The following is a 112394-nucleotide window of genomic DNA, read 5'->3' as shown; positions in this document are numbered from 1 at the left end:
AGCTGCCAAGCTTGGTAAGGTTGAAAAAAATGACACAGAAAAGGGATGTTTCCCCTTTGAAATTGCTCGTCTCCCTCCCACTTCTTACAGAGTGAAAGAGGGAGAACAAGAGTCCACACAGAGACCAGGGTTTTGCTTCTTGCAGTGACGATAATACGTGGGGATAATGCAGATTTTCATAATGCAGGTTCATTTAAAAGGCATTTGGGGAAAAATACAACCATTCACTGCATTGTTCCTGCAGGCAATTAAATATTAATATATATCTATTTTTTTGATAATGAAAGAAGGGAGGTCTCTGAAACGCAGCCATGTTTGGGGAAGGATGTTCTCAGCGGGGTGTCCTGGCCGGCAGGCCGGGGTGAAGGACAGCCATAGGCGCTGGGAGAAGCCAGTGGCTGTGGCCATTGTCCGAGGACTAAGGGGCCACGTCGCAGGTGGCTGTGGGTGCCACCCCAGGATTAGGCCCTGCGGGGAGGTGACCTCATTGCATCCAACGCATTGCTTACCACAAGCATCAACCCTACTAGTCCCCGCTTGCTGTGGGGGACATTTGTGCCCTGAACCAGCCGATTTCTGTAACGGCCGCTCGTTTTGAGCGTTGCTGATTGATTGCAACGCAAGTTGCTGACTGATGCTCGCAGGCAGCCTACGGGCTATTTGGTGAGCGGCTTTCTTTCCTAGCATTGTATTAAAACATGGCTCATCTCTTGGCAGATCCCTAAGGTGTAGGTGCGGGAGAGCAGGGAGGAGTTCAGACGGCTTGTATCATGCCCTGGGAAGCAGGGGAGAACCCCCCCCACCCCGCAGCTAACGGCAGGCCAGGCTGAGGCACGGTCCCTAAGCAAACATCTCCTCCTTCCCACCACCGAGGCTCTGCCGCAAAGCATGAGCAGCACGGCTGCTCTGGGCCCGCTGCCTCGTCTGAAATGATGTGCCCTGAGACAACCTGCGTTTCCAGAGTGTCTTATTTACAGAGAAAAACCCAAGGGCAACCTGTGCTGCTGCCACCCACCCGTGAGCATGGGCACACATCCCAGCTGCACGGCCCAGGGAACAAAGTAAACAGTGCAGGGTGCTCGGGACATCAGCAGAGGCAGGCGAGGGATGCTGCAGGTAGTACTGAAGATCAGTTTTATTTGCTCTATTCCCTCTTCCATAAAACCTGAAAGCAACCAACTTCCAGCAAGAGATGAGAAAGCAGTAAGAAGTGAGAGATTTGGCTCTGCAGCTCCTCCCCTACGCACTACGCACGGGACCAGACAAAGGTGTTAACGCGTTAGTGACGGCTGCTCCGAAAGGCACGCAACAGTTTGGAGCCCCCAAAAGCTCTCTGATGGGAGGCGCATGAGCCCAGCAGGACACCCCTCCAGGGCCTGGCTGCTGACACCACGCTTCCCACCGTGCCTCCGGGAAAAGCCCGGCAGGCGCCAAACAGGAGACTCCCCAGCGTGAGCCCTGGAGCCCCCGCTGGTCTGCTAACCTCTTCCTTGCGGGGCTGACTGAAGGCAAGGAAACACCCAGGGTTTTAATTTTGAGGGAATGTGGGGGATGAAAGGGACGGGGAGGACTGGTTTAGTATTGTGATGTGCCATCGGCATGACAGTACGAGGCTGCCGATCGTGCGGTGTCAGGGAGGCGGGAGGCTGGCCACAGGGAAGGCTCCTGATGCCGAACGACCTGCAGCCCAGCAGGACGGATGGGCAGACCCGCTCACTCCGGCTGCGGGGTGTAACGCAGGTACTTCTTGCCCGACGGGAGGTCCTTTGTGAAGACTCCTTTGGGAAAGAGCTTCTTGGCTTCCTCATCAGGTAGGGTGGGCACGACCATGACGCTGTCACCAGGCTGGGGAGCAAATGGGAACCGTGAGAGCAGCAGAGGAGCTGGCAGGATTTGATGCAGGTGGCATGTCCCTGCTGGCAGGTGACAGTGCCTCCCCATGAATGCTCAGCCCCACGCACATCCCCTGCAGCTCTGCCTGGAGCAGGCAGCGAGGACTGAGCAGGAGCTACACCAAGAGGTGGCGGTGATGGCAAAGGGAGAGTTGTGCTGTCTGCCAGCCTTGCCAATGGGATCCCACAGACCAGCTCTTCCCCACAGCACTCCCACGGGAACAGGGAGTAATGAGAGGGGAATTTGGGCATCTCTACGACGCAGGAGGGAGCACAGCTTGCTCCAGTCTGCTCGTCCATTCCTATTGCTCAGGCGCCCCTGGACAGGCGGTGCTGGCTCCCCCTTGACATGCCAAGCCCCGGGGAAAGGTGTGCTTCCCGGGGAGGTGGGCTGGGGGGTGAGCTGTCCTGACACCTGTCCCGAGCTTATACTGCGGGAGATGGGAGTCTTCAGAGGCAAGGCTGTCTCCATGCCCTGCTTTGCCCCAGGAAGGGAAGGTGCTGTTTGTTGTACGCTCAGCACATGGACACTGGTGTTGATGGGGGGGGAGGCGCAGTGAAGGGCACCGATACCCCAAGTTACTCAACCTCCGAGGCTTGTGCCTATGGGGCCCTCCTGCCCAGAAGGAGCAGGTGTTTCGAACAATGCTCTGGGAGCCTGGTCCTGCCTCATAACACAGGGGGACTTCTGTGGCACACCACGGAACAGCGGGTGTGTGTCCTCTGGCTCCAGACAGGCAGGCTTCCCCAGTAACGGCTATCAAAGCCAGCAGCCGTACAGGTCCAGGAGCTGAGCAGCTCTGCTGGGCTAAGGAAACACCGGCTAGCTAAAGCAGCCAGACTGTGCTGCTTGTTCCTGCTTTATCTTGGCTGCCCAAACTGGTTTTTGGGGAGTTTGAAATAGTGCTGCTGAACAGGGATGGCCACAACTAAGCAACTTCAAGTTGTAATTTTCCACAAGGAGAGGACTCCGTTGGGTACGTGCTGGACAAAGTTGGACCGTGCCCATACTGGCCCTTCCTGGCTCAAAGGCAGGAGAGCAGCAAGCCAGCCCAAGGAGGGGCGTCCTGTGCTTGCTGCTTCGCTGGCTTTGAGTGGACTTTGGCACACTGACATCTGGTAATGCCCTCCCTTATCACAGACAATGACGGCAGGACCTGCCTTGGCCCGAAGCTGATAGCCAGAAGGGCCACTTGGCCCCAGGGACCGAAGGCAGGGAAGGGAGGTTCCTATGGCTGACTCCAGACTGCAACAGCCCTGGGGCCTGGGCTGGGATCTAACTCATATCCCAGGACCTCAGCAGCTTTCCCCACCCCATGGGTCCCCCTCCAAGGGAGGCTGGTTGATGTTCCACTGCATGTTTTCAGTGCCCAGCTGTGAGCTTTGCTCCCCTCCTCACCTTCCAGTCCACAGGGGTAGCGACCTTCTTGTACGCCGTCAGCTGCAGGGAGTCCACCACTCTCAGGATCTCGTCAAAGTTTCTCCCGGTGGTGGCTGGGTACAGGATGGAGAGTTTCAGCTTCTTATCCGGGCCAAAAATGAACACCTGAGCACAGGGAGATAGGGTCAGGGGCTGGGCAGAAGAGGTTTTGTCCATCTGAACTGCTGGATCTGCTCAGCCCTGCTGCTCCTCCCTTTCTTGGGAGGCTGCCTGCTTGATTGCAGGTGTTGGGACAGGGAAGATGCCATGGTGGGTATCTCCTAGAGCAACAAGTAATGCCCAGGCACAGAGAACACGGTGTTTGCTCTGGGAGCTTCTGTCTCCAATGCCAGCTTGTTTTGCTATGGGAGCTGCTGCATATTGCTGCATGTTTCCTCCCCTTGACCTGTGCATTTCTGATGAAAGCATGGGAAGAGAAAGGGAAAGTCCGGCAGATTAAGCACTTTTGTCCCCTCTGTGCTAGGACAGGCACAACCAGGATGAGCTGGCAGCAAGATGGAGCTGTTGCCAGCAGGCTAGAGCCCCTTCCTGCAGCGCAACCCACGGATCTAGCCCAAGGAAGTCAACCTAGTTCCTGAAGATGGTCACGTTCATCCAGGTAAGCTGCCCCCAACTTCAAGCCCAGCCCCACAGACAGATGGCAGGATGGCAAGCAATGCCGACTGCTGAGAAGGTTGCCGTGCAATGGTGCTCCAGGGCCAGGTACTCACCACACGAGCAGTCAGGGGCATGCCATCCTTGTCCCGCTCATCTGGGTCCAGCATGCCCAGCTTCACAGCAAGCTCCCGGTTCGCATCAGCAATTATCGGGAAGGGGAGTTTCTCCTCGGGTTGCCCCCCGTTGTACGCATTGATGTCCTGCAGGGACAAAACCATCAGCATGCTCATGCTCCCTGTTGTGGGTTCCACCACGGGAGACAGGGGCCAGGCAGGGAGGCCTCCATGCAGGCTTTACATGTACAGGGCAAGCTTCTGCAGAGGGGCCATGCAGAAACATGTTCAGCAGCTGCTCTGCAGGAGCTTGGGACAGCACAGCCAGGGGCTCATGGCCTTCCATGAAGTTTCTCTGCTTTCAGAAACCAGGTTTCAAGAAACAAACAAGAAACCTGTGTGCCAGGCTGGACTCTGCCTTGTTCTTGGAGACGAGTTGTTAGGCTGTCTGTGCGCACACCCTGTCACTCACCTCTGGAACTGCCCGTGGACCAGCTGCTTTGCCCGGGCAGTGGGTACGGAGATATAGGGAAATCCTGCCCGTGCTGGTGACACAGGGAGATTTACCCACCCGTTCCCTGAGAACAGGTGTCCCTCTTCCAACCCTCTCCCAACTTGACCTGCTTCACAGGGAAACTGTACTTTGAGTGTTTCTGAATCTGGTCTGGCCTTGACCAAAGCATTCAAGTTTCCTTGCAGTTTGTGGTACTACCTGTACGGGTCACACTGAGCCACGGCAGGGTTGGGAGGAGCCTGCTCAAGGCAGCACAAGCAGAGCAGCTGCCAGCGTTAAAGCAAGTTTAATCCAAGGTTTCTGCCCTAGAACAGAGCTGCCTGTTCCTTCCATCCCCTTTATGCTACAAGGGGACAAAACTGACTCCAGTGCTGACACCAGCCTCCCGCGCACCACTGTGGTGCATTATCAGCTGAGCTGATAAACCGAATGTGCAAGTCTCTCCGCCTTCCCTGGGCTCTGAATGCTGGGGAACAGGCCACGTCGTGCTCAGAGGGAACTCGGGGAGGGCAGGGCTGGAAATACTGCCCCTTGGCACTGCCCACTGCTGCTCAGAGCACGCCAGAGGCAGCAACAGCAGGCAGGCCCTGCACCACTCCTCAGCCCCCCCAGGCTGACGGTGGTGACATCAGGGGCTGTCACCCTGCCCCAGCTGCTCAGGATGCTGCAAGCAGGTCAAGTGGTGCACACGTGGCAAGATGTTTCCTTTCCAGCTTTTCTCTTCACTTGCTTTCTCCCCCGGGCTTCCTGAGTCAGCGCTGCACTGCAAAAAGGGGCTGTTTTATCTCAGCTGGGTTGTGGTCAGGCCTGCCTTGGAAGGAAGGAATCGGTTCTGTTCTCCTGCAGACCTGCCTCGTCAAAGCAGAGCGGGAAGGAAATCAGAGCCAGAGAGGCCAGACCAGGCAAAACGCTCGTGAACGCCCCACGGAGTTGCAGGAGGCTGCAGGTGAAGGTTTGACAGTGATATCCCCCTGTCTCTTCAGAGTGGGGGATGGAGGATGAAGAGAGCTTCTGAGAAGCAATATCCAAATGCTATGGACTGTAACTCATTCCAAAATGCACGTAATTTCATGTCCTGGGGATCTCTGCACAAAACAGCCTCATAAACCCCACCCTATTTTGCAATAAGACACCCAAGACTCACTCACTTCCCTATGAACTATTTTTCTTTCCAGAGTCCCAGATGAAACCAGACATCACTGGAGTGATTTATTCGCCCCGACTCACCAAGGCGAAGGTGTTAGTGGCCAAAGAGAGCATTGAAACCTCCTCTGCCATGCCAGTCAACCCTGCTTAAGGAGCTCATGCATTCAGCCAACCCCTGGAGAAGCAGTGCACAGACTGGGGAGGAAGGACAGTAGGATCAATCCCTGGGTGAATTACAGGCTTGTTCCAAGTCCTGGAGCAAGCCCCTGGGTCTCGGCTAGGGATGGCTAAAACCAGCAGTGACATCTTCGGCTGGGAAAGCAGAGCTGAGCAAAGTGACACGAGAATTATTGGCTCTGCTCTGGTCCCACCTTTCCAGGCCCCATCTGCCCACTGAAATTCGGCAGCAAAGCAAGCAGAAGTCTCTGTTGTTTCATACAGGATTTCAGCCATCCCTCCTGCCCGCTTGCTTCCTCACGGCCTGTGCTCCAGATAAAACCAGCTTCATCCTTTTAGTACTGCTAGGAGCCTCATCCAAAGAGAAAGCATAGGTATGTAAAGGAACGTTGCACAGAGAGGTCTGCCTGCCCAAAGTTTTGCTCACTTTTAGGACTTCTCTCTGAGTTAAGATTTAGGTAAGGAAACTGCAGTTTCTAGATCCCAATCTAGACTGCTTTTGTCCAGACAGGCAGCTTCTGCCAAGGCTTGGTATCTGTTAAGCTCTTTTTTCCCCCAGGGCTGGGCAGGAGAACCTTTGGGACACCACCCCTGGTCTCAGACTTGCGGCAAGCCTCAACAGCCACCTTCCTAGTTCAGCTCTTTGGCTCTCCGCATTATCTGAAGTTCTTCTCTGCTTTGTCAAGGACTAAGGAAAAGGATCACATGTACGGGCAAGGTCTAAGAGCAGAGCAATCGCATCCCTGTCCTCTCTTATGCCCTCCATGGTGCACACATGCTGCGTTCATTGCTCCTCCGTGCTCCTTGCACCGCTCATGGTGTCACAGCCTGACAGGGTTAGCCTGTTCCCCGGCTAAACAGCCCAGTTTCTCTGCGCTGAAGCAAACCTGCCCAAATCTGCAGGCAGCTTTGTTCCCCCTCTGCACCTTTTCTTGTTCCCTTGTAGCCTGCAACATGGGCAATTTCAAACACAGGCTGCATGGAAGAGTCCAGTCTGCTATGGATTTGCCCTCACCAATTGTATCTTCTGCTCTGGATGATCTTCAGAGTTTTCTTTTTGACAGGTGCTGAGCTGACGTTTCCAAACCACCCTCTCTGAGGCCTCTCCCAACCTGACAGAAAGCTCACCGCAGCTTGGACTGCTGCCTTCTGCCTTTCTCCGTGTTCATTCTGGAAGGTTTTCCAAACGTGCTGCTCTGCCTCCCATCAGTCAGCGTCGAGAGGCTGTTCAGCAGCTTCTGGTTTTACCCCAGGTTGTGCTGAATACCACAGCATCAGCAAAGTCAGCTCATGGTTCATCTCTTTTCTGGATCACCCAAGTATGCTGAACCCCACTCGTCCCTGCAGAGCCTCAAGGCTTTGCTCCCTTGACACAACCCATCACTTCCTCCTGTCTCCCTGCAGAAAAGAGCCTGCCCTTTGCAAAGCTGATGTCTTTGAAAATCTTCTTGGAAATTTGAGGACTCTGTAAAAGTCAGCCATGCCCTATAGTTCTTCAAAGGACTCTAGCTAACCAGGACATGAGACTCCCTTACAAAAGCAAAACCCAAAATTTCCATTATATTTAATGAGATGTTATTTGCTAATTCGACTGGTGGTTTCAGTCAGTTTGATCAGCGCAGACACCTCGTTAACTGGTGTGGTATTTGTATGCTGTTTTTGCAGGCCCTTCTGAGGTTCGGTGGGACATCGGCCATGCACCACTCGGCTACAAAGGTCAATTTAAGCAATGAGGCAATTAGGTAATTTCTGAAGCCAGACATGAAACAACTTTTGAGTGTGGAAATTTCTCACCTTTACTACCTCTTACTGCATGCGTGTCTCAACTCTGGAAAATGCATGAGAACAATCCCAATTTTAAGTGGCAGGTTATTCACCCAAGGATTTTTACACTCTGGCCACATCTGTCTGAAATACTTATTTTACACCCCTACCACCTATTAGCCCTGGAGCCATACTCCCTGGCAACACACCATTGCTGAGGCTGCATTTGAAGTTCCTTTTATGTTCCTTCAGCAAGCTATTTTGTTCCCATCTTTTTTTATACTCCCTTATGACGGTTTTATATTTAACACAATCCTATTTGTGGTTTTATGTTTAACATGCCCCTGTTTGTTCTCTGTTTTCTTTTCCCTGCCTGGGCATGAATCACACCCTTTGAAGACTGCCTGTTCACTTCGGACTCCTTCTTTCCTTTCCTGTTATATTACAGAACTTTTTGAGGCTCTGTGGATAAGATTGCCTTCCTCTGAGCTTCACATACGTTTTACCCGTTCAGGTGTTGGTGGGAGAGCCATAATACTGTTTTCCTCTTGTTTCCAAGTGTCAGTGCACAGAGTGCTCTGGACTTTGTGGAATGCTCCATGAAGATGGAGCAGACCTTCCTCCTCCTGCTCTGTGTTTTACCACCTCCTATCCTACATGCTTTGAGATTCAAGTGTCTTGCAATGTTATCCTCAGCAGATATGTAGTTCCAAGACCACGCTCTGTTCTGCATGGGCTTTTCCTCTGGCCTTCAGAGCAAGGCAGCAGCACAAGCTCCCCTCGCACCTCCCCACGGCCCGTACCTTGCTCCAGGAGAGGTGGTCTTGGACGCTGTCAATGGAGAGGGCGATCATCTTCACGTTGCGCTTGCTGAACTCGGGCGCCAGCTTTGCTGCCCGGCCAAGCTCTGTGGTGCAGACGGGGGTGAAGTCCCGCGGGTGGGAGAAGAGGATGCCCCATCTGAAAGATGAGAGCAGGAGATTGCATTAGGGCGAGATGTCATTCCGGTTTGTACTGCAGACGAAAAGCTGTACGGATTGCACTGCACGGAAACTAGTGCGGGAACAGCTCAGCTCTCTGCTAAGTGGAAATCCTGTCCTTGAGAACTCTTCCTCCCCTATTGCTAGAAGCCTTCAGAAGATGAGCCCTCTTCATCATGCTCTGAGAAACTCCCTGTGCCTCACTCCCCCTCTCCCTCCAGGATCCCCCAGGGAATGCTGGAATAGCCCACTGTTCCCGACGTGGAGGTGGACACTATGCCGTGTGGGGAAGTTTTGGGGGAGCCACACGTACACTCTGTACCCCAGAGACCACACGTGCGAGGGCACGTAGACACCAACCTGCCATCCACGTTATTGCAGAGATCGTTACTGATTTACAAGGCTATTCACGACCCTGTACACCTCCTCATCAACCGCTGAGAGGAGAAACACCCCTGGATATCATGCAACTTAAAAGAATGGGATAGGACCAAACCTTAACCACAACTGCTGCCGCGAGCTGCTGAACGTACTTCATGAAAAAATAAGAATTAATCAACTAATGGGGGAGGTCAGAAGTTACCATAACGTTATGGCTACAGTTACAACAACACCACCACCTGTGCTTTTGCCCACCGCTTCCCACCAGTGGATTTTGCAGTCTTTAGAGCAGGCAAATACAAGCCGCCCCACTTTATAGGTAAGGCAGCCAGGGCACAGAGACCAGCAGCAACGCAGCCCAGCAGCGAGACGGGCTTATGGCAAAACAGCTCCCAGGTCACAGGAGTTTCCAGAGGCTGACAAAAAGCCACCCCCAGCACTTAAAATTCCCCACCAGGGACTTGTTGCATCATTTCTCAGCTCAGCACTCACAGGGCGTACGGCACTGGTCTTCACCTGGCCCCCAGCGCTCAGTAAATACAGCCGCATGCCACAGCATCTGGGGAAAGTCCTGTCTTAGAGATTTGGGAAGGGAGTTGAAGGGATGAAGAGAGCATCCTGGAGCTCTGACAGAGCCATGCGATTGCCACGGCTCACCGTGAAGTTACAGAGCAGCTACCTGGCCACTGGTGCTACAAGTCTCTTTATACGATAAGTATACTACTTAAATAAAAAGGCAGCAAACAACCGAGTAGAGGCTGGCCAAGAAAGCTGCCATGGGGGTGATCACGCCGGAACAGCCAATTTTAAGAACCCTGCAGCTTTTTTCTTGCTAAGAGGGTTCGTTTTTCCCCATTTGCCCAAGCTCACAACACTGACAGAAGCGGACTCAGATGCCGATTCAAGCCTGCCAAGCGCCGCCGGGAGCAAGTCCCAGACGCGCCGTGCCAGCACCCTCCTGCTTGTGCCAGAAATGGAGGAACAGGCTGTGCGGGAAACAGCGCCTGAAGGCACGTGGCTTTCCACCTCAGGCTCAAACAGGGCCGGAGCCCTTTGCCGCTGCTCGGTTACACACCTTTGCCCACCCGGGCTCACTCACAAGGGGCGTAGGTGACACATGAGCTGATCTCTGGGACTGGCCTGGACCGAGCGCTGCTCTGGCAAGCCTGGCTTTGCCCTTCCCCAGGCTCCGACGTTTTCAGAGCAGCTCTTCCCTCTCCTCGAGGGCTCAGCTCACCCTCTTGCCATAGGAGATGGGGGATGACGGGGAGAGGTGTCTCTGCCCACTCGGAGGGGTGCATGTACGCCCTGTTGTCGTGCCCCCCTGGAAAACCGCAATGCCTGGCTGGCCGGCCCAGGTGTAGTGGCCTCCCTTGCCCCCAGAGCACACCCGTGAGGGCTGCTGCTGCGGCTTGATGGGGAAAAAAACACTTTTGCAACAAGGCCGAGGCACAGACTGGCCCAACTCTGCCTCCTGACGCTGGTCACGTCCCCGTGGGAGGCTCCCACCCGGGGTCGAGCTGGACTCCCACACGTAATCATAGAATACTTTTGGACCTCTAAAGGCCATCTAGTCCAACCCCCCTGCAGTGAGCAGGGACATCTTCAACTAGATCAGGTTGCTCAGAGCCCCGTCCGACCTGACCTTGAATGTCTCCAGGGATGGAGCATCCACCACCTCTCTGGGCAACCCGGGCCAGTGTCTCACCACCCTCATGATAAAAAATGTCTTCCTCATGTCTACTCTGAATCTACCCTCTTTTCATATAAAACCATTACCCCTTGTGTTATCAGTACAGTCCCTCCCCATCTCTCCTGTAGCCCCCTTTAGGGACTGGAAGGGGCTCTAAGGTCTCCCCGGAGCCTTCTCTTCTCCCGGCTGAACACCCCCAACTCTCTCAGCCTGTCCTCACAGCAGAGGGGCTCCAGCCCCTGCAGTATCTCGGTGGCCGCCTCTGGCCCCGCTCCAACGGGTCCAGTGAAAAAAAAACCACCCCACAGCCACATAATTCACCGTCGTGCTCGTCTGGAAGGACACCCTTCCCCCTCGGTGCCCGGGAGCCAGGCCCGGCTGGGCCCGCCGGCGTGGGGGGGGTGTGGAGCTCCCCGATCTCCCGCTATGCTCCCTCCCCCCCCCGCTCCAAATCCCCCCTCCTCCCGGTGCTCACGAGTCTCCCAGGAAGTCGTGGAAGCGGATGCGGCCCTGCGTGGTCTCCGCCTCGAAGTTGGGCGCCTCGTCGCCCAGCAGCAGGCCCGGCATGGCTGTGGCTGCGGCCGCGGCTCCCGCTCCCTCCGCCGCCGGGGCTGCCGCCGCCTCTGCGCGTGCGCGGGGGCACCGCCCCCGCCCCCAACCCGGCGCGGCGGAGTGTCACGTGACGGGCGGGCCGCCGCGCTTTACGGCTGCCGTCGCGCTTTGTGGCGCTTTGCGGCGCGGGAGAGGGAAGTGGGGCGTTGATCCGTTGCTTCGCCCCCCGCCCCCGCCGCTTCTCTCCGGTGGTGGCGAGGATGGCGACGTATGTGAGCGAGTTGGAGGCGGCCAAGAAGAGCCTGAGCGAGGCGCTGGGCGAGAACGTGAAGCAGTGAGTGCGGTGGGCTGGGGCTGGGTGTCGGGCCGGGCCGGGCCGGGCCGGGCCTGGCCTGGCCTGAGAGGGCGTCCCACCTGAGAGGGCGTCCCACCTGAGAGGGCGGCGCTAACCGGGCCCGTGTCCCTGCGGAAGCCTCAGCGCTGACCTGGTCCCGGGCCGCTTTGCGCTGTTGTAGGGGAAAGCAGTGGATTTAGGAGCAACGCTTTTTGTTTGGTGTCTGCACCTTCCCCGCTCTTCCCTAGGTACTGGGCCAACTTGAAGCTCTGGTTCAAGCAAAAGATAAGCAAGGAGGAGTTTGACCTGGAAGCACGCAGGCTTCTCACGCAAGACAATGGTAAAAAGCCATCTTGTGTTTGTTTTCCTGCTGGCTCTGCTGCTGCCTGGTCCATGCCAGGCCTGCAGGGATCTGCTGCATGGTTTTTCCTGAACAGGGAAATTGCTGTGAGGGAAATAAGAACGTCTAGGGCTCTAGTAGCAGTTTAGTTACAAAGGTGGGAGGTGCCCTGGCTTGCAGGGGGAAGTCCCATTGTGGCCCATGTGCTGCCAGGCAATTTGGCCTTGTGTAAATACGGTAAGCAGGTAAAATATGCTGTCTCAGCAACCAAGGAGATGTTTTCTTATGTCAGCGTAGAGACCCCGTCCTTTCCATACCGCACACTCTCTGTTTGGCTGGGGCTAAACTGTACTTGTGGCTGAAGTGGGCGAGGGAACGCCTGAATTCACCGCAGCTTATGCAGCAGGCAGATTTCTTTCCTGGCCTTTGTGGGTGACAGCTTGGAGTGTTGAAGGGTGAGACTCCTTTGTGCTCACCTCAGTGTGGGTCTGCAAATATTGGTGGGCATTGCTGAAAGTGTTGCGGGGTTTCTTGACTTCCACCTTCATGATCACTGTGGGGAGGGGCAGGGAATTTCTCACTACTTGGGTTGAAAGGCCAAAGAGGTTCCTGCAACCCTCTGACCCTGCTTGTGAAGTTTGTCTTTGCTCTTTCTAATTTGTGATTACTTGCTCTGCATTTCAGTAACCCTTCTGTAAGAGAGCTGCATTTTATCTAGAAACTATTTGACTGAACTTCACTTTCCTGGGTCTGGTTCTTACAGGTCCTTTTCTAGCAAAGCCAAAAGCCCTGCTACTAGAAGCCTGTGTGACAGGAGGGACAGCTGATTCTCCTCTTGCTGGCTGAATACACCAGATATTTCACGTTGAGGGCTGTAGGGCTGGATTCATGTGTGTGGCACACTGAGAATGACCTAACTTGTTTCCATGCCATGTGTAGTATCCTTTCTGTTAGTATGGAAGTAGCAGATTCTGGGTCCAGTAGAAAAAAACTCTCAAAAAAAACCCTTCAGTTGTGCCTATGGAGCTAAGTATGTGGGGAAAACATGAGATTAGAAAGGCATAGCAAGCTACTTAAAGATTGCTTTGTGTGGGGGGGTGTGTCTCTGGGCACTGAAGTGTTGCTAATGAACTGTCTGTCTTTACGCAGTCCACTCTCACAACGATTTCCTCCTGGCTATTCTTACCCGATGCCAGATCTTGGTTTCTGCACCAGGTAAGTCCTGAGAAGCCTCATTAAAAACAATTGGGTAATGAAGCTTTGCCACGTGGGTATTTGGTGGGTTTTGTGCAAAGGACTCCAATTTTCTGAGCTTCAATATTCATGTTAATTGTGCCACACAGGCAAAAGATAAGCTGTGTGTGCAATAAGCTGGTTTTATTTCTGGAAAGGGTGTGTGCTGTGAGCTGAAGTGTAAAGAGAGGTGCTGCTTTGCCTTTGATCTGCTTTGCTTACCAATTCCTCTCTCTCCTTGACTTGGTGATGCTCTCTGCTCTTACCTCTGCTGGGGATATTATCTTGGGAAGTTGAATTTTCTAGACTGATCTTGAAAGCAAATATGTATATGATAGAAAAATGCTTACAGTGAGTCTTGATTGAGCTATGGGCAATTAACCCAACCTTCTGCAGGTAGTTCATTTTTTAATTTTGTAAGCATTTAGGCTGCAGTCAGGATTGCAAAATAGGTTTTGCTTGGACTTCAAAAGAGCTCTAAATCCAGAGATCTGATAGGAAGGACAATTGAGCTACAGTTCCAGATAAGAAACTGCTGTGTAATAAGGGAAAGAAAATTGTTATAGCTCTGATGGGCTGACAGCTGAGAGATGTGCTTTTTGAGATAAGAGAATACCTGTTACTAGAGTACTTGAAGGAAGGAAAAAATGCAAAATTTATGGATTGCCCACAGTTCTTTGTGTCATAGCTGGTCATTAACTATACCAGCTGTGCTAATTAAATACTAACCTCCCCCACCTCCAAACTTGCTTTGTTTGCTCTTTTCACAAACACCTTTTGAGTTCCAGACTAGTCCACCTTAGCTGTCTTGTAATTCAAAATATTTATGTCTAAATCTTGCTGCTCCTTCCTTTTTGACTTACTTAGAGCTGGACTATAAAAAGAAAGCACAAGAACAGTGATTCCCCTGTGAGTATTGCCTGAAGCAGCTGAGTCTAAATTAGGAGGGGAGGGAGAGAGTGCCTGTGTTCTCTGAGCTCAGCCCTGGGCTGATGTGAGTGTTGAAGCAGAGGTTGTAGCCCAGAGGTCTTGCTCCTGAGTGGCTGTAGTCAGGGTAGAGCCTGTTGTTGTGTGACTAAAATTGGGGTTGTTCATTCCTGTGTGCACCGCTCTGTGCTTAATTACAGTTAATGTATTGAATTTCATTTGTCACTTTACCCAGTCGCTTAGCCTTGTGTAGCTCTTCTGCAGCCGTCTGGTCAGTTTTCATCTTCCCTGCCTTGAAAAGCTCAGATCTGTCAGCAAACTCTACCAGCTCCCCAGTACCCCCTTTTTTCAGGGCTGTCTAGGAATGTGTTAAAAGTATGTGCCCCAGCATAGAGCAGTGTGGTGCTCCACAGGTGTCTTCCATATGCTCGTTATTTCCTGCCTGACCTTTTTAATTTCAAGTCCTTGCCAAGGGCTTTTCCTCTTGTCCCATCGGAGCTTACTGTCTTTAAGAGCCCTTGAAGAACCCTTTTTTGTAGTGCTTCAGCTGACCAACTGGATCACCTCCAGTGCTTTCAGGCAGGCTTTTGTTGTCTCTGTCCACAGATCTGCATAAGCCAGATTGAAAAAAATCAGTTTAATCGCGTGTGTGTTCTTAAAGACATAGTTTAGTCCTCTGCAGTTAACAATATGTGCTGCTAGTCCTTTCTAGAGTTTCTGGTTTGTTCTCCTCAGATCAATGCAGAGTCTCTCAAGGATTTTGGAGCTAATCTGTACTGAGATACCTGATTATGGGCCCCTGACTGGTAGATCTATTATATGTACATTTTTACTTGCCAGTCTGCTGTGTGTGTTGTAGTGGATTGTACATGCAAACCCAGGAAAGTGCAGTATGAGTGGAACACTAGATGTTACGTCCAGATTTCTTTTTCTCCCCCTAGATGCCAGTCAGACGCCTACTAGTTTTTTTTTGTTGTTGTCTTTTTTCTCTTTTTTTTCCTCATGTAAGAATGGAAAGCTAACAGGCTTTTGTCTCCACCACTGTTCTGGGTACAGGGTGTTGACTTCATGTTTGATGGAAACAAGTAACTTTAAAGAAGTGTGCTTGATGCACTTGGCACGCCATCACAAGGGTTACTGGTGCATGCACTTTCCACCCCCGTGTGAGAGAGACAAGGTGGAAAGAACCATCTTTAAAATGCCAGTTTGTACTTAAAAAAAAATAATGGTGTGATCAGCATTAAAAGCGTACTTGATATTGCGGCATTTGGAATAGGAAACCTTGGGGAAGGTATCTTTAAGGAGTGCTTGTAACACATGTTGAACCATGTGAACAAACCCATCTGATCCAAACTTTGCTGCCTCAGTAGAAGTGGTTCCCCCTGGGCTTATAAGGGAACACTAGGTGAATGTGAGAACACTTTCCACTTCCCCCCTCTCATCTACTTAGGCCGTTGGTCACACAAACTTCAAATCCCAGTTCAACACCCTGTGTGGCACGGGATATTTAGGACTCGGTGGAGAGGGAGGAAGGCTCAAGTCTATTCCAATGTGAGGAATGACCAGTTGCTTAAATTCCTGCTGAGCTCCCACTGATGGCACAGCAGGATCCTGGGCAATGCTAAATTGGACTTCTCTGCCCTTTTTAAAAATGGGTGGTGGTGTTCCCTCTGGCAGCCGTGTTTGTGAATACACCAATAAATGCTGGAGTGGCACCCAGCTGTAATGTAGCTGGGAAGCTGTGAAAGTGCCCAGAGAGAGGAACTTCCCCAAAATGTCCTATCCAAAATACTAAAGAGTGACTTAATGTTAGTTTTAGGTTGGCTATACCCGCCCGAGTGGTGTGGTGCACTTCCCATCACAAGAAAATTGTTTTCTTCAGTATTGTCTTTTTACCAGTATTTTCAGAAGTGCTTTTCTGAATTTTTATGTCTGGGTGTTTTTTTTTTCCCCAAAAAAATTCCATCAGGAGGAACTCCAGTTTAAAACCTTCCTTAACCTTGCGTGGAGTTGCTTATTGCTTATCTTACTTGTTGGACAATTGCAAGCAATCAAGCTAGCAAGGTTTCTTGAGTTAATACATACCTCACTTGAACTCTTACCCTCCCTTCCTTAGCTAAATGTTAATAAAATTGAGACAACTGCAAGTGTTTGAGTTAGTGGTGTAAGGATTTAATTTATTTATGAGTGATCTGGAGCCAACTAAGAGATGGTTCAGTGAATTAGAACTCTTGCTGGGATAGCAGGAGCATTTTATTTTATCAGGGTTACCCGTAGGCTTTGCTCAAAGGGCTGCCAACTGTGAGATGGGCTCAGGTTGCTCGTGTTCCTCTTCTTTCCAGAGAGTTGGGAAAGGAGAAAAAGGAAGAAAACGGGAGTGTGAGTTGTTGACCGAGGAGGGTCTTCAGAATATATTTGACTAACCCCTTGTCCCTGCAGGAAGATTGAAAAAAAATAATAGTACTGAAGATCAAATAAATGAGAGTGGGCAAATGCGTGTTTCCTGTGCCTGGCTACTTTTCTGTGTCGTGACTTTCTCTGTTGGTATCTTTGTCCTTTCCTCCTGTGCGGTGCTGGTGCAGCACGTCAGGAAAACCTGACGCACTCCGGACTGGCTGGTGCCATCGCTGTAGATGTGAGGCAGCTCTTAGAAAAGCGTTCTTATCTGTTGCTTATCTTTTGAAGGTATATCAGCAGCCATTGCTGTGGCTTGTTAGCATCTGATTCTCTTGCTAGCAAGATTAAATAAGAACTGCTAACATCTCTGAAGTTTCATGCCTGAGCCACCCTAGCCTTGTCATTTGTGGCCAGGAAGACAAGTACTGGTTTTCTTAGAATACTGAAGGGAAATTTTGCTTTCTTCATCTAGTGCAAGTCAGGCTTGGTAATATGAAAACCTGGAAAAGGAGCCAAAAAAAGTATCTGCTCTGGGCTCATTATAATGGGGAACAGGAGATAGTATCTCGCCTTTCCCTTGTTCTAAGATAGGTCTGGCTAAGTTTTTGTTAAGTGTGCAGGCTGAGAGTCGATTAAGCTGCATCTTTCCAGGTCTACTGTCAAAGCCTAAAAATTTAGTTGCCATTTAGTTTAGAAGTTACTACATTATTTTTTAAAAGAAGACATTTTGACAATTCGGACTCTGCTATAACCTGTTCATCTGTAATACATTGTCAGATAAAAGGGTGGTGTTTGCTTTTTCTAATCTGTTCCACTTTCTCCATCTAACTAAGGTTGCATTAACTGAGAATACTTTGGTAAGTGAGGCTGTGAAGGGGCTGTGTGAGACTTCTGACAAGGAGGAAGGGCCTGGGGTGGGGTGATGTTACAAGCTAGAGAGATGTGCTTTTATTGAGAGCTTTAAAATGGGCCAGGTAATTTCTGCGTCTGTCCTTAACACACCTAATCCCCCCTGCCTAGAAGGGATCTGACCTGTTATGGAGGGGAGGAGGAGGAAGAGGAGGAAAGTACTTGTCTGTAAAGAGCAAAATTCTGAGAGAGAAATAGCGTTATATTGATAATCCTAAGGTGTAAGTACTGAGATATCTCAGTGAAGGGCAAGAGTGGTCCTTGAGATGATTGTCCATGGTGCTTTCCACACACCCCTTTGTTAGGCCTCTGCTGCAATGTTGTAGTGGTGAGTAATGACACCAGCTTTATGATTCTTGGAGAGGGTTTGTTTATTATCTTTTAATTTCCTATAATTGACCAGTGGATTTTGGCAAGAGGGTTTGTTGTAGACTGTTGTTTTTCAGCTCACTAATACAATGTAGCTAAACTTTTTAATAAACTTTATAGTGACAGTGTCATCTCTGTGTGTGTGTGTAGGTGGTTTCTAACCCCTTCTTAGCAGCTGACCATTCATAAACTTCACGTGAATCCCCTGGTTTAGCCTGATCCTTAAAGTCATGTTTTAGGTTTTTTTCATGGTAGAGGACACTGTGCTCATGCTTCAGCCATGAGTCTGGGAAGCTCCATGTATCCAAGGACTTCCAGCCAGCTGCCTTCCCTATAAGCAAGGCTGTAGTAAACTGTACTTATGAATTCCTGAATTACAGCAAATTAAACATAGTTGTGAGAGCTAGAGGTAAGTGTGCTGCTTGATGTGAGGCTGGTGTTGAGCCGTGGCAGCCTGCGGTAACAGGAGAGAACCAGAAGTGGTTGGTTGTCAGTACTCAGCGAATGGGCCTGAGGCCGGCCGAGTTGTGGATGGTGACTTGTGGGGTGGCTGCTGTCACTTCTTGCCTGAGTCTAGAGGAAATGGCCAATTCTGGTTCAGGTGTGCCTGGGGAACATCGGAGATGTTGCTGTGCTGTCAGCACCGCCTGGTAGCACAGCTCCAGCCGGAGGTGACTGAAGTACCTCCAGAGCGGAGTTGTCCAAGCTCCCTGGAGGCAGGCAGGGACCCTGGCACAGGGCATGCTCTGCTCCAAAGGAAAAAGGCTGCTCGCTTGCTGTGCGAAACCAAGGGAGGAGGGTACCAGTGACACAAAGCAGAGGCTGCCTCTGTAGCCACAAGAGGGCTGTCCAGTCTTTGGGTTGCACTGCTTGTTGACTGTCAGCAAGTGCGTAGGCATCTAGTGCAACCATGTCTTAAGCCCGATGTACCTGAAGGAATTGTGCGTGGATCCCATGAACCAGTCAGCAGGAAATCTGCCAGGCTCTCCTTGCCAAAGTGGTATGATTATCAGCACCTGGTTTGGCCTACTGTAGGTGTAGCTGTCAAACAGCATAGAGTGGACTTTTGAACAGTCTCCTCAAGGTGATGTGGCCAAATGTATGTATGTATTGGTACTACACAGTAATCTCTCTTCCATCTGCTTGCCAGTTCTGGTCAGTCACAAGCTCACTGCGCACGTTGGTGTTGTGCTGCTCCTGGGCCCAGTGGCCTTTGCAGTTCTTCCCCCACCTCTCCTTTCTTATCAGCGTAACAAGAACGATCAGCTGTGATGTTTAACAGGGTTCCGAGACAAAGCTTGCTAAAGCTGATGGGGAACTGTAAAGGGTCAGATTGCTCAGTTCTGCTGATTAACATCTGACCTGATCCAGGAGTTGGTGGGAGGAGAATTCCCCTCCAGGCAAGCTCCTGTCATCTTCCTGATGGAACAAATGGTTGTTTCTTCCTTACAGCTTTCCTTGGATGCTGTGCTCATCTCTGCCTTTCTGCCATGGCTTTTTGTGTGATGTGTGGACAGAAATTTCTACTTAAGTAATGGGTCATGAGTTAGTCAAGCTGGCAGGGGGCTGACAAAGGAAGGGAAGGGCTACCACAACATTTTCCCTGAGAAGCCCTTCTTCTGGGCCATGGCTGTTGGTTTTGGGTAAAGGCTTAGCTGAGGGCTAATTATTAGGGGTTTTCCTGTGTGGACAGTTTCATCTTGGCCCTAAATCAGCAACATCTATTGAGTGTGGGTTTTTTTTTTTCTTTCTCTTCAATTTGTAGAGGGTGCTGGATCTCTGCCATGGCCAGGTGGCTCTGCAACTAAGCCTGGAAAACCCAAAGGAAAGAAAAAGATTTCATCAGTTCGTCAAAAGTTTGATGTAAGTGTCCACAGTCATATGGTGGTGGCTCTCTGACATTGTGTTGGGGCTGAAGAGCTCTGGCACAGCATGCAGTTTTTATTACTGCCAGGGATGATGGAATCCATCACATGCAGTGATGTATGTTATTTTTGTTTTGAGTTCTGGTTTGGGGCAGAAGCTGGGGGTTAGTAGCTGCTGCCTCTCTCGTGGAAGCCTCTTGGGAGAAAGGCTACGGTGTGACCTGGGTTTGTTAGACACCAGAGAATCCATGGAAGTACACCTAAATGTCAAAGTTGTGTTCCAGGAATCCACATCTGCTGAATTCTTGAAGCAAAAATTTCTATTTATTCGGGCAGAATTCCATGATTGTATGGTCTGTTCTGCAGAACTCTACAATCGAAAGTACTAGTAGTAAGATGTTCCTCGGGTGGAATGTTTTTTAGAGGGTCAAGTTGTTTCAGAATTAAAAATGCTTTGCGAAGGTGCTGTCTCGTGGTATGTGGCAGAGAAATGCATGAGATGGGGTTGATTTTTCAGTGAATGCTCTGTATGTCCATCTGGTGCTGTCACATGTCTGTTTTACAGATGTTTCTGTGCTGCCAGACCAGTGGTGGGGTGGGGGCCTGGTGTGAAAGAGGATTAGGATGGGGCACTGTCTTCCATGGGTGGAGTTTGATAAGATGGTTCAAACTGAATTAACAGTTTGTTGAAAGGGAGAGTGGCTGTCTCTTACTGAGCCAGATTTATCGGATGTCTCAGCACATCGTGGTCCAGCTCAGTTCTGTGACAAAGTAGAAAACAAACCAAGCAAAAAACATCCCAAACCCTAAGTTATTCTTGCTGGTTTATTCAGCTGGATCAGCACTCCTTGCCGTCGGATGAATGCTGAAGCCAATGCAAAGACGGAAGGGGCAGCCGTATGGCTGGGGATGGGGGAGGAAGGTGGGCGTGTGAAGCCTCCCGCTCTTACACTGTGAGAAGTTAGCTTGGCTCAGCCAAAGTGCGTACCGTGCTTCTGGGGATTGTAATTAGGCACCATCTGCTGCAGAGACTGGTGTTTCAAAGGAGTGCGAGTCCAGCTGAAGGCTCGTTGTATTTGCAAACTGCTGAAATATTTTGCAGCATTCACAGCTGTGACCTGAATTCTGATGGTGGTCTGTGTTATCTTTTTTGTTTTAAAACTTCACCGTAACTTTTCAGTGGTGAGTAGAGGAGAGTTTGAGAAGCAAGTTGTGACATAGCAGAAGTCTTGGAATTTGGTATAGTCGGATACCCCTATGTTATATTACATTTCTAGTGTGTGTTTATTCACATGTTCCTGGAATGCTTTGTAGTAAGTACTGTATGAAGTGTATGTCATGATTAATGGGCTTGTCTATTACCAGTGGAATTCCTGAGTAGTGTGAACTTGAAGTGCCTTGATATATCCAGATGTTTCCCTCATTGGTCATATAACAGCTGTGAATGACCACAGGTGCCTTCCAGTTGGTTTCCCCTCTCCCAACACACATTCCTTTTGAGTCGCTTACATTTCAAAGGTCTTTTTTTTTTTTTTTTTTCCTGGCACGCAGTTTTCCTGTAATGAAAGCATAAGTCTTCAGAATTATGGGGAGGGAAACCTGCTTTCACATAGTTAGTGGGTGGATTGGTTTTTCACTCTGAGTTAAATGCCATACTGTCCTTTGAATAAAGCAGCCCCCCTTCCTCTCCAGAAACTAAGACACGAGAAATCCATTTTGCTGCATGTTCATTGTTAATATTTAAAGTATGCGTTTGTCTTGATGCAGCAAGAGCCTTGTGGCAGTCTTCGTTCCAGAGTCACCAGATTTGCAGCTTGGACAGCTGAGGGACAGGAGTTGTGGGAGTGCTTGATGAGCTATGGCCATGTTGTTCCCTTGTGGGCTGGGGCTGGGCCAAGTGCATGTCTGGGCACAAGGATCTATCATTTCCGTCTGCTTTTTCCCCCCCCTTCACTGGGGGACTGAGACTTCCTGGGAGCCACCACAAGCACTCAGAGCTTTAGACACCAGCACTTCAAGGAAATTGTGCTGGAGTATGTGTGGCCTCGGAAACGAGGGTTGCCACCTTCAGGTATAAATTCCTGTTCTGTGATGTTTTTCTTCTAAATAATTGAGTCAGTTTTGAAAAATAGCCGTAATCCATCTCAGAATCAGTGGGTGCTCAGTAACACAGCTCTGCTTAGAGTACTGAAAGTGCATGGCGAGACTGGAGCATGAAATTCAGAACTGGGATTTGGCTAAGCTGTTGCACCTAAAACTTTAAAGAAATGTAAGAATCACATAAGCTTAGGATCATGGTGTTTAATCTTGATGGAAACTGTACAGTTAAGTAATAAAAATACACCCTTCTGTACAAGAAATTACTAAATAGACAAGAACTCTTCAGCGTAGAAGGAGGTGGCTGAGAAATGTGAAAGTCCATAAAATCATCGCTGGCCTGGGTAGCATGAACAGAGATAAAAGGGACAATGACTGACCACATTTGAGACTTAAAGGAGAATCGAATTAATCCAGCAGGTGGGAAGCACGGAGCAAACCAGAGGTGACTCTTCATGTGGTGTGTTGTTACATTGTAGGATTTCTTGCTGCAGGATGTTGTGGATACCCAAAATTTAGGTGGTTCAGGGTGCTGTGGGAGGAGTTGATGGGCTGTTTAATAAAAGGACACTAACACTGGCTGAGAAATTTCTTCAGTCCCAAATCGTTGTGGGTTGGGGAGGAATATCAGTCTGCTTGCCCCACTGTGATACCTTTTTGTAGGTGTTTGCTTTCTGGTTGGAGAAGGGGTGTTTGGCTAGGTGAACCAAAGGATCTGACCAAATATTTATCTTCTTATGCTCTCATGTTGTTTTCATAACAGCACCGGTTCCAGCCTCAGAATCCGTTGTCTGGAGCCCAGCAGTTTGTGGCAAAGGATCCTCAGGAGGATGACGATTTGAAGCTGTGTTCTCATACCATGATGCTTCCTACACGTGGCCAGTTAGAAGGAAGGATGATTGTAACTGCGTATGAGCATGGGCTAGACAATGTCACAGAGGAGGCAGTGACAGCTGTTGTTTATGCTGTGGAGGTGAGACCGGGCTGGGCAGCAGTGGTGTTCTCGTTATAACAGCAACAAAAGGCTCCGCGTGCAGTATCTCCCCTTAGCAGGGAGAGGAAGCCTGCTTCACTAATTGCCCGTTTGCCTTGGGAGGAATAAGATGAGAATCAGAGGGCTTCCAGATTTGTGGCATCATCGGTGTAGAGTCTTGGATTTCTGCCTGCAAGTGTTAATTTTGAAGCACTTGCATATGAAGAACTCCAGACAGGCTTAAGTAGCTGTTTTGGAGAATGCTGTTCCTGTCACTTAAAAGCAGAGACAGAACAGGAGCTCCAGTTAAAAGTTTTATAAAAAAGAATCCATTAGAGGCACAACTATCTGGCATGGAAGTGAAGTGATGGAATCAGGTAGTGCCTGCAGGTGAAGGGCCTGCTGTTGGTGGTTTTGGCCATCGCTGGTGGATTACCTGACACATCGCAGGAATGATATAGCCATTACTTGGAGTGCTGATGTGTGGGTGGTTTTCTGGAGTCAGAACGTGGAGGCCAGCGTGAATTCCCCGACAGGGAGTGAGGCCAAATTAAGAAGCAGTTGTCTGCTGCTTTTTTCAGACAGTTTTTTCTCCAGCACTTTCCAGGCAACTGAATGGTCTGAAAAAGATCGAGTGGCTTTTCACTGTAGTTTTATGGCCAGTATTTCAGTACAAGTGTAACATCTAGTGCTAATTATGAAGTCTCTTAACTCTTTATCAAAGGGATCAGGGGCTGGGAATTTCCTAGCATTTAAGAAACCTCTTTGACATTTGAAGCAGCACGTCACATATTAGAGTTCACAGGCTAATGCATATGGTACTCTCACACAGTGCCACGTTCTCTGTATCCAACTGTATCGGTGAAAACATGCTGTAACTTGTCCAGATCTTGGTTCCTTACAACCTTTAGGCCCTTGTGTTCATAGCAGCACTACTTTTGTCTTGCCAATTGGTGAAGCACTTCTCCTAGCTGTGGCTTGGTAGGGCGAATAAATTGGCATGTGGAATAAGACTGTTTTTCATTGCAGAACCACCTTAAGGATATTCTGACATCTGTGATATCCAGGCGGAAAGCCTATCGCCTGAGAGACGGCCATTTCAAGTATGCCTTCGGAAGCAATGTTAACCCTCAGCCATACCTGAAGAACAGTGTTGTTGCTTATAACAATCTAATTGAGTGGTAAGGAGCTCTCAGCGCACTTCTAATTTCAATTCAAATGCAGTCCCAGAGTCGCCATGTGGTGCGGATTCTCTTTTTACTTGGTAGAACCCGTTAATAACGGTGTTTAGCTTTCCCACGCTAAGGGAGGTATCAGTACAGAGGACTGTGCAGCTAAACAGGGAGGGAGAATATGGGGATTTCTCAGCAGTGGAGTTCAGGACAGCGTTAATCTCTCTTCCTTGCCTGTGCTCAATTTATGAAAGTCACCCTTGGCCCTCTGAATATTCTTAGTAATTATTGCTTTTTGGAAGGTGTAGTGAGTGACACAGGAATTTTGCTGCTCCTGGGGAAACTGCCCCTGGGCAGAAGAGCCCTGCCTTCCTGGGGGAACCTCTGTTGTGCCACTGGAATGAAATGTCAGTGAAGACCTGTGGGACGTTGCCATCCTGTCACTTCTTGCATCCAAATGTGTCTGTGGTTTCTTGGCAGGCCTTTTCAGTTGGCAGAGCTTCAAGGTCATCTTGTTTTTCGAATTCTCAATGTCAAACAGCTTGTGCTGTGCATCTGGCAGCATGTGTGTATGAGAAGGCAGTTGTTTGTCTATGAGAGCTTCTAGAAGTTGACAGGAGGTTGTAGGTGTTTTAAGATTTGATTATAGCACTACATATGCTAGAAATGCAATTCCCTCCAAACAACTCTGCCTAACAGCTAACATCTTTCAATTTAATGTTGTGGGTGCCTTAATCTTTGTGCTGGGTAGAAGCTATTGGCTGTAAATAAAAAAAATTGCCCGATCGAGATCAGTTACAAAGCAGGTTTGAGGCATGCTGAGGATTGGTTTGCACTGTTTTTGTTAAATTGGAATTTTAAAGAGATTTTAATTACAGCTGAAATAATTTTACCTACGTAAGTGTTAAGTCAACTGATACAGAAAAGCAAACCCTGCGGCCAAGCCCTCCTGTGTGACTTCCAAAGGTGGTGCAATTTTCTCAACTGGAAGGTTTTACTCCCTGCTCTGTCTACAGCCCTCCAAGCTCTGCGACGCCTTCTGCGGGTCAGAGTCTAGCTCCCCAGCCCCCGCCCGATGATGCTGAGCAGCAGGCAGCTCTACTCCTCGCGTGCTCTGGAGACACCTTACCAGCATCCCTCCCGCCGGTGAACATGTATGACCTTTTTGAGGCGTTACAGGTAAGCTGTTCACGTTACATTGTCATGTCACAGGCAGCACTGTCCTGAGTACCAGCCACCTGTCTTGGATTTGGCTTACATGCGTGGAAGGAGACTTGATTTCTCCTCCTACAGTCTGTTTCCTTTCCCTCTCCAGTTTATAGTTCTTTGGCTTTTGATTTGTTCCAACTATTAGGTAACTGCTAACATACAGTCAGCTCATGGCTTAACGCCTCTTCCGCTCCCTTTGGTCAGAGAGTTGATGAGGAAATCCGTGTCTCTTCTGATAGCTATGTAAGCAGGGTGAACTCTTCCTCTGTAGCAAGACTGCAGTGACTGTATCGGGACTGAGATTTTTGACAGCGATGCAGCAAAATGACTTGCCTGGCAGGTCCCTGGCTCTTTGTGTTCCACCTGGGCACTTAAAAGGAATACTTAGTCCTGGCATGGAGGCTGCTGCTATGGGTTAGCTGTGATCACCCTGTTGAATCTTCCTGTGGAGCTGTGCGCCTGTGCTTCCCTCCCTCTCTGGCAGCTCTGGGGACATTCAGACTACTTTGAATGACTAAAGTTAGCTGCAAGAAATTTCCCTTCCATCTCTGCTATTGCGAACTCAGGGCTATGGAGGCAGACTGTTCGGTGTAAGAGCTGTAGTCAAGCACTTGTCTTGTGTATTTGGTCAGATAGAATTGTTGTTTGTAAGATTTTTGATGACAAACTGTTGTCTGTTGTTGTAAGAGCAAAATTATGATTTCCTTACCATGCTGCTCTCTTAAAAAAAAAAAAAAAAATAAATGGCATTGTTCTGTGCTGGCTGATGTGGCAGTGCTGGCAAGTTGCAGCTCTGCTTGTGTGTGACAGCCTGCCTTCTGCTTGGCGGGGCTGGCTCTCTGCTCATCCTGTAGGTAGTGGGTGGCTTTTCTGTGGGCAATATGAGGAAATGCATATGAAAGCATGAAACTTGTTTCCTAATGTGTATCTCCAGGTGCACAAAGAAGTTATTCCTGCGCACACTGTCTATGCTCTAAACATTGAGAGAATTGTCATGAAACTCTGGCATCCAAACCACGAGGAGCTACAGCAGGATAAAATCCATCGCCAGCGCCTGGTGGCAAAGGAGGGCCTTCTACTCTGCTAGAGCTAGGCAGCTGTGTCAGGCCTCAGACGGCTACAGTGCTGTTCCTTGGACTTGATATTCAGACACGTCTTACAAACCTGTGTCAGCGTTTCAAGGATGACATAAGTTATGAGTCAAATTTTCCTATGGAAATATGACTGATTTGCGGTACACTTTCTCTGCTTCCCGAGAGTCATGTGCCATGGAGTACTTGCAGCAATCCCACTGAATTGGAAAGGAGAAACAAGAGATTTGTTCGCAAGGACTGTTTTTATTAGGAAGAATAAATGTGAGGGTGGAAAGAATTGGTTTTAAATAAGGTGGATTTGTGTTTTCTTTTGCGAGCGTGGGGAATCTGCCTCCTTGCCCTCCCCTCTCAGGTAGTTTCCCTTCTGAGCTCTGTCTCCAGGGGTCTGTCCAACTTCTGTTGCAGTTGGTGGGATCCTTTTCCATTCATTTGACTGGAAACAGGGTGGGCTTTTGTGAAGATGTGCAATTCTGTAAGCTGACATCGGTCCTCTTCTACCAGGGGAACTACTAATTAGAAACTCTGAGAAAGCCAGGCAAAAAGGGAAAGGTCCATTCTAGCCTGCCTTTTGAACTGATTTGTTTTGTGTTTTTTTTTTTAAACTGCATCACAAAACAGGAAGGTGTGCACTGTTGTAGGACTCTCTTTTGCTAGTTACCGAAATACACAATAAAATCAGGGTTGTAAGTAACATTTTTCTATCAGCCTAGTCCTTGACTCGCCCCCCTCTTGTAGTTGTGATCAGATGTCCTAGGAATTGTTGGATCTCTGTGCCTGTCAGTACAGCAAATTATTAAGTCATCCCAGCAGGGTTTGACCATTCCTGAGCTGAGCCAGCAACTCCCAAATATGTATACCACTTCACTGTCTTTTAGTCTTGCAGACTCCTTGGATTTGCAGCATGAACTATTGTCTCGTGTGACTTCATCATAAAAATACACAGCCTTGTATTCACCGTAAAAAATATGCAGCCACTGCTCTCCACATGGAGAGCAAAGCGGATCACTGTGTGAAAGGGGAAATTCCATCTGCTGGGTTTCAGGTACTCCGCTCTATTCCTGAGCCAGCGGTCTGCTTCTCAGATGGTGAAGGGAACATGCTTATTATAACATAAGAATTCTATTACGGTGTCTTAATTACTACATTACCTGTGTTTAACCCCACCCGTGCAGGCACCTGCTGAAGGATGACTTGGCTTATTGTGCCTCCAGATAGTGGAACTGAAACAGCTTCTGCTGGGGCAATGTGAAAGTGTAAGCTTGTGTTTTCCCTCCATTCCACTTCTCTGTTTGGGAAGCTTTTAGATAGGAGAGCTGTCATCTTTCCTGTGCGCATTCCTTCTCTACTGTGCCCTCAGGGTGCAGTTCCCTGATGGTTCCTGCCAGTTATCTTTATTTTTTAATAACTTCCTTTCTTGACGCCCATCACTCTTCATGTTGGGCCAGAGTTGTAGCAAGGGGCTGTGCCCTGTCACTGTTCCCAGCTTTCCTGCATCCCTTTGTGGGATGTGCTGTGGAGTTTGGCAGTGCCCTTGCGGATACCAGTGGCTGTCATCATGAGAAGACCATTTCAGGATTATGAAGAAGCTGGAAAAGGCAACAGGAGAGAACTACAGCCGGGCCTGGCAGGATAAGAGCGGTTGTACTTTGTAGGTCATGTCTCTTAAGGTATGGCAGTCTGTGGTTAAGAGGGGAGTGGGAGAGAGGTGGTGGAAGATTTATTTTGGCCCCTTTTGCCCAACTGCCATTTTTTCCTGTATGTAAGCATACATCATTGTTCAGAGGGAGACTTAGCTTAAAAGTTGACCCCAGTGGCTTTTACATGACAGATTTTAAAAGCAACATTGAACCTGAGTAACTGTATGTGGTGAGATCAAGTCACCCAGAGTATGGAGTCCAGGGTGTGGGAGGGGGATTTCCCAGATAATTGTTATGCTTCTGGTGTAAAATGAAAGCGTTAAGTTTGTTTGCTAGAAACTTTGGGGCAGCTCTGAGGATTTCAGATCTGAAGAAAGCACGCAGCCTCCAACGGCATCACAAGTGAGTTCTGAAACAAAATACAAAGTATGGCACGAGAAGTGCCTCTTTCTTCTGTTTGCATGGGCTGGGGGAAGGCTCTGCAGACAAAGCCTCATATTCTGAAGAGCTGAGTCATCTATTCCACACTGAAAAGAGTGGGTTAGCTGGGACGCCTGCTAGACAACAAAGGCTCGAATAAGGAAATCCCGTCAGCCCCAGTTCACAGATCGGAAAACTGAAAGGCACATGTTCTCAGTGCACTTTCCCACAAAGTGTGAGGGCTTGTGAGAAGTGGTGCTTCATAGACTTCTGGGGTAATTCAGCTGGAAGGGATGTCTGAAGGATGCTTTGTCCATCCTCCTGCTTGAGAGAAGGGCTGAGTTCAAAGTTTGAGCAGGTTGTCCATCTCCAGAGATGGGACTGGGGAAATGGTGGCCATACTGAGGATGAAGGTTGTCCATGCATCCCATGAGAGTTTCTTATATTGTGCCTGTTGCCTTTCAGCTTTTCCTGTGTGTCTCCTTGTGGCTCCCCATCGGGGAGCAGCAGATAATAGCAAGATCTCCCTTTTGCCTTTTCTCCAGGCTGAACAAACGCAGTTCTGTCAGCTTCTCCTTATGCATCGTGCGTTCCAGCCCAAACCAGCTTGATAGTCTCCACTGAACTTGCTCTGGTATGTGACTGTCCTCGTGCTGGGGAGCCCAAACTGGACCCATCTCTCCAGATGGTCTCCCAAGATACAGGATCCCTCCCCGCACCCTGCCGACTGCGGTCCCTTTAGCAGTTGGCCTTTGCAGCATGGGTGCACTGCTGACTCCCGGGTTGCTTGTCCACCTACACTTCCAGGTCCTCTCCTGCAAAGCTGCTTTCTTGCCTGTTGTCTCCAGCCTGTTCCTTGCAGGGCGTTACTCCAGCCCAGTGGCAGGGCTGTGCATTTGCCATTGAACTTCTTGAGGTTCCTCTCAGCCTATTTCTCCAACCTGTCTAGGTCCCTCTAAAGAGCAGCTCCGCCTTTCAGTGTGTGAACCCCTCCTCCAGATTTGGTGTCATCTGCAGACTTGCTGCTCATATGCTCCAACTTAACATCCAGATCAGCAGCAAAGATATTAAAGTGTAAGCAGCCCTGGTGTTGGGTGCCGCTAGTAACCAGCGGCCAGCTGGACTCTGAATCACAGACAGCTGCTCTTGAAGACCTGCCCTGAGAGCAGGGTGATGGCACTGATATGTATTGCTGTTAGGCTAGTGGTTTTCCCTGTGATATGATACACATCTGTCTTTGCTATAGTAATCAACCCTCTAAAATTAGTAAGATTGCTGAATTTCAAAGCAGCCGCTCAAAGTAGCACTGAAATTAGTTTGGCAGGGTCTACCTTCTGCCCCAAGAGCCACCAAGAACCTGCCAGGTCTATGGCAAGCTTGAGCTTGCCCAAAACTGTTCCTGACAGATGTTAGCTGAAAAACTTAACAATGGAAGCTTTCAGAGTTATCTTAGGCAACTGTTTAGTGGTCTTCACCACTGAGGGATTTTTCCAGAGTCCTGTGCCTTTTGCTGCAGCTTCGGCCTAGAACTTGTTGTATTTATCCCAGTGCATTGTATGGAAAGGCAGAAGGGAAGGGATGAGATGGCATCTGTCACATCCTGAATAGTGAGAACTGCATCCTCCGTTCTTAATCCAGTAGGAACTGTGCAACATACTGAAAGTTGCCACTTTTAGAATCATAGAATGGTAAAAGTTGGAAGGGACCTTAAAGTGTTTCTAGTTTCCACTTCTAGTTTTGCAGTGGAAAACCATTAGCTACTACATGAAGGGGGGGGGAAAAGTGCTTGAGAGAACCGGGCTCGCTTCATGGCCTGAGTTTGGGCAAAGATGGCCATCTGACCTCGGGATGCGGTCAATGCCCCTGGGAGTGTGGGATGCAGAAATATAAAAATAAGAGATTTTTTTTTTTTCTGACAGTTCTGGCTGCCAGGCCTGCCTTAAGTCTGACCAAGCTTTTCCAGCTGGGTGCCAAGGAGGATCCTAGAGATTTCCTCAACGCATCCAAATAGCCAAACTTTTGCTCCCAAGACTGGTGACTGGGAAAGATGATTCTCATTGCTGGTTCACAACAGAAACCTGGAGCATAGCTCTGTCTTTCGCTTGTCTTAACTGCCCATATATCCCCTCCCAGCCCTCCCACTCTGTCTTCTGCAGCTGAGATGGACTTCTCTGGTTGTTGCCCCAGTTATTCCTTCCCAGCATAAAAATGCCCCTGTTGCAGAAAGGTGGGATTTGGCTTGATGCAAAGAGTGGCCCCTCTGTTTGAGGGCCAGAAACTCTGTGCCAGCAGCGCCTAAAAATGCAGATTCTCATTTCTCAATAGAGAAAAATTCAAAATAGTGACTTTGTACTACTGCCTTCCTCCTACTCGACCTCTAGAAAAATTCTGGCAAAGAGGGAAAATGAGGAAATAAAACTGCTTGCATTTAAGAAGAAAGCACATGTGCTGTATTTGTGTCCTTAACTGTGAACGCCCAAGAGCCCCAAACTGGTGTTGCAGAAATCCTCTGCTGTCCAGCCAAGTGAAAATAATACCAAGAAAGGAGACCTCCTCTGGTGCTCCTGGGGTGGAAGGAAGTGTGTGACCTATTGCTGCAGTCCGATGGCATCAAAGAAGAAAGTCTCTGCAGAAGAGGGGCTGCCTCCCCAGTTCTGAGAAGGCAGCTGCAGAGAGGGGTGGTGGCAGCTGGTCCCTACCAGGAGCTCGTAGGTGATGATGGATGTGTCTTGCTGGCCTGAGATGATGTGCAGAAGGGGTTGCAGTGGTGCTGTAGCAGTAGCATGATGCCAGCAAGCTCTCCTCCTAGTGAGAGGCCCAGCTTGTGCTGCTAGAGCCTTCAGGCAGCCTTCAGCAGGCTCCTAGAAGGAAATAATTCCTCAGAGCCAAAAAGTTTTCTTATGGCCTTGCCTTTCTTCACCAGTATGGTTACTGGTGTGGTCTGGTTGGCAGGAAGAGAGGAAGAGTTCAAAAGACAGGCAATGTGAGGCAAGCGCACCCTTGGTGTCCCCAGGGTCAGTACTCACCAAACCTTGAGGCAACTCTATGTGCTCTAGGCACCGGGCTGAAGGGACCACCATGGGCTTGGCACCCCTTGGACTTCTTTGCCCAGCAGCAGTGTGCGAAGTCAGGGTGCAAACACTGGTGTCCACCTGCCTCAAGCGTACAGAGAACGTAGTTCATGCTGAGACCAGGGCGCTTCAGCTCCCTCCAAGGCTTTGCATCCTCTGAGGAGTCCTATTAAGTGTCCTGGGCTTTCCCGTGCAGCCACAGCTCTGGGTGGGCTTGTGTAGTAATGACAGAAACATGGTGCAGGTTTCTGCTGGGTCAAGCACAGGCTGCTGGCCACCACCGAGCTGCCGCTGTAATCTTCCTCCAGCCTTGCGTTCGATTACGGTCCAAGGGCCTGATTAAACTATTAGTTTCTTTTTTTTTTTTTTTCTACATCACAGCATTGAGATATATATCTAACTGGACAGAAAACTTGTGCAAGAATAATTTATCGCCACGAAGGGAATCCAAGTGAAGTTTTTTGTAGCACTTTTGATTCATTTCTTGCCAGGAAATGAGTTTGTGTCTCCAGATAACATCTGGCCAAGGCGGGGGTTTATGACTGCAGCCTCCCCTCAGTCTGAGGATGCTCTCTCTGGTGGAGTAGTGGAGGCTCTTGTTCTGCCTGTGGGCCATTTAAGTGAGGACAAAAAGTTCCTGCATTGACATGGAACATGCGGTACATGGTGCTTCTGGGGCTCTGCTCAGAGCCTTGATGTCCCTGCAATGGGTACATTTGTGGAAAAGAACTGGCAACTGCCACCGCAGCGAGTGTTTGTGGCCCCCTCACCAGCTCAGGGGCGTCTAGCAGAGCCATTCCTCTGGCCCAGCCTGTGAGCAGACTCTTTGCCACACGTCTGTCCCGTACCCTCGCCCCGTGGTGCCAGCTGCTGGGGAACTGTGCCCAGGAGCAGGACTGGATCATAGAATGGTTTGGGTTGGAGCAGCTTCTTCTGCTCCATCTGGATATGGTGCCCAGGTAAGCCCCAGAGGAATCATCTCTGAAGAGATCTCCCTCAGAAAGATGGCAGGCATCAGCTTAGTGACTGCCTCTCTGGGGGTGTGTTGTTGGTTATCATTAAAAGGTATTGTTTCCATTTGAATTTCTGAAACCAGTTTCCCGTTGGTGGGTTTTGTTATGTCTTTGTTAAATTTAAAAGCTCCCACAATCAGATAGCTGCTTCTGTGCAACGACAGCCACTTCTGAAACTCCACTTCGATAAGAAGAAAGAGAAGGAGCTGGGGTTGCTTTTATCTCACAGGAAGGGCTCCCGCTCTTGGCATGGAGCAGCCCATCAGCTCCTTTAAACCCTTTGAAGGTTTTTAGAGCTTTTTTGGAGTGGGGAGGCAGTGCTCCTGTCCAAGTCCTGGCAGCAGTGCATGCGGGCAAAGGCCTGGTCCTCTTTCCCTTCCTTACTCCGCCATCGCATGCCCAGCTGGCCAGCTTGCTCTTGTATCTCTGGTGGTTGGCCGGCAGTTCTCAAAGTTGTCATCCTGCCGCAGGTAACTACCGAAACGCCTCTTTTAGCTCTTTCCGTTTCAGTGAGGGGCTGGACTGCAACAGTAAAGACACTTGTAGGGAACGGTCCCGGATGGTTTTATTTCTAGCTCAGAAGCAGATGCTCCACGTGAGGTCTGTCTGAGTCTGTGTGCTGTAGGAGGTTGCTACAAAGCCTTTCTGTGAATTGTAGCCTTGATTTTTCAGATATTAATATTTTGTTATTAGACTATATGAAATGCTGATGGTAGCAGATACTCTGTTTTGCTCTAGGGAAGAACAAATATTTCAGACGTTTTTCCTCTGAAACTTTCATTTCTCACTAAAAAGCTATTTTCCTACCAGAAAGAAATCACAAGGCAGCTCACCCTGCTTTACTGTTGCCCCTGCCCCCAGCCAGAAGATTGTTGTGAGGTATCAAATCTCTTTTTTTAACTCTATAATAAATAGACTTAATAAAGAACTCCATAATAAATGGCTTCAGAATAATGCTTATCCACCAACTTCTCCTCTGGCCTCATCCACTCTCTACTGTGCTTCTTAAAGGTAGGAAAAGAGGGAGGAAGACCATGGCTGTCTATCGGCTTTCCTGGCAGCACTCGGTGGAGGTTGTAGCCCTGCCGTTTTGCAGGGGGCCAATGGCTAACCTGGCGTTAGCAGCTTTTCTCCTTTCTCCCGTGTTGGAGGTTCGTCTGTATGAATCCCTCCTGCCCTGCAAAATGTCTCAGCTGGACTCCCCAGCTTTCCCTGGAGCCTGCAAGCAAGCGAGGGGGGAGAGTAAAGGCTGGCCCTTCACCGTAGGCAGCAGACACCACACAGCCTTTGTTCTGCCAGGACTGTCCATCAGGAGAGGATGGAGACAAGGTGTGTGTCTGTCCCTCAGCCAGGGCCATGGAGCAGACCGTGGCTTGGCATCTCTTCTGGAGCTGCCACAGGTACCGCATGCAGCCCTGGCCGCCATCCTGGGGGTCAGCAGCTGCAGTTCAGAAAACTCTTGATATTGGTGGGGGTGAAAAAAGCCCTTGGGGCAAAAAAAAAAAAAATCAAGTATTTATCCTCCTGCCCCGAACACTGTTATACTCCTCGATGCAGTGAGTCATAAATTATGTTAGCAGCAAACCAAAGAGCTGTGTCCTTCCCCTGGGGCAGCGGGGCCACCTGCGGCACACCACAGCGTGGGCTGGCTGTGCGCGGCCATGCTCCCCACACTCCTGCTGTGCCTGTGCCGGCTGGCTGCCACTTGCCAGCTACCCCTGCCTCACATCTGCCGGTGGCTGTGGGCTCTCGCCATCACAACCGGGGTATGAAGCCCCGTGTGGGACAGCCTGTGTGTTCCCCCCGCTCCATGGTTTGCCTTGCCGAGGCACGGCTCCCTTCCCTGACCCACATTTGAATGGTGAGGGGGTGCCGCCGCTTGTCCCCACGCCCCCATGTGCGGCTGAGCCCGTACATCCTGGGCTGTTCATACGCGGGCTGCGTTATCCCTCCACTTCAGCTTTCTCAGTTTCACTCCTGCCGGCTGTGAAAGCCAGCGATGCTGACGCAGTCAAGCACAGCTCGCGCCGTACCCGAGCACAGGCATCCTGTTTCCAAAACAGCTGGTGCAACCCTGTAGTCTTCAGCATCCATGTTCCCAAGGGAAAAAAAACACGGGGAGCTCAAGAGCCGGGGCAGAAGGGAAGAGAACAGGAGGTTGGGAATATTTTCTCTCCTTTTTTTTTTTTTCTTTTGGTTGAAAAAGCCAATTTGGGAAGCAGACGTGAAGGAATGGCAGAACCTGGTCTCCAAAGCCCAGGAGGCTTTGGGGGCAGCCTTTGCTCAGCAGCGTGTGGTTATGCAGCAGCTCCTGTGCTTTCCCAGCACTGTGAGCCCCCCCACAAAGGGTGTGGGGATGGCCAGGAAGTCCATCGCTACCGTCAAGGCTTCACCTCCCCGCTCCCCTGGAACAGTTCTCCTGCCTTTTCCTGGTGCTTCCCAGTAAACCACAACATGCAGGGCTTGATTTAGTGGGGTTTTTTTTTCAGATGAGAACCCTCAGGCCAGGCCTCTGCCAGAGGGACGTGATGGTGCTTGGTGGGGCAGATGCACTGTCTGGCTTCACATGCTCCCTGTGGTTTTGTGGGCTCCAGCTCCCCTCGCCCCACATGGACAGTGCCGGGGGTGATTTGCATTATTTGAGTCTTCAGGACGCCCACGGGTGGAAAAAAACCAAAAGAGGCAAAGACAAACACCCAGTAGCACGCACATACACACAAAAAAACCACCTGAGCACAGCCCAACTGCTGCTGGTTGCCAGCTCCTGGTAACGAATGGCCGCCACACTCATGCCGGAGCTGCCTCTCTGCGTTTTTACAGGCTGTCAGCTCAGCCTGGCTGTTCCCTGCTGCGTGGTCGGTGGTACAGCTCACCCCAGTCACTTTCCAGCTCCTGAGGCGTTGGTGTGCGAGTGGTGGATGTAGTTGCAGCTTCAGCATTGTAGAGAACGTGTCCGGGTCCTGGGTCGTCTAAACTGGCTGCCTCCACCTTGATGCTCAAGGGAGGTGCTGGCCCCTGCACACAGCTGAGCCCATTAAAACTAAACCTCTGCACCTGGATCCAAAAAAGAAAGAAAGAAAACAAAGGCTGAAGAGCAATGTTAATACAGAGCAGCCACAGCCACCTGGAGATCCCACCTTTAATTACCAGTAAGCAGGCGGTGGGGCTGGCTTGCACCTAATGGCATCTGCAATGACCCCAAGGGACAAGCCCCCAGTCTGAGGGCTGTCCGGGGCCCACTGAGGTCAGCTCTGTCTGTCTCACCCCAGGGAGATATTGGCATCACTGGTAGCATCCCCCCCGCCGTTGGGCTTGCCTTGCCCTCATGTGCTGTGGTCACCCAAGCAGCCCTTGGCTGGTGGCTGTTCCTTCACCTCGTGTGCTGCCAGGTCTGAGCAGCCCACTTCACGGTCGCGCTGGGTGAGCTCCCAGAGGCACCTTTTGCAAGTTTGCCACCGGGGAGGGAGGGGATGGGAGGTGGGGGGGGGGCGGGGGAGGCACCGACCATGTAGCACCACAGGGACATGCTGCGTCTTGCAGAAATGACACGAAGGCCAAAGAAGGAGCACCATCCCCAGTGCCTAAAGGGGCACAGGCACCCTCCCGGCCTAAGGAGCCCCACAAGCCTTTTCTGGCTCCTGGGAAGGCGGTGATGAGCAAGTGGGGCCAGGTCCCCTGGGTACTACATTGCTGCTGGCTCAGCTGGCCACAGTGGGGACAGGGAGGGAGCAGGGACAAGCCTGCAGCCAAGCAGGCTGCCTGGATGGCGGTGGTCACGTTCACCAGAGAGTAGCATGGGCATACCTGTCCTCCTGGGGTAAACGGGAGCTCCGGGCACCATAACCTCACGGGCACCATAACCTCATGTGCAACATCAAAGCGGCTGAGGTAAGTGAATGATGCAAATGAGCAATACCTCAGAGCTGGCGTTTAACCACAGCCGCGCTTCTGCCTGTGCTATGGGAATAAGATGACAGTTCCTCTTTGTGTATCTTCTTGCCTGACCTCAGGGGTGCTTGTGGTCTACCCCAGGGCTTTGGCCCCACTGTCAGGGCAGGTCAAGGCATGGACCGGCACTGTGGAAGTGTGTCCTCCATGGTCCTGAGGCATTGCTGGAGACCAGGAGAGGAGCAGCAGAGCACAGCTCCCATGGGCATCTTTGCTAGCATCGTGGCGAGGGCACACAGGACCCTTCTGGTGCCCCTGACACTTCTACTCCCCCCGGGCACTTAATGGCTATTGCTTTTGATGCTAGTAAAAAGGACTATGTGAAAAATAAAAGCATGGGCCTGACTGCCCAAATACTCGATCGTCCAGGTGACGGAGAAGCAGCTTGGTGCTCCCAGCAACTGCCCATTTGCTGCCTGGTCTCATTTCTATTCTTGCAATTGTTTATTGCTCTGCTGTTAAACTTGGAGGAAGCTCAAAGACCATTAGTCATAGCTTCTGTTTCTGGGCTTTTGATGATTTATTCCTCAATGTTTTCTGAAAACGGCAATGACAGGGAAAAAAGTGCGGTCCCTAGCCAGAGGCAGAGCTGATGCAGCTGGAATGATCCTGGTCATCACAGGTTTTTTTATAACAAAATTTCCAGTTGCTGCAGAAACATGTTGTCAGTCTCATGCTTCCCTCTCCTGATGTTGATGCCGTGGGGCCAGGCTTGCCCCATGGCCAGGCGGTGAGGGCAATGCGTGCCCGTGCCTGCAAGCCTGGCGCCCTGGGACACAAGCGTGCACTGGCCACGGGTCCACGGGTTTCCTGTCAGTGTCACAGGCGAGAGGAGCTGTAGCTGCTTTTCAAACCGAAACTGGGGAGGGAGAGAAGCACTAAGGATTTCTCTTAAAGAGCAGAGCGTAGGGGCATGTCTGGGGCATGTCTGAGGCATGTCTGCGGCATGTCTGAAGCACATTTGCTCCCTTGGGCCAGGGTAATGACGCTGCCTGCCTGCTACAGCGGGGCAGGAGCACGTTGCTCCCCAGCTTGTTTAAAGTTTGGAGAGATCCAGTGTTACAGCGTGGCTGGGAAGGGGCTGGGCAGGCAAGAAGGACTGCACCCACTGGCAGCCATACAGAAAAAGGCTGCGGCCAGTCTCCATGCCTCTCCAGGGGCTCACAGGGAGCTGGGGGGGGGGCTGGGTAGTAGCGGCCGTCCTCCTGTGGCACCAATGGGGGGTTCTGAAAGTTCCCTTTTGATGTCCTACCCAGTTGGCAGATGGGGCTTAGCCTGTCCCTCTGGGGTGGGTGTGTTACCAGAGCTGCAGGCGTTGATCAGCCGGGCCGATGCTGCCCTTGCTCACGGCTGCAGTCCCGGGGCTGCTGGCAAGCTGGGCAGTGCCTCGCAGCTGCATCAACCCAAAAAAGGCCGGGGAGGGGTGTAGCAGCCCCATTTGGCATCGCTACCAAATCCAGAACCGCAGGGGCCAGGGAAGCTGCAGGGACCCCAGCCGGAGCCCAGCCCGCACCCCAGCTGGCCACAAGGGGAGAGGGAGAGGAGTGCCACGCAGCAGCCGCCCCATTGCCTCCACTTAACAGCTGGGGAAATACTGGGCTATACAGGCTACGACTGACCACCAAGAAGCAGCTCTCTGGGTGATGACACCACGTTACATCTCCTCCCAGCTGCGTGGTGCCGGCAGAGGCTGGGGGACAGCGGGGAGATTGGGGTGGGCTGGGGCTGCCACCACGGCTTGCTCTGCTGGGGGAATTCCTTGGCAGTTTAGCCACATCTTTGCGCCATCCTTATCTGTGGTTTTCAGCTCACTTCAGAAGTGAGTTTTCTATTTAAAGCACATCATCTAAAGTCTAATTCTTTCCCCGGATCACCAGGCAGAAGCCCATCGCTCTTTGAGCGTGAAGGTTGATGTGTGTCCTTGGTGTGTCCTGGTCCCCACTGGCCCCCGGTTAAGAGCTCGCCTGGGGAGGGGGTCCAGGATCTCACTTGGTATGAAGATGCTGCTTTTCCCCTTGTTGTGGTCTGGGCCCAGTGAATTACGTGTCCATGAAAAAAAGAGGACTCGGTGGTGTCTGGGTAAACTAGATCTTGATCTTTGTGTGCTTCTTCCCGTAGTCTTTTTGCGAGCACTTTGGTTCAGACTCATCTCAGTGAGTCACAGACCCACGGAGCAGAGGAGATCCATCATTGCAGCCCCCAGCCAGCCCAGCCGAAGCCACGGCCAGTCCCTGATAGGCACCCACACAGCCCCCTGGGCAGCCACGCACAGTGGGAAACACACCTCCAAAGCCTGATGCACCCATGACGCAAATATCAGCGAGATAAGAGGGGGATTCCTCCTGGCCCACTCTCGCAACGCAACTCTGGACCATAAGGTTAAATGCAGCCCACCAGGACCTCACTGCATCCGCGTGCGGGCAGAGAGCTGGAAGTGACAGTGGGGATGCCTGGGTGTGGGGGGGAATGGTTGAAAAGGGGATGCTATGGGCAACTGAAACTTCTCTGAGTGTTCTGTACCCAGCCGGGAGGCTTGAGCCGTAGGCTGGCACTGCTCTGGACGGCACACTGCTGAGGAGGGGGGGAAGACGGTGAGACCAGCTCCAGCTCGTGTCCCCATCTCACAGCCTGAGACCGCTGCCTGTCCCAAGACAAATGCCGTGCACCACGGACGATGTGGTTGAAGATAATTTTCTTTTTTTTAAAAAAACCCAACATATAAAGGCTCTTAATGGACCATTTTCTTGACTCACAAAGACAGCTACAATGAGAAGATGAGCTTTATGGTGGGGACGATCTTGTCATATAGGAAAAATAAAAAAACCCATGTAAAAGCCTGCTGAGAGGCACAATTTCAGCACAACACTACAGTGCAGTCCCCAGCCCCTCGCTGCTGGGTAGGACTTTGCACCACATGCAAATAGTCACCGCTGATATGGGAACATAACGCTGCTTCCAGGAATATGGGGAGTGCGTAGGAAGGAGTATTTAGCCCAGGCTTCACTCAGAGTACCTTCACTGACCTGACTTCCATGAATATGGTCCATAGCAAACCTCAAGAGGCAGAAGCATCCCAACTGCCACCGCTCTGTGTGGTCATTTCCTGTGATTTATTCGCTGTTGGACAACTTGCATGCTGTAAATGAGTGCACGAGTCTCGGTGAAACTTCAGATCCAGAAACTCAAAGGAAATAATATTGCAAAAACCCACCGGAAACCAGAGACATACAAGCTCATTTCTCTTGGGAATTGGAACCAACCAGGCCATGTGGCCTAATGCCCAAGTGATGCTGTACATAAACACTGGAGAGTAGGGAAAAGCTGCTCTCTGAGAGGCTTAAATCATTACTTACTGCGGGCATCTGCTATAAGAGAGCTGGCTTCCCAAACGGTAGCTCCCATCCGTTAGTTTTCCTACTCCCAGTAGTGTGAAAACCAACCTAACAACTTTATTCCCTCCATTCCTCCCACATGGCCTCTCGGAGCAAATCACACCTTGTCGACAAAGCAGTCACCAGAAGGCAAGTTAAGCTGAGAATGGGATCCCAATATTTAGCAGCTTTCACTGGGGCTTATTTTAAGCCAGGGGAAACAGGCAGGCAGGGATGCAGCCCTGCAAGCCACCCAGCCTTCCCTTGGCCAAGGCGTCCCACCACCGGCTGATGCGGTACAGCATTTAGCAGGGATTAGGTTTGCTTAAACTGATCAGCCACTGGATTGACTGATGGCCAGCAGATTGTCAAGAGCGTTTTTGAGCCCAGAAGGCATCAGCTTGAAAAGAGGTCTAAAAGAAGCATGAAAATCCGTACTGGTGGGGAGGAGAGGGGGAGCTGGGCAGTTTTTGTAGTGGGTTTGGCACTGCCGCACTGTCGGCTTGTGGTGAGATGGATGGGACGCAGGTCGCAGGGCTCACTCCAGCGGTTTCCCCTGACACAGCTATCTCTGGTTTGCTTTTGGGGCATCGCAGGGTTATGTCCCCAGGGAAATTCCTTCCTGCTTCCTATCAGCACGGCAAAACTGCCTGGTGAGGAAACCGGCTTATTTTCCTCACTACAACTCTCAAACAGAGACAGAGGGACTGGCATTCTCTGTAAAGGCAAAGACTGCTCAAAAATAAGATCTGCCCAAGCAATTTGCAGTTCAGGGCACACCAGCTGCCCATGGTGCCACAGAACTGTGCCTTGGGTGCTCTCGGCTCTATGACCCTCTGAGCCAGCTCCAGCTGGGTACAGGCTTAGAGCTCTCGGCTTCTTGGCTCCTTTTTAGGGCTTCAGGGCAGTACTGGGGTTTCTAGCCAGGCTTTGGGGCTGCCCTCGAACAGCTCCTGCAGTGAGGGCAGGATGGAGGATGGCACCCCGGGGACACGGCGGTGCCCCTGCTCTGCAGACAACGCTCCTCTTAAGGACCTGGTGTCCAGCACTGATAGAAACCTGCCCCAGGAGCCTGTCAGTCTCTGATGGCTGGGATTTGGTTTTTCATCTTTAAAGATATCTAGGAAAGTTACAAAGGTCTTAGGGATGCAAGCATTGGATTGCTCGGACCCTGGGACAATAAGACTCTTAAGTAGTGCATTTTTACCCTGTATTTGACTACATACATACCGTATTATTAAAAGCCTATACAGGGCTCTGCATGGGGTGGAAAAGTGTCACCAGCCCACAGTGCCCAGCCTCAAACACCCCTGCTCAGCTTGAGGGACCCCGTACCGAGATGACAGGGACCAGTCGGCACCCACTAGCTCCGAGGTGTTTGCCTTAGGGGAGCAACGCTGGCCCAGGTGTGGGACGTCAGATGTAGGGGCTCCCAGACTCTTACTATGTGGCTAAGTCAGCCTGGGTCAATAACGTCACTGAGAAGGTACAGGGACTGCCAAAGCTCCTGCCCTGCATCTGTCTCTCCAGCAGCCCCACAACCCCCCCGGCTCCTGTTTCAGCAGGACACATGGCTAAGGAGAACCAGCCGTCTTCATTTCGGAGGCTGTAGCAGCCCCTCCACCTCCCCTCTCTCCATCCCGGGGTCACCATGCCAAGGCTGGGGCTCTCTGGCTCCCAGGGGAGTTTTTGCACCCAAGTGTGGCTCTCGGACGGGGGCCGTTGGGTGGCTGAGGCTGCCGATCATGGTGGGCTCCCGGGAGGCAGTGGCCCTGCCTGCAGACACACACTCCACCTGAAAATTTCCAGCTGACTCGAGCACTTTCTTTTTTTCCATCCTATGTTCTGCACAAGTCATAGCAGAATTGATGATATCGCTGGGTGGAGAGACATGACTGCGCCCGCTCCCAGCACTACGCAGATGACTCCACCACATTATCAGCTGTACTTCTCTGGGATTTTTTTTCTTTTTTTTTTTTTTTTTTCAGCCACCAAATACCAGAAGTCTTTTCCAGCAAAAATGCTGATTTCTTTGCAGTTAAACTGCAACAAACCCATATAAAGCAAATGTTGGGAAGCAAAATGGATCAAAAGGCAGCTCTTCAAATGTTTCTGCTGGCCTGATGAATAGCCATAGAGACAGCGGCTTTAAAAAGTCCCCCCTTCACTCCAGTGTCACTGTGGGAGAGGGAAGCCCACCAGGCAGGGCTAGGGCATCACAACCTTGAGACAAGTGTGGGTGCCATGTAAAGCCACGGGGACTTTATTTTTCAGCACTAACCAGCATCTCTACCCAGATCGACAGTGATTTTGTAGATGGTAATGGTGCAACTGTCATAACAACAAATATTATTTACCCATTAGCACAATTATGGTGCCAAGCCTGCCAAGAGTAACACAACCAAGAGAGAAATTAGCAGAGGAAGTAGAAAAGTGACTGGGAGAAAGATGAGAAAGCGGCCATGAAACCTGGCAAAGCACCGCACAAACCGTTTGAGATTTGATGGAACCTCACAGCTAGGTCTCTCACAGGTACCTCCATACTCCACCATCAAAGCAGGATGGGGCACCAGTTTGGAGGGAGTGGTCCACTTTCTCCTTTGTCCCAGCCTGCCCAGCCAAGCATCCCAGCCTGGCAAGCTGGTGGGCTCACTCCCATCTGGGCTCACTCCCATCAGGGCTCACACAGGTTTTAGTGCCCAAGGGGAGCTGCCGAGGGTATGTGTAAGAGCAGGCCCAAGTGTGGACAGATTTCCCGTCACTCCTGTCTTCAAATCAGGGCCGGAAAATGTCCCAAATTGATGACAGCCCATGGCATTAAGAGAAGAGAAACCCCTTCTTGCACCACGGCTGCCTCCTTGCTCGCTCACTGCCTGCCTTCGGTTGACCTAGTTGAGTCACGGGGAGACAATGAGCAAGAGACATCCTGCGCTGTGGTTGGCACTGACGCTGCCCGGGGAGAAAAAGGTGCTTCTCCTGAGGGTCGCTCCCTGCCCCACGTAGGTGGGGGAAGCAGTGGCAAGAGGCTAGCACCGCGAGGCAAGGCTGGTGGAAAGGGCCGGCTCCTGCTTACAGCCATGACACTCCAGCCTGGCGTCCTCTTCTCCATGCTGCAGTCCAAAGGAAAAGCTGATTTCTCTTCCTCTGGCCAGATCAAGGGATGTCGCTGGTGGCTCTCTCCCAGCCGATGTATGGGACACATGGTGCAAGCTTGAAGGCACAGATTGGGTGGTGGGAAAGGAGCTGGGCTAGTGGTAAGCACCTGTCTGGGTGCTAAACCCCAGTTCAGACACGTTAAGCATGTTCAGACCTGTGCTCACTGCTTGCAAGTGCTTTTTTTTGCTTGAGTTTCAAAGGAAATACATCCACGTGTCGAGTCATTGCTTGGAGCCTCTTATCTGATTGTTGTCCTTGCATGGGACCCATCCCAGGCGGCCCTGGGGACCCCCACAGAGACAGGAGGACATGCGTTTGACCCTCCTCCCCAGGGCAGCAGGAGGCAGGGCAGCGCTGCCACTGGCTGTGGCTTTCTCTGCATCCCCAGATGGGCTGTGGCGCAGAAAGCCTTTCCCAGGAAAAAAATACAGGTTTATTATTATTATTATTATTATTAGCACTAAAGGTTGCTCAGAATTGGGACAGAAAGGCAATTGTGTTGTTGGTTTTTTTTTTCTGAAAAGTCTTTTCTTTTGCGTGCAAACCTTTTTTTGCATGGAAGGGGATCAAAAAGAAAAAAAAATCCCCACGTGGGAGAGCTAGACTCGGATTTGGCGTGCCATGGGCTGGGAAAGAGCGTTAGCAGCTGGACCTGGAGGGAAGCTGAACCTGCAGGTAAGGGCTGCAGAGGCTGGAGACAGGCTCAGCTCGTTACGCATCAGGGGAGCATCCCTTGGGCCAGCTGAGCCCATCTCTGGGTGTACAGGGAGCAGGGCAGGGACTTCTTCTGCCCAGGGGTTTGCCCAAAGCAGGGTCGGGACAGTGAGGCTTCACTTCACCTGTCGTAGGTGCTGTGGCTGGGATGCAGGTGAACTCCAGCAGCCATGCCCCGACAACCAGCATTTCCACATCAGGTGGTGGGTCTGGCTACTGCAGCTCCCTCCCTGTGTGGGGCAGATGCCATGAAAGGAGAAGAAATGCTGTAAAAACAAAATAATCTGGGTTCTTTCCCCTGTCCTCAGCCTTTAAGGGAACTGAGCATGTTGGCAGGGAAAAGGAGTTTCGGGGAATAAGCTACACTGAAGGTACGACTGAAAGAAATCCGTCTCTTAAGGTTCTAAAAAAGCTTCATACAGTAAAAAAAAAAATCCCTAAACACTGAATAAGGAGAGATGATTTAACAAGAAAAAGATGCCGCCAAATCCCAGAGCTATAACTTACTGGTTTTGCAGTCTCGCAGTGAAATATTTAACAGGTGTTAGTGTCAGTGCGGGAGCCTGTCCAGAGGTTTGTAGCTATGTGAAAGAAAATGAAAAGCAACAAATGCTCCAAGTATCTGTTTAACACGTGAGCTCTGGTGGCACCGGGGAAAAGAGGGCACTGCTGGGGTCAGGTGGTTATACACCCCCTGGGTCACTGCATTTGCCTTGGCAAGGAACTAGGAAACTCTCCCTGTCTGCCCAGAAAAGAGGGCGATTGCCCAAAGGCACATGGGAAGAGCCCTCTGAGACTGTACGCGACTTACTGTGGAATGTCTGGGTGAAGGAGCAAATGGAAGCATCAAGGAGGCGTTTTAGGGAGGAAACAGCGTGGGAAAAGGAGACAAAGGGACTGCTTGTATTTCTGTCTGGCCATGCCCTCTGTCTGATCATTGCTCCATGTCCTGGCTGCTTATTAAAAATCCCTTTCGCTGTTTTCCTGGTGAGGGTCTCTGCTCAGCGTGCACGGCCGCGTAGGGAGGGCGAAGTGGCAGCGACGGGAGGCTGGGGTGCGGGTGGGTATGTTGGTGTGTGTGATCGCTAGCAAGCCAGGCCAGCTGGAAACTAGAATAAAAGGGTCATGGAGAGGCTGCATGTCTAAGACCAGCAGCTGGAGGAATCTATATTGTGTGTATATACATATCTATATATTCTCTGCTAATGGGCCTCGATCCTGATTAGCCAGCGAGGGGAAAAGGATGGGCCCAGTGGTGCTGTTTGTGTGTGGACTGTGCATTTTCTGCCTGTGCTGATCTGTATGGCTGACTGTGTGTGTATGCCTATATATGTGTCCTGTGTGTGTATGTACATATGTGCTGTGTGCGTGTACGCTCTGCCTCCTTGCTGCTTGCACCCAGGAAGTCAGAGCTGGGGCAGCCTTACCTCTATCAGGCTGCCAGATTTGGCAAACCCTAACACAAACTGAGCTCAGCACAGGCTTCCACAGTGGGACACCGGTATGAACGCATACCTGCTTGCCTGCCTGCAGAGAAGTGTCCCTTCTCAAGCCCCCCCAGGGTGGCTGGGGTGCATGGGGTGCTGGCTACAGGCAAGGGAGCCCCGAACATGTTCCTGAAGCCCAATTGTGTTCGTGTCTCTATGGGAGAAACCAGGCAGGGCTGTTTATATTTCACTTACGGACTAGCAAAAGTGGCAGGTGAAGAAGAAAACAAACACAGGTCAGCTGTCTATATCGGTGATGAGGGGCTGAGTGCTTGGCCCCCCGGAGTTTCGTCCTGCCGTACCCCTTGTACTCCTGCCTGCATCCCTCGGGGCTGGCAGCGTGATGGCTGCGTGGGAAGGGCAGGGAGCCGGAGTCTCTGGGGGCTCCGGCTGCAACCACAGCCTTTGTGCCGTCCCCCTTTTTAAAGCCTGCCAGAGCACGAGTGCTGCTGTGTGTAATACAGAGAAAACCTCCGGCCGGAGTTAGTCATTTGAGGCTCTCAATACTGCCTTGCAGCCCACTGCACTGCCGCTGCGGAGGGGCTGGATGCACTCATCTGTAGAGCCCCTGCGCGTACCCGAAATACGTGGCCATGTGATGGCTGTGGGCGCCCCTGTCCACAACACCCATGGGCTGTTCCTGCAAGCGCATGTGGTCTCCTGCTCGCTACGACACACAGCCCAGAGGAAACGGCAAAAACAGCCCAGAGGAAGTGCAATCGGCATTAGAGGAGCCTAAAAGACCCAAGGACTATCTGCTGGGGCACCCTGGGAGAAGGGGCCAAGGACTGCTTGCTTTTTGGAGATAGGAGCCTTTTCTGGTCTCATCCAGAAGTAAAAGTTTATACCTACGGAAACCCCTGTTGTAATAAGAATTTTTCAGTCATTCATTCAGGCTGCATCGAGGCAATTCAGTCTTTGGCAAATAAAAGGAATAAAGAATAAAAAAAAAAAGAAAACTGAGAGCAGGTTGTTTCTGCCTGCTGCGTTAAAGCAGATTGGCACCAGGTTCCAGCAACCTCGCTCCCATGGCATCTGGAGAAGGAAACTGCGATGTTGTGGGAAAAATCTCTATCGAGACTCATTTGTGACCAGGGTGAGTGTCAGGAGAGTTTCCAAAGGTTTCAGATGGACATTTGCTAATACAGAAACTGTTAAGCCGGATGCAAGTGCTTATATTTAGTGCTTTTTGCAGTGAGTAAAGATGATTTAATTGCTGAAGAAGTGGTCAGGGCTTAAGGAGTAGTGACCATGATCTGATTATAGTCAGTATGAGCAAACAAAGGGCAGCCCCAACCAGTAATACAGATACTAGATATTTCAAAAGGGGTTATATAAATTAGGGGAAATTATGAGCAAAACTGACCAGGTGGAAAAAACAATAACTAAATGACTATGAATAGACAGTTAGAGCTCTTTAAGAGGTGTTTAAGAAACACTGAAGGAAACAATTTAGCCAGAAGTTTAACCTGACAGCTGTTAAGAAAACAATATTCAGAAAACAAGAAAAGGAAAGAGTTCGTATTGCCTGTGAGGGAGATGCTATGAAGCATCATGCTGGTCAATGTGCTTTTGTTGACACCAGTTCTTGGTTGAGTCTCTGGAGTTCCATCACTAATGGATTAATTTTTGATGACAAAGCTGATGGTGAGAGGCAGGTGAAGACGATTGCACAAATGCTGATTAGAAAAGAATGAACATTTCATCCCAATAAAACACCTACAAAGGGATGAAGTGACTTGACTCATGAAGTAGGAAATGGTACTGCAGGCGGGTCTTTCTCGCTGGGCTTGGCTGGGGCAGGAATGGTGTCTAACCCTTCTCCACCTCTTTAACGCAACAGCTTGAAGTAAAGGTAAGGCCATCACCACTGATTAAAAAGCACAAGTCACCCCAAGACAGAGGACACATGGTAGAGGTTGGGGTTTGCAGACAGAGCTGTGACAATTGCCAGTTTGTCTCTGTCCTAGGAAGGTCACCAGCCGTTAACTCCCCCTCTCTTTACTGCAGTCTCTGCTTGCCCCCCACCCATCTGCTCACGCTTCACTCCAGCTGTTGAAGGGCACTAATAAGAGGTAGTATCTCTGCCTGCAAATCTTCCCCAAAACCCTGTTTGCAATTCCTATCACCATGTTTAAAAGAAGCGACTGAGTTAGAGACCCACAGGAAGAATCAAGGGTTGCAATAAAACCTCATTTTCAGAAGGGGTGGCTTTGGGATCATCTTTGTTGGCCAAAAAACTCCCATGTAGATGATGAGGGGAAGCATACAGGTCAATGACGACAGTGCCAGATAGGCAAGAGAAACCACTTCCTTAGCCAAGAGCAGAGCTGTGTCTGGAGCACCACCAGCTTCACATCCCTCCTAGCGGTTTTTAACACTGCAGGAATGACTGGGAATGGAGCTGGCTGAGCCAGGGAGCTCTGTGAGCCCACCTGCATTTCTGAATGTCAGCTGTAGAATTATTTCTTTTTTTTTTTTTTTTCCATAGATTGTTATTTTTCTTTACCATAAAAATGGCAAAAGATGTACTTGATTTTTCTCTCCTGATATCTTGCGGTATGATGGTGTGGTGCGGTGGGATTTCTGACTGAAGCAGCTACTGAGGAAAAGGAAGGGAGATGGTATGACTAAGTTCACTTTGACCTTTTAAAGGTGTCACAGCGAACGCTTAGCCCCTACCCACTCAGCTGATACCGTGGTTAATGAAGACCACTCTTAGGAACAAAAGAGCACGGTCCACAGGGGCTCACTGGAAAGAGATAACACTCAGAGCAAAGATCACCACCAGCAACGGAAAATCTCCTGTCATGTCAAAAAGGAGGCAGCAGCTGACCTTTAGAAACCGAACAATTCCGGTATGAAATGCGGTGGCTTCCAGTTGATGGAACGCCAACTTTGGCTTGCTCAGAGGTCTGCACTGCTGCCCATCAGTGGCTGTGCTGAACATCACGACGCTGCCGTTAGAAACTGCCATTAAACATGTAGCTCTTCCCTAGTCACTTCCAGATGCTGCCTAGACTGTCCCAAGGCGCTGAGCACGCCACGGTCCCTGAGCACCAAGAAAAGCAGCCAGCACTGTCAGAGGGGCAGGTCCTAATCCTGCCTGGCTTTGCCATGCCCAGTGCAGCTGGAGCTCAGCATTGGATCCTCTTGGAAAAAAGCCTTCTCTTGGCGTGAGGACTGTGACAGCCAGGGAAAATGACTCTGTGCACAGAAGCGAGGAACCAGCAGCTGCTGGAGGTCTGCCCGGGGGAACCCCTCCGCTGCTCACCCCACTGCCGCCATAAAGCAGCTTGCTCAGAAAAATCACAGCACAGCACTCTGGGATGAGGCACAGCAGGATTTACCTCCATGCTGACACTCTTCTTTTGGGATCTCCCCACAAAATCCCTCCTCCCCATAAATGTGAATATTTTTATTTGTGATTTCACAGCATGTTCACAATTTCCTTCTCTATTTTACACTGCCAAAAGTAGCCTAACATGAACTCCTCCCTACTGGCTCAGTGCCTCTGCCACGAATCCTCGACACACACATCAGCCAAAGAGTGGCTAGAAGCAAGGAGCAAGAAAAAGCCAAATGGAAGGGAAATTAAGGGTAAGAGATAGCTCAGGTGGTTCAGAGACACTGGAGCAGGAGTCCACAAACTTTTTAGGCAAAATTCCTTGACTTTGATAAATAAATCTGCCTTAGTTAGAAAATACTTTATTTCTGGAGTGGGCACAACCAGTAAACAGCAATAGCTGGGGCACACACTGAGCAGCAGGACCCGGATGAAACGTCTTGCCTTTGTAACACTTTGCTTTTTTCCCTCCTCCAATATAACTGCAAGGCTTTGCTATTTCCTACTGTTTTACAAAATCAAACCATGCGATCAGTTCTTCTCAAGGCAAAGACGGCCTTGGTGGAAAATAAGCAACCGCACACAAGAAGACAGCCCAACACCGGGCGTAAATTGTATTACTTGATGGCAGCAATGAGATCAACAGCACTGCTCTCCTAGTAATTTATTCCACGTGGAGGCCAAACCTTTAGATTATAGGCAAAGACTACCAGCAAGAGCCGAGAGGCCAGATCTCACCCGTGAGCATGTCCCCATTCCCGCGTGGCTTGCCAGAGGGCCCAGAAGGATCCCCAAGGTGAGGGGCACATTGCAGAAGGGTAGGTCTCAGGAGGGCAAGGTGTGTCCTTCCATTTTGACAACAAACCATCAATAATTGCTCAGCACCGCTTCTACTGAGCAGCAGTTTCGTACAGACCGTGCTTCATGAATATTATGAAAAAGAGAGTCAAAACTATTACTGAATGCACAGTAAATACCCACAGATTCTCCTCTGCCCAAGAGACTTCCTTGCCCCACAAGACAATATTAGGTTTTGTTCTTGGAAACCCATGCTGGTTGCTACTCATTTCCTTTTTCCTTCTAGATGTTTACAAACAGTTATACTGGTTGTTCCACTGGTTTTCTGAGAAGTTAAATTCTCCTATATAATTCCCCAATTCCTCCTTTTGGGGTGGTGAGAGCATTTTCCTGGGAAATGGGAACTAAATCGAGGAGGGTGCCAGCAAGGGCTGCCAGGCATTGGCCAAGGGCCTCTGCCCTGTGACTCCCACACATGGGGTGCTCCGGGCGGGCCAGGGGCTGTGGTTTGTGGTGAGGATGTTCTTTGCCCTGTCCCTCTGGTTGGAGCATGGCAGCCTGATGGCATGGGGGCACTGGGACTGTTGTAAAAAAAACAACCCAGCAAGCCATACTGACAACTTTCTCCAGTTTCCTTCGGTCCTTGCTGGAATAACGTTGCTGTATGTGCCACCGAAAGGTATTTACTGAGATGACTAAATAACCAGGGTCTGCTGCAGAGTGCCAACAGGCTCACAGAGCCCCAAAGCCAGTTGCCTGCTTGCTCCGTCACTAGAATGGCACGATGATTGGAAAGGGTTGAGAAAAACCCCAGGAGGCTGTAGCTTTCAGGTCCCTGTGGAAGAGGGACCAAAATAATTTTGAGCAACACAGCAAATTTTGGCAACTGCTGGGTGCGTGCAGCAGGCCTGCAATGCCTCGGGGTGCCGAAGGCTGGGAATGTTTCCTCTAGGAGGGACAGCAGGGGCTCCAACAGCACATGTCTAAAGCCACCGAATCTGCATGCACTTGGGTTTTCGTATGGAAGGCAGGAGGACAAGCTGAAGGCAATTAAAACCACAAAAGACAGTCTGTGCATAGGTGTTTATGATGCCTCTGAATGAGCTGTCCTCTTTCCTGTTTCGGACACGATGCCAGATGCATAACTTGACATGTAGCTTTCGATCCTCAGCGCTGCCAGTGTTGTTAACCCAGGATGAGCAACACTTGCACTGGGGGAGTACAGAAATGAGGAGGCAATTTCAGAAATACATATGCACAACCTCCACCCACATTATTTTTAGGGTATTAGAAACAAAACCAGTGCAAGATCCAGAGTCGGGGAGGAAGGAGACGGAGATGGGCGAGAGCTCATGTTTGCTTCAAAGGCATGTAACCAAAATGGGAGAATTATGGGATCGCACAAGTTTGGAATATCTTAGCTCAGCTTCCTGGCATTTTTGCAGAAACTAAGTAGCCCCTGTTGTCACTCGTTCGCGGCGCTCACTACAGGTAGGAGCACAGGTACTGGGCAGCCCCGGCCCCGCAGCCCTTCTCCGTGCCCGCCTGCTTCAGCTGCAGCTCCAGCTGTGGGGTCTGCAAGCTATGGGGGTTTGGGGACGCTGCCCTGAGACATCCCCACAGCAGGGACCTCCAGGCACAAGGAGGCAACTTCTCAGGCATTGCACAGCCTGGACAGCCCACCCAAGCCTGTTTCACCTTTCCCGTGGGACTAGAACAGCTAGGTCCTAACTTCCCAGCCACCACCACCATCCATCTGCACTGCAGGTAGCTAAGACCCTTGCCCATGGGGGAAGGATGCAGAGCTGGATTTGTTCCCCACCCAGACAGCTGCTCTGAAGCCACATTTGAGATTTCCTCATCTCCAGAGTCTCCATGGGCTCCCCCACACCACAAAGCCCCTTATGGATGGATACCAGGGCAAAGGTGTTTCTGGGGACCTTTTAAGGAAGCACCTAGAGATAGCAGAACATTGAAGATCCATGGGAGCAAATGTTCTCCTCCTCCACATCCCCCCAGCCTCAGCAGGCCTCCACAGCACCCCTTGGTATGGCTTCAATCTTCTGCAGGGCTTGGCTAAGCCCGAGCCCGGTCATGGCTGATGCTGAGCTTGGTGCGGGGCAGCCCGAGCTCCCAGGCGCTGTGTGACCGCTAGGTGTCAAAGTCCTGCCTCCGAACTCACACTCTACATCAGAGGGAAGTGCTCAGAGACAGCACAAACTCTCCTTGCCGCGGCACCAGACATATTTCTGGATGAGGAAGAAGGGTTAGGGCTGTTCCCAGGGCCTCTCATCGGGTTGGGGATCAGCCAGGGCCTCCAGCACACCCCAGCGAGCAGCTGCCGGTGAAAGCAGGATGAGAGTTTCCATACACTCAAGAACAAATGGAAATTGTGAAACCTTCTTCAGTAAGTTTCCATAACTTTTGGGTTGTTTTTGAGGGAAACACCAGTGAGTATTCCTGACTCAACCCACCAGCTACTGGCGACTCAAGGTTCTTTTTCAAGAACAAAGGTGGCACGGAGTGGGGTGTCCCCCCCAGCAGGTTGATTACCCGGCTGCTGTACTCCCCCCTTCATTTGGTTTATGTTTATAGGAAATATCCTTGCCTAGATGGAAAAACACATGAAAGAACATTACTCTTGCTTCCTCTGCACGCAGAGTACATGTTTGTCAGGACATGTACCTTGTGACAGGTTGAGAGAGCACATTTTTGGGAAGGGAAACTTTCTGACAACTCATCCCTGAAAGACTGACAGACAATAATACTCTCAATGGGCTCGATCCTCACCGGGAGGAAGCAGCGCCTGACTTCAGTCATGATATGCTAATTTACAACAGAAAAAATTGTGGCTAAAAGAGCTGTGGAAAGAGCAGTGTTGGACTGCCCCCAAAAAGGATGCAAAAGCCTGTCACCCAAAATAAGCACAGGAGGTGGTCCCTGCTGCAGACAACTGACATTTAGCAGCTCCGTGTGTCACAAGCAAATGTCACAAGGAGACCAAGTGAAGGGGAGGTGCTGGTGTCCCAAGGAACAGGCAATCCTCTTCCAGGAAGAAAGCTGGGATGGACCAGGGGTGGCCTTCCAAGTGCATTCCCTGGGCTGAGGGTTTCAGTGTGTGCAAAAAGAGATGTTCCCTGAGCAGTTCTCCATTTTCTCTGTCTTAGGCTTCACGCAGCATCCCATGGCTTTAAAGCCAGAAGAGAAAGGTGAAGAGAAATGGAAAGTGCATATTTTTCTCCCAAATTCTTTATGCCATCCACCTGCCCCACATCCCTTCCCATTCATTGCTTCTTTACAGAAAAGAGATTTCAGCAGCGTTACATGATGCTAAAAAGGGAGGGAGCCAGCCCTGTAAACCCCCCACCTGTGGCTGAACAGAAAGATGAGAGCTTTTACTGACAAAGACCGAGGGAAGGCAAGTACTGGCCACCCAACTCTTAGCTATTGTTGGAAACATCGCATATCAAGACATCCCCAGCTGAAGCTATGAAAGACATAAACACATCTACTTCTAAAGGCCCTTACTCAAAACTGAACTGGGATGCAATAAATCAGCCCCCACATTCACACACCAAAAAAAAAAAAAAAAAAAAGAAAAAAGAAAAGAAAGAAAGAAAGAAAGGAAGGAAGGGGAAATTCAGATTAGTCACAAAGAAGTTCCCCCGCCTGCTTCTCTGTGTGCATAAAGCAGTCTCCTGAAGGCACTGTCTTCACTTCATCTTTGCTCCTGGGACAAGAGCACCTAGCTCATCTGCTCCCTGCTCCTCCAGCCTCCTCCTGTGCTCCTGGCCCCTGCCCCAGCAGTTGCTGGCAGCGCAGCTGAGATGGAAGGACAGACAGATGCAGAGGTGAGAAATCAAGACCAGATGGATTGCGAAAGGCAACCTGCAGAGGATGAGTGGAAGAGCTTGCAAAGAGGACAGGTTAGGAACACGCTGCACCTCGTGTCTGCGGCTGCTCAGTGGATATTACTGCTTGCCTGCTTGGTTTACCTTGGTATTGATACTCTGCAACCCTCAACGGTAAGAGCTCATGTTCAACCCATTGTCTGCTGGCCTGTAAAGCTTTGTATGGGCTTTATTAATTTTTTTTAAGAAAAGAAAAAAGCATTTAGGTTTATCCCTATTTAAGCCACAAGTTTTTAATACTTTGCTTAATGATTGTCATTCTTTTTTTTTTTTTTTTTTTTTACATTGCCTGTCCTCAAAACAACATCCAGTATTGGCCAGTGCAGGGTTTGGGGACAGGTTGTCTGGAAGAGGGATGGTTCCAAGAATGCTCTTTGTACCAGCCCCCAGGGGAGGAAGGTCTGCCTCCCTCCTGCTCCCTCCCCTTCTTGCGGTGGCTCATGTGTGTTTGCATTTAATTAAATGGGATCATCTGGGTGGGTATTGGCTTTCAACAAGTGCATGTGGAAGAATCATAACTCAGGTTGCACACCTCCCGAATTTTTAAAATGTGCTGTATGTGCAGGCAGATATGTGACAAAGCAAGCGAGCTTGTGACATCTCCAGCAAGACACCTGAAGCATAGCAGCGCTCTCAGCCTGCACATATACTGGGCTTTAGGAGTAGTCATCTGTATCTGCAGAGGACAGCCTTTGTGTGTGTGTGTGTGTGTACATGAAAGAGAAAGACTAATGTGGCCAGAGAGAGTTTTATGTACATATAACACCACTGCAAACAATATAGATAACAGAGATTCTTGAAGCTCAGAATACCTAAACAAAAATTGCCGCAAATACCTTTGCCGCTTTCACATCTTTGCAGGCTGGTGGATTGTCAACAACCTTTCACTGCTATTGCAGTGCTGCTTATGCACTAGCTACTTCTCCTCCCACATCTTCTCCAGGAGCTATGTACCACTTTAAAGCTTGTTGTGCTTCGTCTTACCGGAGTTCATTCTTTCCTCCCACTTAGACTTGGCAGAGAAGCAAGCCAGGCATGTAACTGTGCAAGGGAGGGATTGCCTTATGCTCTGGGTCCTCTGCTGTTTAATGAAAACCCTCGTGCTCTGCACAAGTTTCACTGACCCGAGTCTCACAGCGGTTATTGAACCGTAGAATTATGACCCTGATAACACCGAGAGTAAAAACTCTTCATTCAGTTCAGTCCTCCTCCTACTACTTTGGGAGAGGGAAGTTGCACTGTAAGCCAACGGAGAAGGGCAAGCTATAACACTACTCGAGGTGCAGAAACCTCTCCTGGGACACACTCTAGTTGTGACTCCTCATCTCTCTGTATCTCTCTCTTCTGTCAAATTGTTAACTCAAATCCTCCTCCTCCTCCAGAGGAAGGTGGCAGTGCTGGCATTGCTGCCATACAAACCCAAGAGCGCAGCAGCTGAGGAGGGGACACAGTACATGGCTAGAGTTTCCCTCCTCAACAGAAACAACTGAAACAGGGTCCTCGAGGAGCAGCGACTGCAGCAGATGAAAAGTCCAGGCCCTGGGAGTCACCAGAGGACCTTTTCATTCTTAAACACTTGCTAACTGCAGGCTCGGAACTGGTTTCTATTATTTTAAGCAGACAACCACAGTGTCCTGTTTTGACTACACCATGCTGTGCAGGAGAGGTCTTGCGGGCTATACACAGGGGGATTTCAACTCACTGGAATACAGGGCTCAGTAGGATAACCATGAATCGACCATATAAATGTCTATAGAAGAGGCAGCAGTACTAATCTGACTTGACTCTTGAGGCAATTTAGGGAGATGGACTTTATGGAAGTAGGGGCACGGCAGCATCAAAGCGGCAGGCTGGGACTGCTGGTCCGTCAGAGCAACCAAGAGTCTGTCCCTGTTCTTGGGAAGAGTTTCCTTCTGCTCTCCAGGGCTGGAGAGTGCCACACTAACTTTAGAAGCAAGACAGTGGCTGTGTTTTTTCATAGCAAGACCATAGTTGATTACTTTCCATTGTCCTCATGGTGCCTGAAGAAAACCCCATACCCTGGACCATTCTGTGACAACAGGGCGCAAATACTGTCATGGCACATGCTCAGGAAAGTCAGCATCTGTAGCCCAGACCATGCTTAACAAAAAGGGACCGTGATCTGGGCTCTGTCATGATGCCGTCTGGAGAGCAAGCCTCAGCTGTGATCTTTAAATGAGCAAGTTTAAAAAAAAAAAAGGTAGTGATAGTCTGCTTTGGCATCTGCAAGGCTTGTGAGTTCCCATCTCTGCTGGAATTACCTCCTCTTGCCACACCAGGGCATGGGCAAGCCACTCACAGGTGTGCGATCGGGGGCTGTGAAACCCCTCAACGGCAAATGCATGGGAGGTAAAAGCCTTGAGCAGCTGTTGGGCATTCAAAGGCTTCTAATGATCTGTTGCAGGACGGTTTTGCCTGAACAGGGCAGGAAAAGGTGCAGGAGGAGTAATTGTGCAGAGGTTTAATGTAGATAAGGAAGATATGGCCATAATCCTAATATCTCCTGGAGTGGAGAAGGTACAACCCCCTTCCATCGCACAGTTGTCTGCAATCTGTATGACACAGGGAGCCAGGCACATGATCGCAATGGTCCTCTCAATCAGCACGTATTGCTGCAGTCCCCCGAGATCTGCGCTTTGTGCAGTGCAAACCGATTCATGAAATTTCTGCCACATGGCACAGCTCTAGACACAATGACCCAGACAGGAGGAAATCTCATGTTTGGGGATCCAGAACAGGCAAAAATGATGTGGAAACTCCGTGTGTAAATGATACAGGGAAACTGAAGCAGTCAGTAAAGAGCACATCTGTCCCCTCAGTCCTCCTGGCATTCTTTCCCGCACACGTAAGAAGGCAGAACAGAGAAAGAGGGGTGACTGACTATGTTGCAACTCATGGACATCCTTCCAGTCTTACAGATACATTCTCTCCTCAGCAGAATTTACTAAGTAAAGTGCTTTGAGATCACGCAATAACTAGCAGAGACGTGTAAAACAGGTAATATGCATTAGCGACAATGGGGCTGGTATTCTTACATTTGCCACAAGTTTGTCACCCAAGCCGACCGTGTTTAATACACCTTGTCCACCAGTGGCCAGATTGGGTGGATTGTGGTGGATGTTGTTTGACCTCAGAAACTCAGCGGTCCTGTGCTTGGCTGTTGTCTTCTTGGGAAACTACCTGAAAATCCCAGCTGCCTGAGCCAAAGAGTGAAATGCTCGTGCACTTAGGTGCCTAGAAAAAGAGTACGTGTAAGACTCAAGCTGCCAAGGCAATAGATAGGATCAGTAATGCGGGGGGTGATAGTTCACCAGAGCCAGTGTGTGATAAAAGCACACTGTATTTGGGTATTTGGTAGCCAAATCCAGCCTTGCCAGTGGAGCAAGCAGCGAAGCATCAGCTGTGGCAGCACTAGAGGGTGCCAGAGCAGACCTTTCCCACCGCCAGCACCCACTGCACCCTCCGGGAGCACAGACAACAGCAGCTCCGACCTCCTTCCCCAGCCGCTTGCCTTTACCAGGGTGCAGCACTGAACCTGCAGAAAATTACGTGCCTGTGCTCACTCTCTACTCTTTTCCAACATGGTTCCTGTGCTCAGAGTGAAGGGGCTTTTCTGTTCCTGTAACACATGATGCCAAATACATGAAAATCAGCCCAATGCATATCTTGCCAGCCCACCTATAGGAAACCTATAGCATAGGTAAAGAGAAGAACACGAAGCAGCAAACCTAACCTTTCACTCTTTAATCAGGCAAAATGCTGAAGACTTGTGGTTGTGAAGAGACTGCAGATTTGGGCCTCCTGTGGTTAAGATGAGAGATGGGTTTGAGATGCAAAGTTCAGATTTAAAAATCTAATAGAGCAGTTTGGTGTTTTGTGTATCTGATCAGTAAGATACACACTTCTGTATTTTCATTCACATTTTCTGTTATGCTCAATCAATTTTAAACATGTCTCAATGCAGTTCTAAGGGAGGCACTGAGAACCACACATCCAGTAACAACCTGACCCCAAAGTGCAGGGTACCATAAATCCGGACCCACCTTTTAGTTCCCTGCGGGAGGAGGGGACACCTCTGGGTCCCAGCTCTGCAAACAGGCACCCCTGGCTGTAAGTCAGACTCGAGGCAGTCATGCAGAAGATTCTCTGCACCCCAAGCCCCCTCCTTACTGTATGGTGTGAGTCGATTACGTTCACCAGGATGTTTTTCTAAGCGGGACCAACCCTACCTGGGGCGCTCTGGAGGGCTCAGCACCAGGCTGGAAGTCGGGCTGGCTAGGCACCACTCTAAAATCGTATATTATAATACTGATATAAAAGCAAGTAAAGAGCGTAGCCGGCTAGCAGTAACCCTGCCAACTTGAAGCTGCCTGCGCGGCTTCTGGGGGCGCGGTCCCGGTCCAGGTCCCGGTGGGGAAACAAAAGCAACAGCGGCAGCAGCGAGGCGCCTGCCCGGTGCGTTAATGCGGATTTCTCTTCTTTTTTTTCAGCCTTGGAGCGACAAAGTGCCGTGGACCCACATCCGGTACACAGGTGGGTGGGCATCGGGGCAGGGGGGCACCCCGAGAAGGCCCCCGACCCCTCGAGGAGCGGCGGTACGCCCGGCGCGCTGCCCCCGCACGGCAGCAGCTACCGCCCAGCGCTCGCCCGGTACCTCGGGGGGGCTCCCGGCTCCCCCGCGGCACTGTCCCGCTTACGGACGGCTCCCGGCTCCCCGGAGCCTTTCCTGCGGGGGGCTCCCGGGACACCCGGGCTCCCCCGATACCCGGCGGCGGCTCCCGGCTTCCCTAGGTTGCATCCCCCCAGTACTCCGGTGCCGCCGGAGGGCTCCCCCCGACCCCGTAGCCGCTAGCCGCTCTGCCCCGTACCGGCCCGCGGTCCCCGGACTCGCCGCGGCAGCTGGTGACCCCTAAAATGCCGGAGGCTGTTAAGCGCTTCGTGTCACAGCGATGGCTGGTTCTTCCGATGGAGGAATGTGCCAGGAGAGCTGTCGGGGGTGGGGGGAGAGGGGCCAAACCTGACCCAGTGGTGCAAGATGCCAAAACCAAACAAAAGGGTTTTCCCAGAGCGGAAGAAAAAACCCGAAAATCTGCATGGATTTCTGCAATCCTTACCTACGTACTAAAACAAGCTTTCACTCTGCAAAAGAATGAGAAAAGTAGTTTTGAGAATTTACTGAGTCGGCACGGTGTGCTCTTGGGGTATTTCTTGAACAAGGCAACGATCTCCTGATTTATGAAAAATGTAAATGATTTCCTGGGGAAGAGTGAGCGAGCGTACACACGGTAGCAGAAATAGCGGTGCTCTGTGTGCCAACTACACCGAATGCTTTGTCCGATGACATACCTCAACAATAGAAGCAAATACTAAAATTTTTAAGTCGTACTAAAAATCTTATTGACAGTTTTACTTTCAGCTAATATTGTAAGGTTGCAATAAGTCTAACCTAATAGAAACCCATGTTTTTCTCTAAAAAGCTTGAGAAATTTGGCCTCAGCCCAGAGGGGCTGTGTTGTCTGCCAGGAGACCTTCTGGTGATGTCCCAGGGATTTCAGCTGGTGAGCTGGCAACCCAGGAGCACAGCAGGAAAACATTTCCACACAGCTGTTGGAACTGTTACTGCTTGTTTCAAGAGAAAACCTTTCATGCTAAGTTCTGGTTTAATTTCTCCTGACTCTGCTCTGTATTAGTTTCTTCTGTTTCTGACTCTGCTCTGCTCTTTTATCCTGTCTTTTGTTTAAAAAAACACAACCAAACCCAAAGACAAGGACTTATATTACCGGCCTCTCCAAAGACAGTGCTTTTTCTCTTCCTTCCAGCTCTGAACACTTATTTACTGTCTTTATTTTCTGTTCTTTTTAGGAACGTGTGCTTCCTAAACTCACAGAGATGCTTTACTTACATGTCTGTATTTTAAGTAAGACGTACAGTAAAGAAAAAGTAGATAAATAGAAACTTGGGGGAATAAGTCATATAAACTAGACTTGTAGTCCAAAAGGCACAGCTTGCTTAGAAGTGGGAACCTGGAAATTTCCACTGTAGGTGATGCCTGTCTAGACTAGATGATATTCTAGCTCTGATCTGCCCTGTTCTCTAGTTCACTCCCTTCCTTTTCTATATTTTTTCCGCCTTTCCTGCAGTCAGTCCATATAAGACAACCCATGTCCAAGAAGACATTTGTCATCAGGGGATCATCTTTGCTTTTTTCCATTCCAGGTGAAAGCATTGAAGGAGTAGCCATGAATCTCACTGCCGAATTAGGCTCTATTCAGATCAGAAATGGTTCCATCATGATCACCTGTGATGGCCTCTACCTAGTGTCCTTGAAGGGCTTTATCTTTTTCCGTCACCTGGAGAAGTCACTGAAGCTGACACTGGGCAAGACGGACAGCAAGACCAGGACAGACCTCTGGGAGCAAACTGTCCAGGACAGCGGCGAATCAGTAAATCTAACCACAGTGCTCTACTTGTTTGCTCAAGATAACATCACCCTGTGGACCAGGCCCAACGCCAACATCTCGGATTTGTCGCTTAGCCTTGTGTTACTAAGTCCCTTCGTTTGCTCGCTGTAGAAGACGACGTATGGAATGTAACACGTAACATTATCGCCTTTCCTACCAATCCATTTGCCTGTGGGAGGCTTGTTCTCACAGGCTGTACTTGTACAGGCAGACTGCTCTAGCCTCCTTCCCTGGGGCTGCGGAAAGCCTCAGCTGGAGCGCAGGTAAATCACAGTGCAAACAGGCTTTATATAGTGCATGCCGTGTTCAGCTCTTTGGAGCTCTGTGCAGCTGTTTTGCTACCTGGGGTGGATTTTTCTAACACTGGAGAAAGGGATGCATGGAGCCTTTGAAGAGAACAGAAATGAAAGCCAAAGAAAGTCACCTAAGCTTAGCTCCTGTTCAGAGAAATCCCGGGTTTCTCTGTTTACTTGACAGTATCTGTATATAGTACAAATGCGCTGTATATTTGCTAAAGTAAAAGTCTGGTAAATCAGGAAGATACCTCAAGTGTCTTGAAGCCATTTGGAGAAGGAGGAGAAGCCCTTTGCCTGGCAAGGCAGAAGACAGGGAAAAGGCGGCAAGGGACTTCCTTTGCAGTGATCCAGATAAATGCTCTCTGACAGGTAAAGGCCATGAAAGGAAGGTGGTATTTTGAAATGAGCTAACAGGACTGCACTGGACATCAGAAACACAGGTCCTGCAGCGACTATGAGGTTTTTAGGAGCAACTTCTAAGAGCAGAGGCCCACTGGCTGTGCCAGACATCTGCAGACTACTGAAGCCTGAGCCAAGGGAATATCTGGTGGGACATTTACATCTTGACACCAGCTCTTGGAGGTGTTAAGTTGAAGGAGAATCTCCTTCAAGCACACACACACACACAGACTAGCTTAACCCAAAACAGATAAAAATTTGGAAAAACATGCGGATTTGGTGGATTCTCTCTAATGGACAGAGTAAAACCTGCAGGTCTGCGCATCCTTTCCTCTGGGAGGACTCAGATGGTTCCTGTTGAGCCTCACAGTAGACCTTGTCATACAGGTGTGCACCAGAGAGATTCACTGGCACAACCTCCACGATGCACCAGTGCGGTCCCTGCCTGGCTCCGGCGACAGTCAGGCTGCTCTCAGAGATCCTGGGCTGTGCATCCCTCTTCTCGTTACGGCTTGTGGCTGCTGAGGGGACAAGTCCTGCCCTGCCCACGCTGCAGGCAGCACGTGACCTGAGCACAGCCAGCAGTTCTTGTATTTTTGGTTGGAGCAGGGCAGATTTCAAGGGCAAGTCGACTACCTGGCTCCAATGAACTCCAGCAACATTCCAGTATCTCACTGCTGGCTGTACGCTCCAAAGTCTTTTGTTAAAAGTATTTATGTATTTATACTATAGGCATAAGAATGTTCGGATTTCTTAGAAACACTGGGAAGGGTTCAGACTCCAGGTTGTCAGCGCAAAGCTCCTCTTCACAGATGCTCCCAAGGCGCTGGAGCTTTCCTGCCACATGGGCACAGCGCTGCCACCCGCCTTGGCTCCCTGGCCAGCCTGCTCCTGGCTGAGCACTTCTGAGGGCTTAGGTGCCGAAGGCAGCTAAGAAAATCTCCCAGGCCTTGGTGAGCTTTTCCATATGCTTTATGTTGTTGGTGGTAGAGTTTATGAACTTCCCTACCCAGGGTCAGGCCACAGCCCCAGGGGAAACCTCCGTGGCTGAAGCAATTATTCATGCAGTGCCGAGAAGCAGTTTTTTTCTCATCTCTGGGACTGAGAAGCTGTGGGCTGACTTGTGGGCTGACCCGCAGGATACTCCTTCATGGCTGCAAGGGGCATTTTTGGCTCTTACCTCTGCCTGCTCTGCCTGCCCTGCCTGCCATCGGGACCAAAAGCAGCTGTGCTCTGCCCCCAAGCTGGCCATTGTCACACTCCCTGGTTGAGGTTGTTACCCCAACGCGGGGTCATTTATCCGGCATGCAGACACCAGTGTGCCCACAGAGTAGAGGTATTGCCTATTTATTTCATTTCTGCAGAGATGGGTGCTAGGTGGGAATCCACAAAGCTAGCGCACTGGCCTAAAAACTCTTAGGACTATTTATACGGTGCAAACCACAGAAATACACACCCTTAATTATAATTATTGCTTAGTACCTTATCTTAACAATTTCTATTGGTTAGTACAGTCTCTCGCTTTCATTTAAAGTTACAAGGTCCTTTAATTGATCTGCGCATGCTCCAGCACCATGGGGGGGTGGTCCAGTTCCATCTCCAATTGAGTTGGTGGTCACCATCTCCCACTGCCACCTTTGCCTTTCCCCCAGTTAGTGCAAATTCTTGCTGACTCTATGCCTCATGTAGCAGCTGTCTGGTTTTCAGCCAGATTCGGCGCTTCCTGTGGTGGGATGTTCCTGGTTATCAGCCTTTGTTCTTCTTCAAGGGTATATTCATTAGCAAGACATTTATTGTTTGTACCAAGTGTCTAGTTTCACAGGGCCTTGTGACCTTTTTACAGCTCTTTATTCTTACTTAATGAGAGATTCTACCTTCTAAAATATAGTTTACTTTTTTTTTTTTTTTTAAAAAGTACATTCTACCTTCTTAAAGTACATCAAAGTGAGAATGTGTTTCCCTTCCTAAAAGCTAATAAAATTTTCCTTTGTAACCTTGCAGTGTCCATTGGGGCGGGGACTGGTGAATTACACATTCGCTGGGTTTGAGCAGACTTTTTCACCAGTATGAAAACTACACGAAATTTTCACATACTCCATTTTTTTTGCAGCTTGGCTTCAGTTTCAGCTCTCCCCAAGGGTATGTAGGGCTGGTGCTTCCCAATATGGGCTAACATGGACAGGGCGGGCCGTGTCAGCGGTGTGGGCAGGGATGCGCGGGACAGCAAGGAAGATTAAGCCTAAGGACAAATGGATTTGTACCTCAGAAGGACACACCCTTTCTTCTTGTTTAGAGCCGGATAGGGCATCTCACACACTGATTCCTCTGCACTTTCAGGCTGAACTAGGCTGACCTACAAATATATACGTACAAGCACTTGTCTTGAAATAAAGGTTGGAACAATTCAAATCCCGAGTTTAATTGCTCGGGGGACTGACTATCCTCACCAGTAAGTTTCCATACCATCTGCTTCTGTTTGTATCTGGAGACCCCTTCCTCCACAAGCTTAAAAGTCTCTTTGAGATGAGAAACATTCGTTTTTGTTAATTGGGGTTTTTAAGGCCTTGTAGGAGCTCGTAGATGGTGCTAAAGTCACTTCTTACAGCTCTGTTCAGCAAGGTCAGCGCACTGAGGTTTTAGGTCCCCTCTCTAAGCTCATCACAGCTGGAGGTGTTAAGGGCAAGGCTGGACTAGGCAGTTTCTGGAGACAGTCCCTAACTCTGGAGGGACAGTGCATTCCCCTTCCTGTGCTTACTGCCACTGAAACAGGACCTCCTTGTCTGTCCCTCACAGGGCTTTTCGTGAGACCCATTTCACAGAACACAGTCATCGAACCGGGGATTACTGACTCCTCCACAATTTTAAAGCAATCTCCACCCCTGCCGTGTCCTGTGTTTAACACAGGGTAATGCATAAACTACAGAGGTGGCCACCATGTATTCCTTCCCTTCTCTGTCCTCTTTCCTACCTCCGCACTCATATAAAGCAAGGGACAGCATGACAAAGCTGATATAAGAGCCACGGTCACCCCTGAAGAAGGAGCTGACCTCACTGCACCCATTAGGGCCGGGGGCTCTTGTTTTCCAGCTGAGAAGAAACTACCGAAGGCGGTGCAGAGCAGAATGGAATGGGGGCTCCTTCTCTTTACCTGGGTACAAGGACAAACAATGGGAAACGTTTCATTTATACTCCATTCACATCTATTTAAAAGTCATCTCCTTTTCTACCACAGATGGTTACCAGTAATGGTGGATAATGAGCCTGTGGTTTTTAGACACCACTTACATTTCATCAGCCAGCATGAGTCACAGCTATTGCTTCTCTGTTTCACCAGCAAGAGCGAACAAGAAAGCCGGAGTGTGCTTGGCACACTGCTGTAAAGCTAGCACTGGCCAGCTCAGGCAGCAGAAAGCACGGGAATTTAGTTTCAATATTCAAGTATCAAAATGGGAAAGGATGATACAAAATCCAACAGTCTCCTGCCTCTCCACCCACTGGGTGGGAAGCTTTGACTCACTAGACTTTTCTCAGCAACATCCATAAACTTCAACCAATAGAGCTGTTCTCTGGGCTGACAGTTGGTTATTGTTTTCCAAGGGATCTGGACCAGCACCAGGGATGCTTGGAAGTATCCAGCTGTGTGGCAGTCCACCAAGTAAAACAAACTGAGTAATGCTCACCGAGGACTGTGGGAAAGGGCATTGGTACCGGGCCAGAAAGGGACAGTGGCAAGAGAGCTGCAGAAAGATTTATCATTTGCCTTTTGCAGCCTTGTATGCCCTAAAGCCAGGGAGGATCCGGGAGCTCATTTGCTCAGTTCTCTAAGCTGATGAGGAAGGCTGCAAAGGGCTAGCAACCTGGGCAAGCAGAGCGCAGGCTGAAGGCATGTCTCCCCATCAAGGTGCTAAGCAGTGAGCTTACTTGCTGGCAGCTGCTCAGCATTCCAGGGCAGCACCCCACGTGCTGTGCCGGCAGGGGCTCACTTCACTCACCGCACCAGAAAGCAGGAGCCTGAGGACTAGAAAACCCGCAGGCCAAGGCAGGAGGAGACAGTGGCTGACCAGTCCCCGCGGAGACACTGGGCAGAACACTCAGGCAAGCTCAGGAGAGACGTGATGCTGGTGGCAGGTCCACGGATTGTGCTTAGGACTTTGAGAACATGGGGAAGGACAGACAGAAGGCAGGACTAAAGGAGTGTTTTTCCCGTAAGCCCACGCTCAGTGAACCAGATCTCTGCAAATACTTAAACACAACCGCTGCCTCCTCAAACATCTATTTCCTCCTCTTAATGTAAATCCTTGAACAATTACCTTTTTAATAAGACAGCTCTCGCCAACCGTTCTGTAATATCTCCTGCCTCTGTGGCTTGCTAGGGTTGGTAGCCCATGCTGCTCTTTGGTGGCCAGACAAGGCAGCAGGGTTTGGAGCTGGGCCTCTGGCCAAGGTGCTTGGGTGGTCCACCAGTGTTCGGAGAGTAAAACAGGACAAGGTTTGGGGCAAGACAAAACTTGTCATGGGCACAAATGTACTTTCCTAATAATTGCTTTCATTGGTTGCTTTAAGGCAAACTTCACACTTATTTACTGACGATCCAGAGACCTGTTTGGTTTATTTATAAAGAAAAAAAAATGGTATCGAACACACCTCCGAGGATAAACAAACATTTAACCCAGCACTGGATCTGGTTCATAAAGCACACAGCAATGTTATAATTTCATCACCAAGTAGATCCCTGAGACAAGATGTCACTGGTGTTATCTCACAGAGTTCAAAGGACTCACTTTCCTTTGTCTTATTTTTTTTAATTTAAGGTTTCTATTACTGCCAATGTCTGCTTATTTGGCTTACTGTCACCAGCACAGAAAGTTAGCAGGACGCATACATTTAATGGGGACAAACAGATGATATTTGGTTTCAGATTTTTTAGGGGGTTATGTGCAGCATTTTGAAACATCGGTTGCTCTGCTTCTCCCTTCATCACTTTCCATAAGACCCAAAGTCCATTAACACACCTGCCAACAAGAAACTTCTTTTGTGTGTCATATGTTCTACTCTTGATGATGTGAAGGACTAATTCTAGTGGCTGCTCACCAGCTCTGAAAAGCCTCCAGACCGGATTATACATTGTCTCTAGCAGTATTCACTCTTTACAAGAACAGATTTGCTCCAGCTTGTATGAGAAAAATCTCACTGCATCCCAGTAGGCTGCAATAACTCGAGTCATTTTCCAGGCACACCTTGAGTTACGCTTAATTCTTTTTACAGGACGTGTCCTTTCTAAAAGCAGGGGCAGGTGCTGCCTTTCCGTGCCAGTGCTTCACGGCCCACGCACCAAATCCTGATGGTTGTGCTGACTGTGCTGTCAGATGCAGCCAGAGACCTCAGCTGACCTGTACCAGAAAGCAGCCAGGACACTCTTCCTTGCTGTTGTGGGTAGAGTCACACGCACCCATGCCTCTCGCCTGGGTTTGTATGAATAACAGCAAAAAAAGTAAGAGCAGAGGGAGAGAGAGAACCCTCCACTAACCCTTCAGGCTCTCACAGGTATCTACACGTAGTTTGGACCAGACAAACTGTGGTCATCAGCACGGACTGCGCTGCAGGAGGGAATGGCCTGAGCTGAACACCAGAGTCACTGCTCTCAAGAAGCAGGACATAAATACTCCAAGATGTTAGGTTAGTGCATCACCGCTGCCTAAGGAAAGCTGTGTCGGAACCAGAGAAGAGGCTGAATCAGTAACTAAAACCTGAGCTTAGTGGAAACAACCTTTTCCGCGTAATTAACGTCTGCCGTGCTTCACATTGTAAACACAGCTGATCAAGAGAGCAGAGATAGACAAAAATCACCAAAAAACAGCTCTGCGGCCACAGTCGGGTGCAGAGGTAGGCAAAGCATACGTATGGTGACAGAAGGCAGAACAGCTGCCTGTGGCTAAAACCATTCACAAATAGCTCAAAGGAGGTGCCTCACCAACAGTAACACAGGCAAAGGGCACACAGGGAAAGATCTGAAGGGTTTTCCAAGCAGATTGGGAAGACAGCTTTGCAGAGACAAGCAGCTCCTCCATGTGTATCAAGGTGCAAGCTCTTGACCTGCGGATGAGCCTTCCCCTCTGTGTTCCCCTGCTCGCTGCTGACCGACACTGCTCCTGCACACAAACTCCCTAGGACAGCGTGTTTCGGAACCCAGGAAAGCCACAAACACAGACAATAAGACCAGAAAGCACTGTAATTAGCAGGTTGGTGCTACGACAGGGCATACAGACAAATCTGCAACCTTCATTAGAAATAGATTTAGAAGGCTGTACCTTCCTCACCTCAAAAAAAATGCTGTTACAGATACTGGCTGCTCACGAGGTGAACGGCAGGAAGGAGCAGACAGCTCTCCAGCTTGTGAGGTCTACGAAGGAAGGTGGAGAGAGGAGCCTGGCAGTGCCAGGGACCACAGGCATCTCAGGGACTCTGCCCTGGAAGGCTCCAAGGATGGACGTCTTGGCAGTGCCAGGGACCACAGGCATCTCAGGGACTCTGCCCTGGAAGACTCCACGCTTGGACACCCTCTCAGTGCTCAGGGTGCTGCAGGCCAGGACAGTATCTTGGCTTATCAGCACCCCGAGGCCAAGTGCTAATTCATACAGTGTAAGGAGTGACTGTCTTGCAAATTACTAGACATCATACCAAGAGTCTGTAAAATCACATAGTTTTAAATAAGAATTATTTTGATTAAAACCCAACAAGTTAGATTACTGAGAGGATACAGTCATAAGTCGTATAGTCATAAGGAAAAAACACAGCTCTCTCTTAAGTAATGAAAGATACGGAGGTAATAATCTGTTGAGGATCATGTGCATAAGCACATTGATTAACACGCTTTGCTCAGCCGTGATGGACATCAGAGGTCTCACTTCTTGGGTGCCTTTTCCCTGGGCCTCAGACCTCCCGACCACATACATCCAGTACCATTCTTGCAATACTTTTACACATGCATTTTCTCCAAACCCAGGAAATTGCAACAACTAATGAAGATTAAGCGGAGCCTGCAGTTATGGGTATTGTGTCTCAAATATTTGAGTGCTTTTGGTACTTCGAATTATTCATCTTAGCTGTTTCTATGCCTGTTTTGCAATGCTTGCATGCCCTGTTCCATCCTCAAACACACAGGCAGATATGCCAGGTGTATCACTGGCTCCGTACAGCTTCTTTAATAGCAAGGCACATGAATTCAGGAATGTGGTGGGAAAATGAACCTCTGGCCCATTCTCACAGTTTTCTCTGAAATGGACCTGAATTGCCATGGTCGTTTTCCAAAGCTTAAAATACCAGACCGGTCACTGGAGAATTGCAGGAAACACTCTGACACTGTTCAAATGATTGAAAGTTTCTCCTGCTCTTGCTCTAGTTGCAGCCAGACAATGACGAGTTATGCAGCAAGAGGTAGCATAAAAAGCCAGTGTGCAGAAGTCGCACTCGGGCAGGTGGTTAAATCATGTCTCCATCAACCGTACAGCTCAGACAGCAGCCAGTGCAACCACGGCCACTTCGTAAACTTCATACCCTGTCTCCAGCTGCACTGATTCATCTGTTAATGGCAGAGCAGTGCTCAAGGCAGGCAGTTAGAGCTTTAAAAGCCCATATTACCACCACCGCTCCTGAGAGCCACACTGCGACAGCCATGGTGGTCCATGGGGCACTTGTATTTTGGGACAGCTTTTATCCCCGCCTTGCCCTGCCCACCCCTGGACAGCCCCAGGCAGCTGAGCTTCGTGACAGCACAGATCATAGAATGGTTTAGGTTGGAAGGGACCTTAAAGATCATCTAGTTCCAACCCCCTGCGCTGGGCAGAGACACCTCCCACCAGATCAGGCTGCTCAAAGCCCCATCCAGCCTGGCCTTGAACACCTCCAGGGATGGGGCATTGACAACTCCCCATGGCAACCTGTTCCTGTGCCTCACCAGCCTCACAGGAAAGAATTTCTTCCAAATATCTCATTTAAATCTACTCTCTTTCAGTTTGAAGCCATTACACCTTGTCCTGTCACTACACTCCCTTGTAAAAAATCCCTCTCCAACGTTCTTGTAGGCCCCAGATGTCCCCACAAAACATGATTCTGCCTGAAGGAGTTATTGTCTAAGCAACTCACTGCCTTGCTGTGTATGGAGAACTGGATACGCCTCCTCTAAGTCATCAGTCGTCTGTTGTTAACGTAACCATCCACCATGGCAGGATATGTTGGACTTCTGCCTAATTCAGGCTCTCCCAACAGAGCCGGTGACCACAGAGCCCAAGCTTTTCTTGGTGCCCACCTTGGCACCACCCTGCCCAAACGCCAGGCCCCTGGCCCCAAGAGGGCAACCTTGCTGTGAGTGATGGGGAGGTAGGTGCCTACAAAGCCCTGCAGAGGGCAATCCAGGCTGTCTTGCTCCCACAACTCCTTCTCCTCTAGGAGGCTGGAGAGGGCCATCAGGAAGCCATCATCTTTTCTTGCCCTCCCTGGACAGCCCCCAAGATCCCCACTGGCCACATGGGCTTCCAGGGTGCTTGTCCTTTGTGTGCCAACTCCATTGGAAACCAGTGCTCGGGTCCTAGTAGTTTGGAGGCCAGTCACCTCCAACCATCAGGCCATGGGATACTGCAGGCAAAGCCATGTCAAATCCTTTCTGTTGCTACTTGGTATGCCGTTGGGGCCCTAAGCCAAGAGATACGAGTAAGGACAGGTTAGGATTGGACATATGGTCCCTGTTCCTGGACCTGCTTTTGGTACTTATCCAAAAAAAGGCCTAAAGCAAAATTCATGAAGGATGTCCCACCCATCACAGCCTTTCAGCTGGCCTTGGGGTCCCTCTGGCTTATTCTTCTCCCTGTCCCATCACCTCTGCACAGTGACATAAGGTGAACAGAAAGGTTGCAGCTGACTGTCATACAGCAATAAGAGAGGCCTTATTCTGGGTGCAAGTTTTCTCAGGCCGAGCGATGCTTGCTGCTTGTCTTCCACATTGGTGTAAATCACCATGCAAAAGCAGGCCGGGATCACTAGATGAATTATGGTCTTTGCCTGATTTTTCAAGCTTCCCTGGGGATGGAGGTCTAGCTGATTTCCTGCCTCCACCTACAGTGCAACAAAACTTGAGCAGGGTGAGAAGAAACAGGCATTTTCTGAGAACAGGCACACTGAGTCATGTCAGGATGAGAAAATTAGCTGCCCAGGGTGCTTCAGGCTGAATAGAGAGGCTCCTAACTACAATACCTCCCAACGAGCTTGGGCAATCATGGGGGATGTCCTGGATATTGCCTGATGTGCTGGTAGGTGGTGTAAACACGGTGATTAGCAGCTCATACGCGTAGGGGAAACATCTGGATCTTTGTAAACAAAATAAGCCTTACATGGATGTGGAGGTGGGAGCTCCCAAAGGACTGCATCACTGCAGGAGTGAGGGGGCACGTCAAAGCCCTGCCAGGCTGCCCTGTCATCACCTTGCTTGCATCGTTTTCCTGGGATGCCCTGAAGTCAGAACATTTGCAAACAAAAATACGCCCCCTTTCCGGCCGCACCTTCCCTGCCTGCTCCTCCTCTCCTTTGCCCTCACCTTGGAATGCCACATGAGATCATCCTGCCAGGTGTCAGGTGGGCAGCTAGGAATCTGTCAGCAACCTGCCCGCTTCTGCGAGCTCATAAATGACATCTCCCTCAGCCAAGAGGAGCAGGAAAGGAGGTTTCTGACCTTTTGCCAGAGGAGACTGATGGGAGAGGCTTCTGAAGGAGGATAATAATTAAACAGGGATGGAACAGGTGCCAACTGGTAATGCCAGATCATCAGTTCCTGGGGCTGGGCAGAAAACCTCACTATGGCTACAAAGCTGACCAAAGTCTTAATTTTGCTTCTGGTGGAGTCTCAATCAGCTTTTCTGTTTTGAAAGTAAATAGAGAAAGCAGATAAGTAAATAGAGAGGGTCAGCTTTTGCTTGCAAACCTCCACACACCAGTGGGGTGTGAAACAGCAGGTAAGCTGCACTTCAACTGCTGGCTGCATTCCCTTGTGCACTGCGCTTGGGGGAATTGCCTTGTTTTCTCAGCTCTCTCCCGAAACAAACTCGCTCATGCCTGTATCGTGGTAGGGGCATGCAGAAGCCGAGCACAGGCTGCTGTGGCTGCTGTCACAAGAGAAAGGGCTGACCAACTTAAAAGTATGACTGATCATCCATTTGACACTCGCAACACATAATCTCTATACTCTTCTCTCCCACCAACAAAACCCAGCAAGATAAACCCTATCAAATAAAAGCCTGCGGGAAAGTATGGTGTGCCTTTCCTGGGGGTGAATGTCAGGAGAAATACAGCGTGAACACAGCAATAGGTCAAGAGAGGCAATGGAGGAGGTGATGGGAACAGGGGCCCGGGACTCAGCAAACGGAGGGAGATGAGCCCAGTAGCAGGGAGAGGGTCTCTGTGCTGGGCTCCCCAGCCTCCACACCTCGGCTGTGAGCAGGGGGTTGAGCATACAGAAAACGGTGGCTCTCAAGCATCATGCCTTTGAAAGGCCTGCTCACAGGTTAGATTTTAGGAAGAGGTTTGTGACTGTTCTTAGTCTGAGCAAACATATTTGATTTGGGTGGAAATCCCTTAATTTCTGCCAAAACCACCAACCTCTTTCCTCTGAATGCAATCCAGTAGTTCAATAAAATCAGTGGAGGGGTTGGACTGAGTTATGTTAACATCATTTGGATTGAAATTAGAGTAGGCACATTCTCACAGACAGTAACTTTGTGTTAGCTCCTTTCAAGATTAAATACTTCCAGGTTTCATTTCAAAATCAGGCTTAATTTCAAAACTAACAGTGCTTGTTTCAAAGCCACAATAACGAAGGCTATAAGAGCAAAACAAAACACTTCATATGGGGATGGCTGAGCTTCTGATACCTCTGTCTGCAGAGACGAGCAGGGGCAAATGTTTCCAGTGATTTAGTAAACCTGACATTCAAATGTTTCATTCCATGGAAGCTTCCACTGGTTTTTCAAACAAGCTATGGAGCCTGTCCAGGACATCTCCCAGGCGTCAGGAAGTCTCCACGAGGAAGTACAAACCCAGGGATGTTGGCAGTGATAATGCATGAAGGAGTGGGAGAGCTGGATTCTGCTTCTGATCTGGGCTGAGGGTGACTCATGTTTTCTTAAACCTTGTCGGAGACAGCAGTAATAGCAGCTCAGCGCTGGGAAGGCAAAAAGCAAGTGAGCAGAGATGGCAGGCAGCCACCCAGCTCGGTGAGAAGGCTGCAGGATGTTGGGTGACAGAACTGTCCCCTGCTTGACCCCCAGGCCAGCACTCGGCCATCGCTCCCCAGCTTCTCGGCAAGCCCAGCCTGAAAGGAGAAGGGGCTGCCTTTGGTGCATGACAGGGATCCCCAGCCTGCTTTTCTTCATGGCATTTCCATCCTGCTCGCCTTCCTCTGGATAGAGCTCAGAAAGCAGCTGCTGAGTAAACATGGGAAGGAAACTCCTGCAGAGGAGCTTTTGACACAGAGCCACAGGGTTTCTAGGAGCAGAGTGGGTTCGCAAACTGCCTTTCTCCTCAAAACAGCTCCCAGCAGGAGAGGCTGCTGTGGGTCTCAGCCCATCAGTCAAGGCGGCCAGGGGCAGGTCACAGTGTCTCAGGCACTGGCCCCGCATGTGTGCATCCTGTCCCCATGGAGCAGAGGCAGGTCCAGGGACAGGTGCCTGACACGTGCCCCTGCTGCTAAAGCCTGTAGTCCTCTTGGAGCGTGTTAGCGAGTGCGTGGGCCACAGCACAGCATGGCTGCTGCTGCAGCAGTCATTTACAATTTGGCTTGCTCACCACAAACTACACAGGAGACGCTTTTTGGTTTTCTGAGTGGCGCAATGCTACAAACTCCAAAAAACCTCCCTGCCCTGGGATATCCTCAGAAGTGTCATAGGGGTTTGGTAACTCCTTTCTCCAAAGATTTTTCTCCACCACATCCCTGCCTCCATCCCAGGATCTTAGAAGGTCAGAAGAGAAAGGGGACACCCTGAGCTACACCACTCCAGAAAGACCAAAGCAAGTCCTGCAGCTGCAGGGGTTGGACCTCAGAGCGATGAGTGTCAGGAGGGTGAGCTGTGACCGATGCTCGCTGCTCAGGTAGATGTAAGCATCTCATTAAATGGACAAATAGCATGTTTAAATGGAAAACAAAGAATTCTAACTTTTTTTCACGCAATAGGTGGAAGTCATTGCCATGAGAGGAAGCTCAAAGGCCGGATAGGCTCAGAAAGCATCAGATTTACACAAGAGAAATCCCTCACAAACTGCTGAAGAAATAGAATATATCGCAGTCCTGATGCCTAAGCCAGGATACCATGCTGTATGGGCTTCTGAGCCCACTCAGCTTGTCCACTGTTACACAAGGTTGAATGGAAAAGGTAAATACTTTGAAAAATGTGTCCCCAGAGCTAAGTACCCAAAGCCCAGCACTGCCAGTCCAGGCTGCCTCCCCTTGTGTGCCCCGGGCGGGAGGCTCACTGCAGAGCGCCAGGGCTGGCTGCCCCTGCGGCAGCACCAGCCACCCACTGCCCCGCCAGAGGAAGAATTCCCCTCTTGCAAAGCACATGTGACGAAGGGCAGGGAGTTCTGCAAGACAGGGCACGAGAGGCTGGTCGCACAGCCCTGGCTCCATTGTCTCCTAATGCTGGCTTTGCTGGTAAGACGGTTGTTCTTCAAATACACAGAGGAAATCAAATCCAGCACCTGATGACACAACGTGAAGGAAGTCAGGAAGGAGAAACTTTAAAAAGCATCCATGCACTGGGCTGTGAGAATACAGTTAGCACAGCCTCCCCTTAAGCAACGCTGCGGGGAGCAGGGACAGGGCAGGGCAGGGATGGGCTGGGGATTTACCCCACAGCTAGGCTCTGCCCGGGGAGGAGCACTGGGGAAGGCAGGAGCTACCTCCCACACAGGGCCATTCGCCCTGCCTGGCTCACGCTGCGTAGCACGCTGACATTGCTGAGCTAATAAGCAGCTCAGCGCTGCCAAGGTTTTCAGAGCCGGGTGTCTTGGCAGGCTGGCCCAGGACGCACAAATGGCTCCAAGCTGGGTGACATGTAACAGCAGGGCCATGGTTTCATTTTACCAGTGAGGGCAGAAGCAGAGAGAGGCAGGCTGCCAGACTGCTGGCTGACGCAATGCGAGATGCTGATTTGTAAGGCTTTCTGAAGGAAAGGAAAAGAGAACTTCAGTGTCCGGGGGAGGGTGATGCAAGCCTCCCAGCCCTAGGCTGGGGAAGAACTACGGCAATGTTTCACAGCTTTCAGGAGGATTTCTTCTTGCACATCGCAGTAAGCTGGGATCTCTGCCAGATGCGGAGTAGGGTGGATGAGTAAACAAACAGCACTTCACTTTCCTAAAGCAATTTGGAAGGAAAGTGAAAGAGCTGAATGAGATAACAAAATTATTGCTCTTTTTCCTCCGCTCCTCTCCCTTGTCTCCTTGCTGTGACATGCTCTGGGTACGGCGGTGTGCCCAGGGACTACCCCACATACTCCACGGCATGCCCAGGGGCTCAATGATTTCACATGAAAACCAGATCCCATCCTTCTGTACACAACCTCCCTCATCGCTAGAAGGGACGTTGCTCCATACTGGTTCCATGCCAGGAGGATTTTGCACAGAGGAGCCAAGTACTGCTGTTACACAAACAACACATCAAAGAGAAGAAAAAAAAAAAATTTGGACAAACTTGTAACTGAAGTAAATCCATCTAAACCAATAGTCTGAGCACTCTGCTAACAGAAATCCCCATAGCTCTGGTAATGAATATGGGCTGATCTGACATCACAGAATCATGGAATGGTTTGGGTTGGAAGCGACCTTTAAAGGTCGTCTAGTCCAACCCCCCTGCAATGAGCAGGGACATCTTTAACTAGATCAGGTTGCTCAGAGCCCTGTCAAGCCTGGCCTTGAATGTTCCCAGGGATGGGGCATCTACCACCTCTCTGGGCAACCTGGGCCAGCGTTTCACCATCCTCACTGTAAAAAATTTTCTTATATCTAGTCTGAATCTACCTTCTTTTAGTTTAAAGCCATTACCCCTACTAAAAAGTCTGTCCCCATCTTTCTTATAAGCCTCCTTAAATATTGAAAAGCCACAATAAGGTCTCACCAGAGCCTTTCCTACAGTGAGACCCCACGATTGATTCAAATTACCGTGCTCTGTGAGGGGCTGGGTATAGAAGAACAAGTGCATGCTCTCAATCCTGGACACAAACCCAGGAGGTGTTACAGAAGGGCAGGGTGAAGTTCAAGTGATCTGGACATCTGGAGAGAAGCTCTGAAAAAAATGAGACGCAATTCAGAAAGAACATGCAAGTTTATACTCTACCTATGCAGGAATGATCTGGAATGAAATGCAATAAGGAGCAAAGAGCCTGAGAGAAAAGCATCTGGGGTTTCCAGTGTGTTGGGACCAGGCTGAAGATGACATTCACTGGAAAAGGCAGACATCACGCTGTACGTGAAAGTTTGAAGACGTGTGGGAGAGCTGTGACTAGTCCCAAATATCGCCTCCCCCCTTCCAGAATCAGTCACACGTACTCCAAATGAAAACTGGGATACTTGGAGGTGTAGAAAACATGTCCCAAGAGTCCCGGTGTCATCTGGACAGATATCAGGTCTGTGAATGACTGATGCAAAGAGAAAGGAATAATCTGTTCTCTGGGCCCATGGTGGACACGAAAGGGGCCACAGGCTTAACCTGGGAGCCCATGGGAGGCTGAGGAGAAACTCCACATTTTTAAGGAGAGTGGAGCCCTAGACCAGAGGGCCTTTTTGGGGTCTTTAAGAGCAGTTTAGACAAATTCCTGCCATGGGAGGAGGTGAGGGGGCAGAGGACCTCCCTGGAGCATGCGATGCTTGCAGATGAAGGAGAGAACAAGCACCAACTTTCTGGGACAGCTTTACTGAGACTTGAGAACTAACTCACCCATCTGTCTGCAAAAGAATGGAGTCAAACAGACATTCCGAGGCCAGTGCAGAACCACTGCAATTTTCTAACTAAGCCGAGACCACTGGTACTCAGTAGGTGAGGAGAGCACAAACATGAGACCAACCACTTCTCTATTTGGCCTCTTTAGAAGACCTTGTGCCATAATTAGAACTTTTTCCACCCCGTCCCATTCACACCGTTTCTGCTGATGCTCACAGTCTCACGCTACAGACCCCCAGCTTCTGCAGCAAGAGGAAGCAGAGCAGAGAGTAAGGTTGCACTGCCTTTTCCAACCCAAGTGACAACGGCTGGGGAATTGGGAAGCACTCTGTAGCCTTCTGGACCAAGCAAATCACCATCTTACTACAGGGTTTCAGACAGAGAAGTACCTCCCTATGTGGAGGCCCCTACTTGTTTTTCAGTCTGAATGCAGGACTTGGGCAAGGGGAATGTGTGGGCTCTGTGATGGAGATCCTCAATTCCTTCACAAAGTGGCGTTTGCAACACGAGACTCAAACTGGCATCCATGCAACCCCCCTCAAAGAGCACCGACAGCTTAGATGGCCCCGACACTTAGCTCTGAGCAAGCACTTCCAAGGGTTTGGAGCAGGCATATCACCAAACTTGGACCTACATCCCTGGACCAAAGGGTAACCCTTACCCATCTCTAACCACTGGCACACACTGAGAACACATTCAAAGATAATTAATATTGCTCTATGGTTTCTCTGTGTTTTATTCTTTTTCATTATGCTGATGAAGACACTCAAGCCTTGTCGCAATGTAGTAGTATCCAAACCACATGGTGCTGCCACTGCCTTTGTGTTGCTTCCTTTGCTGAGATTTTTTTCCTGTCCTGGTTTCTGACAGTTTGCGAATTGGCTACTTTAACAGTTAGTATTTACAGGCATTACCACTGTAGGAAAAAAAGAGTTAATTAGAGAACAAGGAAAAGAAAGTGGTTAAATTTAACTCCACCGTCAGATTGCGTCTGACACGTGCATTTTCACAGGAAAGAAGTAGGAGAGCAGAGTGGGCATAAAACAAGAAAATTGCTTTTTGTTCTTCCTACTGAATGGAAGCTGGTCAGAGTTACAGGCTCCTCTTCTGCCTCAAACACATCTTTTATCTCGCTGCTAGGGGATATTTGTGGATACTGCCCAGCTCCAAGTTAGCACACCCCTCTCGCCATGTGCTGATGAGGGAGAAATAAGTATGGGGGGAGGAAGACAGTTCCCAGGGAAAGCTGGCATCATATCATGGGTTCAACCTAGGACAGACTCACCCAAGCCCCCTCATACTTGGATCTATGTCAAAGTCCCTTCAAAAGCTTCCATCTCGGCTCCTGCACAGCTGACGTTACTGCTGCGCTCAGCAGGAAGCGGAGCAGAGAGAATCAGACTAAAGCTGGCAGGGAAAGGAAAGATGACAGCAAATTGCTGTCACTTCAGAGGAAGGCTTTAGGAACTAGAGGCTGCTGGTAAAAGCATCACAGCTGGAGGGCATCCGATGTCACAACATGCAATGCGTAATTTCATCACACACCAGGAAAAACATAGTTCTAAACTCACATGGGAAAAAGCAATTCTAGAAGAGACGTTATAGCCAAGATTTTCTAGTGTTCCTCAGATTACTCTTACTTTACTGATTTTTCAAGGATATCAGATGCAAGTTTCCAAGTTGTCAATCACTAATTCTTAATCACACTGTGTTCAAAAACATGCACAGAGCAGACAAGAACCATACAAGGAAGCCCAAGAAGCCTTTTGAACAGAAATCCAACTGATTGCATACCTGTGTAAAATGTGATTCTGGGGTAATTCACTTGATATCACAGGAGTCCAGAAGTTTTTGAAAAATTTTCCTAAATAAATTCTGGTGAAAAGTCCCAGGTTCTAAAATGCTTATTCAGTTATGAAATATTTCAGCTTCAGAGCAGCCAAGCACAGCTTGCTGCTTTTCAGCTCCAGACCAGCAAGCACGTTTAACACCGCACTTCAGCTCTCAGCTAGCATCTGCAAGGATCACAAGAAGCACTTCTGGAAATCTCTTCTCAAATAGTGCATGAAGAGAGTCAGCTTCCAGCATTTAGGCCACGTTTATAATTGCTGTGAGGGGAGCAAACCGAAGGAGCAAGTAGGAAACCCAGAGACCTACTAGGACACTTTCTTGGTTTAAGCCTAGAAGGAAACTGGTGAGGCTGCTTAAGATGAGATGGGATCCTCTCAAGAATATCTCTTACCTTTGGGCTTGGCAAGGAAGAAAAAGAAACCCTAGTGTCTGTGGTCATGGAGGAGTCTCATCAATGAGGAGAGATGATTCTGCAGAGACCCCTCTGAGAGGGGTGACCTGGGATGGACAGAACTAGTCTTCACACCAGCCATTGCGTTAGTAGTAGCGATTTGGTCTCCTGTGGAGAGGAGATGCAGGGCTGCTGTTCTTGCAGTTTGCTTTGGGTGACACCCAGGGACCTCACATGCTCAGTGCAAACTTAGGAGCAGGTACAAAGCAAGGCCTCCTTCTCCCTGCTATTTAGAGGAGTAAAGCCTACAGCAGCATAGAGGAGGCAGAGCCTGCACCCCTGCTGCTTGTCCTGAACATGTTACCACAAAAAACCTTTCTTCTTTGTTTTGTTTTATGTTCACTTCTACCTAGAAGAGTAATCACAGCAGCCTGGACACACTGCCCAAGGTGATGGTGTGACCTCACAAAATGCGTGCTGCGTAACGGTTGGGAAGAAGCAGGAGGAACTGACCCAGTACAAACACACCCCAAAGAAACAAAATGCTCGTGTGTGTCAGAGAGAACCTCACCACACCAGTACAAGAGCTGACAACCAGCAAACGCTGAGTTCACAGAAGTTAGCACCCTGGGCTGCCTGCACATGTAATAGAGAACAAGGAATTTCCCACCACTTGGTGAAGTCCCTGCTGGGAAACACCGAGGTATAGGACCACCTATGCCTCACACAAGTTTGTCACGGTAGCCCTATCAGCTGCGTCAGAGGAGAGTCGTTACCTTCAGCGGAGCACCAGTGGCAGATCTGGCTTTCATGATGATAAAATGCTCATAAATGGAAAATACAAACTGGAAAACCTTTGGGAGGGAAAGCAGAGGACATCTGGCAAAAGGAAAGGAAGAGGAGGGTAGAGGATGCGTCTCTGTAGTGTTTACATATGACAATACCATCCTACATTGCTACTGGTTAAGGGAGACCAAGAGGAAGTGAACATTAACTCCAAAATAAGAGCACAGAGGCGGAAAGCAAAGGAGGCTACTGGGAGAGATGACGAGTGCAGAAGCGGACAACTAAGCTCGACAGTGCAGCCCTGTTTTGTGGGCTGGCCCACCTGACACTCACACCTGGCAGCAGTAAAAAGAAATTACATGGAGAGAGAAAACACAGGGGACAGGTGAATTGGGTGAAGCTGGGAGACCTGCAACAGCTTGTTCCCAGTTACAAATAAATGCAGTTTGACAAAGGCCAGCATAATCCTCTCCCCTCTTCCTTTCCCCCCATCTGCATATGCATATCCCACCATCAGCTACACAGAGGACAACTTTCTGTCTAAGGTCCCATTTATTACGCAGCCATTGCTTCACCCACCCCCGGAAATCAGTCACTATTCAGATCCTACCACTCACTAACCTGGCAGGCAGCGGCCAAATGAAATATAGTGGATAGAAACTGAAGGCAGACAATAAACGAGACAGAAGTCGTCTTTAACAACGAGAGTGCTTTACCGAGGGAAAAACATAGGTAGGAACACTCCAAATTTGGCACAGCCTGTAGTCCTCAGCTCAAGCACAGACATCTCTCTAACAGCTGTGCTCTGGGGGAAGCTCATGTGCCTGGGGTCCCTCCAAGGCCCAGGAGGAATCTCCCCCTGCGCTATGGGCAGCCGCACCGTATGGGAGTCACGGTCCTTCTCGCCGGGCTCAGCCCAGCCATCAATCTCAGAAGTGCCGCTGCTTCACTGATAGCCTAAGGCAAAATCAGAGGAACCTCCCAAACAGCTGGGAGAAGTCTGCGCCCCAGGAAGACCGCAAGCAGTATTTAAGGAGGGAGAGTTTGCTAAATTGAAAATTTAGCTATTGTACTCAGGTAAAGAACTGTGTTTTGGAAAAAAATGACAGCGAGAAACACTCCAGGCTTTTCTGATAACTACTGCTGTCTTCCTAACACCATCTGGGCCCTTTGGCCAACACCAGCGCAAAAAGTACTTCTTGTCAGACCATCACCCCCACGTCCCTGCTCTGCACCCTGTGCTAGCGCGGTGCTAGCTTGGTAGGACCACCCAGTGGCTGTTGGTCCCATGGTGGGGTCCGAAGCACACATCTGGAGCGGCAAGCTTCCCACTGAGCCGCCATGGGTGCTGGTGTGCACGCTCAGCGCAGCCTAATCAAAGCAAGACGTTTTCACTGTCAGGCATGGAGTCACACACTTCTAGCAACGGCTAGGCCTTAAAGCAAACGAAGCCTGAATCAGAGAGTTGCATTAGGTGTTTGCAGCGATTACCCAGCATCAGAAGCTTCATTGCAGTTTGCCCACATTTTAGAAGAGTACTTTAGCAGGCGGTGGTTGCGGGATACCAGAAGGCAACACCAAGCAAGGCACACAGGCGCTTCAGCCTGCTTCAGCAGGGAACCGCACTGGCCTGCAGTGGCTGCCAAGACAGGGTGCCAGCGTGGACTGGTCGCTTCCTTTGCACCTAACGTCAGGGATTTCCACTGGGACAAGCCCAACGTCCGCAGCCGTAAAGCATGTGAGTGTGCCCATAGGCTGCATTGACAAGGCATCTTCCCATGGTTCATTGTCCTGATGGCAGCCAGTTTTTTAGTTTTGCCCATTGATTTTGTTTGCCCCTCCAAAACGCTTAGTTCAAGGGAAGCAAGGACAGCAGTAATGTCTGCCCACTCGATGCAACAGATAGATCTGAAATTCAGGATCTCTCAATCTTTCTTTTCCTCTGCTCCTGCAGACTGGGGCTGAAACTCCAATAGGGCTTTTCTATGCTGCTTAAGCCTCTCTCCTATCCTTGGAAAGCCATAGCAACTGGAAACATGCCAGTCTTCCCACAAACACACATAACGAATGTCCGCGCCACAAAGTAAAGATGGGGCAACCTTTGCTATCACTGAAAACAAGCTGGTGAGGACTTGGAAAACTTACCCCAGGGTTAAAGCAAACTTCATACTTGTACTGGGCGGTGCTAATATTTGATGATGAAGAACGCACAGGATTCTGTGACTGCTGAGGCTTTGAAAACCAGCTCCCCATGGACGGATTGCGAAGCATAGTCTCGTGTCTGAGCGAGAAGGGCTGGGACAAACACACTATTGAATGTTGTCACATAGCATCAGTCTAATGGAAAGCTCCCGCCTGAATATGCGGTGGTAAGTCTGCGAGTCCCGTGATGTGCCTCAGCCATGCAATTACCGCAAGTCCCCAGGGCCAGGCATAGGCAGAGGAAATGAGCTTTGGACTGCACAGCAGTTGAGGATGTGAATTTCCCATTCTGCTTTAATCAGCTAACCAGATATTTCATATTTTAAAATTGGCAAAGAGTCAAATGCCTGCACCCATGCACTCCAACAAAATGGAAATTCAAAGGCTAGAGATAAATTGCACATGTTATGAGCTGTGACGTTGCTAGTGCGAAGCCTGTCAAACGCTTTCCCTTTAAGGAAACTAGGAAAGGGAAGCGAGGGAGAAAGGCAGGCAAGAATCACATCCTGCTCCTTCGTATGGAGTGCAGCTGTTTCTACACTGGAATTTTTTCCATCCCTTCTTAACAGGCTGTTAGAAGAGAGAAAAGAAAGGAAAGGAAGGACAAGACCAGCATACGGTGGGTGCCTGTCAATAAACAAATTCATTGCAAAATCGTATTTCGAGACCTAAGGCTACTTTTGAGAAGTGACAAGAAATGAGGAAGAAAATGAACCCAAATATGGTGGTGATCACATCGTCTGGTCTGCTGGGCTTAGTCTAAGTCTGTTTTTTAACTGGGGGTAACATGGTTAAACACTGGCTGAAAAAAAACTACTGGGGCGTGTAGGGAAAATACAGTTGAGATGCAGCCATAAGCATTCTTGCAAAGAAAAAGAAAGCCCTAATTTAAACAGTGCTTTCACAGCTCCCAAGCCTGTCTGAGGCTGGTGGGAACTGCAGAACGAAAGGCTGCCGCTTGCCGACTCCCGCCAGGGCTCCTCCAGGGCTCCGGGCTTGTGGCATCACTGGGATCCTGGCACAGTGCTGCAGCACCGCGGTTCTCTCCCCGCCATGCACCAGGCGGTACGTTTACACGTAACATGATGGAAAGGCAAATTTACAGTCCCTGGCCACAGGCCTTCGGTGCTGCCACTTCAGAGTGAGTCACAGAAGCTACTTTATCCGTGCTTATATAATATGATGTAATTAATAAAAATAAATATAATACTATCTGGACTCCACCAAGTGAAATACATGTTCAAAGTCTGGAAGTATTCAACTCCAGCCCCTTATCGATCCTGTAGGTTCCCTTCCCTATATAATCCTTCCCATTTTAACTCTGTATTAATGTAAATAACTGGCAAATTTTGGGTACTGGGACTGACATTTTCTTCCCCTGAGCTCTATTTGTGGTAGCAATGATAATTTTTTGTTTGAACAAAAAAAGGTGGTTGTTTTGCAGGTTAAAAAAAAAAAAAGTTGCTGAAATTGCTGTTGGCGGATCTTCTTTTCTTCTTGTGATATTTTCTTGGTTTTGGTTTGGTTTTTTAAACATACTTCTTTTTAGACCCTTTGCTGCCTCTGCACTACACGGGATGTCACACAAAGTCTCATTTGCGTGCTTTAAAATGAAGATTGCTTAGGTCTTTTTTTGTGGTTAAAGCCAGGAGTTTAACAAGTGGCAAACTTAGCGTCTGGGGCTGTAGGGTTGGAGCTGCAGGCCAAAGCGGGTCAAAGCAGGGCTTCTAAACCAGCCGGTGGCTGTCCCCAGGGAGAAGCAGGCTATCTGTCCATGAACAATTCCCGTTTGCTGCTGGCAGTATGTATGTGTCATACTGGTGTTGCTGCATTTCAGGATGACCGCAGGGAGTGGTCCTGCTTAGAGGAACAGCTGGATCTGCAGGGACTCTTGCATAAATGAACCAATTATTTACTGGAGAGGGGAATGGGGCTGGTGTAGGGACAGTCATTTGCTCTTCCCTGGGGTCACACCAGGGCAGGGTGCAGAGGAAGGCAAATGTCATAGAGGTTAATAGGTCTCCCCACACAGGCCAAGTCCGTAATTGCTTTTTGTAGGAAGGAGTTTGTGGAAAGTACCCTGTCTCCTTTACATTAGTCATGTGCAGTCACTACCAAGGCAGGCAGAAAACCTATATGGGCTGGGGAGGGGTGGTGGGGGCACAGGAAAGTCACAGTGAGACCCTCTGGGGCTTTTCTTTCCCACAACTTTCCCTGAACCTGCCCCAAAGTGTGCCCTGAGGGGCAAACAACCCTGTCAGGGGACAGCAGCCAGCTCTCTGCTGCCTCCATCACTGCCCTCCCATGTTTAGCTTCACCCTGTGTAACTCCCTCCCATCTTTCCTCTGAGAAGCTCTGGGTTTGACTGCAAAAAGCCAGGAAAGTGGTGGGTGGCTTTGGGCTGGCGATGGCATGTCCTCCTGTACCAGCAGCAGCATGGCCAGGAGCTCCCCAGCAGCTCAGCAGTTTTCTGGAGGCAGGCACAAACAGGTTTCCCTCCGTCTCACCCTGAATTAAATGCATGCTAAGCACCTACTATACAGCTGAGAATTCGAAAGATTAAGCGGAGTATTAACACAACAGTTCAGGTTTTTTAGTTTTGTTCTTGTGCCCTTTCCAGTGTTCTGTTCCCATTCCACCCCTCTGCAACACATAGATATTTAACTTTGGTTCTGGAAGAGTTGAGGCTTCTTCTGCAGGTTGGGAAGAAGAGGGAGAAGAGCAGAAGCAAGACTAAAGTGTATAAATGACATTTTCCATGTATCCCATCTCCAGCAAGGGAGCGCCGCAGAGCTGGCAGAGATCTCTAAGTGACATTTTTGTGTGTCAGAATTTCTTTTCTTAAATAGTCACCAACAAAGAACACTTTTTTCATATCGAAAGAAAATTCAAAAGAATGTGCAGAGTGTAAAAATAGAAACTAATTTCAAGGTTGACAATTAAAGTTATATTTCTCTTAGGTGTGTTTTACTTCTCATACCTATCTGCTTTTTCTTTCCTTTATCTTTTTTTTTGCCTCCCCTACACAACTCCTGACTCACAATTTTGTTCCCACAGTAAGGAATTCAAAAAGTAGCTAAGAAAAAATAGAAAGGGAAACCCCCAAAATTATTTTCAGAGGACTTTGAAAATGGGCCAGCTCATCTCAAACTGCAAATTGAAAGCTATTTAGAAAATCACATCTCTTTTCCTACTCTCCCTCTTCCTCCTCAAATGGCATCGGTGTGGAAGTCAAGGCTGGTGGTCACATGCAACTCTTTCCATTGCCGCTTGTGGCTCCACAGCAGTCCTTGCTTGCAGTCATATTTTTAAGTGTGTGTAGTTTCACTTTTACTGCATGAATCATGTCCTCAGGGAACTGCAAAAATGCCCTTCTGTCATCAGCACTCAGATCCGTGCTGTCAAAATGAGAAACAGATTTCATCTGATGCCAACCTCTCACCCCTAAAAACCACTGGTACCTGTGGCGACCAAAGCAGGTCATACACAATCACCAGGGGGTTCCTCTGCGTGGCACCTCATCCCTTCACTTCGTGTGTGCTGGAGAGTTTGTAAACTTGACTCCTTGAGCGAGAGTCTGAGGTGCCTTTCAGTGTCCTCCATTTTCATTTTAGTCATTCTGGGCCAGGAGCCAAATGAAAGTTCTCTGCCTCAGTTTCACGAGGAAATGCCTCTTAGTCCAGGCTAGTGACGAAACACGCTGTGGCTCCTCCTCTTGGCTTTATTAGCATGGGGAAATCTTCAGCATATAATCGTGTCCATGCTCTGCTGTGGCAATAAGGACCTCGGGAATTCTGGTAGTGTCTTTCTCGACCGTGGTGCTGTTTGCATCGTCACCTCCAGTCGTCTTGAGGATAAGCATCATGGAAGCACCAAACTTGCTGGAGAATGGAAATATTCCACAGCGAAGGAAATTCACATGTTGTCAAGTGGCTTTTTATACTTTAATATTTGTTTTGATTATGATTTCAGCCCTGGTTTCTGTAGTCTTCTGTTTGCTTCGTCATAAGCAGGTAAGGACAACGTGAAATTCCTAACTCTGGAGTGTACAAACCACATATTATTCCTAACGATTAACATTGCTGTGTTGGTGCTATCAGCTAATTGCAACCTAGTCATTCTTTCTCTTTTGGAGACATCTAATGCTTTTAGTTTCCAAGATTTCAGCTGATAACTTTTCCATCAATTCCTTGGGTAAATATCTCCAGTATTTTGCTTTCATTTCTCTAAGTTGGGGTTTTTTTATTTATTTTTTCTCTTTTGTTTTGTCTCCTGCACAAATGATGTATACTGCCCTAATGTGGTATCAACTGATGATGCAGTGTAAGGACGGGAGAGGCTGAGGAATCCTAGTATTTTATCAGGCATGAAGCCTTTTCACTCTTGTTTTTACTAAGTGCTAATACAATCTATCCCAAATCGCGGTTCCTGAGCCAAGTTGTCCTCCGTGTTTCATTTGTTGATTTCAGTGATCTTTTTCTGTCTATATCTCTATACGGCAACAAACAGAAGTAGAGGGGTGAGCCAAGTGACTCATTCAATGAAGGTCAGGCTTTTATTTTTCTGATTTCTAAACTATGAATCAGTCTCCTGGAGGACCCAAGTGTTAGTTTGGGATGCTGGTTTACATATATCCCGCTGTGATGTAGCTCCCTCCAGTTCCAGTTCTGAGGAGGAAGAGGACAAGGAGAAAGTCCCCTTCTGTTAAGAGGCAGGATGGCTTGTTCTCATGGTCTGTCAGCTTCTTGTGGCCTGATGACACCAGGAACCCCTCTTATCCTAAGGACAAATCCTTCCTTGTCCTACAAGGCGCTGATTATTTTTGTAAAATACGAAAACTGCTAAATTCCCACAAGAGAGACGGCTGCCCTGCACCTTACTTAGCAGACAACATAAAAAAAAAAAATATAATTTTTAATTGGTTCGGTCCTTTTAGCCCCACTCCCACAGCCTTTCTCATCTATTTGGGAGCTGTGAAGCTGCAGCTCTGTGACGTGCAGTCACAACTGCATCCCTCTGATGGCAATGAAGATGCAGATGCACGCAGCATTTCCCACATGTTCCCCTCCTCCCCCTCTTTTTTCATATTGCAGAAAGTCCCTTTAGTAAGTCAAAGAACTGCCTTTCGCCCTGTTGATTCGTATTAATTGGGGAAAGCGGGACTGGGTAATGAGAGCCTTTCCCTGCGAGGGAACTGATGACATTCCCAGCACTCGGGACAGCAGCTTCCTACGGAACAGATGACGCTGTGCTTCAATAGTGATTTTAGGCATTTCAGAGCTTGCAGCTGTTAAGATGTGACACAGAATTGGGACCCTGCGTCTGTAAGCTGATCCCAAGTTTTATGGGCTCTGGCCGGAGCGAGAACATAGCTGCTGTGTAGGAAGAGCGTGACATCCGTAAGCAAACACCGAGTCATGAGTCACAGGAATAGACTGAAATCTCTTGCTGCTGACAGTTTACCAACTGGGCACCCACAGAGCCTCCTCCTTCCCTTGGCTGGAAGGGCACTGGAAGGCTGCTCTGACTAGTGGATCGGAAAGCACTGTGCCTGTCGCCTTGAGCTAAGCATGGTATAGTGGTTAAAGAGAAGTAGGCTTAAAAGTCAGAAGTTCTCCTCCCCATTCTGCTTGTCAGGTGTGACCTTGAGGGCATCCTTTCAGCCCTCCGTGTTTCCTTCTTCCTTCTTACACAGGGGCTACAAAGCCTGAGGGTGACTCCATAGAAGAGGTGACCACTGTCAGCATGCCTTTTCCACTCTCAGAGCACAGGGTGCCATGGAAAAGCGGCATGTACTAGCGTTGCAGTGCTCGACTACTACACGGCTCTGCCACGCACTGAATCAGGGCTAAAGGATTTCAAACCACGATGCCCAGAAGGGAAGGTTCATGGTTTTAATAAGCGTGAATTAGCCCAACTCTGTGCAGCTCCCCAGGTGCATGCACTGGCTTGAAGTCGAGTCCTTGTTCACAGAGACATCACTTGTGACAGTTTGCAAGAGCTGAGTCCGGGGATGAAATGAAACTCCTGTCACCTGAGAGGAGCGTAGACCTCCTCTACGAACTGCTGATGGCTGTCTTTTTTTATTTTGTGAAAATACCACCAAAGTGGATATGAAAAATGCTGATCCATTTTAAGCATTTCAAACTTTGTTGGAAAACCACTGTGTTTTCATAACAAATCATTGCTTGTGTTTGTTTGTAAGGATGTATAAAAAGGTTATTTCCCTTCCTGGGAGAATGCTTTTGTGTTTTTGTAACGATAATCCTCCTCTTGAGCTCACTGATAGATGGAAAAATTGCAGCATAAAACACTGACCAAGCACTGCTTCTTTCCACAGGCACCGGAGTTGTGCTGGGCCCATGGATCTTGTGAGTATCCAGATGCTAGAGACCCAATTTCTGATTTTGTCAGACTTGTGCTGTGACAAAGATGACTGTCTCACAGCCCTCATGCCTGGTTACAGCTGCTCCAAGGACAGGTGTGAGTTCTAACTGCAGAAATACAGAGCCCATAGGGCACTGTGGCCATGACAAATAGAGCTCCCCAGCTCTGCACGCAGGGCTCTCAGCCAGCAACCGTCTCTCTCTGCCAGAATCAGCCACGTGCACCTCTCTGAAAATGGCCGGTAAAATCAGTGTCACAAGGGTCAGATTTATTGCTGCCAAGTGTTAGTCAACAGTTCCCTAAGCTCAATTTAGGGCAGTCCTAAGGTCCTAAGTCCCCATATACCAGCTCAGACCCACTGAGAGATTGAATTAAATCAATGAAAAACTTCTGCATGCATAAAACTTCAACTAATGGCTGTTGACTGTGCAAGAGCCTAACCAGCCAGGAGCTCCCCCAGTACCTGAAGGTACTGACCGGCACTGTGGCCCGAGCTGAGTGTTCCCGTTATCTGGTATATGATCTATTCTGCATCGAGCCCACACCGCATTATGTACTGCAGATACACGTGCCCTCATGGTGTGCGGTGCCATGCGTTGCTGTCTCCTTGCCCCGTTTGTCAGTGCATGCAGCAAGGGGTATGACAGCTGCCACCCATCACTAGCTTTAACGCTGGCAGCATGTGTCCATCCAGTGCAGAGAGAGGGGGGAAATCTGAAAAGATCCTGCAGGTTTAGCTCTCACGAAGGACTATAGCCACAGCAGCCAGCAAGCAGAAGATTACTGTAACCACCCTCACCATCCTCAGATCCAGCGGAATTTCTGCTCATGAATTTTTTCTTATTAGGGACCCGCTTGGACCCATCCCCAGCCGTGAATTTTCCCCATCTCCAGTGTGCTATTGTCAGCTAACCTGTCCTGGTGGAAGCCCCTACAAGTCACCCATGGCCATGGAGGTCCTTCACAGCCTCTCCTGGCAGATTGAGACCCCTTCCTAGCACTTCCGAGGAGTTAATAAACTCAAAAAGATCAATAATAATAACAACAACAATAATAAATAAATAATAATAAAATTCGGCAGTGAGATGTACCAATGGGAAACAGTAACAAAACATGCTCATGAACAGGAAAAGGTTGTCCTTAAACATCATTAATCACCATACCCATTTTGTCTGTGTTTTCCTCAGTAAAAAATTCTACACGAAACTTGGAAGGTCCCATAAGCTGGGAGTGGAACTTAAAGCACTGCAATGGATTTGTGCAGAAGGACCACGACGAGTACCTCATAATTGAGCAAGGAGGCAACTACTTCATCTACGCTCAGGTCAACCGCAAAAAAAATTTGGAACAGCCTTTTACACTGATGCTGTACAAAGAGCCAAAAATCCTCCTCAACAAGGTTGCGGGATCAAGGGAGGGAGATGGAAGGGGCACCATAAATTTTGGGAGACCCTTTTTCCTGCAGAAGGGAGATAAGCTGTACTGTAAGGCAAATTTTTATCTTGACTCTATGCTGGCAGAGGATCAGTCTTATTGGGGCCTGTATAAAATGTAGCAGGAGTCTGCTTGGAGCCAGCTCCTCCCTTGTTCCCTCCAGGAAACCTCAGAGCATGGATGAAGAGTCTGCAGTTTCTCTTTGTATGAAATTCAACTTGCTGGAGTACATGCAGTGACAAAGGAAGGCGTAAAAGAAAGTGAACTGCAAACTTTGTTAATAATGGATGGCACCTGATCATCACAAAGTATGAAAGAGAGATGCTTCTGGGAGGAAAAGTTCTCAATGCATTATGGGGTTGACTCTGAGATCCTGGAGAAACAAGTCACTATATTCAGCGTGTTCTGAGCTGGGGAGGAGCTCTGCTCTGTAGCAGGTTGCATTTCGGAGCTAGGTACATGTCAGTACCTTGGGTCTCTTCTAATGAAAGGTGCTATGTAAAGCTAAGGTATTCCATATCCTTCCTGCACATCCTGCCTGTGAAACAACATACCTTGAGCAAAGGGACAAAGTAGTTCAGAAACAGCCTGCGACGGAAGGAAAGCTTCTCAAACCCGTCCATAGCCTTGCCTCTAGCAAAGGAAACGCCACGAAGGAGCTTCCCCAGTGAAGCTCCAGCTTCATGGGTAGTTCAGAGCACAAGGACCTTTCCAGTCAAGCACAAGGAGTGCTGCACCTCTGTGAATTCATGTCAGCTCCCTGCCACAGTCCAGACATGCACACCACAGTGAGCTTGCAGATCCAGCCAATGCAGCTGGTTTGCATCCAGCTGCCATAAAGGATGCATCACTGCTGGCTAAGTAGCACAGAAAAGCAACGAATGTTGCTGGATGTAAGCAGAGATTGTGGAGAAGAGATAAGCATAGGAAGATGCATATGAGGAGAGCGAGCAAGGAGCGGACAGCAGAGGATGGAGGATTGGAGAACTCTTCCTAGCGTTTTTTACTATGGTGTGTAGCAGGTGGTGTAAGCAGAGTAGGGCAGAGCAGACACAATCCTGACATGAAATGGGGAAGGGCTGAGCATCCCTCCCTACCACCTCCCCCCAACAGGCACAGCTTTGATACCCAGCACAAAGCACAAGCTGTGCCAGTGCGGCAGCAGGGATGTGGGAAACATGAGCTAGCAGGGGAGCAGCACACCCTTCACCTGCTTGGAGAACCAGCAGGTGCTGAGATGCTGCTCGCTTCGAGGCCTTGGCTATCTGCTGTGCTTCCTGGGATGATGAGCATCATCTGCACATCACAGGAAGGTCTCAAGACATACGCAAAGGCAAAGTCCTCTTGGAAAAGCAGGCTGCTGTGGCTGCAGGACAGCCCAGCTGCCCCATGGCGTGGTTCCTCTCCCTTGCCTGAGCAGGCTCTCCCAGGGGCTCTGTGCTTTGCTTTCCTGCCACCTGGACCTTCCTGGGTGAAAACTCCTCTACCATTCCTCAGAGCATGTTGCAGCCTCGTGGATGGATTTTCATGGGAAAGCAAAGCAACCAAGAAGCTGGCTAGAAATAAATAGTGACTTGAGGTGGGTTGGGGCAGTTAGGGGTGCTATTTGCTCTTATAATTTTATATTCTATGTATTGTAACTCTGAAGAACTGAGAGTCAACTTTCTGCAGAGACATCTGCAGTCTTGTATTTTGTTTCATACAAACTGCTACCAATTAGAACATTACTCTTGTTCTTACTTTGCTTTGTTGATTTCCCTTAGTTCAAAATAAAAAAAAAAAACCAAACTTAAAACCCTCAAGTGTATCTCACTTCTTTGATATGGACCAAGAAGACAACCGACTGACACATTTCTCTACCCTTCATCTGCTTTCACTAAACTGCCTCTTCTGCTCCCAGAGGCTGGCAACATCAGCATGGAGTAAGATTAGTTGGAGCAGCACAGTCCCAGAGGAGTCCCGAAATCAGTCCTCCTCCCAGCAGACAGCCTCATGGGGATGGGGAAGTGGGGGGAGGTCTGTGTCCAGGGCAGCCTCCACACCAAAGTACATTAAGCCTTGATGCAGGTAGGAAAAGCGACAGGCAGGAGAGGCAAGTGATAAGGCTTCAGAATTTGACAGAAGCTGTTATGTCAAGATGCACACACCACCACCCTTCCTCAGGTACTTTCTGAAATGCAAAACGAGACCAAAATGGCCCACTGGGACTCTTTCTTCTACATTTGTGTCCAACAAAATCCCAGACCCTGCAACATCTTGGCCTGAAGATCTGCCTCCAAGACCCAGGCATCCCAAAGCAGGGATGAAAGCAGAAGACAGATGTGGAAACACCACTGCAGTGAAACTGCCTGGAGGCCTTCTTGCTCCATGGCATGTTCTCAACATGCCCACTAGAAGGTCACTCTGGGCAGAGATGATGAATGGTCACAATAGTGCTTTCCATGGCTTCTTTTGCCAGCTGTTGGACCTCCCATCCTTGCCCCGCATTTTAGAAATAAATAGGAAAAATCTGTCTGTTTCTCTCTCTGAGTCAGGCTTTGCCCATGACATGTCTATAAAGCTCTTCACACAATGGTATTCACATTCCATCATAAATGTCGAGAAATAATAAGAGTGTTCCAACCCTTCCTCCCCAACCTACCAGTGACCAAACTGTTCAGATTCCTTGAAAATTTAGACATGTCTCCTTGCCTTGCCCCAAGAACAGGGAAGTGTAGCTGACCTGAAAGAGAAGGTTCCCAAAATGCCTCACATTGAAAATCCGATCTCTCCGAAAACTGTTATGCTCAATTACCAAATCAATGCAGTGTCAAAAAGTCATTTACATAAAAAACTTCCTTTTTTTTGACATTTTAAAATTGTCACTTGCCACTTGGGGAGCATTTTCACTGAGATGTGGGGTTATGAAAAAGTAGTATATTTCTCTGTGCCACGATGCCTCTAATCTACAGGAAGTATGATTTAAAGTAGAGTGAATGCATCATGAGATTCATTGTATAAATAGTTAGTCATGTGCCTTCAACCGGGGAAAAAAAAATGCTTTTTTTTTTTTTTTGCCTTTTTTTTTTTTTTTTAACAGGACTCAAGGAGTTTCTGCTTTCCCAGAAGCTTAGTACACTGCACACATCCCCCCACCCAGGACCAGAGATGCAAATGGCCCTTGAAGTACAGAGTTCTGTGTCTTCAGAACTTAGCCAAAATATGGTCCTATAAAAGGAATAATCAGATTTTTAAAAAAAATAAATAGTTGAATACAAGTACACACAATACATTCAGTAGCTTTTCTGTTCAACAAAAAGCCACCTATCATCATCATCACACCTTGGTATGCTGTGCTCTCCACAATCAACAGAGGTTGCCTATTTTTTGTCCTAGCATGATTTGAAGATTTAATTCAGACTTTCAGGTGAAAAAGCGCCACAAAGCACATCAAAACCAGCGCAGCCTTTTCTGTAAGGAGGCACAGAGACACTTCTGACAATGTTGCACATACACACGTTGTTTAGAACACCACCATTACAGGGGCTTTTCAGGCTGCTCTGAAAGTCACTACTGAGCCTGGCCAGTCAGAAGGAGCAGTCAGCAGATTCTGGAGCAAAGTGGTTCCAGTTTTGAACTGCCCAAAGACACAGTGGTTTCTGCCTAAGCTGCCGATATGTTGAGAGCATCCTGTGTCCAGAGCCATCATCGGCTCTCTGAAGACAGCTGAGTAATACAACATGCAGTGGTGGTGCCTGAAAACCTGCCCCAGCACAACTCCCGCACGCTCTCTGCTTGTGCTGGTTATAAACGTACTGTGCATTGAGAGCTTTTCTGTCCCCGTTTCTGTCATGCAGAACCCTGTTCTGAAGGTGAAGCCGACATTGCTTCATATGCACGTGTCTCAAAAACAAGGTAAACTTTCTGATCGGTGAAATGAGTGGATGATTCTGTCCTCTCTTCATAAACAAGGGGCCTAATCATGGAGGAGAAGTAAATGACAACCTTTAATTTGGGTTGCTTGAAGCAAACTACCTAAAGACCCGATTTTTCAGTGTAGCTTCTAGTGTATAAGCAGAACTATGATTCATTTTGGTTGTAACTTCCAGTGCTCAAGACTTCTGCAAATCAGTCCAATGGGGTAATGCAGCTTAGGACACTGGAGCTAGGCAAGCTGGCTTTGGTCCTGGTGGGAGGCTGTCTACCTAGGCAGGGTGCTCTGAAAAGCCTTTCCTCTGGACGACATAACCTGTGCTTTCTGGGCAAGAATGAATTGTCCCGATGGAGATTTTCCAGGGAAAAATAATCAGCCTGGCACAAAACCCCTGCACTGGCAATTTCAGCTCTAAAGATGAACGCATGGGATGTTCAAAACTGACGAAAACGGTCTGCCAAGAGAACCAGTGGAGAAGTACTTTTGTTATTCTGTTATCCTGATATCTGATATTCTGCTATCCCTGCAGAGTGACAACTGCTTTTACAGTTATATTTCCCACAAATCCTCTTAGTGGGACAGGGTCTTGTGGTGGCCTTAGCCCTCTTGTTTCTCAACTGGGTGGAAATCTAATGGGGCAACCCAAAAGGCCTTAGGCACTAGGCTTCAGGTGACAAGTCACGCACCCCCATCTGAGGTGCAGCACTCTGGTTTCCTGCTCTCTTCTCCCAAGTTAAGGAAGGGTTTGCATCACACCCAGCCTCTTCACCTCCCAGGCGCACCAAAGGCTGCCCCACTGTGTGAGGTGGCACTAGGAGATGCTTTGGGATGAATCATCAGCCATCTACATCCAGGTTTTTGTGTGCCCTGGTACCTCCTGATTTCAGGGGTCCACTGTGCTGGGCACTTCACTTCCACATATAGCAAAAGACGGCCTGCGTCATCACAGATTTTAGCTTAATAAGCAAAATATATCTTAGAGGGGAAGAAAGTATTACCAGCACTTCAGAGACAGGGAAGAAGAGAACAGCAAGATGATGTGATTTCCTTAGGGTGACCAGAAGTCCAGACAAGCAGAGATGAGAATTGATCACGGGACTCAGGGGAAGATATTAACCAAACATCCTTGACGCAAGACAGTAAAAGCAGTGCTAAGAGCATTCAGGAAATAAACCCAGGAAATGCCACATCCGGATTAAATTCTCAATCATTTTTTACCTCTTTTGAAGAAACAATATAATACATTCACAATATCCTAGAAGTGGACAAAAATGCTTCCAAATATCACCAATGTGACTGTGGTGCAGAGTACAGTGGTGTTAGCAGGCTGGCCAGCATGGTGCTCACCCGCCACTTCCTTTGGCCTCATTGGAGACCTGCCTGTGCCATGGATCCCTGGGCTTCGGCCAGCTGGGAAGCAGAAACCCATTTCTGCTTCAGGTCTTTTGAAATAGGATTTTGTATTGAATGGCCCTCCCAGCATAAATTTGGCAAATCCCTCCTTTCATCTCATTTGAGATGAAAGAACACAACAACATTTTTTTTTCCTTTGACATACAACATTAATCTGTGGGAAAGAAATTCTGATTTCATACCATCCCCTCATAGAAAGATCCCACAGCACCTCAGCTCTCAGTGCTCGCAGAGCAGTCACCAGGTACTGCTGGCATGGACTTGACAAACAATACAGAAAACACTTTTGCTTTTAGACCTTTTTATAAACAGTACAAGAGCTCAGCCACTGGATGGTGCTGGAGAAACTGCCTCATGGTATGGCCATGCTGCTGCAGAAAACATTTGCTGATACGGGCCAGCACCCTGGCTACACCTCTGAAGAAGTAGGAAGGATTTGGAAGCAACAAATCCTGTCTTTGCAAAGTAAACAATTCACAGAAGAGCCACTGAAGGGAAGTCAGAGGGGTATGACTCAATCCTGGTATAAAATCACAAAGTATTTTGTTACAGGATAATGTAAGTGTGCCGTTTCATTCTGCAATCCCAAATTCACTTCTTGCTATCATGGGCAACACCTTTGCCCAGCTCCACCCTTGTAGGTTCCATGGCACTCATCTTTCCTATTGGAAGGCTTTGGGTCATCTCAAGCCCTTCAAGAAGTTCTTTACGCTTAGGGTGGTGAGACACTGGCCCAGGTTGCCCAGAGAGGTGGTGGAGGCCCCATCCCTGGAGACATTCAAGGCCAGGCTTGATGAGGCTCTGAGCAACCTGATCTAGTTGAAGATGTCCCTGCTCACTGCAGGGGGGTTGGACTAGATGCCCTTTAGAGGTCCCTTCCAACCCAACACATTCTATGATTCTATGAAACATTTCCAACCTGAAAAAAGGTCTGTCTGGTTGATGCCCTCTCCTCTACGTACAAGGCTTTTGCTCTGAGTGGTCCTTTCCCTCCCTCATCTTAACTCTCCTGCAATGCTGACAGCTCACTGCCACCTCTCCCCAAATGGTGCCACAAAACATTCACCAAAAGCCTTGCCAGTGGCTTTCCCACAGCACCAGATACCAGAAATGCAGGTTTCAGTTAAAGGGTTTGCTCTTTTCCTGAGGGGTTTTGGCAGAAAAGTAAAAAAAAAAAAATAAAAAGAAACCAATGGTATCAAAAAGTTCCAAGATAACAGAAACAAAGCATTTAGCTTCCGGTAATTTTCAGATTTTATAGCTGGTTTCACAGTATTTGAGGTCTCAGCCACAATTTTTGAGTATTTGAGACTAGCAATAATGGAAGATCAAGTAAACCATGTAAAAAAAATTACTAAAAATCAGAGCTGTATGGAAACCATTATGGCATTGTCAACAAGCCATAGTTTACTTAAATGTTACATGCTGCAGACAGTGTTATGAGATTTAACTTAGGAAAACCTATACAAACTTTTGAGATGCACGGAATGCATGGATGATTCTGTGAAGAAGTGTTGCGTGAGATGGTGGGAAGCCAGTTCAAATTTAGGGCATTTTTGGTGCTTATTTTAGCCACCCATGAACTTACAGAGGAGGTCTTGTTTCTATTTTCAGGACTAAATTTTTTCTCAAATTCCTTCAAATATGAGTCAAAACTGTACATCTGGAGCTGAACGTGGGTAAGAGCTTTCAAATTCCAGATCTAAACCTGATCCCTGAACCTGCAGCTCAAAGCCAGAATGATTAAATACCACTGGTTTTTGATGACCATCAGGTCGAAATCTTAAACATGTTCAGATCAAGTTAATTGTATGTGAAGCTCTTCTCCTGAAGGGTCATGGTAAACTTTAAAGGCAAAATTTCTCTCCAATATCAAGAGTATGCAAAGTATCTTCCCACAGGAAAGGGAGGGACCCCTCCTAGACATTTCTTTCACATACAGCAAGTCTACACCCCTGATAAGTGAAGTGGGGACAGGTACTCTCTGATATGAGGGAAACCAAACACCTGAGCAGCCTCTGATCTGTAAGTCAAGAAAAGGCCTTTAAATGGATGAGGAAGCAAACCGTACACCGTGGAACCCTGACAGGCCTCTGCAGGCCCTGTTTATAAAGTTAGGCAGCTTTGAGTACTGAAGTCCTTGATCTGAGAAAGGGTCAGAGTGCGTGCAGGACAGCTCTTCAAACTCTGCCTTTCTGCAGGTCACTAACGCAACTCATATTTGCGGCTTTTCTTTCCTCCTTCATTAGCCAGAGGAGGGCCGTAAGTGGAAATGCAGCTCACAGCACCCGATGAACTAGCCACTGCATCTGCCTGACCAGCAGAGCTGAAACGTGCGTGTGTGTTTAAGTACTTTTCTGAAAAGGGAAAGCTAGTGGGGAGGGAAACCAGGGGTGAATCCGTAACAGTAAGTCTTGTTCGGCACAACTCTTTTCCAGAAGAAGTTGGAAAATTTCACAGTGCATGATGAGGAACAAATATTTTCCCCTTTCACATGGGGGAAGCTTTGGACTATGGCAAGTGCAGCATGGATCTCCTCTTTCTTTCAATATTTGCTTTTCAGGAGAAGGGATAGTAACTCAGAACTTAATTCCTATGTGTTGCCAGCATTTACAGGCCTCACTGGATGGGTTTGGCCACTCAGCTTAATAGGCAGCGAGATGAACAAAGTTTACTTCTTCCATGAAGCTGGATTTTGTGCTTGGATTATCTATTGTTGAAAGCAGATACCGCTCTGAGAGAAGCCCTTCCAGGACTTGGAGCTTACATCGTCCTGCATGGTGGGGTTCAACAGTTCCCCGATCTCTGTCTTGTACTAGTCAGCCAATTTCATGTCAAAACTGCAGTAATTTGAGATGATTCGCCTTTCCTATTTAGGTGATACTAGGTGTGCAAAACAGGTGGAGGGGTTAGGGTGGGCACAGAGGATGCACAGATGCATGCAAAGAAACAGTCTCATCTCAGGCTTTTCATAACCATGAAGAATTAACCCCAAGCATCTTTTTCATGTAACTGGTGTTGAACTCTTTCCTGGAATTTTGACACTTCAATAATCTTTTTATTCTCACCATACATATGCCTTTGACAATTTGTAGTAGCTTAGTCTTCACACAGGCCATGAAGAAACACCTCCCAAGATCAAGTATTTGGTGGTCTAGAACAACATTTACCAAAATCCATTATTCAGCCACATGAACCAGAACAATGATAGAATCATACAATCATGGAATTGTCTAGGTTGGAAAGGACCTTTTACACTCCTAAGCAAGGATATTCTTTTGAATTAGAAGTAACAATTCCAGACGATACAGTCTCGGGATTGTGGCAGATGACTGGGATGAAAAATCAGAAAGAACCTGTAGGATTTTGGTCCAAGGCATTACAAGGTTCCCCTATACATCATAATCCAACTTCTGCTCTTACTTTACATCCTTTGTTAATATCAGATTCTCAAGTTCTTGTATTTCAGGTGTCCTCGACAAGTACCTGTGCCTTATCTAGAGGCACAGTGGAGAGCATCGGAACAGTGTTATTGGTATCACGAGCCCAATATCAAATTGAAGTCCAATCTGAAAAAGCACAAGCCACAGCTCCCCAATCTGTGTGGGCAGTTACCCAGCATCAGGTTGTCAAACCTGGGGTAATATTGGCTGAAGGAGCTGGAGCAACAGCGTGTGTATTACTGGAAAGCGATGACACTCTTGTATTCGTCCCCCTATCACAGGTTGGCTCACCATGCTTTATAGCCTGGTACTAAAAGCACACATCCTGGATACACCGCTGCAAAATCAACATGTAAATACTTGGATGTGGTTAGCCTCCACTGTAACTAACTCATCTGCCTTTTATATTAAGGGAAGGTCAACAGCTGCAGATACTTAGATAACTTGTTTTCAGTGGTGCATCAACCCCAGCAGCTGTATTATAGAATGATACTATGCCAAGTGATTTTTGATATTTGTATCTTTCGTTGCTGTCTTTTCTGAGTAGGTAACGGCTGTATGCCAATGAATACTACAATATCAACTGAAGGTGGGCTATTTCCTCCCCCAACACCAGAAATGCCGCTTCGACTGTGAAGGCATGTGTTGCCTCAACATAACTGATGAAACAGCCGGCATGGAGCAAGACATTCAGCGTTCTCTGGGACTTAACACACCAAATGAACCAAACTACTGATAGTGCCTGCCTGGCTGAGTGGTTTAATTCCCCTGACAAGACGAATGGGACACCTGATTCAAAGCATTATTGTAGAGATATGTTTATTCCTTTTTCTATATGTATGTTTATTGCATGCCTTTGTAAATTACTCTGTGTTATACCCTGCGACACTAAATGAAACCCAGCAGAAGCGGTCTCTTGAGCGAAGGGGTAGAATGTGGGAAAGCAACAGAAGATCTGCAAGGAGGATTGTAAATACGCTCAAGTGACTTGCACCTGGGGTATCGGAAAACGCATATATCACACTAATTGTTATTCAGTCTTGGGTGCTTGCAAGAAAAACACTTGCACTTAGATAACAGAAGTCTGTGATGGACTCAGGGACACCTTATCTAGCCGCTTAAGAATCCTGGCCTGATGTTGAAGAAGATCAAAGCACAGTGGAAAAACTATGCCTGTTTGAACCCTTAAAATACCAGCAAGAACAGGGAGTTCACGCGCACTCTTGCTAACAAGGACTCTCGCTGCCAAGGACTCTTGCTAACAAGGACTTTCTCACTCCGTGGTGCCTGCGGCCCCTGCTTGCATGCCTCTGCCCGAATGTTGCTTCAGAGATTCCCCAGTCTGTGAGGTATCAAGATTAAACTTGTTCTTTGCCCCTTTCATCCGTGGTTTTGTGGTTGCTCCTGTGTCCTGGCTGCATCGGCTCACACAGTCATCAAGTCCAACCGTTAACCTAACACTGCCAAAACCACCACTAAACCATGTCCCTAAGCACCACATCTACCTATCTTTTAAATACCTCCGGGGGTGGTGTTTCAACCGCTTCCCTGTGCAGCCTATTACAATGTTTGATAACCCTTTCGGTGAAGAATTTTTTCCTAATATCCATCCTAAGCCTCCCCTGCTGCAACTTGAGGCCATTCCCTCTTGTCCTATCACTTGTTACTTGGGAGAAGAGACCAGCCCTCACGTCACTACAACCTCCTTTCAGGGAGTTGTAGACAGCAACAAGGTCTCCTCTCAGCCTCCTTTTCTCCAGACTAAATGATCCCAATTCCCTCAGTGGCTTCTCATAAGACTTGTGCTCTAGAACCCTCACCAGCTTTGTTGCCCTTCTCTGAACACACTCCAGCACCTCAATGTCTTTCTTGTAGCAAGGGGCCCAAAACTGCGCATGGTATTCAAGGGGCAGCCTCACCAGTGCCAAGTACAGGGCAACAGTCGCTTCCCCAGTCCTGCTCGCCACACTATTCCTGATACAGGCCACGACGCTGTTGGCCTTCTTGGCCACCGGGGCACACTGCTGGCTCATATTCAGCTGGCTGTCATCCTTTTCTGCCAGGCAACTCGCCAGCCACTCTTCCCCAATCCTGTAGCGCTGCATGGGGTTGTTGTGACCCAAGTGCAGACCCAGCATTTGGCCTTGTTGAACCTCATCAATCCAGCCTGTCCAGATCCCTCTGTAAAGCCTTCCTACCCTCAAGCAGATCAACACTCCTGCCCAATGTGGTGTCATCTGCAAACTTACTGAGGGTGCACTCGATCCCCTCATACAGGTCATTGATAAAGATATTTAAGAGAACCAGCCCCAACACTGAGCCCTGGGGAACACCATTTGCGATTGGCCACCAACTGAATTTAACTCCATTCACCACAACTCTTTGGAGGCTACAGTTAAAAGGCTTGCATCCTCTCTGGAAGGACCCGACCAACGTTCAAGGGTAAGAAACCTTGCTTTGATTCTCATCTCTCATTTGGGATATTCCACAAAGAATGTGCTTAGATAAAGCTGCTACTGTAGACAACAGAGATATAAGCCATTAGATGAATCTCGAAAGAAACTCAGTCCTGCTTATCCCCTCTTTTGGATGGAACCTCTACCGCCAAGCTAGGCTAATACCCGCATGAGAGCAGCAGAGACAACAAAAGCATTTTGACAAAGCACTGAAAAAGGACCACGCTAGGGAGCATACCTACAGCAGTTTCCACTTGGCTAAACTACGTGAGCAAAGCACATGAACAGAGGATTCTGTAAGTCTACCTCATACTTTTTCCTAGGGAGGTAATTTAAGGCACACAATCACTTCTTCTGAATGCCCGTGGCTGTTCCGTACTGGCAACAAAAATGCCCACGGACTAGGAAATGGAGATGTGCCTTCTTGCGACTTTCCTGTTAGCTCTTGCCGTGGGTTATGGTGGTGACTGTTGCTATCACCTCTGCTCTGCAAAGGACACAAAGAGGGCTGCTGCTGTGTTTTACTGCAGGCAGAGTTAGCTACTCTCTCTTCACTTGGCCAAAATTTTCTCCTGTTAAGACTCGGAAAATATTTACTGGATGAAGACCCCTGGAGAAACTGGCACCCAGAAGGCAGGTCCCCCTCTGCCCCAGGACTGCCAGGGAGCAATGCAATATTATGCCATTGGCATATTAGGACTGGGCCACCCTGGGCACAAGCGCAAGCAGTGTGTGGGGCACCTCAAGTTTGGAGCCTGGCTCAGGCAGCTTCTCCCTCCCTGCACTGCAGGAGACTGTACAAAAATCCCAAAGTCCACTTTGGAATTTTGACATTTATTTCTATTTAATTCACGCTTCAGGACCCCAGTCCTGTTTTGCCTCTCTTCTTTCACCATTAACGGAGGGGCACAAAGAAAACACTTCAAAAGACAGTATTTTCATGTCATCATCTCATGTATTCAAAGTTTAGGAAACGTCAGAACGTAAACCACCTTGCAAATGCTAATTGTTTCTGCACAGCAAATACATCCATTGGGGTGGATCTTATTCCATAAGAAAGGAAGATCTAGTCTGTCTAAGCTCTGTTGTATTTGCTACAGAAATCGAGGCATGTATAGGGCACAGAACAGAGGACTGCAAGCTGACAGACAGTAGTCTCACAGATAGATAACTTACAGATGATTTGATCGTTTTACTTTTGTCCCTCCCTCTGCCAGCAGCGTGTTTGTGTGTTGTTAAGCAAATGACAAAACCCCAAACCTTTTTGAAGTGGCTGCTAAGCGTACATTTCTCTTTCTCTGACTTGAGATGCTAGACTCTGACTTCTAAGAGCTACAAGAATCCACAGCTGCAGGCTAGATGAAAAGGTCATTTTGCATTCTAACAACAACAAGAAGAAATATCAAGGAACATCGTCATCCTTGCACTGAAGAAGGCAAGGTCCTGAAACATGCAATACAATCGGTGAGAATACGATCCGTGAACAAAAGCTTGCCCTGATTTCTGTACACCGGGAACCAAGCCAAAGCTGCAGAGGGGGCTCTAAAGCTGCATTTCCTGCTTTGCGAGTGCTCGACCACCAATCAATCTTTACAGTAATTTATCACCACATGTGCAATCTGAGGCATTTAACAGACATTTCTGCTTTGCATTTGATGTATGGACAGCGGCCATTGCTAATTGTAATTTTCAGTTCTTTTGCAGCATAGTTAGTATTAATATTAATTTGACATATTTTACAAAGACTCTTATTGTGCACAAAGACCTGCTTATTCAGCATTTATAAACAAGAGAAGAATCAAGTCTCAGATTTATCTGCCATACTGAGCAGGAAGGATATTTTCTTTTCCAGAGGAAATAGATAGGTTACGATTTAATTCACATGCCCAAGAATTTCTCTCTGTGCATATTTCTCTTTGACCACGCATCTGTTACCTGCTGTGAGCTATTGTAAGTCCACTAAGGAATGCTGTTTCACCAGCATCCTAGTTCCACATGCTTCCAGCTACTGGGTTTGGACTATTTGTAGTTCTACACTATTAGTTGTGTTTAAGGAGGTCTCTTTCCAAAACAATCACGCTTGTGCTCTTTCTCTTTAGCTCTAAACGTACACGTTAAGTCATATACAAAGTAAAAAACAAGTCTTAGAGCCTACCTTCTCCTAAACTCCTGATATTCAGGCATCTAAAGTTAGATTAAGTTTTAAGTCAAAATGCTTCACCTCCTCCCAACACCACCCCCAAACCTACAACCCAATGCCACACCAAACAAAGCCCTACCCCTACCCCTGATGTCTGTGATCACAGCCCCAGAGAAGTCAAGCTCAAAGCATCTCAGATACGCAGAAAAACAAGCTACTGAAAGAAACAGACCCACAAACCCTCAATATCACATTTAGATATTGACTCACAGAGGCTCCTCATTCAGCATTGCTCTCTTTGCAAGCAGGTGATGGTGTGGAGGTACGGGCAGGGAGTTACTCATGGCAGTAACCAGTCCTGTCTATACAGTGTGCTGCACAGGCACGACCGCTGCAGTATTGGAATCCCACATAACCGATGGAAGACTTTTAAGAGAAACCCATTATCCCAATTTTATAGGAAGCAAAGGAGGCGCAGTAGGGCATAAATGACTTGTGTAAGGTTACAAAGTGGTTTTGCTATGTGTTTTTCCTGACTCTCAGAGCAATACTAGAATGGAAAGCAGCTCCATGTAGCAACCAGTGACCAACGGCAGCTATTTAAGCTTCCTCTCACCACCTTTCACACACCTTTCTGCTAAGCAGATGCTGTGATGCACGCTAGTGGAGGAAACGTGCCTGTTCCTCCCACATCAAACACAAAGCCACATGCTTTGTTTAGCTTTTCTGCTGTGACCTTACCTCCTGTGGGTGCTTCTCTGGTACTGAGTAGCCCCTACCCCCCTCAGCAGGCTCTAGAAGTGCTTAAAAAAGGACATGATCGTTCCCCAGATATTTTTTGGACCAGCCTTGCTGTGTTTTAAAAGTAAGCTGGCGGAGCTCAAGACCCTGTCCATTTTCCTCATTTCATTCAGCTTTTTGAAGAATGCCTTGTGGCTGCCAGTACCACCCTTGCCTGGCCGTTCAGCCAGCTGCTTCCTTCAGCTCCTCCCTAGATGTGGATGGGCAATACATGCTGGCTCAGAGTCTCCAACACGGCGTGTAAACCCATTCTTCCTGGAAAGGTTAACTCTCACCGCATCTTTTATCACTTTTATCACAAGCTTCCTCATTCTTATACAGTTTTCCCTTTTGGAGCTGACTGCCTTTGTGAGCATGGAGGGGCTGCTTCTTTCATCATTGATGGCTCCTGCAGGGATGCCGAGAGTGCAATGCAACCACTGGTGTAGAGCAATTACAGCCTTTGGGACCACAGCTGATATGCAGAGAAAAAGGAAGGGACTCCACTGCCTCTTGCAGGCTTCCTCGTCAGCTCTTCCCGAAAGCCGCCACTAATTGCGTTTCAAAATTTCTTATGTACATTGTGTCTTGATGTGACACTTGCCCGCTCTGTGGGCATGGGGAAAAGGAAGAGATAGAGGAAGTCTTTCATTACTACTGCATTTCCTGCCCTTGCAGCCTCTGTGACTTCTCTTGGTGTATCACAGATTACGTTGTTATCCTGTTGGGCACTAGTTAACACAGACCCTAAACTACGCTTTTCCTAACTGGGCCCAGAATTGTAATCAATTGGATTCTGTAGTACTGCTGAAATTGCTAGCTCATTCACCTGGTTTGACTCTAAAACGACCTCTATATGTATTTTAAAGAAATATGAAATACATATTCTTTATTATATAATACACATATTATAAACATATAATACGTACATACTTCATTTCTTCCTGAGCAGAAGATCTCACTCTGTCTCTCCTCTTTACAATTTGTCACGGTGTTAACAGAAATACCACTGGCTATCTTTTGTCCATCAAGCTTCTGATATGTGTAGTATGACCATATCTAGCCTAGAAATGGTTGCACCACTGTTTTGATTTTCTTTTCCATTGCTGTCCTCTGTCCTTTCCTCACAGACACAGAACTTCTGTGACTTCAGAAGTAGTGGTTGTGTCATCTTGAAACTTGTGTGCTTTAGTCCCTGGGAATTTTCCCCTGCTCTTTAGTTTGAAAGGCTCACTGATGACACCTTTCTGGATTTGAAGTGGCAGCTGCCTGTTTCACTTGTAGTTTAAATGGAGTTTGTCCTTTTGATATAGGCTTCCTCTAGTCAAAAAATACCCCCAGTCCCTGGTCAAGCACAGCCCTTCCTCCTCAAACCATTTGCTCTGCCAGATGTCCAAATTTCACCTCTCTTCTTCCCTGGACCAGGCCTACAGGGATCATTTCAAAGAATGCTGCCACAGACAGAGAAACTTGAAAAAAAACACAAAACAACCAACCTGGATAATTCTTTACACTAGGACAAGCTGGGATTTAACGCTCTTTTTCCTCAACAAACAAAGACCACAGCAATCTGAAACAATTAAGTGCGGATGTAGAACTCAAACATAGTGGCTACAAATCACAAACATGGTACCGCAGCACCAAAAGGGATAACTTTTGGAGCATGACTGCCAATGACAACAGGGACTGTATTTTTGATCACTGCAGGTTCTCATCTAGAGCGGAAAGGGTGTGCGAGCCAGGAAGAGTTACTCCTGTAGGGAGGCTTTTTGCTTGCAGCTTGCCATTTGCATGAAAGCCAGCACAGGTATTCCTAGCTATGTTTCGTTTAGGTCCGAGTTCTTGTTCTGAGAAGAGATTTGCTGCTTACAGCCCACAGAAAAACTGGCAACCTCAGCAAGATACCCTGCGTGAATCCCCTTTCAGATCCTGTTGAGAGAGGATTCGTTACGTTCCTCCTTTCACTATCATGTGGCTTCTCTGAAACTACACATGAGAATCAGTGACCACCAAAACTTCACAAATGATCAGCTCCTTTGGCTTATGAAAGTTTATGACCAAAATAGATAACAGCATCAAAACAGCGTAACAATGATGGCAAGATACACGAACAGAGAAAGACATACTGCGCTTCAAACATAGAAAGCTTTCTATATTTAAAACTCAGGTCTTAGGTTTATTCAGCACAAAAATGTCTCAAATACTTCACACCCTGTAATGTAATGACTAAGACTGTGATTGCAGGACAATACATAAAAGGGATGGAATAAAAAAACCCCCAACCTGTGAACAAAACTGAAGCTTATTGGAAATCACCTTGTGCTTCTAAAGAGCGTTTGTTTGGTTTTGTTTTATTTTAAAAAGGCTGGTGCCTCTGAAACGACATCAGACAGACACAACCAAGGTCACTGTTCTACCTTGCCTTTTATGGTTCAAATCCACCAAACACAAGTTACCAACATTAAAGATTAAATGTACTTAGATAAGATTTTGATTAGGTTTAGGCATGGGGTATTTGAAATAGTAGCAATGCATTATCCTAAACTGTCATTTTGGCTAGTAACAACTCTATCCTCAAGGAGATGTGGCAGATCCTGATGAAACAAGAATGGTTTTTTTCATCCCTAACAATTGATATTTCCACCAGCCAAGAACTGGTTTCTGAATCGGCAAGAAACTTGCCCCAGGAGAAGTTTGTTGCATCTGTGTCCCGCGTGTGCCTCAAAGCTTGTTTCCCAGTGCTGCTGGCCACAGACAGAGAATACCTGACTAGGGACCATCAGCCAGATGGTATGAAAAATCCTTTTTCTAGCTTGCGAGACAACTCTTTTCAAGACAGAAGATTTAGATTTAAAAACAAAACAAACAAACAAAAAACCCAAACCCAACCCAACCCAAACAAAAACTGTGCTTTTAATGTGTAGGACCAGATCCTCACTAGATGCTCACAGTCTCAGCAGAGCTGTAATAACTTATACGGGCTGACATCAGCTAAATTCAGAAAGCTTTCAGGTGAATGTAGGGACATGTTCTCCCCTGCTGTTGAAGGTTGCTGAGGGTTATACTGGTTGTGTCTCTGCACCTGGTCGCAGACACGTATATTTCTGCCCCATTTCCAGCCCAGCACCATCTCTGGCCTCCCTGGCAAGGCAGGGTGCAGTGCGTTGGTCAGCTGGAGACCTGCATGGAGCAAACGGAATCACGGTGTCACATGCCTTGTGACACTTGCACAGGCATGCCCTCAGTGACCTACCCAGCAGGGCTAATGTGTCTGGGAGCCAGACTCATTTCTCATTCTTTATCATCATAGCTTCATCAAGCTCTCTCTCACCTGCCTATTGCTGGAGTCCTTCCAGGCTTCAAGCTTGCTTTGCTCATTGGGACAATCTAATGCTGGAGCAGAAGCCAGGAAGCATTTCCACATGTGACTCAGGGTACCCTAGGACAGGAGGAAGAGATGCAGGGAAAGAGAGCAGCAGGAATAGCTTGAAGGAGAGAACAGGCAGCAGACTCGGGCATATCCTCAGGATAGGAATAGAGAAGAGACATTTTTTCCCCCATTAGAGAAGGGAAAACTTAGGCAGTTGCGACAGGCCTTTTAAGGACCTTCCTAAGGACACTCAGTTCATTAGTATGTCAGACTTTAGAAATAAGGGTTAAAAAAGTACATGTCTTTCAGAGTGGTTAGTAGTAGTTTAGATAACAAAGATCCCAGAAATGTTTCTGTAGTTCAAAACTAAGACCAGCCCACATTTAGGCTTTTTCATTGCCTAAGGGAGTCTAAACTTAATATCTTCTTGGTGGAGGCACTATGGTAGGCCTTAGAGGGTCCTCATGGTAGCATGGTGGGCTTCAGGGTTGGCTTCTGTGAGGAGAGATCAGGAGCTGTCCCCATGTTGGACAAAGCCAGTTCCAGCCATCTTCAAAACAGACCCACCACTGGCCAAAGCTGAGGAAGAGTCAGGAGTGAAGTTAAGCCTGGGAAAAAAGGGGGTGGGAGGAAGGTTTTTTAAATGTCATTTTTATTTCTCACTCTCCTACTCTGTTATTAACTGGAAATAAATTAAATGAACCTTCCCTAGGTCAAGTCTGTTTTGCATGTGATGGTAATTGGCGAGTGATCTCCCTGTCCCTCTCTTGACCCATGAACTCTTTCATCTTATTTTTCTCCCCGTGTCCTGCTGAGGAGGGAGACTAAGAGCATGGCAGGGTGGGCACCTGGCAGACAGACAAGATTAACCCACCAGAATCAGCAAAATGCACACAAATCCTTAATCAGAACAGCAGTATTTTCCCTCATCTGAACAATGAGATAATTGAAGTCACCAGGAAATCATGCTCTCCCCATTTTTGGTGGGGTTTTTTGTTGGTTTCGGGTTTTTTTTGTATCTATGAGAGACTTCTCTTGCACTTCAGGGTATGGAAAGATCACATCCAATGGGGATGAGACAATGAAGAAATAGATATTTATAAATTTTAGTAACATCTCAGTAGACGCCTAGAGAAGGCTCAGAATTTTCTGTGTCTGCTCATGTCTGTCTTCATTATTGCACAACAGTCCTGCGCAATTTGTTATGATTATTTTTAATCTGTGCCAACTATTTCACATACTGCAATAAGGCTGTTAGTCATAGAAAGGCACATGGAAGTAAACTTCATAAGTACATACAATAAAACATGAGGACAATAATTTAATCCTACGCTTAATCGTCTGCTTAAATAAGTGAGGCTGAGGACCCCTTCTTGAAATGCTGTTTTTCTCTTGAAGTCTGTATTTGACAAGTTAGCAAGTTGCTACATTTGTGGAAGCACTCGGAGTACAAACTAAACATCCCCAGGATAATGACAAAGTTCCTCATGCTATAATTTAATTTCTCCTTCCTTCCCCCCCCCATGTAAAATAAGTTATTTGCACAGGGATTTATAAAATAATGAAAAAGTAGGAGCACCCAGTACATTTCAGTATTGCTTCTGATGTTCTCTCTTTCTCAGGAAATAGACAGCAAGAAAGGCAAATTAAGAAATCTTTCAAATGGAAAGACTGCATGTGATGAAGCCAGGAGCTGGATGTGCTTCCTGTGCAGTTGCATTACAACTTTAACAGACCAAAGTCTTCCTCTTTTCCTTCATTTCCAGATGATGGGTTTCCATCTATTCCTACTATTAGCCAAAAAGAGCAGCCTCATACTTTGTGTTACTGAAGCTTGTTGTAAGTCACCACTTAAGAGATATATTAGAAACAAAAAAAAAGTTTTCTAATTTCTTAGCAATAGAATGAACATTTATCATGTGAAACTCCCTGCTGGTGGTTGGAAGGCTACGCTTCACACCGCAGTCACTGCCAGACTAAGAGAAAATTCCTTTCTCTTTGAAATGTGGCTACCTACTAAGCCAGAGGTGCATGAATAAGGCAGACCGTTAAGCACCACAGCATCTGATACCAGCAAAAGAGCCAGCACACCTCATGCAGTCTCTTTGACTCCAATCGTCACCCATATCTGATACTTACAGAAAGGAAAACACCCCAGATGCAGCTTGCACCAGGGAGAAAACAAAAACTTCCTGACCTCGGCAGATGACAAGCAGAATCCCAGAGCAGTAACGGAATATTGATATTACCAAAGATTAACAGCTCTCAAATACTCTCCATCCCTTTCTTACCACAACTAACGCTACTGGTAATCAAAGGATTTGTACCATTAAAATTTCCACCCCTTATTCTAAGATTACCCTCCAATAATCTTCTCCTTTAACTCCATATAGAAGCAATCCCCCAAGTCACCCAGAAAGCCGAACAGCTGTTCAGAATGGTTACAAAGCTTTTGGCAATTTTCAACTTAATCTATTCATAATTCTTGGACTCAGAATTAACCTTGAACAGAAGTAACCTCCTTCTTTATATGCTTATAGACAAACTTGGCATATTCTGTAAATCTATCTGCTAGGCTAAACGACAAACTCTCCACTCTTTTTTTTCATAGGAATGAATCTCTGAAGGCTGACCTGGCCATCCTAGGAATCCTTTTGCTCCTCTCCACTTTATTTACATATTTTCTTTTAAACATCAGGCATCAAAACTGTACCTAATACTCCAAATGGGGTCTTAAAAACAGTTTCTATGATTACACTAACGCTTCTTTGTCTCGACTAGGAATTTAAAGTCTGATGTATCCCACAGCCTTACAAGGCTTTCTTACAGCTGAGTCACAATGACAGTCCATCCTTCTCTCTCCTACTTCACTGTCTTTCAGGGAACAACTTCCCAGGGTATTGCAAAATTTCTTGCTCCTTTTCTCTTAAAAGGCAGCTGTGTGCTTTGTGCTACTGCTTTCAATCCTCAGTTCAAAAGATCGTTTAATAATGTTCCTGTAAGAAAAAATAGACCTCCACAATAATTATATTGATCCCAGCTACCTCATCTGCAAACTTAATGGCCAAATATTTATATAAGCAAGGAATATATTAAGTGGTGTTAGTCTTGGAATTCCACTATTATTTCCAACATGAAAGAGAAGATCCTTATGGGGTTAGGGATCAGTGTTTTCCTTGACTCTTAATTATGTCCATAGCATGTGTATATGTGTGTGTATATATATATACACGTAAGTATAGCATCTGCACTTCCTCCACAGCTGCTGTTCTGTTTAAGAGGCTGAAAAAATCTTCCTTCCATTACTTGTTTTCTTTCCATGTTTCATTTCCACTTTTTATCCATGAACTAGGCTCCAAGACACGGGCTCCTTAGATACTCATGCTATCTTTGCATTCCATGCAATTTCTAAATTTACCTTTGCTTGGGATGTTCGTTCAGCTGGGGAGATCCATTACTGTTCTTTGTGGTAATTTCTCACTTCGGTTTCAAGGTTTCTGTATGCCATCCTAACCAACTTTCTTTTGTACTGACCATACCTCCTATTTGTGCCAGAATTTCCCTTTCCACGCACCATCTACATGTAACAGCCAGAATCCAGAGTCTTTCCAGAGTTTTCATGGGCAGTAGGTCTAAGTTAAACTAAATTTGTTACAATTAGTCCAAGGCAGTATGAATCTCACCGTGGCTTTTCCCAGCAAGCCACCACTCTCACTAAGACAAACAGCTCTTTCTCACGAGCGTCCAACAGTGTCAATCAGTTCTGAATGAGCACGTCTGATTTCAAGCTCAATGCATCCAAGAGAAACAAAGAGGTTCATATTCTACAGTCCAAAGGCATATCTGGATGCAAAAATAGTTTGTGGTTAGGACTTCATAGATCCTTGCTCAAACTAATCTCTCTCTTAAATCAGGACTCATCTTTACCGTCTTGTTTGTGTTTTTCTTGAATTTGTTATTCTTCTCTAACATTATTCTAAAATAATTGATTAAAAGATAGCGTATAACACAGCAAAGAAACCAGATAATTTTGCAGCCCTAGCATTTTTAGCAAACATGGTGATAAACCACAAAGCAGTCATTCTGTACCAATGAAGCACTTTTCTCTCCTTTACATTGCTCCACACTGGCATCAAACTCGCGTCACAGCCCCCTGCTTCCAGAACACCCTGAACAAAATTAGCCTGTACTATGTCAAAAAACTACCTCCTGTGCACAGGCTGCATAACACAGCTGCTCTGCACCTTGCCAAACAACAAATCCCTTTTCCAAGACAAACGGTTTCTTATCTTTAACGCTTTACACATTATCTCAGCTTCCAGCCACGATGTTGTCACTGCAAGTTGGAAATGCAGCTGGCAGGTTATGGGGGAAGACAGAGCAAGACAGGAGCATCTACCTGAGCAAACAGAAGCGGTGGGCCTGGGGGAGGAGTTTTGAGTCTGGCAGCTTGACGGTCAGCGCAGCAGCATTGCGTGAGGCAGTGCCCCAGTTCCTGGCTGTGAGTGCCCCCGCAGCCCCACATAGCTCACATCGAGCTCTCTGTGATCCTGCCAAATTTCCTGGGCTGCATCAAAAGAACTGTGGCCAGCAGATCCAGAGAGGTGATTCTCCCCCTCTACTCTGCTCTCGTGAGACCCCACCTGGAGCACTGTGTCCAGCTCTGGAGTCCTCAGCACAAGAAGGGCATGGACTTGTTAGAATGGGTCCAGAGGAGGGCCATTGAAGATGATCTGAGCACCTCTCCTATGAAGACAGGCTGAGAGAGTTGGGGATGTTCAGCCTGGAGAAGAGAAGGCTCCGGGGAGACCTTAGAGCAGCCTTCCAGTACCTGAAGGGGGCTACAGGAAGGATGGGGAGGGGCTGTTTGCAAGGGCATGTAGTGATAGGACGAGGGGCAATGGTTTGAAACTAGAGCAGGGCAGGTTTAGATGAGACATCAGGAAGAAGTTCTTTACACTGAGGGTGGTGAGACACTGGCCCAGGTTGCCCAGAGAGGTGGTGGAGGCCCCATCCCTGGAGACATTCAAGGCCAGGCTGGATGAGGCTCTGAGCAACCTGATCTAGTTAAAGATGTCCCTGCCCACTGCAGGGGGTTTGGACTAGATGGCCTTTAGAGGTCCCTTCCAACCCAACACGTTCTATGATTCTATAAAATGGACTCAACCTGCTTCTACTGCAGTCGATGCTCCTGTTACCCAGCTCTCGCTGTTTCACCTGAAAGACCAAACTGACAAACCACTCTTTATTTACAAACTCAGGAAGTTCAGCTGCCTTTTTTTTTTTCCACTTGCATCATAGATCTTAGCGGAGAGCATCAAAGATCTTAGGCTGATCAGCTCAGGCACTGTGTGGCTGCGATATGCAGTCCTGCAGATGCCCCTCCGTTGGTGTCACAGTCCAGGGCTCATTGCAGCACCCTTAACGAGGCAAGGGAAATGAGCACTTTAATGGCAGGACAATGCAGATGGCATCTGCTGGCACATGCTGATGCAGTTTCAGAAGTCATGGGACTCTCCAGAGTTCAAGTATTAGAAACATACAAAAATGCCACACGGTAACAATTTGGAGGTCATGAAAACCATATGGGCAGAGTGTTAGAAATACCGCTGTTCTGGGAAAAAAAAAAGCCTGGATGTTTTCTCCTGTCTTGAAGGCTAATGCAAAAAAAGGAAAACGAGCAAAAACAGTGATCCTGTTTTGGGAAGGAAGATCTTGGGTGGGAAGATTTAGGTCATGTCCATGGCATTCCAATTACGGCCACACAAATTTAAAAACTTTGGCAGCAGTTTCAGAGGGCAAAAAAACGCAGGAAGCCAATAGTTTTGAGACTATCTCATTCTGACTTTGGGAATTAGGAAAGTTGAAGAAGGAAGTTTCGTGAACTACCCTTTTCAAGTTAGGTCTTTCACAAAGGTCAGAGAGAGAGCACAATGCCCTGAGATCTTTCCACCCGGTGAAGGGCAAGATCTCTGCCCAGTTTCCTTCAGTCATCTTGCTGGTTTTGCACACCCACCTCTCATTCCTCACAGGAGATCTGTGGTCTGCTGCAGCCCTTTAGAAGGACATATGTTGTCCCTGATGACACCTTCAGCCTGTTCATATTGCAGTTGCTTATCTTGGATAGTCCCCTGCTCTATGCCAGTGGTGTACCTATCATGACTCAGATCTGTACAGAACTTTTGTTTACTTCACACCCATACTGCACCTCACACAGGGTTCCAACCTCAGTCAGGGCATCCTGACATCACTGTAGCTTCACTGCTACTGGTAAAATCCTCCTTCATAATAACTGTTTTTCAGTCATGGCCAGACAGTGAGGCCCACCAATGGAGTCGAAGTCTAGACTGCTCTAAGAGAAGAATTAATAGAGCATCAGGGTACAACAGACTCCATCAGCTCAGACCTAGAACGACTTTCTCGTCTGGTGTATTGCCCATGACTTTCACTGCACCTCTTCCTTGGAAGCAGTTGCCGCCTTACCTTCCTGGCTTCTCTTACCCCCTTCTAGATAGTCACACTTACCCTTTCACTTGTCTCCTCTTTTCCATCCCTTCTGATCCCCACCTAATGTTTTCCAAAGCACTATGAAAACACCAACGCCTTCCTCTTTTCAAAAGCCAACTGTGGCATCTC

At 48.4% G+C, this 112394-nt stretch overlaps 2 protein-coding genes across 9 annotated transcripts; one reads left to right on the top strand and one right to left on the bottom strand.

Moving 5' to 3' along the window:
• Positions 1-1117: 1117 nt before the first annotated feature.
• PRDX6 (peroxiredoxin 6) lies at positions 1118-11333 on the bottom strand. Its single transcript, XM_054210679.1, has 5 exons — positions 11174-11333; positions 8448-8604; positions 4044-4190; positions 3292-3438; positions 1118-1845 (listed from the first exon to the last, which is right to left on the bottom strand). Exons 1-5 carry the CDS (start codon positions 11263-11265, stop codon positions 1714-1716), a joined length of 675 nt encoding a protein of 224 aa, XP_054066654.1. The 5' UTR covers positions 11266-11333; the 3' UTR covers positions 1118-1713.
• A 65-nt stretch (positions 11334-11398) lies between these two features.
• TADA1 (transcriptional adaptor 1) lies at positions 11399-62204 on the top strand. 8 transcript variants are annotated; one of them, XM_054210663.1, is made up of 9 exons: positions 11399-11584; positions 11833-11924; positions 13074-13139; positions 19525-19622; positions 22485-22694; positions 23724-23875; positions 24883-25045; positions 57553-57595; positions 59279-62197. In XM_054210663.1, exons 1-9 carry the CDS (start codon positions 11511-11513, stop codon positions 59632-59634), a joined length of 1254 nt encoding a protein of 417 aa, XP_054066638.1. In that variant the 5' UTR covers positions 11399-11510; the 3' UTR covers positions 59635-62197. The 8 variants fall into 8 exon arrangements, with proteins under 8 accessions (XP_054066638.1, XP_054066640.1, XP_054066644.1 ...); XM_054210665.1 differs by lacking the exon at positions 22485-22694 and having other exon boundaries at positions 59279-62202; XM_054210669.1 differs by lacking the exons at positions 57553-57595; positions 59279-62197 and adding an exon at positions 28772-30099 and having other exon boundaries at positions 11401-11584.
• The last annotated feature ends 50190 nt before the right edge of the window (positions 62205-112394 follow it).

The sequence above is a fragment of the Rissa tridactyla genome, chromosome 8 (assembly GCF_028500815.1).
Source record: "Rissa tridactyla isolate bRisTri1 chromosome 8, bRisTri1.patW.cur.20221130, whole genome shotgun sequence".
Classification (NCBI taxonomy): domain Eukaryota; kingdom Metazoa; phylum Chordata; class Aves; order Charadriiformes; family Laridae; genus Rissa; species Rissa tridactyla.
This window is presented reverse-complemented; position numbering and strand designations above follow the sequence as displayed.

What these genes read in the sequence shown, in the direction of transcription:
- PRDX6 (XM_054210679.1), bottom strand. Translation starts at nt 11,265, where the DNA reads ATGCCGGGCCTGCTGCTGGGCGACGAGGCGCCCAACTTCGAGGCGGAG. An exon ending in ACCACCTCTCCTGGAGCAAG is followed by an intron (nt 4,191 to 8,447) that starts GTACGGGCCGTG and finishes TTGTCCCTGCAG; the next exon opens with GACATCAATGCGTACAACGG. An exon ending in TGCCCCTGACTGCTCGTGTG is followed by an intron (nt 3,439 to 4,043) that starts GTGAGTACCTGG and finishes CCCTGTGCTCAG; the next exon opens with GTGTTCATTTTTGGCCCGGA.
- TADA1 (XM_054210663.1), top strand. Translation starts at nt 11,511, where the DNA reads ATGGCGACGTATGTGAGCGAGTTGGAGGCGGCCAAGAAGAGCCTGAGC. An exon ending in TATAACAATCTAATTGAGTG is followed by an intron (nt 23,876 to 24,882) that starts GTAAGGAGCTCT and finishes CTCTGTCTACAG; the next exon opens with CCCTCCAAGCTCTGCGACGC. An exon ending in ACCTTTTTGAGGCGTTACAG is followed by an intron (nt 25,046 to 57,552) that starts GTAAGCTGTTCA and finishes CTTTTTTTTCAG; the next exon opens with CCTTGGAGCGACAAAGTGCC.